General features: G+C 46.2%; 9 protein-coding genes and 1 long non-coding RNA gene across 19 annotated transcripts; 6 read left to right on the top strand and 4 right to left on the bottom strand.

Moving 5' to 3' along the window:
• Window positions 1-4,456: 4,456 nt before the first annotated feature.
• LOC130513914 (regulator of G-protein signaling 20) lies at window positions 4,457-8,946 on the top strand. 2 transcript variants are annotated; one of them, XM_057013191.1, is made up of 5 exons: window positions 4,457-4,580; window positions 5,418-5,578; window positions 7,450-7,533; window positions 7,624-7,858; window positions 8,063-8,946. In XM_057013191.1, exons 2-5 carry the CDS (start codon window positions 5,421-5,423, stop codon window positions 8,249-8,251), a joined length of 666 nt encoding a protein of 221 aa, XP_056869171.1. In that variant the 5' UTR covers window positions 4,457-4,580; window positions 5,418-5,420; the 3' UTR covers window positions 8,252-8,946. The 2 variants fall into 2 exon arrangements, with proteins under 2 accessions (XP_056869171.1, XP_056869170.1); XM_057013190.1 differs by lacking the exon at window positions 4,457-4,580 and adding an exon at window positions 4,611-5,093.
• A 1,262-nt stretch (window positions 8,947-10,208) lies between these two features.
• lypla1 (lysophospholipase 1) lies at window positions 10,209-12,857 on the bottom strand. Its single transcript, XM_057013192.1, has 9 exons — window positions 12,539-12,857; window positions 12,385-12,416; window positions 12,226-12,291; window positions 12,064-12,111; window positions 11,896-11,966; window positions 11,722-11,795; window positions 11,065-11,166; window positions 10,704-10,880; window positions 10,209-10,618 (listed from the first exon to the last, which is right to left on the bottom strand). The coding sequence occupies exons 1-9, from the start codon at window positions 12,605-12,607 to the stop codon at window positions 10,559-10,561; spliced, it is 699 nt and encodes a 232-aa protein (XP_056869172.1). The 5' UTR covers window positions 12,608-12,857; the 3' UTR covers window positions 10,209-10,558.
• Window positions 12,858-13,176: 319 nt separating this feature from the next.
• On the top strand, window positions 13,177-15,097 carry mrpl15 (mitochondrial ribosomal protein L15). The gene is made up of 5 exons (XM_057013189.1): window positions 13,177-13,384; window positions 13,504-13,661; window positions 14,023-14,188; window positions 14,458-14,581; window positions 14,665-15,097. The coding sequence occupies exons 1-5, from the start codon at window positions 13,280-13,282 to the stop codon at window positions 15,000-15,002; spliced, it is 891 nt and encodes a 296-aa protein (XP_056869169.1). The 5' UTR covers window positions 13,177-13,279; the 3' UTR covers window positions 15,003-15,097.
• A 5,012-nt stretch (window positions 15,098-20,109) lies between these two features.
• On the top strand, window positions 20,110-21,491 carry sox32 (SRY-box transcription factor 32). Its single transcript, XM_057013186.1, has 2 exons — window positions 20,110-20,497; window positions 20,664-21,491. Exons 1-2 carry the CDS (start codon window positions 20,194-20,196, stop codon window positions 21,359-21,361), a joined length of 1,002 nt encoding a protein of 333 aa, XP_056869166.1. The 5' UTR covers window positions 20,110-20,193; the 3' UTR covers window positions 21,362-21,491.
• Window positions 21,492-36,338: 14,847 nt separating this feature from the next.
• On the top strand, window positions 36,339-38,370 carry sox17 (SRY-box transcription factor 17). Its single transcript, XM_057013407.1, has 2 exons — window positions 36,339-36,821; window positions 37,185-38,370. Exons 1-2 carry the CDS (start codon window positions 36,524-36,526, stop codon window positions 38,084-38,086), a joined length of 1,200 nt encoding a protein of 399 aa, XP_056869387.1. The 5' UTR covers window positions 36,339-36,523; the 3' UTR covers window positions 38,087-38,370.
• Window positions 38,371-40,823: 2,453 nt separating this feature from the next.
• On the bottom strand, window positions 40,824-42,941 carry LOC130514055 (uncharacterized). Its single transcript, XR_008946896.1, has 3 exons — window positions 42,857-42,941; window positions 42,157-42,359; window positions 40,824-41,386 (listed from the first exon to the last, which is right to left on the bottom strand). It is a non-coding gene; the product is annotated as an uncharacterized LOC130514055 (long non-coding RNA).
• A 4,335-nt stretch (window positions 42,942-47,276) lies between these two features.
• Window positions 47,277-55,579, top strand: LOC130513706 (oxygen-regulated protein 1-like). The gene is made up of 4 exons (XM_057012651.1): window positions 47,277-47,381; window positions 47,918-48,572; window positions 49,115-49,265; window positions 49,594-55,579. Exons 2-4 carry the CDS (start codon window positions 47,931-47,933, stop codon window positions 54,957-54,959), a joined length of 6,159 nt encoding a protein of 2,052 aa, XP_056868631.1. The 5' UTR covers window positions 47,277-47,381; window positions 47,918-47,930; the 3' UTR covers window positions 54,960-55,579.
• Window positions 55,580-56,010: 431 nt separating this feature from the next.
• LOC130514251 (uncharacterized) lies at window positions 56,011-66,133 on the bottom strand. The gene is made up of 8 exons (XM_057013737.1): window positions 58,918-66,133; window positions 58,740-58,842; window positions 58,462-58,665; window positions 58,129-58,260; window positions 57,853-57,942; window positions 57,618-57,761; window positions 57,349-57,533; window positions 56,011-57,270 (listed from the first exon to the last, which is right to left on the bottom strand). The coding sequence occupies exons 1-8, from the start codon at window positions 66,129-66,131 to the stop codon at window positions 57,102-57,104; spliced, it is 8,241 nt and encodes a 2,746-aa protein (XP_056869717.1). The 5' UTR covers window positions 66,132-66,133; the 3' UTR covers window positions 56,011-57,101.
• Window positions 66,134-67,445: 1,312 nt separating this feature from the next.
• Window positions 67,446-79,624, bottom strand: vps41 (VPS41 subunit of HOPS complex). 3 transcript variants are annotated; one of them, XM_057013057.1, is made up of 28 exons: window positions 79,434-79,624; window positions 79,087-79,125; window positions 76,207-76,314; window positions 74,863-74,940; window positions 74,023-74,097; window positions 73,168-73,230; window positions 73,028-73,093; window positions 71,324-71,443; window positions 71,088-71,234; window positions 70,947-71,013; window positions 70,714-70,808; window positions 70,501-70,630; window positions 70,294-70,409; window positions 70,101-70,219; window positions 69,949-70,030; window positions 69,776-69,868; window positions 69,563-69,690; window positions 69,279-69,423; window positions 69,153-69,194; window positions 69,015-69,065; window positions 68,802-68,939; window positions 68,665-68,719; window positions 68,449-68,589; window positions 68,234-68,370; window positions 68,058-68,157; window positions 67,936-67,980; window positions 67,774-67,856; window positions 67,446-67,692 (listed from the first exon to the last, which is right to left on the bottom strand). In XM_057013057.1, exons 1-28 carry the CDS (start codon window positions 79,452-79,454, stop codon window positions 67,633-67,635), a joined length of 2,544 nt encoding a protein of 847 aa, XP_056869037.1. In that variant the 5' UTR covers window positions 79,455-79,624; the 3' UTR covers window positions 67,446-67,632. The 3 variants fall into 3 exon arrangements, with proteins under 3 accessions (XP_056869037.1, XP_056869038.1, XP_056869039.1); XM_057013058.1 differs by lacking the exons at window positions 76,207-76,314; window positions 79,087-79,125; window positions 79,434-79,624 and having other exon boundaries at window positions 73,168-73,859; XM_057013059.1 differs by lacking the exons at window positions 74,023-74,097; window positions 74,863-74,940; window positions 76,207-76,314; window positions 79,087-79,125; window positions 79,434-79,624 and adding an exon at window positions 73,619-74,009 and having other exon boundaries at window positions 73,168-73,493.
• A 15-nt stretch (window positions 79,625-79,639) lies between these two features.
• Window positions 79,640-133,501, top strand: pou6f2 (POU class 6 homeobox 2). Of its 7 annotated transcripts, none has more exons than XM_057013064.1 (12): window positions 79,640-79,721; window positions 80,596-80,700; window positions 81,937-82,141; window positions 85,340-85,517; window positions 96,317-96,414; window positions 99,653-99,872; window positions 111,637-111,947; window positions 121,529-121,663; window positions 125,317-125,526; window positions 126,826-126,970; window positions 129,406-129,574; window positions 132,053-133,501. In XM_057013064.1, exons 4-12 carry the CDS (start codon window positions 85,346-85,348, stop codon window positions 132,558-132,560), a joined length of 1,968 nt encoding a protein of 655 aa, XP_056869044.1. In that variant the 5' UTR covers window positions 79,640-79,721; window positions 80,596-80,700; window positions 81,937-82,141; window positions 85,340-85,345; the 3' UTR covers window positions 132,561-133,501. The 7 variants fall into 7 exon arrangements, with proteins under 7 accessions (XP_056869044.1, XP_056869042.1, XP_056869043.1 ...); XM_057013065.1 differs by having other exon boundaries at window positions 79,649-79,721; window positions 80,628-80,700; XM_057013062.1 differs by lacking the exon at window positions 81,937-82,141 and having other exon boundaries at window positions 121,532-121,663.
• The last annotated feature ends 5,243 nt before the right edge of the window (window positions 133,502-138,744 follow it).

The following is a 138,744-nucleotide window of genomic DNA, read 5'->3' as shown; positions in this document are numbered from 1 at the left end:
CAAATTTTAAACTGTAAATAGCTGGGAACTTTAGATTTTGCTTAGTGATTTTGCAGTCATGCATATTCCCTGCTGACATTTTTCTTTTAGTGAGCCTCTAGATTTAGCAGTGATTTAATATTCATCATCATATTTATTGGACATTTAAGTCAATTTGTCCTGTTCACAGGAGAGGCAGGAAGGTCGGGACCTGTTTTTAATTTGAATGTTGGATTATTCAGTTGCTGTAATTGGTGTAAACTTAAATCTATCTGAATTTATATATATATATATATATACAGTATATATATATATGCTGAGGAGCCATTTCCACAGAATGTGCAAAACCTGTGGTTTCAGGAGAATTTCATTACGAATGTTAATTTTAATAACCCATAACCCGCACGGCGTGCTTACGGCTTAATGACAATTGGATGAGAGGCTAAATTAATCGGACACTTGCTTTTCATTTGTTTGCAGGTGTTAAACGATCACAGCGCAGCTCCGTTTCACTGCTGAGCGAACGCAGCAGCATTTGTGGAGCCGTTCTCCCCACAAACCCCCTGAGTCCTACCTGAGTGTGAGAGCTCCACAGCTGATCCATGGCCGTGTTTGCTATCAGAGAAAAGGGGGTGTACGTGTGTGTGTGTGTGGGGGGGGGGATAAAGCAATACTGCACAAAAACTTGAGAAAAACAGTCAGAAAAAAATCATTGGTATTATCTTTTTTACATCAACAAATGTCAGATTGTAGCATTGGTATGCTGTTCTAATTGTCATCACATGGTACCATGAGCAAAGTGGTCATTTAATTAGTAAATGAGGCTTTTTGGAGGTAGGTGCATGTTTTGGTTGAGTGTTGCTGAAGCTACTTTAATATTTCGTCAGTGAGGGTTGGGAAAATCAACCTTTTCAGCCTCCAGCTGCACCGTTCACACAGGAGCAGATCTGAAACACCTGATTTCCTCCGGGACGACGCGCGGAGGCCAAGCGGAGCCCTGCAGCTCTGGCCACCTCATTCAGCGGGAATATTCCCCGATTCTGAACCAGAGGCAGTGAAATCAGCGGGTGGATACAAGAGTTAGCTGCTGAGGCTGCATTCAAGGACCAGGTGGATCTCGGACCTGACGTGCGCGTTAATCCGAGCTGACAGTTCGGACAGCTTCTGTCCCAGATGTGCTAAATTGCTCACCGGGAGGTTTGGCTCATCGGTCACACATCTGATTGCTTCTTTCCTCATTCTCAGGAATGACCTCTGGTATCTGAGCTGATTACCAGCACAGACAGATATCAACTGGGCACGTTTCACTAGAACAAATGTCTTAAAATTGCCACGTAAACTCTTCTCTTGAGACTCACACTTAATTTGGAGATATTGCGCACAGGACGACAAAATAAAGCTTAAAAAGATGCTGAACTCCAGGCTGCGGATCAAAAACAGGCAGATTTCAATTTGAATCCAGAACTAAAGCAAATCCTCCTCCTCCCAGGGTGAGAGCACAGCTCATTGCCGACGCATTCTGGACTCCTCTTGGTGCCACTTGTGAGCTAACTGCTAAGATCTGGACGAGCGTTGGCGGCTTGGAAATGAGATCTGTTCCTGGGGTCCTTCAACATAAAATTGGGCCGCGAGTGAAACATCTTCCACCTGGTTGATCGCATCACCAGCGTTTCCACAGTAACCAGGAACTGGAACATCATTAGATGTGATGGAGCGGCTTCGTAGCACCCACGGAGGTGGACCCGCCATAAATATTACACGAATGGAGGATCAACACGCCGTGGTTAATATGGAAAAAGCATGTTTGTATTTCTTATCTTGATGTCTGGAGATGTATTATTGAAACACTGCAGCGTCTGACTGACGTCTCCTAAAGGACGACCTGGATGACCAGTATGATGGATCCCCGAAGAACCTTAAACTACAACAGCCGCTGGAGGAGGGGCTGTTGCAGAATTTACTGCCCGGCTGCAGCAGCAGATCAGCCAAACGTTCCTGTCGGAGCCCAATTATTCCGCGGGAACGTGTTCCACTTCATTCTGCCCCGGCTCCGTCTGTAATTAGCCAAGTTAGGCCTTGAGAGAGAACGACGGAAGAGGAACGACATGAAACCTGTAGCAGGCTCGCAGAAAAACACCAAGGACGCAGATCTGAGGGGAGGAGCGCTGGGGGGGGCTGATTTTCAGCCAGGAGAGAGCTGATTCAATCCCAGTGTCATCTCAAAGATCCAGGAACTGCGGTTGTTTTTAATGTCCTGCTGTCGTTAACAGCAGGCTGTGACTGTTTGGCAGCGAATGGAGCGTGAATATAAAGTTACTGCATCTTGGTTGCTTTATTAATCCGCTCTCTGCTTCTCATTACGGGCCTATTTCCCCCGGGAAGACGCTCGTATCCTGCAGGCCTTCTGTAACGGATTACATTTTGTTCATGTCAGGTGTTTTTCAGTTATGCACCTTGGAGGGCATCATTTAGTTTCCTGTTTTTTGGTTGTTGTTTTTAATAATATTGATATCCACACCAGTTTTTGAGGCCAAAATGCTCAATTTTCCTTATTTTCAACTGTTGGCAGATGAAGACATGCAGGAGGGGGAAACATGCATCTTTAATTCAAGTCCTGGGTGCAAAGTAAAACTTTAATGCTCGATACATCCAGCCCAACGTCCCTCACCGGCAGTCCACCTGTCTACAGTTGTAACTGTTCGGACGACAGCGGCTGCAGCTTTTATCGACCTCCTTTTTAAATGGAATAAAGTCGGTGGGTGATGGCGCCCCGTTGGTCCGAGTTTTCTCCTTCCTGAGGGGAAGCAGAGAAACAGATATGATGGAAATCTGAGCAATAGCTTGAGGTTTGACTCAGTTTGGCCTGGCTAGCTAACGTTTGCAGACCTCAGCTGTCAGGTTTGGAATACTTATTTTGCTGACTGTGAGCAGCCTGCCACTATGGGGCACGTCAGCCTCCTCCTTGGGCATCGCCAAGGTTTTGCTATTATTGCTAACCAAGCTAGTCTCTCCTCGTTAAATACTGCAGTGTAATTATGGTACAGTCAACGACTTGATTTAAAAAGAAACACATTAATAGAGCTGATGAGGTTTTTTTTAATAGGTGTTGTTTGTTCATCAAAATGCTGATGAGGTTCGACTCATTTTCATCTCTGCAGCCCTTTAATGCATCAAGCTCCAGACTGGGAAAATGGGAAACACAATAATGGACAAAGAGGGGAATTACACAATAAATAAATCAGATGTAATGGATGCAAATGGCCTCCGCACACACACACACGCACGCACACACACACACACACACCACACACACACACACACACACACATCCACGCTCGCTCAGCATCATTTCCCTGTGAGGCCGACTGTGCAGTTGGATTTAGCTGCAGTCAGACCTGCTGACAGCTTATAGGCGAAGCAATAAAAAGATTCACACGTGTGCTTAGCTGTTCCAGCGGTGGGTCGGGGTCATGTCAAGAGGTGGATCCATTCAGGAGGCAATTTTTCAACACATTTAATATTTCGCGAGGCTTAAACCAAGACTTTTCCGTGTTTATTGAATGACCCACAGAGCAGAAGGGGACCTATATATTTCCCATCTCCCCCATCAGTGTTCAGTGTCCTATCGGCACCCTCTGGGAGGAGAAGTGAGAACATGTATTCGATTGGATGGCTGATAGTCCTCTCAGCCTTTTTCTGTGTCTGGAAGATAGCCAGTGCAGCTGTACTTATAGAATTTCTGCTGCGTGGAGATTAGCCAAAATTTGAAGGCACCGTCATGAAGTCATTGCTTCAAAAGCCACATCAGTCAGAAACTCTCTCAGTCAGTCAGAGTTAATTTGGATATTTTCACATCTGGGAAATCAAACATGTCTGGGTACTGCGATGATCTGGTGACCCGTTCCTACCCCTCACCATCTGACCCCCCTACCTGACACCGAATGCAGATTATCCTGTTAATGACTGTTTGGGGGAAATATTCGCCTTTAAAGGCATGTCACTAGTGATGCACGACGAAAATAAAGGAAATTACAGGTGTAAGCAAAAACTGTAGAGCTGAATTTAAAAAACAAACAAACTATGAAAAGGGTAGATAGTCCTGAATTCGGCTTCCGTTCCACTGAAGCATTAATGCGAATCACTACTGCCCTCTGGTGGACACGCGGTGGCAGAACTGGTCCCCAAGGACGGAGAGCCAGATGCGGGAGAATTCCAGATGTTTAAGCGAAATAATTAGATTATTCTATTTATCCTAATCGTTCGACCTTTCAGGACTTCAGAAAAATGATACATTTTTGGACAAATGTTTGGAAATTTATATTTTAAGCAGATTTGATTACCGATAAACAACATTAATGCGATAAAACTAATTGTAACAATAACAAAATTATAATTATTTTTATTATCATTATCATTATTATTGTTGTTGTTATTATGTACTCAGGGATTGAATCTGAGCTCAGAAATCTTTCACGCTTGCAGCTCGCGCATGCGCATAGAGGAGACCGACTGGTTTGTGTCAAGTCGAGGCAGACGGATGTGATCGAGGATAGAAAAAATCATTAAAAAATCCCCTGCGTCCTGGCATTCATGGTGACAAAGTGAGTATGGCATTTTATTTTCCCTCCCTTTAACTGTGCGAATTTGCGCACTTTTCTGCACATTTGCACGTCTAAAGGGGGAAACGGTGTTCCGCGGTGGAGTCGTCGGGATCCACCGAGGCTGCAGCATCTTTGGGTGGGAAACCCAGTAAGCAGAACCAGTTGGATTTGGCCACAGTTGGTGGAGATTGCGCTGCTCCGGCTCTTTAACCATCCTCTGGAAATGATCAGCTCATCAAATGATTTCATTATGTTTCTATAAATGGCTGCATTGCTGTTATCTTCGGGGTGTGTGTGTGTGTGTGGTGGTGGCCGTCCAGTGCATGCGTGCGCGTATGTGATGCGTGCGTCTTCTCCCGTGAATGCGCCGGATGGATGCTGCCGTCCGTCACTAACGTTCCTGTTTGGCTGCTCGCCCCCACACCGACGGGCGGAGTGGAGGAGAGAGGGCGGCTGTCAGCTGAGCGCATTCTCGGGCTTCGTTCTTTTGCTTCAGCATGTTTCGACAAACCGGTAGGAGCTATTTGTTACCCTGTGCGGCCAAACCTGAACCTAAACGCACCATTCGCGGGTCGTAAACGTCGCACGGAAGTTTGCCTCCTTTCGACCTCCTTTAAATCCGCCAATAATCACTGATTGGTGCTTTGATTAATTGCTTTCTCGGTCGGTTGCTTCTCCTCCGTTGGGCCTCCTCGGCTCTGCGCGCCTGCTGTCAGATCTTTAATCTCATGTGATTTCTCGGATCTTGTGATGTTTGCGGTGATGTTCCAGCTCGGTGTCAGTGAATCCTTTCCCAGCCCAGCTCTCACTGTGGTCTCCTCTCCCTCCTCCTCGCAGCCCATGGGCACAGAGCGGGTGGAGATGCGTAAGAGACAGGTCCAGGTCCACCAGGAAGCAGCCGCCAGTGTCCTCCACGCACGCCACAGGATGGGAGAGACCCCCACCAATGCCTCCAACGCCTGCTGCTTCTGTTGGTGCTGCTGCTGTAGCTGCTCCTGGTAAATGCATTTTAAAAACCCAAAAATCCCACCCTACCCCACTCTGCAGGGGCACAAGGGGACGTCAGAGTCGTTCCGTGTCGAACTGAGAGAGTTGGGTGCTAATTAGCTTCATCTGCCAATGCCCCAATTACAGGCCTATTATTCCCAATTTCCTGTCATCACAGGAATCTATCAGCATTAACTCCTTGCAGATTTTCCTGATGGCCTTTTGTATCAGATCTCAGAGTTCTTCCAGCATGATTCAGAGGAAGTGTAAGGCCAATGAGAACCAGGAAGCTGGGAATTGTCACATAGTACGAGTCCAACCCCGACAGGAGACAGCTGTTGGTCCACTGTAGACGTGACAGCGAGAAGATGTTTATTTTCAGGCACGTCTCCGCTACCACAGAATATTAGGTCTAAATTCCGATAAAGCCTTGCCTGGTGGTCAATTTTATCTCTCAGAAATGTTGAAATATAGAAGATGATGAAGATGAGCCTGATTTTCTGAACGGCTGTGCCCCAAAAACACCTTCCTTTCTGAGAATGTAGTCAGATTAAAAGCGAATGTTGTCACAAATCTGACTGAAAATGACTCAGTGTGCTTTAAAGCAACATGACAGCAAACCAGGATGGTGTTGGGAGCCTTTCGACCTCTTCATATTGCAGCATTCAATAGGAAAAATGGAGTTTTCTCCACTAAAATCAGGTTTCTATGAGAAATCTCCTTTTTTTGCTGCGTTATCTGAATGAATATTATCAATTTCTGCCAGTGATGTCAGCAAGTAGCCGCACGAAGGCCTCGGCGAGTCCAAAGACGTGGCCGAACGTAGCTGCTCTCAGAAAGTGTGCACATTGAATCTGAACACGAAGCTGTAATGGCAGCACGATCTGATAGCGCCTACGCAACTTTGCAAATGCGCACAGCGCCTCTTGGAAACGTGTGCGACGGTATGCAAATGCACGATAGCATCTGCAGTTTGTGAGGGTTGCAAACGTGCGCGCAAAGTTGCAGACGTGTGTCCAGAAACCCCAGCTAAAGAATCTACAAATGCGCTGGTCAGATATGCTGCTTGTCATGTGCAAATGCAGGAGGTTACGGGCTAATGTGAAGAGCACAACCCTGATATCAGACAGAAGGAGAAAAACAGTGGTCATGTGATCCTCACTGGATGTATGGATGAACAGCTTGGACCTCCGGGGCTTTTAATTTGTTTTCAACCGTTTACTTGTGCTTCCTCGGAGAACAGCGGGCTTGTTGTGCGCGGAACATGTTAATTCACTCCACCGGGGATGAGTAATGCAATTTGTATCCGCATCTATATCAATTCCATCTAATTGTTGCGGCTAAAACAAATCACGTTCCCAGATGGGACGGCGCTCACCTGAGCCAATTAGTCAGGAGCCAGCTGCTACATGAGGTGTGTGGGACCTTTTAATTACGCAGAGGAGGCACACGTCACTGTGCATCCCCATATTCCTATCAGGTGATCCAGAAAGCACTGTGGCTGTTGTTGTTTTTATGATGGAACAAACAACTTGCAAGGCCAACAATGTGTCAGTGTATACATTATGTGCATTTTAGCATCAAAAAGACAGTTATTAGCGTTCATGCTACTTGGTTACAGCCATCCGTACATCCATTTTCCATCGAGTGCCACTTTCCTAGTCAGGGCGTTGGCTGCTGGTGGAATCGTTAGGTGGGAACACACCTGGGACAGGTCACCCGTCCATCACGGGACACACACACACCCACTGCTTGAGTCTCTGTGGGGGACATTTCAGCTAAACCTGTTAGCAGTGCTAATCTTGTAGAAATTGTAGCTGCATTCTTTTTTTTAATATAATAAAAGGAAGTTTTGATGTAAAAGGTACATATTTCCCCTCAGTCTGACTGTCAGGAGTGAGGATGAGGCGGTCCAGAGGTCCACTTGTGAACGCCGAACAGAGGGACCCATGAACTGTGAAGAAAGGTAATGAAAGACCTCAGCAGGACGCCGTCGCAACCCGAGATGCGCTGAAAGAATGAAATAAGTCTGACTTGTTACGTTTCCTCCTCTGAGTCTGCTGCCCACGCTGGAGGACGCCCGCTCCTGGTCGCTGTCATTCGAAAAGGTGATGAAGAGCTCGGCGGGTCGCGGCTGCTTCAGGCAGTTCCTGCGGACCGAGTTCAGCGAGGAGAACATGATGTTCTGGATGGCCTGCGAGGAGCTGAAGAAGGAGACCAACAAGACTGTGGTTGAGGAGAAAGTCCGTCAGATATACGAGGACTTCATCTCCATCCTCTCTCCAAAAGAGGTGAGGCTTTGATTGGCTTAGCCTATCAAAGGGACAGGTCACCCGTCCATCATGGGACACACACACACACTTTGATTGGCTTAGCCTATCAAAGCGTGCGGAACAGTGCCCCTAGCGGCAACATCTGCTACTGCACCGACACTCGACTTGTGAATCCCCTATTGCTGTATCATAAGACCTCTCTCACGTGTTCCTGCCCTCCAGGTCAGTCTAGATTCCCACGTCCGAGACGTTATAAACCGCAACATGTTGGAGCCGACCTCGCACACCTTCGAGGAGGCCCAACAGCAGATCTACACGCTGATGCAGAGGGACTCGTACCCGCGTTTCATCAACTCGGCTGCGTACACGGATCTGCTAAAGAACCTGGAGGAGCCTCGTCCCGAGCCATAAGACTGACGCACGCTTTTACCCCCCCAAAAAAAGGCACGTGCGTCCCACCTGAAGGGAGGACGTGTCTGTTCCAGCTGGAGTTTAGGATAAACACGTCCAAACTGGTTGCAGACCAGCTGTAACTGCTCTTTATTTACATGTGATTAGCTTACCAAAACACTCGGCGCGGCGAGAACAAATGCTCGATTCAGCATCAGTAACTTGTTGCAAACATATGTATATTTTTCTATACTCCCCAGCACTTGACATTGCACTTTTCTACCTTATCCAATGAGGGAACGCATGCGTCTGTGGGCACTGCATTTGTATTTAGGCCAACGGTGAGCCTTAAATGCATCTTCAGTTCTTGTAGAAATATTTAAACCTTATTTAAACAGTAACTTAAGGAGGGAGGAAAGTGCCTTGGAATAAGATCTTCTACGCTCGCACCTTTGCGAGGGTGACTTCACACGCTGGTGCTTTCAGCTCTTCTCAAAGATGAACCTTTATACGCGCTCAGTGAGCTGACACCTGGAACAAAATCTATATTTGTGTGTTTCAATACTGTGATATTAGTCATATTTAATTTCAAAACGTGGACACAGGAGGCTGGTTTCACAACTACTGATATATTTATGTATTTATAAAAATGGTTTCCTGTGAAATAGATATCCCAATCTCACCTATTAAATAAAGCACAATCGTATGTTGTCGTATATACGGAGCATATATGGTTCAGCTTTTATAATAACGCCATTAAAATGGACCGCGTTAGTGTACAGGTACGGTCACCGTGGCGATTGAGCCCGTCCGACCTGGCGTTAAAAGATCAAAGCAAGGCCGCACCAGTCATTACACCTCTAGTCTAAAGTATTCAAGAAAAAGTTTGAAAACAGTTTGATTCTAACATTTTTTATTGCTTTATTTGGGTAATACTATAGTAATATGCAGCCCTAGTGCGTGCACTGCGTTGCCATGGTATTTGAAGATCAAAGAAATGTTTGACCAGTCAGAAATGTCATGGGAGCTCCAAAGTGATTCCTGAATGAGTAAAACACAGCCCAGAATTACTGCCCAGAATAGTCGCAAGGATGAACGGCGGTGGAGGAGACAGAGGGAGATTCTTTCCTCCAGAAATGTATTTTAATTTACCAAAAATAAAGTGGCGTCAGAAGATGCCAGGCTAAATCCATACAATACATACAGACCCTGCACACTCTTACACCCCACCACTTTAACTTTTTTCCAACAATTTTCTTTTTCCTCCAAAACAATGACCAACCAACTCAATCACCAACAAGAAGCCCCGTCTTGGGCCTACTACAGGGCTTTTATACCTGTAGCCCCTCCCACAGGTGAAACCAATTATCAAAATTATTACGCTCAGTGCACAGTAAAATACATGTTCAATTTACCCCAATAAAACACCCCCGCTAAAATAGATTGTGCCGTAGCACCCCGCGAAACCCCTCCATATATACAATCATGGACCAGTCCTTCGGTTTCCCCAAACGAGGAAGTATGTCCTGCTGGTGAGCTATGGTAAAAAGTGGTTTGTATGAAATGCCTAAACCGAGTAACCCTAGACGGAACAGAATGGAAATGAAATGTTTGTGTGTGCGTATGAAGTGTGTGCGTATGAAGTGCGTGCGTAAGTGGCACGGCTCACTCCGTGACACTTATTAATAATGATACTACAGATTAATGCACACAGGGTGCACGTTAACACTCGCTGGAGATTGTTGCAAATGTAGTTTGTATGAAAAACAAGTCCAGAGTTCACATCTGCAAAAAAAGAAAAACAGAAAGCGGAACTTTCCAAACCTACAAGGAAATGTTTTAAAAAGTGACAAATATCCAACAGTTGATCTTTAGTGTTTGTTTTTTTTGTTCTTGTCAGTAAAGCAAAAAACAGATTATTAGATTAACAACCATTTAAACAAGCAGAAGGAAATAAAAGTGGGAGGGTTTTGATGGATAAAATGTCTCGATCGACCGGTTTCAGATGAATAAACTTGAATTAGCGACGTTACAAACAAGCTACATGAGGAGGAGAAACAGGCCGTGAGCGTTTGACCGGCGAGTTTGGCTCTCGGTCGCTTAATGGTGAACGTTCTTAAAGCAGCTACTGTGACTCTACGTTAACGCTGAGCTCAGGGTCAGGTTACGTTCAGCTCTCTGCAGGCCCACGTCGTCCCCGTCCTCTGCGGCGCCGGCAGCGCCGCGCTGTTGTTACTGTAAAAGCGTGGACGCTCGCGTCCCACGGAGCCTCGCTGGAAGTCCAAAAACAATCCGATGGTTGTAAGCGGCGACCCCTGACCCCTGCCTTCACTCGTCCCTGATGGGCGGGAGCTGCTTCTCGATGAACCGTTTGATATCCACCATTTCCTGCGCAGAGCAAGAACAGGCGAAACCAGTCAGCGTGTGTCAGGAACACTGGCGGGGAACCCCCCCGCCCCACCCCCACACTGACCTCCGGACACGCGCAGTGAGACAGGCCGCGATACGGCTTGAAGGTGATGTTCGAGGGATTGATGAGGCTCTTCATCTTCTCTGCCGTCTGGGTGCCAAACACAAACGGGACCATGGGGTCGGCGTCTCCGTGGCACTGCAGCACGTGAATGTCCTTATTAGCGCTGTTGGCAGAGGCCTGAGAATAGAAGAGATTAGGATTACTGTATGATCATCATCCGATTGTCAGAGATTAGACTTTAGCCGGGAGCTATTACTAAATCACCATTTTGTCACGGTAAAACGAAGCGGCTTTAGGCTGATTTCATAGCCGAGTGAAGCGCCGTTCAGTGCTGGTCGGCTATATTTGTTTGTTTGTTTACCTGAGGAAAGGAGTTGCGTAGAGGGAGCCAGCAGCTCAGAGCGACCACGCCAGCTAGTTTCTGCTGGATTGTCAGAGCTGTGTAAAGAGACAACGCTCCTCCCTGGAATTAAATAGAAAAAGTTTTCGCCCATTGGCACACATAGAAAGGAGACATATAAAGGAGTAAATGATCATTAAAAAGTGAAGCAGCTTGATCCAGGTCATTGTAGGTTAGCATTTATAGCATGTACACTTGTTAAAATGGATTTCAGTATTCACATCTCCTGATTCTTTCACCTCGCTACTCTTTTGTACTGATATTGATCTTGAGATCTGGGAGATACAGTTCTCGGTGAAGCTGTGTGACTTCCTGCCTCACTGGCAAATGATTCGAAGCAAAAGATGTTCATGTATATTTGTAGCATGAAATATTGACTGCGGGGGCGCACACAGACCAGTTCAGTTTAACAGGTACCGTTTCCAATTTAGTTCAAATAGCATCTTCATAGGAATTTCAATTGGACGACCCAGATTAATGATTTTTAATTCTAGTGGTTGTGGGTTTTTTTTTTTTTTATATTTTATAACAAGAAGTAAGTAGGAATAGTCAGTAAATTGTATATATGATCCTTTAAAATCAAAAGTCGCTCCATGTGAAGGAACATGAAATCATTACCTGTGAAAATCCCCCCAGGATAATTCTATGAGAAGGAATTCCATTCTTCACTTCTTGGTCTATCATTGCTTTAACTGTGCACAAATGACACAAAATTAAAAGCCAAATTAATTTACCAGTCAGTCCCATGACTTCCTGGGTGTGGCACAAAGATCTGCACATAAATAGACCCACTGTTCTCTGATGCTCTCTTAATGCCGGACTCGTCTTCTAATGCATCCGGACTCAAACCATGAATATCAAACCTGTTGTGGGGGATTAAAAACGATGTTATATCAATGCATTTGACCACCATCATGTGCACAAGCGAAATTAAACTGGTTTAAATACTGTGCTGCTTACCAAGAAGGCATGGACATTCTCATGTTTAAAGAAACTGGCATGATGGGACTGCAATCATGAGAAGGAAATCATTCAAATCACGTTCAAAGTTGGCCTAAACTGCACAAAAACATGTTGCTGTGACTGTAAAATGACTGTAAAATAAGTCAAGTTTCCACTCACGCGTGTGGGCAGATGTATTTTACATGGGGTATCCTAATACCAGCAAAGGTATCCGCCCAACCATGCCTGATATGGTGGCAAAACAAAACGCATTTAAACACAAGTATGCAACACAATGAAATATAAAGATGCGAAGAGAAAAATCATACTTTCACCTACCCTGTATCGCCGAGGCCATGCAGAAATATCACCTAGGAACAAACACAAGTGCGGTTCCGGTCAGTTGCTACAAAAGATAAACAACAGCTTTTCCTGCACAACTTTTTCTAACCTTAACTTTTCAGACATTAATTCGCTGGGGGGGGGAACTCACCGCAGCTGTAGCTTTTCGGGCAGCAGGCACAATGGCAGGTAAAGGCGCTGACATGTTATTGCCGCACATGCAGCGCTAAGCCAGCTACTATGTAAAAGTTAGCAACCTTTATTAGCTCGGAGCTAAGGTTTTCCCGGCTCCCGTAACTGTGCCAACGTTAACCGTGTTAACCGTCTATTGAACGAAGGACAAAGTTCGAACGAAGGCGGAGGTCAAACTTCGGTCTTCTCGTAAGTTTAATTATGTAGAAACGGTAAACCGGCGGCTGACACTGGCTAACATGTCACTCACTCACAAAGGCGTCCGACTATTGTCCCGCCTCCCCAGCTCGGTGATTGGCTATCTGTTAACTTCCTCTACAAATACAGTGCAGTGATTTGTTGTTTGAAACGTCGGTCTATCATGTTCGGTTTAATGTCGATTATACCGCAACAATGGCACGGAACCCTGGGATCGGGATCAAAGAAATATACAAAATAAAGGGGAATGTTATAGGAAATGTTATAGTTATTTAATTACAGTGTTATGTCAACAACACCAGTTTTATTTTATTTCGTTTGCTTAACATTAAATCTTGAAGTCCTGAAGTCGGCTTTAAAAAAAATCACATCGATTACAAGGTGAAAACAGTGCTTTTATTTTTAACACAACGTTGTACTATCAAGTGCTTCCGGGGTCACTTCTGTCACGTGACTGCTGTGTCCTTGGTTTGGCAATCTTTGACATGTGAGCGTTTGAAACATGTCTTTTACAAAGAAAACTGGTAGTAAAGCGTTGGATGCTTTGCAGAATCTTCCGCGGATCACGTTAGCAAACTTACGTCCAGAACCGGGAGCCAAAAAGGCGGTAAGCTATAAGCTATAACCGGCTAGCCTGACTATGGCTACTGTAGACAAGCGTTCATCTTCAAATTGGTTGAGATCATTCATGCCAAACATCACTTGCGCCAACTTTGTTAAATGCAGGAAAAACGGCGTGGCAGAGGACAACATGGTGGCAACAGAAGCGGTCGAGGTCATAAAGGCGAGCGGCAGAGAGGAACCCGACCCCGGCTTGGTTTTGAGGGTGGCCAGTCTCCTTTTTATTTGATCATTCCAAAATATGGCTACAACGAAGGCCATAGGTAAATGAAAGTCAAGAGCTTATCGACGTCCTTCAAAGGTTCAAATTAATGTCAAGTAAAGTGTGCGTCACAATTCCAAACCTTTAAAATAGGCGCAATGGCAGCTGCAACTAGAGATTTTGGAGTTGCTGTATTATGTAAATATTTTGCATCGCATTTTACACCGAATGCAGAAACAAGTTTTATCCAAAGGTGTATTTGGCTTTCAGCCCAATATTTTTGGTATATTTTCCACATCTGGCTACTTGAACAAATGATCTACTGAGTTATGCGTTATCTTCTCTTTACGTCTCCTTCCTCCTTCAAAATAATTCCAAGATCAGCTCCACCAGTTGATTTTGACGTTTGCTCTCCTTCTCAGTCGTCGCCCTCAGTACCAGCCTCTGTCATTGAAACGACTGCAGTACCTGATCGATCTGGGACGGGTGGACCCGAACCAGCCCATCGACTTGACACAGCTGGTCAATGCCAGAGGAGTGACAGTCCAGCCTCTGAAGAGAGACTACGGTGTCCAACTTGTTGATGAGGTAGAGGGTGCATCTGATAGAAAGGACTTTTCTGATTGATAATACTGGCTCCATGCCTCTGATGAGTCTCATCGGTCTCTTTTGACATTTTACACTCAGGTGAAACGAATAAAGCTTTTTAAAGGAGGTTAAAAAAAGTCCGAAACTCCTCTTGTATAAAATTATGCCAGTAGGGGGCGCCATAAAGTAGTTTTGTGGTCTTGAAACGTCAAGTTGTTTTCATCCCTCACTGTCATGAGGTCAGCTTTCATGTGCACTTTCTGTTCCAGGGTGCTGATATTTTTGCTGCAAAGATCAACATTGAGGTCCAGAGAGCCTCTGAAGGAGCAATAGCTGCTATTGAGAGAAACGGAGGCGTCATCACTACGAGCTTCTATGACCCCATAAGTCTCGGTAACTAAGAAATGACCAACCTCATGCCCTCACAGCTATCTTATGTACACTCCGTAATGTTTCTATAATCTCTTTTATTGAAGGTATTCTCATCAAGCCCGTCCCGTTCTTTTTGCGAGGGCAGCCAATTCCAAAAAGAATGTTCCCGGGGGAGGACATGGTCCCGTATTACAGAGGTGCAGAAAACCGGGGTTACTTGGCCGACCCCGAGCAAATCCGGGAGGCGCGGCTAGCCCTCGCACGGAAGTACGGATATGTCCTACCAGACATTTCAAAGGATGAACTCTATCACATGCTCTCCATGAGGAAGGATGTTCGACAGATCTTCTTTGGACTGTCTCCAGGCTGGGTCGTCAACATGGCAGATAAGAAGATTCTTAAACCCACCGACGAGAAACTGGTGCAATATTACAGCTCATAAGTGTGAGGAGGCCAAAAGGCCAATGCGCATGTACAGTAACGTGGCAATGAAAAAGCCTTTGATGTGTGGATTTTATAATAAAAATCAAAGCAGAATTCAGACGTTCTGTCATTTTAACCTTTCTTCATTGTCTCACCCTTCCAACTGCGGCGTGAAGTCCGCAGCGGTGATTAATCGCTGCTGTCGTGCAGCCGACGCCTTTGAGCGATACTGGCCAGAATGGCGTGATGGAAGGAACGTGAACTGTAACAGGTGAGGGGGAAATGAGGAAAATAAGATAACTCAAAGAATGAAAACAGGAAACAGATGCCCAGCGGTGTGTGTGCGTTCGCTGTGAAAAGTGTTGCTTCGGCAGGAGAAGGGGAGATTGAAATTAGTCATAGGCAGCTGTATCCTGGTGTGGATGTTCAAAAGAGCCCCCTCCCCTCCTCCCACACACTTCTTTTGGAATACAATCACAAGGAAGTACGTATATACAGCTAAAGTGGCCTAATGAGAAATGTTTATGCTTTGATAAGGAAATTGCTGTGATTTAATCTGAATTTGATGAGACGTCTCATCGCCCACCCTCCCAGTATTCACACTTTCCCTGTTTAAAAGGACTTCAGAGTCTGGAGGGTTTGAAAGCAACGTAGCACATTTTGAGCCCCAAAAAACAACAGTTTTTGCCCCTCGCAGACCTTTTGTTATATAACAGGCCTCTTATATTTGAACTCTCTGTCACGCTGGTGTTTATTTTCTGAAGTCAAAATGGCACCCTCTCTATAAATAACTTGGTATTTCACGCAGATATTGTCTTAAGGGAGGCTACCATAGAATTTCTGCTGGTATAAAAACACTTTATCAAAGGAAACATATGTTTGTGAGTGTGTGCGCCGGACTATGAGCATTGTGTTGCTGCACAAAATCCCCCTTTGCCACGTTAGACGGCTGCTCGGGCCTCAGTTATGAGGGGTGGAAGAGTGAGAAAAGCACGAGGAGCCCTCTGATAATGCTTATTTTTATCAGATCCATTAATATTCTACTAAAAATACCTTTAAGGTCAGTTTAGATTCATCTGCAGCTCGTGTGTTTTTCATGTTTTCCCAAATCTCAAGTATCTAATAAAGTAGATGCAAATTGGGTACGTACGCTTCCGACCTGCCAGGAAAACCTCCCCAAATCCTTACAGCATAATACTTTAAATAAATCACGCCACAGGAAAGAAAGAGCACAATCATTGTTTATGGCAGAACTGCGGTGCTTATCTTCAAAGCAGCAGATCCTTTTGAATTCGAATCAAGTCCCAGACGAGCAAAAAGGAGAGAAAAGGAGCGAGCCGAGAGGCCCAGGCTGCCGAAAGTTACTCCACTTAAAGCGTGTGTGTTGGAGGGCAAAATTGTAATTTTTCTCCATCAATTACAATTAAGGCTAAAAAGATTTGTCTGTTTTAGGGAAGCATTTTATCTCCGCTCTCTGCTCCAAATAATCTAATGTCTGGGTCTAACCAGTTCACGCTATTTAATTAGACATTAAAGCATCGCCGCTGCAGCAGAGCAGGCTCTTGTTCAGGCGTTGTTTTGATTATCTGCCGCCTTGAACGAGCCATTTAGGACAGACACAAGTATCACGGTGTCTGACAGCTCTCAGTCTAGTTCCAGTTAATAATTGGGGCTAATTACAACTAAATGCACCCCCACCCCATCCCGTCTGCTTTGAAGAGACGCCTAGGATCATGATGACAGCAGGGCAGTTGGTGTGCAAGAACCCAAAATGATCCCACTGATCCACCAAATCTGAGGCTGCATGGGTGATAAAAGACTTGGAAGACTAATTTAGCCTCTTATTATCAGTGAAATGATTCCTAATTTTCAAAGAAATGCGCCATTTCTTGCAGCCTGGACTTCTGCCTCATTAGTCCGTCTCACTGGAGTCTGCAGGATAGACAAATTGAATACAATTAGAAGCCTGTGGCACCCCCAGTGAGAGGATAAAATAACCAAAGACCCTCCTCAGAAGCTCACGATTCAAGTCTGACATTTTCCATTACCAGCATAAAATGGCAGTAAAAAGTAAAATAGACCTGAATTGTCTGTTTTTGGTCCCTTTTGTTCTCTACAACTTAACTCACACTCTTTTTCAGCCTTTTAAATTCATTTAACGTACTCACTTCATCAATAAATAGATTGTTTTCCTTGATACAACACACACATTGGACTCTAAAAGAAACAAAGTTGGGAATAATTTGCTAAATGATTGATTTATTGTCTTGAACTTCACATTTCAGCAGATGCCCATGTTGCACATTTCAACCCCCAGGCCTGCGAGGCCTCGCGCTGCGTTTCAAGTCTGGCCGAGCGGTCCGTTATCTTGCCTCGGAGGTGGACGCATCATTGTGTTTGGCTAATGAGGCCGCATTAAGCCTGTCTTCACCAGGGGGGCGTGTAATCCTCTCAGCTGGGCCTGACGTAGGGCCGGGCTGGGCACTGTTTACGCGGGGAGTGTGGAGGCTAACGCTCTGGATCCCAGCCTGAGTCTACGCGTTAAATCTTCCTGGTTAAGAATTAAAAGAGGAGGGTGAGGGGAGGGGGTGGGTCAGTGCATAGAATGCTGCCCAAACAGAGTCTGTCCTGATGCAGACCTGCTGTGTCCATACAATACAGCAAGATGCTGGCTGTGAAAATCACATGTATTATATTCCCCTTCACACCTTGCAGCCATGATACAATGCAGCTCTCTATGAATGAGCCACTGTAGGGAAAAAGAGTGGGATGGCGCCGCCTGCGGCCTGCAATACAGTGCTTCGTTATCAGAGGCCTCCTGTTTCACTCTCCTGCCGATTTCTGTGAGCGTCTCCGCAGCTCCAGCAGGCACCCGGTCCTCCCCGGACGACAGACGCTCTGCAGCCAGATGAGAATCGCTATTTCCAGATCCGTCCAAGAGCTCCAAAATCCATCTGATATTCCACCCAAACGTGCATCCAGTCCGACCAAAACGGCAGAGACTAAGCAAGTCTTCCGACAGCATCCCTACCTGTGCCATCCCTGGTCCAAAGTGAAGAAGGAGAGGAGGTGTCCCATATATGAGTTCTGTTCAGTACAATGGCACATTGTGATCAGTAATCATGAGGACAATCCCCATTGAGGAAGCACAGAGGCCATTCAGCTAGTTTGGCCATGAGACAATGCAGTGATACCCCCGTGTCACCTCATAGATTAGGAATCATTATAAGAGATGGAATAAACCACAAATTGTGCCTTCTTTTCTACAAAAAAGGTCACATTTTCTATGTCATTTCGGTGCAAATATTCAAAGAAACTCTACTCCCCCCCCCTCACACACTTAAATCGTCGAAGGGTTTATAAAGTATCCAAGGTAGTTTTCTATGTCAACTGGACTGGGTTTCTTGACATAGAAAACTACCTTGGATACAATGACCTGGATGATTGAGAATCTACACAGACATTTATCCATAAAGACCGTCTAATATTTGTCCGACTTAAGTCAAAGCTCAGCCGAAACTAAACGTTATTGTATTCACGCTGCGTCGTTCAAGCTAATTGATTCAATCCATTAGTGCTTCTTCGCAGCGCATTGGCGCATGCGTCGCGTTTCACGCCGCAGATGTGGATTCACTCCAACATCGCGTCAAAGGAGCCACCCTCCCTCCCTGGACAAACACCAGCTAACTCCGTGCTTATTCCAGTCAGTTATTCCACTTTATAAGCCCAAAGAGATGGATTCACTGCGCTCACATGGATTTTTCCTGCCTTATCTCGTCTCTCAGAACTTCAGTCGGTGCGCGCGTATTTGTCAGCGCAAACAACATAACTCAATCAATCCTGCTATTGAATTTGCCAATGTCAATGCACTGATTGGATTTTTGATTAGGACCAACCCTTGGTCCAAACTGAAACATGCCCCCGAAGGCAGGTGTGTATTAACCCTCTCCGGACCTTTAATACACTATTTGTGTTTCAAAGAGGGCTCATAAGCGACTCGTCTGCAGGGACAAAGCCTCGCAGGTGCAGATGAATTCACCTCAGCCTGTCCGTGTATTGCAGACGTCACCATAATGGCGTGTATTGTCTGCATAATGTGCATAAAGACACATATTCATTGAAACCACAGAGGTAATGGTGTCGTGTTATACACGGTGATCATTAAAGACAAAAATCAATGCTTCGTGTCCCATTCCAAATCTAAGGTCACAATAACTGTCACTACTCTACGTGTATTGACTATTTACCCTTTTCCCCTCAACATTTGTGTCACAGTATACATAATGAGACAGTTTCTGTGAGTCTGAAGGGATCTGAAGATTCTCTTCCTTCGCGTTGGGCCGTTTCCTGCTTGTGCGTCTTCCTGAGCAGCCACTCCTTCCATTCCAAGAATTAAAATGTGTTCTTTTTACAGCATTTTATTATTTTATTTTCGTGTTTCAGTGTCCTCAGCTCCTCGCACGTCTGTCTTTTTTTTTGTTGTTGTGGGGGGCAAATATTTGTGCGCAGTAATCGCGCAATAAAAGCGCCTTGATCATGTTTGTTTCAGTCCTGTAAGATGCGCTTCGATAAAGACAGTGGAGGACCGATAAGAACCGAGATCCACAATGTAATTAGTAACTAACCCAGCCTGCAGAAAACTTTGAAGTCCTCCCATCAATACTCCGGTCGTCTTTCAGGACCAATTGATTAGATTCCATTTCTCTCCGAAAGCTGTAATTTGATTTCCCTAATATGGTTTCTGACCAAATCACGACTGAAAACCGATTTAGCTTCATTCCAAGTGGCAATTCTAGGGTGTCTCTTGCCTAAATAAATCATGCACAAACCTAAAAAAATATAAAAATACAAAATAATGTACACAAAAAAAGAACTATCATTTTCTGCTTGGGCGAATTTTACAGGGGAAAAGTAACTGTTGTCTTGTTTGGCTGAATTTAGACATGATGCAACATTTTGGCATCGTCTTAATTGTTTATTATTTGTCTACAGACTGATAATTGTTCTCATCTGAAGTTTCGTGAAGTTGCTGATTGTGGCGTCAGATAGGCCTGCCGCCGACCCGAGAGAAACACCTGGAATTCACACCTTTAATCCACTCCTCCCGGGCCCCCATTGGTGGAGCGCCCACATATATCGGTCATTCTTCATCACTACGAGGATGACAGTTACCCAGAGCCGATTCCAACCAGCATCAGCCCAGTTTGACCATGCGTTTCCGCCACGACCCCGCCGCGTACCAGCACTGCGCAAACGCGTTCCAAAGCGAGGACTCGGCCTCCGCAGACGGGGAGCAGAGGAGCGAGGCGCGCTCGCCGGCTTCGGGTCCGTCCAGCCCGGCGTCTGTGAACTCGGACTCCAGCTGTACCAGCCCCGAAGCCAAGTCCGCCTCCTCGACGCAGCAGAGAGTCAGGAGGCCCCTGAACGCCTTCATCATCTGGACTAAAGAGGAGCGCAGGCGGCTGGCTCATCTGAACCCAGACCTGGAGAACACAGATCTCAGCAAAATACTCGGTAAAGTCTTTACTGGATTACCAGAATCGAATTATTAGCCATTTTAAGTGTTAAAAATAGTACAATATTTGTTTATGTGGACCCATAATACTGCTATAACCTTATTATTATTCAATAGTCAGACTTATTAAATGACTGGAATTAATCTTTTTCATCTTTTCTGCAGGAAAAACCTGGAAGGCCATGTCTCTGGCCGAGAAGCGTCCATACATGCAGGAGGCCGAGCGGCTGAGGGTCCAGCACACTATTGACTATCCTAACTACAAGTACAGGCCCCGCAGGAGGAAGCAGCTGAAGAAGAACACCAAGCCTCCGGGGGCAGATGCCCCCTCCGCTCTGAACTCGCTCTGCACCTCTGGCTTCATGGTGTCCAACAACCTCACCCACCTGCTGCAGAACCAGCAGGCATCCTACCCCAGCATGCCCACCTACTCCAACTCCCTGGCTCATTTTGCCCCATCACACGGCAGCTACACAAACATGCATGTGTTTGGGGACGCGGCAGCAGGAGCAGCAGAACCTTTCCACAACCATCCCGAGATGTACCCAAACCCCAATCCAGCCACGTATGCCACAGAACCATTTCCAAGGAGACATCAGGACCACGTGCAGTATGCTTCCTCCAGCCCCGCAGCTCCACATGTGGATCATGGGGAGTCCCGGTTTTATGGGAGCCTGCTGTGTCCGCCTGGTCCCTCGCTGGATTTCTACCTGGAACAGGTTCAGCTGGACATGCTGTATGACCTGGACCGCAGTGAGTTTGAACAGTACCTGGGCCCGGCCTCTCATAGCAGGCCCGAATCTGTGGACCCCAGCAGCTACCAGCCACAGAGCAGCCACAGAGAGGGCCGCTTGCTCTCCTGACCCGATGGACCTATGTATTTATTCAAATTGACAATGTGTCCTTCGGACGGCTGCCAAATATATTGTACTTTTTGTTCTTTATTATTCTTAAATGACTTCTGTTGTCTTCCTTTGTGATTATAATGCAAAAATAAATAATTAATCCAACTGAAAAGGCTCATTATTACTATTCTTGCAGTGCTGTCAGATAATCAGAGGCCATAAGTTGATGGATTTTTGGATCAATAATAATAATAATAACAACAATAATAAAATACATTTCCCATGATGCAACTGGATAGAAAGCCTGCCAGAGAATTCCATCTTTATCTATTCCACCTTTATCTTAACAAGTTGTCCCACACTGTGTTTCACCTTCTTATATTACTTTAACATTTTCACAGAAGATCTAAAAATATGCTCCTAAAAAAAATTCAAGCATCCAAAAATATGTCGGTGCTGGCTCTGAATGTTTACTCGTTTAGGTAAATGTTTATTTCCGGTTTGAGAAGTTTCTGTGTCAGGACCTCCAGCTTGAACTTTTTCCTGCACAAGAAGTGAAGCACTGAAGGAACAAACCTCTCAAAAGCTTTTTTTAAATATAAAAACAGGCTCAGATTAGGGGTTAACTTGATGGCACTTTTGTCTAGTTAGATCTTAATTAGCTTGTTTTAGATCAAATGTTGCACAAAAATGTGATGTCAGAATCCTGAAAGTATTTTAACCAGAGTGAAAATTGTCATATTCTATTAAGTATCTGTATTTATGATGTGCTGAGTCAGCCTTCAATTTAAATGCTTTATATTTTACATAATTTAATAGCACATTTGACAATGTGATCACAGAAAATGTATATTTTATATAAATTTCAATGTGTTCTATGGTCTAAAGTAACCAAGAAACTGGGTTTTATTCACTCAACAGGAAGATACAAAATGTGATCTGGGTCCACCTCCAACGGTGCTAGGAAGGTTGCTTCACCACTTTCTACAGAAGCCCAGAGTGGACAAACAGCCTGCGTTACCCATTGGCAATATTGATCCCATTTGGAGTCTAATTTTTGAAGTAAAATGCTTAATTAATCTAACCACCAAATATTTCCAGACATAGATCAAATCCGTTGTTTCGTCCAGAGTTAATATGGTGCAATTTACTTTCCCACCACTAGGTGCCGCCAACTCTTACACGATTGTAGCATTTGCTATTTTTGCTTATTTGCAGCCTTTATTGCTCTGATATCTTCTTTGATATTGTGTTATGATTCTAAAAACAGACTGTGGGAGATTTTTTTTGTTTAGAATCATACCATTACAATATCAAAGGAGAGCAAAAACTCAAAAGATGCATAAAATGAGGGTATGTTGGCTTGAACATGATGATCTCGTGGCATCGGAAGGAAAGGAAAGTACAGTATAAAAAAAAAGAACGTGCTGTAATCTGACCTCACTGGAACGAGTGGAAGTTTAGCTCCCACGACAATATTCCATCATGGGTTATGAAACATGGAGCGCATGTGAGCGGTTTGCAGCCCAAATCTGCGAGTTCCTCTTGTTGTTTGGTTCAGACTTCGGCCTCTAATGAGCGGTTGCAGGAACTTCCTGAAAGACAAACAACGGGATGATATCAGCGTTGCAGGTGAAAATATAATCGGCAATAAACAGTGATGGAAACGGCCACTGCTGCGGACAGATATCGCTGTTGCAGTTATGAAACTGCTCATTTGTCAAATATTTACAATCTGCAGTTGAAACAGACTTCTGGTGTATCAAATAATACCAAAACAATGTCAGAGTGCATAAAAAAGGGGAGAATGTGATGCGTTTAGGTGAGGAAGCCGTGAGAATGGAAGAAAAAAATGAACCCCCTCACAGTTAAAATGGTTAAATCATAATTATCTTGTTATTTTGGCCAATATTCTAAAAATGGAACGTCTGCCCTAGAGGCTGGTTTCTGATTATCACTCTGGAATGTTTGGAATCCCAACACATCAAGCATGTTGGATGTCAGAGGAAACATTCCAGACATGACATACTTTCCTCGTTAGGTATTAAAAACCGGAATACATCTGATATTGATGGGCCGAATAGCTGGAGTTTATATTAAACCCTCAAAATAGACTCGTTTATTTGCTGGTAACCTTTTTCCGAGGAGCTGCGAGCCAAAATTAGAAGGCGAGGAGGTCATCAATAGTTTCCTGAAGTTCGGGAGAATTCGGAGCTGCCGTCTGCAGATAATGCTCATCCGAGAATTATCCCGGAGAGACATCTGCTCCGTCTGGAGCTGAGGAGGAAGCTCCGACAGGAAGGAGCGTGAAGTCAGATACTCCGGAGTTCCTCGTCCTCCAGCAGCCGCTAGGGCTCGGAAAACGACCAAATAGTATCAGAATGACCAGGTATGTCGGTCCGATCACTTAATGTCACCACGTGGTGCTGAATGTGACCCGGTGACCTGCGGGCCAGACGCCAGAGTTAGCAACCAGACTTCCCACAAACACTAATAAAAATAACGAGTTTTCGCCCCCAAGAAGCATCAATGAAGCCGACACTTGACAAAAATTGAGTCAGCTGACCACTCTAACCTCAGTGATAAATTGATTCATTAAATTACACGATACGATTATTTCCCCCCAGTTATTTTCTATACTTAGCCGTTAGCCTAGCATGCTAACAGGGCTTAGGAAAGCTAAACACACTGTTTGATCATTTCTTTACGCAGCTTCCAGAGGGTTGGGAGAAAACCTCAGCCCGCTGTTTAAATACTGAATATGGATAGTCACAAATGCAAACAGTTGCTGCGCTGCCTTCACGGCCAGGACAGTCTTCAGGAATTTCAATACAATGACACCACCAGCGGTCCTCAGTGACAGTAGGTCCGTCCCCTCGGGACCTCCGCCGGCCTCCCTTTGACTCTGCAGCGGGCACCTGTTCGTTTGTGTTGACGTGGCGTCTTCGACACCTCCGCCGATTGACTTAGCGTCGTAAAATCCCCAAAGCCCCCCCAGCAGGTAGCAGCCTCATGCTGGGGGCACCTGAAGGCAACACACTGTGTGTTAAGCTGCTGCTGTAAAATCACCTCGGCTGTAATGACCCAAGACTCACCGAGGAAAGAGAGACTGAAGTGGAGCTGAAAACAACCGGGACAACCGGAAAAAAAAAAATTAGTGCGAGTTTCGCACTAAAGGTCAAAGGTCAAAGTTAGATGAGGTCTGATGTTACACTTTTTTATTCTTGCTCCTTTCTTCAGCACATCATCAGATTGAATGTGGCCCATTGAACTATTGATATCAAAGCTAGTTGATGTGATACAGGATTGAAGCCGTTTCTATGGCGATATGAAAAGAGCAAACTCCGTGTAAAGGGTCGTGCCTTTGATTGGCGGCTCATTGTTGAGCTTGTGCTGCCGCTCTGAAAAGCTGGACCTTCTCTCAGGACGTAGCCTCACTTCCCTCCCTCAGAGGCTCTCGGGAGGAGCGCAGCGCCTTTTAACTTTTTATTTGTCTTGCGTTTGTTGAGGCCACATTCCCCGAGCTTGGCCTGCGACTTGTGTTATTCTTCCTGTGCTGTTTGCGCCGCTCGCAGCTGGAAGGGCAGGAAAACCGATCTGGAAAACTACTTCACGTGTGTCATCAGCGCCCGCCTCTGCACTCTGACGGCAGCCTTGCGGCACAAGCCCACCGGGGGCAGAGGGAGCCGGAGCGATGCCGTCCCGTGTGTGTGTGTGTGTGTGTGTGTGTGTGTGTGTTGGGGGGGTGGGAACGCTCCGCCGCCCTTCCTCGTTCGATGCCCCGTTTCTGCGTCCATGCTCGGGGCCCCTGCAGCCCGGGCAGCACGCTTCCTGTGGAGGAACAGGAGGAAGCTCCACCAGCCGGGCCGGAGTGCCCAGAAACGTTTGCAGCTTTCGCATGATTTCTTTTATCCGTCCCACCTGGAACACACACACACACACACACACACACACACACACACACACAAGGAACTGGGCCAGAAAAGTTCAGAAAAGAGACTCAAAGTCTGATCTGGTCACCGTAGAGACACTTGAGTAGTGGCAGCGGTAGTTTGACTGTAGTTTAAAACGACGAGGGCGTTTAAATCATAAGTCGTCACACTACGAACTGATGGATCAGGTGCGATTCTGGGTCCTTCGTTTATTCCTTTTCTGAGAATCTACAGAATAGAAAGATAAAGCTACTGAAGGTTTCTTTCTACACCCTGCAAAAGGAACACATATGTCACCAGAATGCGGCAATTTCATATTTTCACATAATTTCTTCTGCTTCATTTAAAACCCGGTAGTTTTTTCCTTTACCAACATTTCCTGCAAAGACAAATCGGCTCAAATAAGCGGATTTCCAAGCGACTGGCTGCAGTTTGGAACCTTTAAAATGGGCGAAATGCGCGCGGCCTGATGCGCTTTATTGGGGCGAGAGCTGAGATGCACCACCGAACAATATTCTCACAGATCACTTTTTCATTGCTTCCTCTTCCCTCCGCCGCCCATTTTTCCCAGGCAGCAGACCTGGAAGAGCAATCTGGCGGGATCAGGAATGACAAGGCAGTCCGGCCTCCCATTGTATGTGAGCGTTTACTCAGCATGGAGGAGCAAGGACAGTGAGGCTACGAGAACACAATAGGCTCATATTTATTTACTGCTTAGTGGCAGCCAGGGAGACCCCCCCTCCCCTCCCCGGCCCCCACCCCTCATAGCTGATAGCAACTTTACAGTAATAGACCGCTAATAAAGACCTCAGAGGGCAAGTAGAGGCTAGACTCTGTGGCTCTGTGTGAACCACCCCTGCACACACACCCACACTCACTCACACACACGCAACACACACCCACACTCACTCACTCACTCACACACGCACACACACACACACACACACAAGCAGGATCCCATTAGGAAACTGTGATCTGCTATTATATCATGAATATGAATACAGACCCAGACCGGCTCGGCCAACGGTGCCGTGATGGTTTTGCCGCCATCGCCTCAGCGGCACGGCCCGGGAATGCCGATACGTGTCTATATTTTGGCAGATGCTATAAGCATAATTCTGCCTGCTATTTTGGGTAGGAATTTTCCTTCCCCCAGCTGTCCTGCTTCTAAAAGTATTAGCTTATGTTATCATGACCTCGTGACTCGGATCAGGTCTGAAAGCAGCAAAAAAATAAAAAATAAAACTGCGTGTAAGCTTTTCTGGGAAAAGTGGGCAATTTATTTAGAGTGTGTAGAACGTAGTGAGAAAATGCAAACAGCTAGGCAGAGAGATATAGATTCTTGCAGTTTATTGGAGAAATGTGTATGAATTATGCATATTTGTAAAGTGAAAAGGTGTAACTTTAATTCTGTAAAGGCTAGGAAAATTTCTGTATTAATTTTAGATTCTATAAACACTTACCTTTTTAATTTTGTTTTTTTTACTATCAAACTGTTATATTATGAAGATTTAAGAAAGTTTCAAATCTGAGATCCAGAGAGTAGCAACTATTTGGTGTAATACCACCTACTCGCGGTAGAGGGCGCACCCATTTGGTCCGAGGTCATAATCTGCAAAAAGAGCAGAATATGTGGATTAAATGAGATGTATTTCATAATGAAAAATGCAATAAACTTTCATTGCTGCCCCCATTAAAGCCTGACAAAAAAAAACAAACAGAAAAATTCAATCCCCCACGTGCATGTTGCCTCAAAATAATCTGCAGTTCTTAAACACAATTGGACAGGTTTGGCCATCATTCACACTCCTTTCCTTCCGTGTTTTAATCTGGGCGAAAAATGCCTGGAAAACGACCAAACCAGCTTCAACTACCTGACCTACATGACCGAGTTCCGAGGCTCGGAAAATTAATTTTCCGAGAGGCATTACGAGAGTGTGATTTATTGGTGTCCTCGCGGGTGTAATTGCGGGAGCGGCCTGGGGCTGAGTGGCTTTGAGGCCCCTCCTCCAATCCCTGCAGTTTCAGAGATTAACTCACGCTCTGGATTAAAATCTCAAAATAGAGAAATCCTTTTTAGAGGAACAGATTGATTAAAAGGAAGGGAGCGGTGAATGCGCTGGGGAGCCGAGCTGCTGGAACTCTCACCTGGGAGAAAAAGAAAATCAGAAAATGTGAGAAATTCAAACTGTGCCACTCGCTGCTGCTTCTGCTGAGAGGCAGGGCCACAGAAATCACACATTATCACAATTTGCGTACATGTTTCTATCATACACCCAGGTGCTTCGGTTAGCTTAGCTCCACTTAACTAAAAGTGTTGCAGGTGGGTGTCGGAATGTTAGATGAAATTATGCCGAGGCTAAAATAAGCTAAGCTAGCGCTTCGTGGAGAAAAGAAAAGTTGAGAAAAATTGAGTAAAAGTGTTTTCTTTTGTCTTTTGATGTGGATTTTTTTCAGTGTAATTCCACACTGATCACCCATAGAAGAAACAAAAACCTCTGAAAAAATAATTAAAGCTTAAAAACGAGCTGACAGCAGTAGCGTATGATGCTAACAAGCCTGACGCTAACCAGCCTGACGCTTGACGCTGTCACCGCTGAGCGGCCCGTTCAATAGTGGGAAACAAGTGCACGTTAGCGTGGCTTTTCAAAGATGCTATATGAAATTTAGTCACCCACTCACTTCCCCCTGGACCCCCAGGTTCCCTTTCCCAGCAGAGCTCCGCCCACACGCCTGTTAACACGCACGCTGAGCAGCGAGTCTGGTCCTCAAGCGCCACACGCAGCTGCGCGCATGTAAAGGAACCGGTGCATCAGGCTGGATTAAGTTTTGATTGTTATTCTTGTTTTCATGTTTCTGCTCTCCTCTCTCCTGCGCCTCTCGCTCCCTCCATCTCCCCTCTCTCCTTCCAGACCCAAGCTCTCTTCCTTCCTGCCCTCTCACGGCTTCCTGCTCCAGCTCTTATCACTCCAGAAAACGTGACACACTCTCAGCCCAGTCAAACCAACAACACACACACACACACACACACACACACACACACACCTTTTTCTCTCAGCCATCGCCACCTTAAAAGGAAGATTTCTGACCCCCACCCTGCTCCCACAGGTCCCTGCAGAGGTTGCAGGGGGGGCATCACCCACCTGGGCCAAATCTGTTAATGGACTTATTCATTATGAACATGAATGCCTCCACTTCACAGCCCGCGGAGGAACAATAAAGCTGGAGTGGCCAAGCGTGTTTTTATTTATGTATTTATTTATCTAAGAGGAAGCCGTGGGCGCACCGGGACCTTATCAACCCATTCTCCTCTGAGGGGTTTTCCTCTGAGCCGAGGAAATTGTGAGCTTTGATTTACCCTGTAAATCTCTGCAAGGTGTGATTTGTGGTTAAATTGTGCAGAATCATGCGCCGACTGATGCAGTTTCCAGGCAGTAATGCGCTGTCGTGGTGCCTCTAAGCACAGTTTCCAGTGCAACTGACCCTTAACCTTTGCTGACCATGTCAACTTCCAACTATCGTACCTCATCGTCCCAGATATCGTAAAGTTAGTGCAAAATTACTTGCAAATCAGACGTTGCAGCAGCCGAACAAATTCGGCTTCGTACATATAAGTGAACCCGTAACATAGGTCGTATTTATTATCCATCTATGACACTTCTCCAGGTCTGCAGAGGCATGATAGAGCTGGAGATTTCACCAGGAAACGGGGCCATCTGATAAGGAGCGGCGCTCTACACGCCACAGTGATAACATGTGTTATGGATGGTGCGGAGCCAGAAAAGTTCAACCCGACGCCGTGTAGCGGCGCAACAATTACCGCAAAGTTCAAAGTCCGCGCCAGAGGTACTGATCAGAATATCTGGATGCCATTTTTCAGCGGTGGACGCGGTCCTCTCGGGTCTCCATTGTTTCGCGCGCCATGGCATGTCAGCATGGGTGGCGGGCTTTTGTCTGGATGCTGGTCCAGATGATATCAGGAGGGACTTTTCCCTCAGTTTCCTGATACAAGCGTTTCCCATGCTGTCACAACAGGGATGCTGACCTGCTTACGCTGCTGCATTAAATCGGCTTCAAATTGGACGTAACCGCAGCCATTCACCCAAAGATATCTGCTAACACAAATCTAGTAGCCGCTGACCCTTCGGAATCACTGCTACTGCACCGGGCTAGCGTTGTTAGCATAGTTACCAGGGCGGTAAATGATAGTTTATTGATAGCTGTGCTAACTAGCAGCTGCAGTTTGCTCAGATTCCTCCGCAGCCTGAGGCAGGAGGTGAGAGGACCTGGATATTGATGATCCAGGCCATTGTGTGTAAATGAACCCAGGAGATAATCTCCATCAAGTGAACTCAGACACCGTGAGGTTTAGTCAAACACAGGGAGCCGTCAAAGTGAAAGATAGGCCTGAAGGATATGTGAGATAATGTATTGATAACATTCCAAAGGGGCGTACATTTTATTGTGACACAGTTGTAAGAATTGACAGAGGACGTATGCAAATTACAGCTTAGCTTTTTTTTTCTCTCTTAACCGAAAAAGTGAATCTATTACAACGGCTGTTTGTTCCTATCAGCGCAGCATTAATGTAAAGGGAACAGCTCTGGGAGGAAGTGCTCGCATGCAGCATTTCCTCCATAAAACCACAGCTGTGTGCAAAGAACATGCGCCGCATTCCTCAGCCATTTTTCTCACTTTAACGCAATAAAAGCCGTCGCCTCTCAGGTAACGTCACCAGACAGGGCCAGAGGCTCCGGCTCATCCGTAAGAGTCACGTAAAGAAACAAAAGGGAGGTTTTTCTTCTGCTTTGTTCTCCGTGCACACTCGGTCACGTGAGGAATTTCTAGCCTTGACTTTGAATCTTTGTTCTCTAATCTTCAGAAATCACGTTTTCTAATTAGACTGTTTCGTGTTTAGCTGTTTTTTTTAGTAACAAACCCCAAACAAAGGGCACTGGTTGACGTCATTTTCAACCTCACATATACAGAACATAAGCTAACACCTTGTTTGTTAGCATTAGCTTCCTAGACTTGAATGTGTCGAGCTCCGCCTTCCTTTATGGCGCCACTGTCCCTCGGACCCTAACAGGAGGGTGTCTGAAGGTGAGCTGGAGAAGATCCATTATTTTTGTCTTCATCCTCAATGTTTGACATCTTTCAGCGACTTTTGACATTTGGGATACGACGGCGAAAACAGGATTTAAGGGACGACGCTCAAGTGTCGTTCAAGAAGCGTGTTTGATCTTCACTCTTATCTTCTGACTTTGGCTTCCTTGCTTACCCCTATTGATCCAGATTCTTGGTAGGCACAATGCCACTGATCACACACACACACTGGTATTGATCGGCGTCGGTCGCCCCGAGCGTTTCGTTTTTCGGGTGACGCGTTAGCGACGAGGCAAAGGCCACACATGAAAGGATTTCAGAGTGTTTGAGCGGCCGAGGAATCAATTCACACCCCGATTGTCACACACAAAGACCCCACTGTGCCTCTTATTTCCTAAAAAAGGGAATCTAGAGAGTTCAATCAGTAATTAACAAATCAGTTTTCATGGCGGAGGGAATCAGAAATGGACTCTGGACTTCACGCGCCTCGACCTGCATCTTCCTGCCGCTACAATACCAGTTAGATGAATCGAGGCACTTCTTTGGGTTGGGGGGGGGTCAAAGACAGGTCAAAGTGTGTCAGGTTGTATTTATGTGTCTGTTCAGGAAAGCAGTTACCTCTTTTGGTTCTTTTCATCCCAGAGGTGATTGAGGAAAAGATGAAGAATAAGTCATCGTTTCTGAAAAACATTAGCCACAAATGTGCTTTTTTTAAAACATAGTTTAACATCCAGAGAACAACCATCATGCTCATGCTAGTAGCTACACAAGCTTTGTAAATCTGTTTTATTGTGTGATTGGGTGGCATAAATGGTTCTCTTGAGCAGGTATTTTGTGACCATTTAAAGCATTATTTTGGGCTGGCTCAGGTGTCAAGGCCAAAAAAGAAAAGAAAGACCCAAAATAGACAAATCTTATCAGTTTCGGGAATGGTCATAGCAGCGGGAGGAACAATGCCACAGCGAGATGGGAGCTGAGGTCGACACTAATAATGCGGCGGCTCCAACAAGGAAACCTGGAGAACAGGAAGTCCACCGTACCTCTGTCTTCATGGATAAAGTCATAAAAATGATAAACACGGGTCTCGATTAGCCTCTGTCAGGACAATGTGCGGCTCGCCAGTGGGGAGGATTAGGGTCGGGGCCAGTAAAAGTGAACAGATGAAAGAGCCGCCCTCCCGTGTGGCCGACCTCCCTGTTCACTTCGCTAAGGAAACCTGGCTTTTCCTCTTCCCCTCTCTTACTAATGGTGATTCATCAGTCAATCAAGACATTCCTATTAATAGGCTTTCTTCTCCCTGCGGTGCTGTGCAGGGAGCGGGGAGACAGTTACAAATGAGCGAGCGCTGCCCCGGGGCCACTGGGGTGACGGCCGCATGTGATCATGTGACTTGAAGAATGGTTGTGATTTGACACGACATTGATGAGGTTTGGCCGCTCTTACAATAACAGCAGAGGTCACAGTGAAAGCTAAAGGTAGGAACTTCCTCTGCTAACGTCTTTTATTTACCCACCACTTCCTCTTTGTCTTTGCGCTCGCTGCTCGCCAGGTATGTGTCATCTGGGATCCTGCCTTTGATTGGTTGTTGCGGAGTCATGATGAGCAACGGCGGCGGGTTCCTGGTGTGAAGTCACTGATCTGTTTAGCTGTTCCATCCATCCTCCACAGTACAGACACGCATCGTCTGTGCTGTATAGGGGGGGTCCGTCGGCACCAATGTGAATATGAACCGCCTTTGATCTGGCCTTCAAAGAGCATTTTGCACACCCAAACACAGTCCTGCCTCTACTGTGCACTAATAAAGAGAATAGAGAAACAGATAAAGTGACGCTTTGGTTAAATAAACTGCACCTGCGGAGCTCGATCAACTATCAGGTGGGTTAAGTAGGTTTATCTGGTTGTTGTAGCCATAAAAAATGATAAGGAAATAACTTTTTTTGGCTGTAAAACCAACTGAGGTTGCAAGTCTGAGGCTGCAAGAGTCATCTCCAACCTCACTGCTATGCTAAGCTAACGGGCTCTTGACCATCACAAACAAGCTTCAGCAAACTGTGAGGAACTAAAACAATGAAATGTCTAAAGCTGCGCGAGGAACACCGAAAATACGGCGTTTTAACCCCCCCCCCAAAGAACTCTCCCATCCAAATGACTGGAGAGATGTACTCTCTCCCTGAATCCAGCCATTGGACTGATATTTCTGTGTGTTTCGGCGTGCTCTTGCTCACTTGACTGAAACTACAGAACCCTGGATGTTCTCAGGAAAGAGACTTTGATTATTTTACTTGTTGCTTCCGTTTTATTGTTGGCTGACCTCTGGCAAGGCGCAAACTCCAAGGTCGCCACAACTCGCGGCGAAAAGTTTCCAAACATCCTCGTGTTAGCATGGCTAAAGACACAGATTTGTGTCGGGGCCCGGCTTCAGCGTAGCGAAAACAGACGGAGAGCGAGGGCAAGACGGAAAGATAAGGCGGACGCGCTCGTCCTCGACAGCGACGGAGGCCAGGAATTGTTTTATCATCACGGCATCTTCCTGATTGGTGAAGATGTCCTCTTTGCTCAAACACAGATCCCAGCAGCCGGTAAACACGGCGGGGCCGAGAACAGGCCCACCTGATTCCCAGCAGATCCTCGACAGATTAACGCCTCCAGAACAATGAGACAAGCGTGGGGACGGTTTCCTCCGTGGCCCCGCTTGTCCCAGTGCCACCCTCACTGCAAGGTTACACAGAAACTTTCCCAGTACCCCCCCCCCCCCCCACCCCCATAACCCCCTGGGGAAAGTGAGACCACCAATAAGATGTTTAAAAAAACCAACGGGGGGATGGGGAGCGTTCTCATTGCATCATTTCATTAATTTCAAGTCCTCATTTTCATCGCTGGATACTTTCACTTCCCTCACGCTAAAGAGGTTCAGACCAAAAGCCCCAGGAAGATCTCTCATATCTGCAATCTGGTCCGCAGGGCGATTTTCCCGGTACAGACGGAAGAGTGCGGCTTCGTTACGACTTTTCCCGGCGTGGAAGGTGTTTTTCTCAGCTTCTCGGAGGGAGGTGTGATTTCTATTTGCAGAATCAACCGCTGGAACAGTGGATTATCTCTGCTTTTCTCTCCTGCACACCTGTTAGACACACCCGTTCCTAGCCTCCTCCAGCCCTAAAACACCTTCATAGCAGGTGTTGGATGGGAGCAGCGGAAACGACGGCTGTCTCACCGCCGATAATGACATGAGGCGGCGGAACCTTCACAAACCAGCATTAATTGCCTTTTTCCTATAGGTTTTACTCCTTTAACAGGAGCTCTCAAGTTAGCGTCGTCTTGTTCTTGTTTGTTTTTAACATGCAACAATCGGAGGTCATGTTTTGATCCCAAAGAAGCGACTTTCACGGATGAATTTTACGGGTGAACGTGGAGCTTTGTGTCACACGTGCCTGAGTTTTTGCACGAGGAAGTGATTTCCGTGACATTTGGCTTGAGGTCTGTCGTCGCGATCTGTGAAACTCAGACAGAAACTCAATTAGCGGAATTCTGAACAGACCTTAAAGCGCAGATTGCTGTGAACCGGCGCGCTGAGAAGAACCAGAGTGACAGATGATTGGCTCTGGTTTTGCGGCATCTGCCACATCATTGACACAACCGAAACAGATCAGATACTCATCAGCAGTTTAGCATTTTCTAACACGTTACAGAATCAAACCAGACCAAAAGAGGTGTAAGAGGCCTGATTAATGAGGTCTTAATCAACACACTGTTCTCATCAGAACATTTCGATGTTCCGTGCTTTGGTCAGGCCGTTGCTATGAGTGAATCAGGGGATTAGCGAAGAGTGCTAACATATATATACCTTCCGTTTCTCCTTTGCTGCTCAGCACAAAGGAGCCAGCGAGGGCATTGTGCAGTTCCCAAGAAAGCTACCCCGCAGACGTCGCTGGAGCAAGACTGGCGGCCAGCAGCCCCGCTTAGAACTCGCTTGGAAGGCGGACAGTTTGTGCTGCTAAGCCAAGGACAGGAAGTGCTCGCAGAGGGACAGGAAGTGCTCACCGCTGCAGTAGCCGAAGCTGGAACTGAGATAATGCCATTGTGTAAGCAAGCCAAGTGACCTCTCCCTGAGCGCACAGTCCAGAGGCTGGCGTCGGGAGCCCTGGCCCCCACCCAGCTCCAGACTCCCCAGGCACGGGGTGGGGGACTTATTGGAGGGACAGGGAGAGGAATGAGGGAAGGGGGGGTGAGGCGTGTCACCTTCCCTTACAGCCCGCACCACCGCCAATGCCTCGCTCCGCTCCGCTCCTATGGGCTGCCTCTGAACATCTCTGTGGAGGAAATGTGGCTACAACTCCAGACTTTATGACTTCTTCCATCAGGATTTTACACTCCCACACAGCCAGAGAGAGACACACAAACACACAGCGAGGTGGTCAGGACACGCTCAGACCTACGCCCATATCAACACACACACATGCAAACACACACAGAGTCCCCTTCTCCCATTCTCTCAGAATCGGAGGGGAAAACCTTATCAGGTCATCGGTGGTAAAATAGATGATGACAGTATTACAGTTCAGATCCTGTCCCATGCAGCGCTTGGCTGGACAATCCCCCCCTCAAAAAACAACCCCCAGAGGGTCATCCAGTGTGCTCTGGTGTCCCTGCTGGTGTCTGCACAGGGCAGGCAAAGGTTGCATAAGCATCTCTCATATTTCTGTCAGCCGCCTTTGACGCGTCGGTGGGACCGTCACCCACGGCGAGACAAGAACGGTCCCAAAAAAAGACGGAGCTGACAGGTTGAGGTCTGCCGGCTCTGATAAGAGCTCCAAGCCCGTGGCTGATGTTTGGGTTCCTGGCCACCAACACATGGGGGCTTCATCCTCTGCTGCGTATCGTCTGGAAATCTGGGGGTGCAACAGGTCGCATGAACCTTTCCCCCTCCTGTTTCTGGCACAGCTGCACCAAAAATAAAGAAGCACATTCCCGCACATTTCTGCAGCTGGTGTCAATGAGCTAATAGAGTGTATATTTGACTGTAGGCTGACGTCATCTACACATATTCCATGAGGGATTGTCTTTATGGAGAATTGGAGCATGTTGATTGTCAGCCCAGACACAGATTAAAAGCACAAATCAACATCAAGAAGGTGGTAAATCATTTCATTTGGACACGATCCCTTAGAATTGTATGATGGTGCACTTACTAAACCCAATAAAATAATCAAAATATGTTTATTTTGAGTAGCTTTTGATATTAGTATTTCAAATAAAAATACAAAACCAGTTTCATTGCATTAGAGCTGATTTTAAAGGTGATTTGCGTCGAAAACTTAATCAATTGGCTGTTTGTTTGGGGTCATTAAGGTCCCAGACTGACGTCTAGCCGTCTAAAGACAATGTATCCACCCTCGAAACAGCTTGAGACAGCAGTATCACATTAGAGTTTTTGTGCCAGTCGGTTGACAGCGGTGTGCTGAGTGTGTATTTTAGCCCTTTCTCCTCTTATTGATTTGATTCAAATGCTCAACCGGTGCCTTTGGTCTCATTAGTCTCAAATTAAAAGGGCGAGCTCAGTGAGCGTGCGTAAAAGTTGTGAATGACCGAGCGATTATCTCCGTGCATAAACCTGACTGTCAAGATAGTTAAGCTGCCAATACACAGACTGCAATGAACGGGCCGTGTGGATTAAAGATTTTACTTCGTTTTCAATGTTGGTTGAAGGTTTGGACATGCGTATGGAGACTTTAAGATGACTAAAACTGACTCGTGCGTAAAAATGTTAATAAATAAATTGAGATAAGTGTAGGACCCCAAAGATCTGATTCTGTTTTTAAATCGAGATCCATCTGAGGGTGTCTGCTCTTCAAACATGGGTCGGAGGCGGAGTACTCGAAACTTTTTAACACCTTTGTAGTAGAGTGGGCACTCCCACCACACGGTGATTGGCTGCCCGTGACTTTATAGCGCACAAACCTTCACTTCCACGGTTGAGTTGACGGTACTTTCACTCCTGGAAAAGCCCCGTGGATGTGATCATTATCTATCTGAAGGCAGAAACGCGAAGTTAACTTTTTTTTGTCTATTCAACAGTTGTGTGTATGCGCGTTTTCGCCTCTGCGCGTTCTCCCAAAACGCCCACCAACCTCGCAGCTGGACAGAGATGAGTAGTCCCGATGCGGGTTACGCCAGCGACGATCAGACCCAGGCAAGGTGTACGATGTCAGTCATGATGCCTGGAATGGGACACTGCCAGTGGGTCGACCCTCTCAGTCCTCTCGGGGACACCAAAGTCAAGAGCGAACCGTGCGCCTCCGGCTCCGGGAGCCAGAATCGCGGAAAGAGCGAGCCGCGCATCCGACGGCCCATGAACGCGTTCATGGTGTGGGCGAAAGATGAGCGCAAGAGGCTGGCGCAGCAGAACCCGGACCTGCACAACGCCGAGCTGAGCAAAATGCTGGGTAAGTAATCCTGGCTTTCAATAATCGATAAATATATATTCACCTTTTTACATTTCACCTTCACGTGTTGCGCAAAGGCGCAGAAATCCTAATAAATGCAGTGGTTGTTTAGGTAGCAAATAATAGTCAGAAGTCTGTGTGTGTGTGTGTGTGTGTGTGTGTGTTTTCCTACTAAATTGAAAATGGCCACCAACTATTATTAGTATACCTTCAAGGCTTTATTATATTATTATAATTATTATTATTACCATTATTGCTAAATTTTACCGAAGCAAAATCAGTGTCATCCAATAAAAATATTCCTCATTGTTGTTTAATTGATCTGACCACTGTCTAACCCGTGTTCTCTGCTCTGACCTGAAGGGAAATCGTGGAAAGCCCTTCCTGTCACAGAAAAGCAGCCGTTTGTGGAGGAGGCCGAGCGACTCAGGGTTCAGCACATGCAGGATCACCCCAACTACAAGTATCGTCCCCGGCGGCGGAAGCAGGTGAAGAGGATTAAGAGGCTGGATTCGGGGTTCCTGGTCCACGGCGCGGCCGACCACCAGGGCCAGCCCCTTGCCGGCGAGGGCAGAGTCTGCATGGAGAGTCTGGGCCTCGGCTACCACGAACACGGCTTCCAGATCCACTCTCAGCCGTTGAGCCACTACCGGGATGCTCAGGCACTCGGGGGCCCCTCGTACGAGACGTACAGCCTGCCGACGCCTGACACCTCTCCTCTGGATGCTGTGGAGTCAGACTCCATGTTCTTCCAGCCACATTCTCAGGAGGACTGCCACATGATGCCTGCTTATCCCTACCACCCCCAGGCAGCCGAGTATCAGCCCCAGGACCCCCTCTCCAACCACCACAGCAACCCCATCCTGCACCGACACCCAGCCTCGGCTCCAGAGCAGCCCCCTCAGCCCTCCACACTCCCCCCTGCCTACATGGGATGCCCCAACCCCCTAGCTTTGTATTACACCCACTGCAGCCCCGGCCACACCAAACGCCACCCGGGCGGCCCAGGTCAGCTCTCGCCGCCCCCTGACTCCCACCCGCACTCGACGGACAGCGTGGAGCAGATGCACCAGGCCGAGCTGCTGTCCGAGGTGGACCGCAGCGAGTTCGAGCAGTACCTGAGCTCTTCGTCGGGGCGCGCCGACATGGCGGGGCTGGCGTACGGCGCACACGAAGCCGCTATGCAGGGACCCGAGAGCCTGATATCATCGGTGCTGTCGGACGCCAGCACGGCCGTGTACTACTGCAGCTACAACAACTCCTAACCCCCATCGCCCCCCCAGGAAAGGCTGAGCCCACCGCTGCAGCTACGATTTGAACAGAAAAAAAAGCTTTAACTTGTTTTAATGGCAGGGAGACTCTGGAAAAGACTGCTGAAATGTAATATTGGGACACCCACACTGTTTTCATTCTCTGCTTCCCCCCTTCAGGGATTCATTTTGTGATAATAAAAATTGTACATCTACTATTTTAATGTTTATGTAAATACCGAAGGTGGTTTTTTTTATATACTTTTTGCACTTTCTAGAAATAAATATTGGAAAACAGGCGCGCCGTCTCCTGTATTTACTCTGGCTCTGGCGTTCTCACGCCCGTCGGTACTTTTCATGTTTCTGCCCGTGTCGGCGCTCTCTGGTGGTTTAGCCCACTTCCAAGCCGCTCACCTGGAAGCAGACCGGAGACCCGACTTCCTGCCGAGGACGTGGAGGTAATCCCAGCGCCCGTGTTAAACGTGCCTCCCTGCTGCCGCCTTCCCGCCTCTGAATGACTCAGCCTCTGTCGGCCATCAAAAGCGGTTTTTCCACAGCGTGTATTCCCTCACATAAACACGAGGTACATTTCAACCTCCATCCTCCGGCTAACATAGCAGTGACATCAGCTTTTATTCCTGAGAGCCCACCCTGGGATATATTTACCCCATGATGCCGCTCTGTTGCTTCATCACATGTCAGATTTATCAGGTAAAGATCTCGGAGGCATTTATGGCCGAGGAAGAGCCCCGTTTTATAAATAGGCGCTCCCGATTTTTAAAGGAAGAGGTGCTTCTCCGAGGGGTCAATCGCCCCGACCCCGCGCTCCATTTTTAGCGTTTCAGCGGAAACCCGCCGCAGAGGTGTACACGCTTGTTGGCTTTGTTCACGGCGAATGTTTTTAAATATTCTCTAATCTCGGACACAGAGAGGTCGGAGCTCAGGCAGCTGGTGCTCAATATTCCCACGGATTCACCGCTCATCTCGGCCGGTCACATGGATCCACATTTCTGGCTTTAGCCTTTAAAAAACGGGGACGTTTGCAAGGCCCGTTTCTAGATTACAGCAGTTCTAATCCAGGCGAGCTGGTCTGACATGTTTAAGGTGATGTCACGTCTCCGGCCCCCCCACCCCTCCGCCCTCAGACCCTCTCACGCTTCTCTTCAGGCCGTCGCAGAAATCCAGCCTAATTGGGGCGAACGCGTTTGAATCCAGTCTGCTCCTGAGTGGCAGGTTTATCCTCGCTGCTGTCGCAGATAAAGGGTGCATAACAACAGGCTCAGGCCGCCGTCCCCGGGGCATCAGCGGATCAGTGGAGCGGGTGCCGGGGGCTTACGCAGAGGCAGACCCCCCACCTCAGCCCTGATATTATCTCCTGCAGCTAATTGATCGGGGCTAATTGACAAGGAAGAGCACATTTGGAATTTCAGGTGAATCTCCTCAGACAGGAAGTGGAGATTGGATCCGAACCTTCACAGCGATGCGATTTTATTTTGAAACGATCATTTTATTTACTCTTAATATGCTGCAAAATGCAAAATTCACATCAGCGTTTAGGTCTGCACGAATGAGAAGTTTGCAGGGCTGAGCGAGCTCAGAGCTCAGGAAATCTGGCCTTCCATTGTGTGTGTGTGTGTGTGTGTGTGTGTGTGTGTGTGTGTGTGTGTGTGTGTGTGTGTCCTGGGGGTTCTCTTCTGCAGAAAGCCACTCAGAGATTACAGCAGCGACATTAACACAGCAGCACTTAATCGTGCCGCTGCCCTAATCTCATCTCAGGTAGCTGCCTTCCACAAACACGGCCCCATCCGCCCACGGCGGCAGCTGCGATTTACTCCCCCCCCCCCCCACACACACACACCTCTAATAAACCATCAATACCAGCTGTTTATCCAGCCAGCTCAGAGCCAGCGGAGCTGCAGGCCTTCATTAGTCTTTACTGCATCACGTTAGCACATCTTAAACAAACAGAGAACGTAGAGAGTTGATTTTATGAGCTGCTGCTGCAGGTGCACAATTATGTCCCATGACTGTCTTTCTTTAGGCCCAGGAAGGGAAATAAAGAGGCATTGTTGAGCTAATTAAGATAATAGCCCAATTAAGGGCTCAAACTAATAATAATAGTAATAGTTTTAGTGGATTTATATTATTAATAAAGGCCACCAGCTGACAGACTTATTTAAGAATAATTGAAGTTTGAAGTTTTCTAAATTAGAACTGCCTTTAAAAATAAATTAATTAAAAACTTTATTATTATTCTTTATATTGAGTCGAACCTGAACTTTCAAAACACAAAATGCAATTAGAGTTATTTTTCCATTTGGTCCATTTCCTTCACCGTGGCCCGGGACACCCGAAAAAGAACCTTTGGAGGTGCTGACCCCCCCCCCCCCCAAGGGCCCGCTCTCATTAAGTCATCGATAGCAGATTGTACATGCAGCATGCGGGACAGCTGCAGAAGAGGGTGTGTCCCCCCTGCTGTCCAAAGCGGGCCTGGTTGCTGGTAATCCCAGGCATATGCTGTCCCTCCCCAGCCTGCTTTTATGGCCCCTGCCTGTCACACCAGCGTCCAGTTGTGTTCCCGATATACATACAGTGGATCCGTGTCAATCTCCCCTCACTGCTCCCTCTCCATTGTTAATGTGTCTCCTGAAGCCGGATCAGCGCTCGTCGAACTTTTCAGTTATAAACAGGTAATAAAACCTAACAGGTAACGCCCCCCCCACCCCCCTTCCCCCCCGCGAGCCAACACAGCCATTTTGTTTTTCTTCTCAGCTGCTGTGTCAGAATTCACGGGGGATTATTCTCAAACAGATTTCTCCACCACGACGGTCGCGGCTCAAGGTGCGCGGCCGTGTCGCGGCTTAGCACCAGAAGTTGTTTTTACATTTGTGACCTTTAGGCGGGGTCGCGCAGGAGGGCACTGAAATATACGGAAATACGAGCCAGATTCAATGCCAACTTCACTCCCTTTTGTGTTAAAAGGAACTAGGCTAACACAGCTGAAACAGGTAAAAATGTTTGGATAAAAGCTGATATGAATCCCAAACCCACCACCGGCAGGCACGGCGTCAACCCCAGGCCCGTGTCGATCAGCCCGGCGCTCTTCGTTCTTTAATCCGAATCCCCTCATGGCATCCAGGACAATTTTTAGCTCGTGCAGGCAGCAGCGAGTATAAGATGACTACATCAGCAGTCAGTTTCCTCTCTGCCGGGTTCTTTCTCCGGAGCGGCTGAAGGCGTTGGCAGGACAGCCTCCAGCTATGTCCCTCGCCGCGTCTTTGGTCCGCTCAATGAGTCTGTGCGTCCTAATTGTTTCTTGGGAAACACAGGAAGAAAGTGAGCTATGTGATGACCAAACAGCAGCTGTGACTAAATGTCTGGTTTGATTGTACCAGGAAATATGACTGGATTTTTCTAAAAAAAATCAGGACAGCAGTTAGGAGTTGTGAGTCACACGCACTGTTCAACCTCGGTCATTGCAATTTTTAAGGGGCGATAATCTAACGCAGCTAACAGATGAGTGGGAGAGCATCCGGTAAAGCCTACTGTAAAGTTACTAAAAAGGTAGAGTGGGCATAACTAAAGCAAAAATACTTATGGTTAAGTTGTTAACAATTCTGGTTTAAACATAAAATTCAAACAAAAAAAATACTGAATAAAATCACCAAATATAAGTTAACAAAAGTAAAACAAAAACAAGCTACTTGGATCAGCTTATGCACTATATGTTACTTGCTAACTGTTGTATACATGATGTGTGTTTAAATAATAGATGTTTAAAGCAACTATCTAGATATTTAAATTGTTATTAAGTTATTTGTATAGTAAATATAAATTAAATGATAAAGGGTAAAATATTTGTAATAGATTATAAATAGAAGCATCATATATTCTAAATAAATTAAATAATTTAAAAAAGTGGCCACGTCATGATAAAAGTTGGGAATTAATTCACCACCAACTGTTCATTAATTGTGAAATAGCCAAAATAAAAAACAGGAAATTGTCAAACAAGTAGATAACATTTAAATAACGAATATTAGAAACTTAGGAGTATTCAGGGTGAAGCCAGCTGATGTGTTTACCAGTTAAATGTGGACCATTGTCCTCTCTTCTTCCCTCTCTGTGGATCCCTGAATCTTCCACCTGTCTCCACTTCCTGGTTCCGATGACTGCTGTTTGCTCCGTCCATGAAAGATTGGCTGGGAACATCCTCCGTCGGGGAGGAAGCTGCGTCCTGTGAAATTCACACCACTCCAACCAGTTTGGGAATCACGGGAAGGACTTCCTAAAAAAATAAAAATACATAAAAAATATGGTCTATATAAAGAGAGGAGAGGTCAGAGTGCCGTGACCCGGGTCAACCACCTTTTGTTGTCTCATTGTATTAATGCATGTGAATGAAACCGTGCATGTGAGAGGGAACAGATGTTTTGCTTCTGATTATTGATATTCAGCCCAAATAACATCACTTTTATTGTGTTATTATAAGCCAAATATCTGTCAAATCGTATTTGATATTACAGACCTGAGGTAGTGTGATAATATGGTGCGCATTAATTAAATATAAACAACATTTTCATGACCATACATCTAAAAAATAAAGATATTTTTGAACGACTCGGCACGTCTAGACACTGTTTGGTCTTTAGTGTTTTTTCCGTAGCGCAGCCTGTCTGAGAGCCGTCCCTCACACGGGAAGTGTGTTTGTGCACATGTTGTTGGATTATGTTGAACTTCAAACAAATATCAAGCACATTTTCACTGAAACAACAAACGACCTACTTCCAGTTCCCCAAAAGCCGTCCGTGTGTTCCTCCCTGTCCCGTCTCCTCTCTGTCAGTATCGCAGTCTGCGGCACATCAGCAGCATTCTATTAACAAAAATCACCACTGGAAATAAAAACACGTTTTTTTGTTATTTTATCTTAGAAGAGCTGCAGTGGGTTGAGTCTGGCCTTATCATGAACCAGCTGCAGTGTCACTATCGACCACTAGGGGTCAGCTGTGCTCAGGAATAATCGCACCGTAAATAATGAAAGATTAAAAGTTAAAAAATGTTATTAAACGTTAATAATTTGATAACTTAAGAACTGTCGTTGTTTCATGTAATTATTGTTGTGTGGTGATTTTTAAATCATGCATTTTCGCAACCAAAGGAAGATCATTTACCTGGAACTCATCTGGTAATTATAATCAGATTACAATTCACTCAAACGGCCTTCAGTAAAAGTAAACTAATATGTAATAAACATTTCCATGACAAACCTGCAGCTGCAAAATCAACAGAGTGGCGTGTTGCAACCCCAGGTGATTATATCAGCGCAAACATTCATTTTAAAGCGAGCGAGGGATGTAGAGAGCATGTGAGGGCCTAATATTGATCCTGGTGTCAGAACGTGGCCTCGGTAATCCTTAACAGAGGTCCAACAGTCACGCACGGCAGGTTTAACCTCGGCTTTCGATATGACACGCGAGCTATGAGGAAGAATGATCAAACGCTTCATTTCTCACACTGTAGATTCGGTCCAATTTTGAGTTAGTGATGAATTCACAGGTATGATGAAATGACATGATTATTTTGGCAGATATTCACCAGCACTCGCAGGAGAAACACCTTCAACATCGCCGGGCCTGCTAATCCTCCAACAGCCACGGCACGGCTACTTTTCGCCCCCGAGCGCAGACAATGGCCAGCGTCCGCGCTGAAGGCGGCGGAGGTGTTAACCTGTTTGTGAACCCTCCGCAGCAGGAGCGCTGATCTTTAACAGCCCGCAGAGACCAGCCAAACACTGGGCCATTTAGATTCACCACATCCTTTTGTTGACGGTTCAGCAAATGTCAAGGCCGGCTCAATAAGTCTTTATCTTGGCGCTGCTGTGCGCGTGTGTGTGTGTGTGTGTGCTGTGTGCACATTCCTCTGTACATGCTCGCTTCTGACTGTGCGTGGTGAGGTGTGTGCTGCGAACACACACTACAGTAAATATCTGGAAATCCCATTTGTGTTGGTCAGGATGCCATGCCTCCATCGGTGGGGGAGGCTGTCTGTCTCGCCCTCTCCACCCTACTCAGCGAGTGACCCTTAATCAGAGGAAAGTTGTCTGATGCGAGCGTGGACGGATAAATCACTCCTCGCCACGGGTTGCTCATAACCAGGTTGTCCCGCCAGTGGGCTGGCCCTCTGCCCGGGGTCCACCAAAGCTAACAGTCCTTTGGCGAGGAGGACCCTGCCCGCCGCTGCCCCCGGGAGAATAATAGCCCACATTCTGTGCATATCAGTGTTTATACTGCTGCCGGGAGGCTAGCTAGTGCTCCATCCTCCCCATCTGCAGGCATTCAGGGGACATCTGACACATTTTGATCTGCTGACTGAATATGTCCTTGGGGTGACGCGACTGTCCCCAACCCGTCCTGGCATTTAGACAAAAAACATGTTCAAAACAGAGTCCCTCTGTGGAAAATCCGGGTTAAATAAAGAAAGAAGCGCAGCCCCAGAAATAGGACTCTTTAATCCGCCCAGGCCTATTTCTGGGCCTGTTTATTTAAAGCAGCTCTACCACAAATGTAAGGTGGCCATAGCATTTTAAATCGTCACAACTGTAACCCAAAACAAAAGACAAAACATAGCAAAAAAAACAGTGATGATGGAGTTAAAAGAGCCATTCAAGCAATTGTGCACTCTGGTAATTCCTAGTTTTGGAGGGTAACAAGCTAACACGATATTATTGAAGTAGTAGTGAAAAAGCAAATAGACACAAGTTTCAAACAATGTAGCTGTAGCTTAATAGGCTCAGGTTAATAGCATTAATTGCTAAAATTAGCTTTATCTGTTAGCCTCTGTAGTTTGATCGGGATTAAGTCCTGAAATCAGGTCCAAAATAGCATTAAAAAAACAAAAAAATGTAGCCTCCCAACATAATTACCAATAACTGCGGTCAGTTTGAGTGCAGTCTAATTGAATAATGGCCATATCAGTGAATGAGTGGGGGTGCCGAGTGATTTACCGCACGAGAAGCGTGCTTATCTTTCCCTCTGTCCCATGCAGGAAACACTGGGATGTCACCAGGCAGATTAAAAGCTTGGCACAGCTGATACGGACCGCTCAAAATGGACCGGGTGGGGACCTCTGACTGCTGTGTAGGGGGCTGCGGCGGGGAAGGGGTACAGGCGGCGGCGTGACCTTATGAGTCCTGTTTGGCAGGAATTCAGTCAGAACCTGGGAATTCCACTGGAAGTTAGGAGGGGAAGAAAAAGTCACATCAGTAATTTCAATGGAATGTTGAATTGTAAGCGTTTTCTCCACCGCGGCGTTGCGGCAGGACACGTTTTTTTTTTGCTATCTGGCTTTTAACTGCCCTCAAAGGAACAATAAAATGGATCAAAGTAGGCTATAAATTATGGAGTTTTTGGTGCAAGCTGTCTTCATAAAGCGCGCATGCTTGCGTTTAATGGAGGCGCGTGTCCAAAAACTGCTGCCGTGCAGCTGCATCGCTCATAATTGAATTCCTGACAGCTGCAACGCTCGGCATTTTAACCAGTTCTGATGGGGAGGTGTGTGTGTGTGTGGTGTGTGTGTGTGTGTGTGCTGCAAAATTAGCCGGGCATTTGATTTCAAATGAAAGATGGCGGCTGGACGCGACCTGACATCAGAGCGGGAAACGGCTGCTATTTGCAACCCCTGCGTTGCATTTCAGCCCTTTCAGGCGGCCGCTGGCTTTGATTAACGGAGACTCGGCGCTCTCGAATTGAGGCAATCTATACGGACCGGAGAGAGGTGTTTGATGGGAACATACGCAGACGGATCTGGAGGAGCAGCTGCACGGACGACGCTGGGCCAAATATAGAAAGGGGAAAGGGCCAAAACATATCACACATTTTTTCCCATTAACAACATAGGTTTGAATCTAACGTGGCGCCAATTAGTTGCCGTATAGGCGCAAGGCCTTAAAAATAGCACCCGACGGGGGTGACAATACACTCGGCACGCAGGGACAGATATCTCTGTCATGGCGGCGTGCGAGTCCACGTGTAATCACATGAGGGGAAAATAACAGCGCGCGTATCAGCAGCTGGTTCTGTGACATGGAAGGTTATGTGACAGATGGAGCTGTGGCCATTTGTTGCTGTTACCTGTCAAGGCTGGGGTGTGTGTGGCAGGATTTGTTCCTGTATCGCTGCAGACAGAACACCCCCCCCCCCCCCTTTATTTTTTTTTCTGTTGTTTTTTTAGGGTTCAGCATTTGCTGGGTTCTTATCTCAGTGGCAGAGGGGGCTGGAATGAGGGGCATGCAGGCTTCGGGCCTACCTGTTTACTCTGAGGGCTTCCTCCCGTACCCCCCCACCCCACCTTCCTGGTTTCCTTTCAAGGATTTTTCACATTTTTGCCCCTGTTGTTTTGGGAACAGGTCACGGGCCAGGCACGCGGGAGCCTCCTGTAGCATTCCTGAATTCTTTCCTACAGCTCTTTTGTACTCACCTGTGGGGTTTTTTTTGTTTTTTTTATCGCCCCAGAACTCAACAGTATCATTCAACTGAAACCTAATAACTTTTTGAGTGTATAACCTTTGATTGCTTCACTCCGGAACGGAGTTAGCTCTTGCAGGCTAATCCTTTTTTACTACAGGAATAGTCTCTCTTAAGGTACTTGTTATGTAACGTCCAGTATGGTTAGCATAAACACATCAGGCTAATACCCTCAGTAATACGACTCAACATAATCTGGCTCCACTACCCTTCTAAACTTAATTGACATGTTTTTGGGGGGGTGCTGTGGCGGTTTTATGGCATCAAAGGAATATTTTGGAAAGGTCCTGTCCTGACTCCTGCATAGGGCAAACACAAATGTGGACACAGGTGTAACACAGCAAAATTGATGCTGTTATCGGGGGTATGCTATCATGGATCAGGGTTCTACCTAATTCTTATCAGAAGAGACCCTCGGTGAGATTACACAGACGTTACACCGATTCACCATCTGCTTCTCCGTTACCATGAAGTTAATTAAATTTGACAGTTTATTCACCGGAAAAAGCTTCGACTAAATGAAACTCACTATTCCTGCTGTAACAATACAACCCAAGAGTTCCACCTCCGGATCTTTGTTGGGCTCTGCCTCCATCTGTGTGTCACACCTTTCCTCAAGAGGATTTCCAAGGCCTGCGCTGGCAGTGGAGATTAACTTTCAGCAAAGATTAAGCAAATTAACTGTGATGGTGTCTCTGGAAATAAACCGTCGCTGGGCAGTCGGCTCGACGTGTAGAGCACGGACAAAGGTCCCACGGATCCTTTGGAAATCCACGATGACTGAACGGGTGAGTCCATTCAAAATTTGCTCATCGGGATGTAATCTGTAAAATCTGTGCTACATTTTTAGCATTTGGAGCGTAACGAGGTTAAAGCCGAACTACAAATGTTAATCAGTAAAGACAATACAACTGCTGGATGAATAATGTGAAATTGCAGAAGTTTTATTTCAATAATCTATAATAAATACCTTTTAAAGACTTTAAGGTATAAAGAAATGATACTATGTGACTTTCATTTTATTTTTCTATTTTCTATTTTTAAAAAGCATCACAAATTGTGTTGCTACATCATTATTAATGAAAAAAACAAACTAGTGGCGTAAACAGCGATAATCTCCTCAAATCTTCCCAAACTTCTTGCTCACTAGTGAATTCTACTCACGCGGCAGGTGGTCCAGAGTTGACGTCACCCGGCCTGATGGAAGTAAACACCATATGTTTGTCAGAGAACACATCTCAAATCACTCGGATCGGCGCCGCGAGCATCCCGATTCATGAAGGAAGCCGGTTTTATCATTTTAATGATCCAACTTCTCTTCCAGCCAATCAGTGACGATGAATGAACCGAGTCTTCGGCGGTTCCTCCCCGACCAGTCGTCGGGGAGCGGGCGCTCATTCGGAACTCCGCGCCACCAAAGCGTCACCGATCCAATCCTGTCGAAGCGGGTCTGCTTCTACAAAAGCGGAGATCCTCAGTTCGGCGGCCAGTGCATGGTCATCAACAACCGCACCTTCAAGACCTTCGACGCGCTGCTCGACAGTCTCTCCAAAAAGGTCCCCCTGCCCTTCGGGGTGAGGAACATCACCACTCCCCACGGGGTGCATGCGGTCAACACCTTGGATGAGCTGGAGGATGGGAAGTCCTACATCTGCTCCGACATGCGGAAAGTGAAGCCCATCAACCTCGCGCTGGTGAGGAGGAAGCTCCCGCCTTGGTATCACGCCCGGCCTGTCAGCTCTCGCCGTCGGATGGTTCACCAGTCCAGGTCGTTCCCTGGCCAGAAGATCCGGAAGACTGAGCGGGCCGTGTTGCGCACGCCGAAGAGGCTCGTGGTTTTCCGCAATGGGGCCCCCACTGTCCAACACACGCTGGTGCTGGACAAGAGGATAACCCCCACTTTTGAGTCCATCCTGGAATATATTTCAGAGGCGATCCAGTTCCATGTGGTGAAGCTTCACACGCTCGATGGCCGACGTGTGAGTATCAACGTGACACGCATGAAATGAAATTCTCGAACTAGCTGAATACCGGGAACACCGCAGCATCTTAGCTTCATGGTGATGAGATGTGGAGGTTCATTAAAGTATATATGACGCAATTTTAAACAGAACAGCACTAAAACCTTTATGATCAATAACATGTTTGGGGTTTTGTGCCATTCTAATTGACCCATACTGGGCTGGTTTAAAGCTGTAAATAACCATCGCACGAGTTTAGAAAGAGTTAAGCTCCTTTGGCATCTCACCCTAATACGGAGAAAGGCATTCTGGGATACGTACAGTCCAGTAAGGCTCTGGGTCAAGGATCGATGGTGCATTCAATGCTGCTAATGCTGCAAGGGCTCGTTTTAACATTTAGACTGAATAAGTACAAGCATTATTTTCAAAGATGCTCCCAAATATCTTAAAATTGAAGGTTCCCCCAAACACACACACACACACACGCACACACACACACTGTTTTCTGATAACTGTGCAGCCACATATCATTAAACACAAATCTTCCTTCTCCACTGCAGGTGGACGGTCTCCCTGGGTTGATATTGTGCTCTGGGCTTGTCGTGGCTGCAGGCAGGGAACCTTTCAGGCCTGCAAACTACATTGCACAGAAATCCGAAGCGCCAGCAAAGCTAACTCCTAACAGAGCGAGAAGACTGAAAGCTCTCAATCGTAAGTTTGGGTTAAAACAAAGTTTGTGATTCGACAGTGTTGCACAGAGGCGCCCCTACTGAGCGGGCCTTCAGTAATCCACCTGCTCTCATGGGATGAAGAATGTGCTGAGACGTGATATCATGCATAATACCACAGATGACCTACATACACCGTGGATCTGTCTGATGGATATTGTTCTTCAGGTGCTATCAGTAGTTGTGCCATCTCTCTAACTCTTTTTTCTTCTCCTTTCATGGCCCCTGGATCTCCTTAAACAAATCGGCTGCCTTTCCTCCTGAATTTTTGGACAATTTTGAACATAATTTTTGTGGGATTGGGTGACAAGGTAACAAGAAGCTTCTCTCATACACTCCCATGTCGAGGAAGTTCTCTTCCTCCTCCGAGAGGTACATCGTGAATCGGATCCATGACTCAATCACGGAGAGTTCATTCGACCTGCCCAGCAACCCCACAAACTCCGCCAGTATCGGGTCGCGTCATGTTTTGGAGTCGGTGGCGGAGGGTGACGTTGAAGCGCGGGACTGCACGCTGCCCACCGAGGACGACATCGAGAAGTCCTTCCGGGTAAACCAAGATGGTACCATGACAGTGGAGATGAAGGTACGGCTGACGATTAAGGAAGAGGAAACCATCCAATGGACGACCACGCTGTCACGCTCAAGTGCAGCTAATCAGACAAATGGGAACTCGTTACCAGCCTCGGAAGCAGAGCAGATTGACTTGGTGAAATCTCACTCACTGGATTTACAATGTCCCAACGCGGCAACGGACGCCAATGAAAATGGCACAAGTGAGGGCAACGACGAGGAGCCCCTGCCGAGGTGCAACGGAGCTTTGAGTGACAGCGTTAGTGAAGATGTTCCGATGTCTCCTCAGAGAACTCCAACACCAGGAAATAGTCCCATCAGGCAAAATCAGGCATCTGTGGAAAGCAGGACATCTGTGTCAGCAGAGGGGATCCAGGAAGGTACCATCACTGCTTTCTCATACAAAGAGCAGACAGATCACATGGCCATGACTGAACAGTTCTGCATGTTCAAGCAGAGGAGCACCAAACCAGTGCCCAAACCCCGGAGGTTTGGATCGGTGGACGGCAACAGCAGGAACATAAGCGCGTTTGAGTCAGAAGGGATGGCTGAATTCCGGCAGACCGAATCCAGTGGAGACGATGTTGCAGAAACCGTCTTACACATATACGAACAGCAGAGCTGCCAGGACAACTTCCTTCCAAACATCCCTGGGAACCCATTCTGTAGGACGCTCCCTTCAGGAAACGGACAACCTCAAAGTGACATCTGGAGACCCTCGACGGCTTCTGAGTCAATTAGCATGTGGAGAGCTGAGAGCATGTCGCTAACATCAGATCTCTTCCTGCCCACGGTCAAAGCTAGCGAAATTCAAGCAATGGATTTAAGTAAACGCAGTCATGAGGCTCAGCAAGGGGAGGTTGGTAAAGACAAGAGAATCGCCTCAAATCCAAAAGCTCCCAACAAATACGGTCAAATTCTGTCACCAGGAAAACGACAGAAAGAAAAATCTGCAGAAAAATCAAAGAAACAAAAGCAGGTTAAACCTCTGTCTGTTAGGAAAAGCTATGGGAACAAATTAAGATCAGCAAAAAGCACAAAGGTGAGAAAGCCACAAACACCACAGATGGATGACCGTGAGACGGTTCCTCTCCAGGAAAACAAGAAAGATGTTCCCAATAATTCCAGTCAAGCGACACGCCGGCCAAAGAACCAAAATGATGGGGAAACCGCCCCACTGCTGACCTTTGATTCCTTAGGCTCAGCTACGAACAAATATGTGGAAAAGTGGCTGGAGCAATCACAGCAGCACACGCATGAAGAAGGGGAAAGTCAGAGAATTAGTGTAGCAAAGGTGGTTAGACAATTAGAGATGACCTCAGAGGCGCAGACGAGCCAAGCCCAGAAAACGGACTTGCTCCCCGATATGGTGCGCAGAGCCTCTGTAAAACAAAGAATCCTCTCGTTTGAAACGAAAACATCAAATCCATCGGCAGAGAAGACGTCAAACCAGCAGCAAATCACAGAGCTCTGTAATAGCTCAGCTCAGAACAATCTGGGGGAAATACAGCCCGTCTCCAACCACTGCTGCAACTCAAACATTCCACAAACTCAAAAGATGCCAACAGAAAGTGAACGGAGATCGCATCCAATCAAAATCTCGCTTCAGGACGCAGCGCCGTCCCCTTTCCTTTCGATGGATCTGCCCTCTCCTCCTCCGCCGGCTGACATGGCAGAGCTTTTAAATGATGACGAGGGTCTGATGCCTTCAGAAACCAGCGACGTGTTCTCCAGGGTTTCGTCGGGGGCTAGCCAATCATCAAATCAGCCATTACCCAGTAGTCCTTCATGTGACAAGGTGACATCATCTGTAGACCGGACATCAGAAACCACAACATCTGTGTTGTCTGATGGTTCCTCCACACCAATATCAAGAACTCCATCTATTCAAAGGGCTCCCTTGGTCAGTAATTTCTCTTTTGACAGGAAAATGTCCCTCAGAAAAGCTCGTCTGGATAAATATACCGTATCCTGCGATGAAACACAGCCCACTCCAAACAACGGGGCGGCTGAAACTGTACTTCCCGACATCCAACAAACAAGAGCCGCACATCTGGCGAGCAACGGTCCTTTGCAAGAAAACGGACCTTCGCGTTGTTCTTCTGCGTACCCTGCAAGTTTGGAATCAGAAGGGAGGATGTCGGCGGGCAGTCTTTTGTCAAGTGAAGCTTTAGCACCAAGTGTTCAGACAATGACGCACGTTGGAGAAGAAAAGCACATAACCCCAAATGCTAGCAGCTCTACCAAGAGAAAGCAGGTGCGTCCTCAACCAGAACTGCCTGATTCCCAGTCTTTGGACATGGTGGCACCGCCGGTGAGACACAGGTCTGGTGACATGATGCCCGGCCGAAATCCCTCGTTGGATAACGCAAATGTGACACAAAGGAGATCGTCCAAAGAAAAGGGCGAGCAGCCGCCACCGACGCCAACATCAACATCCGATCAGAGCGATAAAACAGAAAGCCAGGTCAAACCACAACAATTTAACGTTGCAAATCAGCCAAATACGAAACCTGTGCTTGAGGAACTTTGCTACTCGATAAAGTCCATAAGACAAATATTGCAGAGTAGACACCCGTCCTGCCTTGAAAGGTCCAACAGCATGTCTGACTTCTCCTCTCACGTAGCATCCACGTTTGGCTCCTCCTCTAAAGTGCTCCTGGTGTTCCTATCTGTCATGACCTTGAAGGACGGCATAACTGATCATTGCAGGGGGGAGCTGAACGCCAACGCTGTCAGCTGCACCGGGGCTTTGGAAATGATCGAGTCTCTCAGGGAAATCGCTGCTATTGAGGATTCTCAGCAGTTAAATGGCCGATTGTTGAGTTTGCAGCAGTCCGCTTCAAAGCAGCTCATGGACAGCTGGAAGAGCTTCCAGGAATTCAGCACTAAATGCCAGAGCTGCAGCTCAACACTGGATTCAGAGCAAGAATTCAGAGCGGAGGCTCCCGAAAGACGCAGTGATACTATCGATGAGATCATGGATAATCTGGACATACCCCATGAGCTCAAAGTGGAACTAGCCTCCCTATCAGCGGAGGTCACAAGGGACAGTGATGATACAGAGACAATCAGGGATGTCAGCGGAGTGAACAAAGGTAGTGTAACTCGAAATGAAGCCAGCCCGAGACCTTCAATCCAACAAGACAGTTTTGAGTTGGAGAGTAATGAGCTGCAGGTGAACAAAGAGGAGATCAGGACTGTCCCCGAAAATGAGGGGTCAGGTACAGAAGAGGAACACCAGAGAGAAGCAGAGGTGGAATCTGATCGGACAAGCTATGAGAACGGAGCAGGCGATGACTCTTCTGTCCCCGGATGTCCCTCCGAGGAGGAAGAGCAAGCGGCGCTCAATTACTACGTAGAACTGAATGTAAGGACGAGTAGCCCAGCGAGCGAATCGACACGTGAGCATACGAGTCTCTCAAACTTAGAACCAGAAAGGTTGAATCAAACAGGCTACGCAGAAGTGGAAGCCAGTGCTCATGGCTCAGATATGGAAGAACCAGTTTCAGGAGAAGATCTGGCTGAAGATCAGAGTACAGAACCAAAGCCTGTTGTCAAAAATGCATTCGAAAAGCAGGAGAGCGCCATGGAGGTCGAAGAAGAAGACGTGAATCAACACATGCCTACCAGAAAAGACAGGAGCAGTCTGATAAATAGCCATCAATACAGTACCGATGAGGACGCTGGAAATGACCACGATAGCTGTTTAGCTAATGCAGAGTTAAAGGCACCAAAGTTTAGCAGCTCCACGGAAGAGGAATTAAGGTACTATGAAAAAGACTCGAGTTCAGAAGAGGAACGGTTGACCGTGAGCGGATACAGCAGCAGAGAATATCAGAAAACGTTGCTGGACGTTGAGTCTGAAGGTGAAACCTGTGAATATGTGGCCAGACAAATTCAGGAAGAAGTCATAGCCCAGACCATCGCAGAGAGAGTAAACCTCCTAGAAAAACAAGTTGCTGAGGCCCAAAGAACCATGAGGACAACAGCGCGTCCTACAGTCAAGTGTTCCTCAGAAAGAAACCCCCTCCTTCATTCGAATGACGAGGGTTCTGAATCCCCCACCTCCAAGTCGGCTCTAGCCAGCAGATCAGCCCCTCAGTCGTCGTTGTCTTTCAGCTACGACTCCAGCAGCATCACGACAGCGGCGCCCGAGGGGACACGGGTCAAATCCATCAGGGAAATGTTCCTGGCAAAGAGCGTGACGGACACCAAGCAAGGAAACGCCGCCACCAGATGGCAACTGCCCGACCTGCGAGCGGAGACATCGCCGAGCGGCGGATACCAATCTCAGACTTCCAGTGACGTATCCGGCGCTGAAGATGACTCAGCGCAGAAATCCATCAGTAAAGGCTTTGTGAGAAGAACAATCGAAAGGCTTTACGGCAAGAAGGCCGTTAATCCTGAACAGGAAGCAGGCGAGAGGCCTCCATCTGCTCCCAGGCCAAAAAAGAAGGATCATTCCAGAAATTCCTCTCCTTTCCACCACATCCCATCCAAAGCAGACTCTGACTTATCTTACTTCAATTCCACTAATGCGCTAAGCGAAGCAACAAAATGTGTGGCTTTTAGCAACCAGGTGAGGCCGGGCGAGAGCGAGAATGGACAAAGGCTGATTAGAAAGTGTGTTTCAGACCCAGCTGGAATCAATCAGGGTATCACAGCCCCCCCTCAGGCCGAGGAAATAATACAGGATTCAGAACAGAAGACTCCATATACGCTCCTTGAACGGGAGGACAGGAACACTCTCCAGAGGAAGTGCACCTACTTTTCTTTACCCCATGCCAATGAGTCAGATGTGTGTCAGGAGGAGCCGAGCACAGCTAGCAGGGTCACCGCCAACGGCGACGCAGTCACCAAGGACCAGTCGAAGGACGCCAAAAGGGGGGCAGAGAGGAACGGCACGCTGCCAGCTGTTGGCATTACCGACTTTAAGAAGATGGATAATAAAGTGCACCCACTGGTAGAGCTGCCTCCAGATGGCGAGCCGGTGGTTGCACAGCCTGTGCGAGGCCACGGTGTCGTGAGCAGAAGGGTTCCTGAGCCGGACGTGCTGGACTTACTGTACGACTTCTGCGGTCAGAACTGTCCCATCCTGTAGGGACGACCCTAACGCCTGGGCTACGCTGACTTTGGTGCCTAAACTCTGACGTTGCCATACACTTGGCACAACGAGCTACCGTACGGCAACTCCTTTGAGCTAACCGCTAACTGCTAATGTGGGGGGGCTGGCTTGTGTCAGTTTCTGCCCCTTGTTTAAGTCCACGTGTTTCCTTGATAAATCTGTGTTTGCCATGCACGCTCCAGGGCAGCTCTTTTCATAGGTTCCTTGCCTGTCAACAGGTACCCAGAGCTTACTGTAATCTCATTTTAAAGCTCTTAAAACAGCTCAAGTCCCTGCAGATGTCAGGCAACAAGGCCAATCCCCACCCAGCTAACAGATCCTGTTTTTTGTTGGGATTTTTTTTTTTTTTAACAGTTCAGGTGACCATAGGTTATTTAAGTAGTTCTGGTTATAGGGTCTAACAAACTGGATGTGAAGCCGGTTGTGTACAGATTGTAGAAAGTTCAACCCAGATGTGTTGCTTGATTTATTCCACGACTTATTAGAGGTAGCTCAACACCAATATAATCGTTAGAATTAGCAGAAATGGTTCTCAATGTGGCAGCTCTCTTTTGTAAAAAGAAATTTGTATTTGAAAATAAATATGCGTTTCCAAATTGTTGTTTTCTCTCGGCTCTCGGGGGTGAAACTCAGCTGATCGAGACAATCCTTTGGTCAGGAAAAGGTCAAAGTGACTGGTTTTGAGTGCTTCGGACACTTTAGGAAGCCCAAGTCCAGTCTTCTCCAGCTGATTAGCATCAGACCTGCGAGGAGGAGCAGAGGCCGGTTGTTTTCTCACTCTCTGCCGGAGGAAGTATCCGTGTTGTTCTAAGGTTGTTTTGCTTCTCAGAAGTTGCCATCGTGTTGCTCCGTGTTGTGACAGGAGTGTCGAGGAATGTGCCTAAGAAAGGAGTGTTTACATTTGCGAGGACAGAGGAAACCAGAGAAAATACTATGAACCTACCGAAACGTTCCCACCTTGAAGCGCGCATTAACAACAACGTCCACTAGATGTCAGTAGACGCCACTACAATATAGCCAGAACAAAAACTTTTAACTGTTTATTAATTAAATAAATATTTACATAACCGCTTCGTATAAATCAAGGTTCTTTTCTTACACGGCACATCCTTCTAAAAGCAAGTGTTTATATAATAAAGAACAAAAAAAACGAGGGATGGATTAAAATAGCGGAAATCAGTTGAGAAAGGCAACCCTTCCTGTAGATCGCTCCGGAAAATGTCGTGCAGGCTGAACTTGATCACAGTGTTGCGTCACTCCAATACCCGACCAGTTAAACCGTGCTCACTCCTCAATACTCACCCAGTTAAAAAATACGCTGATCTAACTCGATATACATTTGTTGCCACTAATAGGAGGGTGATACTCTACACTAATGTAAGAGAAAGAGCTTTTTTCCATTCAAGCACAAACAAAAACAATAAAGCTTTAGTGGAATAAAAAAAAACATCACTGGATACAGTTTAGGCTACAGTGCCCTGCTAAATGGTTACAGTATATGGCTCAGCTTGGAAAACTAAACATTTCAGGTGAGGTGGTCACATGACTAATGCCCGAGCTACACCTCTAACTCACCCGTCCTCTAGGAAGGAGCCTCAGCCCTGACCTCATCTCACAAGTGACAGTGAAACGGGACCGACGCCGTGGAAAGAGCCAAAATTAACGAGAGACCCTCCAAACTCTGCTTCAGTACAATTTGAGATGATGGCAAACGCCACAGTAAAGTAGAAAGGTTGACCATAAAAAGCAACGTACACGTTTACAATGTATGTATTTAAAAAATATACTAAACATAATGACAGAGGTCTAAAATATCTGGTTTATGTCACATGATCAATCAATGAAATGCTCTTTTTTTTTAATCAATATTGCGGCCTGGTCATGCAGTGGAAGTCTATACTGAAATCAACCTGTTGCTTATATAATATGATTAAAGAAAATATTTCAGGTGGGGGATTAAAGGGTGGATTAATAACATTTTTCAACAACAGCCTTGTTGTTTTAATCCTGAGATTTAAACCAATATATATCCTGTCCGAGGAATTAGCTTTACTTTGTAGTATTGAAATTCTGCATCAAACTTTCAGGGATCTGGATAATTTGCTGTCCTGACGGCCGTCATAGTGTCCCGGCTTTGGGCTGGGACGAGCTCGTTCCGCTGACAAAGTTATAAACTAAAAACTGCGACGTGCCGAAATACTTGGTGGCAAAAAGCTTTCCGTCGGGAGTCGGGTCGGAGAAGGCGATCTCGTCCTTGCTCAGGTAGGAGCCGAACACAAAGTTGTTCCTGTAAAATCAAATGTTTAAGTCAGACTTTGGTTGTTGCCGGTGTAACACGCGTGGCGCTCCCTGAACAGGCTCGTACCTGAGGCAGTCGAGCATGCGCGAGGCGATGCCCTGGCGTCTCATCATGCTGACCACCCAGATGCGGCTGATGCCGCAGATGGCCGGCTCCGGCGTTATGGAGCAGCACCAAGCTCTCTGACGTTCAAACATCAGCTTCTCCCCCTCTGAACCCTCCGGCACAGGATCCTCGATCACTCTGTAGCCCTGCAGGCGCTCACATGGGTCAGGACATGATGCCGGGACTGTTTAACGTCTCCCCTATTGTGCTTCCTGCCCCCGATCTCTCACCTCCTCTATGTGCTCGGCAATGAGGCATCCGGCCACTTTCTTGTCACTGGAGATGAAGAGGAAAGTCTTGGTCTTAGAGGGACACTTGGTCTCCACCTGCTGGAAGCCGAGGTCACTGTCCACCACCTCTCTGATCTCCTCCACCTGGCAAAAATGATTTGAATGAGGTGTATCCACCAGTTTATATCCTGTTTTATCAGCGCAAGCTGAGATTTGGTTTGTGGGTGAAGAGTACCTTCTTCAGACTGTATTTGGGATCATCGGGCAAGACGAGGATGATCTTGCCATCGGGATACTCGGCCAGAATCCTCTCTTTCTTCCACCCCTGACAAACGATGGAGAGAATGACGCATTTAGGTGACGGTTAACTCTGTAAATGTGCAGACATTAGCTTCTTTTTGAGCTCAAATGGCCCAAAACCATCAACACATTTGCATATCACCTAAATTCTAACCCCTTAGAAGACGCCAAGACCAATAATGAGATGTTAGCGCAGGAAACGCTCCCTCACCACATATTTGACCGCGCTGATGAACTGGTTGTGAAAGAGTAAGTGCTGGGACTCGTCTTCGGGGTTGGCAGCAGAGTACAGCATTCCACACACGGTGCAGCCGACGGCGCCGAAATGCTTCTGCCCCGCGTCCTGCGGAAACAACGGGAAAACAAAACTAAAATCCCTGAGCCAACAAGTCAGATTTCCTTCATGTCGGTCTGACAGTCAGGGTTCGAAGTGCCTGCAGTGAAGTCTGACACCGAGCCGCTCCGCAGACGCTGGACAAGAAGCGAATACTAAAATATTGATCACATCCTGAAGAGATTTGGTGCAGCGCTGCTGTTCACTCACAATAATGGTTTGGGTGCCATCTTTGTCAGCCTCCCTGTGTTTCTTGAGTTCTTTCTGTAGACTAGCTTCAGAGAGGGGAGTCCTGCCATCGTGGGTCTTACTTTCCATCTTCTCTGCTGGCGCATTCTTTAAAGGAGCCGCGCCATCGGCTGCAGCAAAGGTAGGATTTGCGTAAAAAGTGAGAACTGTTGGCCTCAGACGACCCTAAAACAGTCCGAACCTGCACTAACTATGGTGAAAATCGAAATAACTCAGTGTAAATGGACAGTGATGTTCACCTGAGGGCTTTTCCTCACACCGTTTACTGGCATCCGGCATTTCCAACTTCCCTTCTGGAGAAACTCGAGAGGGGGGAGCCGATGAAGGCGAACTGGTTGCATCCTTCAAAATGGAGATGAGACAGTTCTCATTCGCCCACTGATTCAGCCACAGCTTACAAGAGAAATCTCTTCTTACCTTGCTGCGCTCTGCTGATGGCGGGGTGACGGTCTTCTCCGGCGGCGGACCAGCAGCAGCACACGTGGATGACGTCGCCGAGGTGGACCGCCCGGACTGAGCCGCCTCTCCTCCGGGCTGGGCTTTAACAGAGGGGAAGCGGCCGGCCTGGACTGACCCGGAGCTGAGGAGGCTTTAGACGGAGGCGGGCTCAAAGCAGAAGGTTTTAACGGAGGTTTAGCGGAAGGAGCGGCGTTGGAAGAGCCCGCGGCGGCGGCTGGCGCGTTCGCCGGGGGCTTCGTTGCGACTGCAGACATTGATGGAGCGGAGTCCTGGCCGGCAGGTGCAGTCCGCGTTTTGAGTAGTGTCTGACTGGGAGGCTGTGCTGGCAACCCGGGCTTGGACTGAGCTGTGGGGACCTGCTGAAGGTTTGGTCTGGCCTGCTGGGGACGGGGACTGGCCTTGGCTGGGGCGACTGGCACGGGGTCATCGTCCAGCTCAAAGTCTTCAAAGGAGTACTTGGGCTTGGGTTTGTATGGCTTGTACTCAACAGGGCTCTGCTTTTGAGCATTTAGACCATTGGGCATGGGGGGGGGCACCGCGGGGAGCTTCTTCTTAGCTGCCGATCTGGTCACTTTTGGGGAAGGTCCTGGGGCTGGAGTTTCTTTCGAAGCTTGAGCCTTCGTCTGCCTTGTGGATCTACGAACTTCCGCATTCAGAGGGCTGCTTTTAGCAGCTTCAGGCTTGGCAAGGTTCGATTTAGCTTCTTCACTTTTAGCGGGTTCCGTTTTGGTGGGCTCAGCTTCGGTTGCTTCTGTTCTAATGGGCTCCGTTTTGACTGGTTCTGGTTTGATTGGTTCCGTTTTAACAGGCTCATCCTTGGGCGGGTCAGCCTTGGAGACGTCTTTGGTTGGTGTTTCAGATTTGCTCGTTGAAGCAACGCTCGGGGGTGGGGTTTTTGCCGGGCCGGGTACGGGCGGAGGAGCTTTTGCCACAGGGTTCATGGAAAACTGAGAAAAGGCGTTAAGAGGTTCCTGCCAATCGATGTCTGAAAACATCTGATTGGCTTGGTCAGACTTAAGTTTCTTCACGCGTGCCCAAGACATCTTCTCCCTCTGCAGTTCCACTTGTCTTAATCTCTGATATCTGGTCAGTTTCTTCTTCTCATGGGCCTTCAGCGGCACGGACACTTGCGAGATGAAGAAACGTCTCTTTGGGGGCTCGTCGGCAGGTTTAGCCTCGGTGGCGTCGGCCGCGGGAGGCTGGGTCGGAGACACCTCATCAGCGGGGGCGGGAGGAGCCTCTGGCCCCGCGGGAGCCGAAGCGGGAGCAGTGTCTGCATTAGCCTGTGCGTTAGCATGTGGACTCTCCTCGCTGGCTTCATGCTTAGATGCCACATCTGCCGCTGCGGCTGCCGCCGCTGCAGCGGCAGCTTGCTTTTCTTCCTCGATCTTTTTCAGTAGCATGCTGTCTGTTTCAATGTCCTCTGCAATTTCCTGGCAGAGCGCTAGGAGATTGAGTTGGTGCCTGTTTGCTGATTTCTTAGCCGCTGCAGCCTTCTGCTCAGCTAAGGCCGCTAGGCGAGCTTTGGTCCTGGCTTGCGTGTTCATCTGTTGTTTCTTGGGTTTAACTTCCTCAGGTTCCCTTTTCTCGCCTCCAACCTTCTCGGCAGTGGTGTTTTGTTTCAACTTGGACCCAGAAGAGTCTTCATTCTTATTTTCCTCATCGAGCTTCACCTCAGGAGGCGCCGGCTCTGCTTTTTTCTGGGTCTTTCCTATGATGCTAACATCTCCATCTTCCTCATTGTCCTCCTCTGCCAGCACAACCTCGCGTCCGATCTCCATATCCTCCAGAATCTGCACTTCTTGTATACCCAAGTTCACTTCATTAGTATCTACTGTCACTGAAGGACAATCCTGACTGGTCTTATGTGCATCGACCTCTGACGTATCAAGATCCAGCGTGTGAGCCGATGGTGGCTGGTGAGGGTCAGAATTTTGAACATCACTTTCTGCAGGTGAAATGATTTTTTGGTTTAGTGCCTCTGTGGCATCTGGCGCCTGAGACCGGGGAGCTTCTGCCTCTGAGAGAACCATCACTCGGGGTCCGTTCATCACGTCACCCTGTGCGACGCCTGCGTTCGCCTCTGCCGCGAACGGGACAGAGAGCCCCGACTCGGCTGCTGCTTGAGTCACAATATCAAAGTTAATTTCGCTCTGCGGCACCGGTTCCAGGATCACGTACTCCTCTGATGTGCTGTCTGGTATGGCAAACATGGTAGTGGCTGTGGTTTCTGCCACGGTAAGGACCGCGCCCTCCGGGAGGCCGGCGACCTCGTGGACCACTTCAGAAGATTCTGCAGCGCTGGAGCGGTCTGCGTATCTGTTTTCACTTCCTTCGACTGCACCGTCCACCTGGCCTTCAGGCATCCTGATGTCATCGCTGGAGCTGATCACAGCGACTTGTTTGACTTTCCCGCTCTGCTCTGCTCCAACGGAGGCACAACTGTCAGGCACATCTGGGCTTTCCCCCCTCATCTCCTCCTCTTGGCTGTCTGGGACCTGACTTTGCTGTTCGGTATTATTTACAGCTGTGATGTTGCCATCAGCTGATGGTCCTCCTTCCGTTTGTTGGACGGTCTCCTCCATCCCCAGTACAGAAAACCCAACGTGGTTCTGCGACGCTGCAGGGACATCTCTATCGTCGCTGCTCTCTGGGCTGCTGATGGGCTCATACACCACCTGGATGGCTTGAAGCTCCTCCTCTGGCTGCGCAATCATCTCGACCTGCTCTTCTAACGGCGGAACTGCTTCGCCGCTGGCAAAAACGAGCAGCGTTACTTCTCTTTGTTCACTTCCCCCCTTGCGTCCTGCATCAGGCTGCTCTGTGGAAACCACTGCAGGCTCTCCATCAGCTTGTGTCACTTGCATCTTAGCTTCCTCATCCAGTGCAGAGCCGAGCCCCTCTCCTGACCCACATATTGCGTCCACCTGCACGTTCTCGTCACCTGACCCCGTGTCTTCGTTATTTTCTGAAGCAGCTACAGTGGGGGGTTCATTAATGTCACACACTGAAGCATGAGGAGGATCACCAGCGGCTTCTTGGCAGTCCTGTTCCACTGCAGATGCCACATTGCTGATGTGTTCCTGTGTTGCTGTAGTTTCCACTGGAGCCTCTGGAATGTCCACGCTTCCAGCAGGGCCACTGTCTTCATCTACTTTACTTTCCAAACTTGCGCTCGCCACGTCATTCGGAACATCCGTGCCGAGTTCACACACCTCTCCTGTGTCCAGTGTAGGTGGTCGCCTTGAAATTCCCTCTGTCGCTGCCGTGGTTTCCATCTTCTGAGGTTCTGGAACGCTGACACGCTCAGCAGCAAATGCATCTCCATCCACTTTACTCTCACAAGTCGCAGTCAAAAGATCCGGTTCAAACTCTTTGCTCGGTCGACCGGGCTCTTCGTCACTCCGTAGCGGCTCTATTGATGTGGAATTAGACTCCATCCTGACGTTGTCTGTCGTCTCCTTTACTTCTGAGCTGTGGCCCATGATCTCCACCTTCTCTCTGCTCTGTATTTCTACTGTAGGTGGTGGAGAAGGAACTTCCACTGGTACTCTTGAAGCTTCTATGTTCATTTGAGAATCTGGATGAGTGACACATTCAGTCACTGACAGGTTTTCAGTTACTTTGTGCTCAACTCCATCTTCTTTAACACCTTTGTCCAGTTCTAACATCTCCACATGTCCACAGCTTTGGTCTTCTGTAGGTGATGGACTGGGCGTCTCTTCCGGTGGTGCACTTGTTTCCATTGTTGTTTGAGCCTCTGGAACATGAATGCGATCAGTTGTATTCTGACCATCTACTTCATTATTTTGAAGGCTTGCAGCCAGTTCATGAGGCTCTAGACTTCTGAGGTCTTCTCCATTCACTGTAGTAGGAATCTCCTCTGCTCTTTCTGAATCTTCTGTGCTCATCTGAGGCTCTGGAACGCTGATAGAAGCGGCTGCAAGAACATCTTCGTCCACCTTAGCACCACAACTTTCGCTCACTTTTTCTTCTTCTCCATGGACTTCTGACACCTCCACGCTCTGGCAGCTTTGCATTAACACAGTCTGACTGGAAAGTTCCTCTGGGTTTGGCATCGTTACCTCTGAAATATCAGCACATTCAGTCACGGGTGTGTCTTCATCACCTTCCCTCCCCACATCTTGATATACTCCCGAATCACCTTCTCTGATCTTCCTTCCCTTGTGGTTTTGAGCTTCCACACACGGCGAGTCAGAAACCTCCTCTGCTGCTGCTTCCATGAGCATCTGTGCGACACTGTCGCGCTCTTCTCTGGTCATTTTATCTTCATCCCTTTTGCTCCCCTCACCTTCACTTACAAGATCTTGTTGAACATCTGTGCTGAGGTCACTGATCTCCAGGTTATCGGATCTTTGTGCTTCCACTCTAGACCGCTGATAAGACGTCATCTCCTCCTCTGCTGCACTTCCTATGTTTCCTAGCGAGTCTGCAGTATCCACACTTGTGTATCGAGTCTCCAAGGCTTCAGTCACTGGATTTTCTTGAACTTCTGTGTCGGGGTTGGTGACACCAGGGCCCTGGGGTCGGTCGACCTCTGCTGTGGATGACGCCACAGAGATTTCCCCTGCTGTTGCTGAAGGTTCCATGTCTGTTTGAAGTTGGGGATGCTTGACTTCCTCCTTTTCACCATCGCAACACTCGCTCGTCACCTCTTTTCCCCCTCCTGCCCCGTTGAGGTCGTTCGCCACCAGGTTCTGACAGCTCTGTAAATCCCCTGCAGGTGCCGACGTAGTCTCCATCTGAATAACAGCGCAGTCGTCTGTCGTCGCGTCACCATCTACGTCTTTTTCCTGATACCAAACGTTGATTCCTGCGTTTTTGTAGCTTTGTATTCCAGCAACTGCCTCTGGTGCTGCTTCCACCTGATCTTCTTGCTGAATCCCAGCAGCACTCTCACACTCTGCCATCTTTGTGTCCTTGTCTTCCTCACACTCATGAGTGGCGGCGGTGAGTTCTTTCCGCACAGCGACTTCAGTGGCCTCTGTTGGAGTGCAGATCTCCTCCGAAGCTGCCGTCGTCTGGAAATCTATATCCCGCTGAGTTGTAGTAGGACTGGCAGATTCTGTTGGAACCAAGCTGTCACTTCCATGATCCTCCAGAGGCTGGACTTTGGGAGGATGCTCAACCCTCTCTGAAATATCCGCAGCAGCTTGGGTTAATTCTTGGGCTTCATACGTAGCTGCAGCATTTGACGTGTCCTCTGACGGCACCTCTGGTCCTCCATCTTGTTTGCTCTGACAAACAACAGGAAGATTCTGGACTTCATCACATCCGTCAACGGCATGCTCACTGGCATCTGGACTGGAACTCTCTGGCGTCGCTTCAGTCGTCTTCTCAGAATGTTCAGGAACCATGTCATGATCCCCAGCAGACACGTCTCTTTCAGGTTCTTCTGTATCTTTTCTGTCCTGGTTTTGTGCTTCTGCTGTACAGTCAGAATCAAAGCTCTCCGTCCCTGCAGTCACTGGACTCTTTGGCCCACTGGAGTTATCAAGGTTCATGTTGTCTTGATGTTCCACTGTTGAATTGATCTCACTGTGCTCATTGGAATCTGTAGTTATTTCAGATTCCTCTAGAGCTGCTCCATTAGACAGATCCTGTCCTGATGGCTTTGCGTCCATTTTTATTTGTGTACCTGGTGTGGAAGCCCGTTCATGGTCAGTCTCTTCTGTAACTTCCCCAGGGTGGCCAGAACACTCATAGCTCTCGTCGATTTGCAAATCCTCTTTCTGAGCTGAGTCAGGCTGGCGGTCGGTGTCTATCTTTGGCTCGCTGGCTGAGTCCATCTCTGTTTGGTGCTGCTCGCCGACAGCCTCAGCATCTTCAGTCGTGCTGTCGGTGCTCCTGACCATCACATCCAATGCAGTGCCAGGAACAGCGAGAGTGGGGGCAGAATGTGACCCAACTTCTTTCCTTTCGCCTTCTCCGGGGTCACAGACAATTTTGTGGTCACCATCAAATGAGCCTGTGGTTGTATCTGGCACGTCGTGACTCACGCAATGCTGCAGGGACTCAGATTTCGGATCCTCCCTGACACTGCGGTCCATCCGAGTCTCCAGGGGGCCATCGGATGAAGCGGTTGTTTCCACAGGCTGGCTGTCTGAATGTTTGGTGGCAGTTTCACTGCACATACTGCTCTGACCTGAGGCTGCCCTTTCGCCTGCCTGTGGCTCTTCTTGACAGCCTGGATTGGCCTCTGCGGTGCTGGAGTTCAGTGTTGCTGATAATAAAACCTGGCTTACATCGCCAGAGTCCTTTTGGCTTATGACGGATTGCACTACATTCTTGTGTTCATTTACCACTGCTGCAGATGTAATGCAGTCCTCTGGAACTGCTGCACAGTTGGAACCTTCTCTATGAGATGCATCGTTCACAAGGGAATTTGGGTTGTATTCGGCTTTAACTGATGTACATTGAAACTGAGAGTCTGTTTTTAAGCTCTCTTCTGCAGAGGTTAAAATTTCATTGGACTCTGATTGTGTTGAGTGGACCAAGGATTCTTGATTGACAAACTGGTTGTTTTTCTCTTGAATATCAGAATTACCATCATTTAAGTTTTGAGTGCTTACTGTGTCTGACGCTCTACCATAATCGTGGTCCATCTGCACAGTAACCGTAGGTGCAGCGCTTGAATCCTGGCTTCTCTCCTGTGGCGTAGAAGGTAACTCTTCAGCCTTGCGCTTGGCTTTAACCCGGTTTGAATATTGCCTGACGCAGCGAGCCTTGTCACCATCATCTCTCTCTTTAAAGATGTCCGTTTTGCTTCCATCACTACTCATTTCATCCTCGGAATCTGTGGAGGCTGCCCGCTTCAGGGAAACCTTAGCGTTCACTTTCTGTGACAGAGCTTCTCCACAGGAGGCACTTGAGGCATTTAGGAGCTTGGCTTTTTTAACAGGTGGGTCGGACGTAGAATCCTTTGGAGGGGAACTGGATGACCTGTCAAAAATGTTTCCCCCTTCGACAGAATCCGACAGTTTTTTCTTAGTCCGTGGGGGTGCTGTTGTTTCTCTGACATGTCCCCTTTTGAGGGTAAGTTTATGGGTAGCTGGTGATGTTTTGGAAGGCAGGTCCTCCCCGTCCTCTTCTGATATATTCATGTTGGACTCTGAATCATCGGGAGAAGATCCGCTCTTTGGGGCTGGCATTTCTGGTGAATATTAAGTAAAAGTAGGGAATTACAATTTGTCCCATAAAGACAATATAATAAAACACAGGCTGTGTCTTCCTTACTATTTAAATTAAGTGCAGACACTGTCATCTTTGATTTCTTCTCAAGTGGACTAATTTATTGATGTAAATCGAAAAGACTCGTTAAAATATTCATATATCTCCATTGTTAACCTTGCATTGAAGATGCTATGTCTTATAGAACAAAAGCAAAGCAATTTTTCTTGTTTTTATAGCATGCAACAAGACTGGCTAACGATAATCATTAAACAAATCGATGTCAAACTACCATAAGAACGATTTCGTCTCACGATGTGCAATCTGCGTGCACTTTTCCATCCGACATATTTCCCCAGTTACTTTACAAAAGTCGGCGGATATCGTTGCCATCAAGACTTGTGCAGACAGAAACAGAAATAGCCAGTTAGCTAGCGCACGCTGGCTAACGTGCTAGCTAGAAGTCCACAGTGGTAGGAGCTATGCTAACGCTAGCAACAGCCAACTCGCAACAAATGAGGGATACGAGATTCGTTGTTCAAGTAAGCAAACAGCAGCCGCACACATTAAGCAGACAGTGCAAGAATTACATCTGAAGGGATTAACACCTCTGAACGCATAATGGCAAAATAGTCGACACTGAAACTCACTCTGTTTTCTTTTTCAACAACAGCTGTTTTTTTTTTCTCCCAGTGAATAAAAAATTAACAGTACTTCCGGAGTGAATGGGCGGATGTGACGTAGCGCACCCCGTCAGTCAAAGAGTCGAGATTTGGACACTACATAGACTTCATATATCGCGTTATGTGTCATAAAAACAAAATACACACTAACGGTCACAACTGTCCAGTATAAGTATCGTGTGGAAGATGAGAAAATATTATTTAAAATAGTATGTGAGAAACCGGAAGTTTAAAACCCTTCATCTATCAACATTTGGCATCTTTGACGTCACCGAGTTTGTAAAAAATATATAGTGTCGTTTGTAAAAAATATACATCAAAATCGTTCCAAAAAATGGCTTATCGTGTAGGGGAAAAACTGTTTACTTTTTAATGTCAGTAGACCTGCTGGGTTAAAAGATGGGTGTTTTACTGTTGAGTATGGGCAAATTCCAGCTGCAGAATATAGTCAAAATAAACATTTTGTCTCATTCTGGGATTCAGAATGAACTCTACTTGATCATCTTGAAGTTAGTGAGGTCATGCGAGTTGTTTTGACTTGCAATTACCTGTCAGAAATTAGTTTATATATGATTTTATTGTTCAGAGATTGCAAGCATTTCAGGAAACACATTAGTAGCAAGTGGCCCGCAATTTCTTTATTAGATGTACAGCAAATATACATGACATAGTAACCACTCACATAGTTGCTTTGTACACACTCAGTGCCAGGGGGAATGTCATATTGAACAAAACAGTTACAGTGAAGGAAAAGCACCAGCAGCAAGGTTAAAGCATTAATTTGTGACGATATGTGACTTTATTTCCAGGGATCCACTCGCTTCGCACTGCAGATGTTACAGTACTGCACTCCAGGAAACTACAAAAGGCCAAAGAGAATGAAAAATGAGTCGAGCACAACGGTGCCATGAGTGAGATCGATGGTGAAGAAGTCACGTACCGCTCCTCCGGAAGAGGGTAAACATTCCCTGTGAAACATGTGTCTGCAGTGAAACATCACCACCCCGAAAGGTTTGCCCATGTCTGAAACAAAGGCACGTCAGAAAATAACCACAAACCCCCCACCCGACAAAAACAACATACTAACACATGAAAGACTCACCTGATGGTAATATTGCAGCGTGACACGATTCACAGATATTTTCCTCTGGACATACAGAGAGTCGACATTAGTACAGCTAATCCCCCCCCTCAGGGCAAGTTCTAAGGAAAAAGAAGACCCACCGTCCACACGGACTCCTCTCATTTGTGTTTTGTGCATCTTCTGGAGGAGAGACAGTGAGTCAGCCACCAGAATCTTCTTACAACCTTCCCTCAGAAGAATCTAGGAAATAAGACAACACTGGTTATAGACACGTTACACTTTAATTGCTAAATGATTGAATATGATCGAGTCAAACCTGTAGATTGTAATCCTGGAGGATTTTTACTAAAGAATCTCTGAGGTTAGGGATCTCCATGCCCTCCTTGATGCGATGGATGAGCAGGATGGGATCCACATGCGTGCCGATATTATTAAGGAGGCCAGTGATAAATGCTGGAGGGGCAAGAGACAGGAAGTGTCACATATTGAGGCAGGCAAATGACAGGAACAGAGGTCAGGACAGGAGAATACGTGGTTTGTCGATGGAGTAAGAGATGAGGTCCTCCCACAGCTCTGCGTCGTCCTGCTCTTTGGCAAATTCTATGGCTTTGTCCACATCCTGCAGCTCCTCCATGATCATCTGCAGAGCCCGTCTGGAGTTCCCCATCCTGCCTGGGTGCAACGTTACATCCATCATTTCCTAATTGCTCTGAGACCTGGGAAAATGAGGGCTCCCATGAAGCTTACTGAGCAGGAAGACGGTCTCCTCTACGAAGTTCCTCTGCTGACACACCTCCAGAGCCTGAAGGAGGCGAGATGAAGCACAACACACACTGTCTCACACTTTCTTGAGTATGCAGCAGGACGTTTGGTGAGAATCGCACCTTTTCCAGCGGGCAGTGCGTGCTGTCCCTCAGGAAAGGCAGCAGATTTGGACGGTCAAACTCAGCGTAAAGGCCAATCTGCCTCTCGTGGTATTTCTGGCCTTTGTGGTGGTCCCGCTTGAAGAGTTCATGGAGGTACTGCGGGCAGGAGAGATCCAGAATCCGTTGTGGATGCTAGTCTGTGAGTTATTGTGATTCTGTCAGGAGACGTACCATGTGCAGGAGCTCAGGTCTGTCGGCGAGCTCTTCCACCACCCTGTCGATCTGTGAGCGCAGATGAAAAAGTATCAGCAGGACTTGAAGGTGTGTCAGATCTTTGATGAAAAGCTGACAGAAGCTCAGGACACTCACCGATATCTTGTCTTCATTGTCGAGGAGCATGTCAACAGCTTTCTGTGCAAATAGAAGAAATAGAGTTGGAAATTTGAAGTGGATCAAGGCTGTTTCTAATGTTTTTTAACAATAATAGACTTTTACCTCTTTGTCAAACTCCATGAGAAGAACAATTTTGTCTTCTATGGAGGTGAAAAGGTTGTGTTTGTGGATGAGCTGGTAAACATCTTTGTGCCTCAGTTTCAGGTAGATCTCCAAGGCTTTGTCATACCGTTGGTCATATGTGCACCTATTGTTCAGCATTAAGAAACTCTTTCATTTAAACATAAAGCCACAATTTCTAACTTTAGGAAAGTCTCTTTTGTCTCTGGGTTCCCATTAGCATCAATTCAACCTGTTACATAATGCTGTTCTCCTGGCTCACTCACAGTTCAGCCAGCGTGGTGAGCAGGGTACTGTTCGAGGGGTCCTTCTGCAGGTGGTCATTCACTGCCTGAACAATCACCTTGTTGTTATAAAGATCTCCAGGCCACATGCTGATCAGGGTGGCAAAACCCTGCAGGAACATTACAGGAAGTAGAACAGACTGTTTATTCTGTTATTCCTTTAAGGATTATCAATGGACTTAACCTGAGCTATACCTCATAATCAGTTTTGAGGAACTCATAAAGGATCATTTCATAGATGGCTGGTTTGAGACGCAGATCCCCTCTGGGCAAATACCGACTGATGGCCTGAAACCACACAGATGCAGAGAGACGTTGATAAGAGGCTAAACCCGAGTTAAACACACTCAGTGCTCGCCCTGACCCACCTTCAGCTGCCCGATGGTCCTAAACCTGTACACTTCATTTTCCCACAGTTCCATGTTTTTCCCCAGAACCTTCTGGCACTTCCTGGATTGAGATTTAAAATCAACAGTCAAATCCAACATCTGTTATTTAAGCCAACAGACGTCAAACCTACCTCGCCGCGGTGTCATAGTCTCCCTTCTCCACTAAGTGATTGATGTAAGCCATCCCGATCTTCTGGACGTCATGTCTCTTGATATTTTTAAAGCTGATGTCTGCAGCCATCAGCGCCTCCTGACAGAGTCGACGGCAACAGTTAAACATCTGCGACTGCGAAATTTAGCGCAACCATAAAACCAGAGGCAAACCTCGTATTTCTTCTTTTCAAGCAGCCAGTCGATGTGGTCATCTTGGTCCCGCTCTCTCGCCCCGACGATGTCTTTGGGACTGATGATGTAGAAGAGCGACTCCCCCTCAGAGTGCTCTGTTAATGAAAAACCCATTTATGCCTATTGTGCATTACTGGTCTCTGCATAATGAAGTCAGAGCGCGCCAACATAGTTTCACAGTCTCACCCAGCCGGTAGTCTCTGCACTCATTGTCCCTGAAGTTGCGCACGGTCAGCGCGTCTGAGGAGATCTCCTCGTAGCTCTCGTGGAGAGGCAGGATGATGTCGAGACGGGGGCGTGCCCGAAACTCCTCATCCTACAAGCACACACAGATGTCCAAAGCTGCAATGTCAATTTCCCCATATCAGCACAACTGCGAACAAAGGAAACTTTTACTACCATGTGATCAGAGTTCTTCACGAAGTAGAGGACGACGAGCTGATCGGCCAGAGGTGCCAGACCGCTTATGAAAAACTCCGTCTCAAACGCAGTAACTGAGAAAACAAGGAGAGGAGAATTCATTTTATATTATTTATCTCTCACAGCATGATGAATTTACCTAATTTATCTTAATATTATTAATGTATCTCCCACACTTTTCCATATGATCACTATTTCGGCTGATCGTGTACCTATTTCCACATAGCGGCTGGGCAGGTCCCGCATTTCAGTGGGATTTCGCTCCTTAACAGCACATATCTGAGGGGAGTTGAGGCATTTCTTAGAAGGGAGGAACTTTGTTCTTTGAGGGTAATCAATTCAAAATTACACACCTTAATGGAAGTCCCCCAGCCAATAATGAGAGTGGTGTTGTCCTTCCAACATAGGCTGCATGGGTACATGTCTGGCCTCAGATGCACATTGTCCCGCAGCACATTTGTGATGCACTGTTTCGAACTGATATCATAGATTTTAACCCTCTAAAAGAAATCAAATGTGACATTTTAATTTCATTTTTTAAAGAAACATAGTATTGTGCAAATTGCCCACTAACAGGCTGCATACTCACCACATTGTTGGCCCAGGCGATTAAGTTTGCTCTCCACTTGATGTTTGTGATCGAACCCTCGCCTTCATGGAGAACAGTCATCTTCCATCGATTCAACCAGTTTCTTTCATACAGAAGCAGCTGTAAGGGTGGCAAAATGTCAACAACATTTAGCACAGCACATCTGGAGCCCGCAAGCATAGGAGAGCAGGGATGCAGTTGTGCATCCCGGCCTACAGGGGGCAGTAGATGAATAGCACATTGCACTGGAGCGGTCAGCCAGCAAATCCATCCTCCGGATTGAACTGAAACTGTGGGGAACATTCTCATTCATGCTTCAGATAATCGACTAAAAACCCAACTTCACTTCTCAGATGAACACCTTAATTCCACTTCAAAGCATTTAGGCGGAGAGACAATGAAGATAAATTGTTCATTAGACTCCATCTAAGTGAGAAAGCCTCACATTAGCTCCACATTCAGTGGTGGAAGAAGTAATTTTACTGTTTCGCATGCTTGACAAGATCTGAAAAAGGAGACGGCTTGAAAAAAGCCATAAAGAAAGGGTTGGAAGGGTTTACAACATCCTCCTTTTTAATAGCCTTGCACCCCTTTATTGGAGACACAGCATGTGCAGCTCAGAAGAGACAAGTTCGTACGTACGTTTTAATTCTATGTCTTTCTATTGTAATAAATTCTACCAGGGAACTACAAAACTCACTGCGATGGCTTTGTGTGGCTAGTTTTATTCATAATGCAGTGTAGCACAGAGGCAACGAGAGAACAGTGTTAAGGCCTTGTGTTGCACATGCAATAGAGGACAAAGCTGGGCTCTCACATTCCCCACATTGTTGCAATCCCTACTATGTAAACAGCTATAAAAGTCCCCCAAAATGTGCATAATGTCACCAAGGATATAGAAAGAAGGTTGTATAGGCACTTTAATCCAGCGGCTGGGCTATGTTAATAAACAGTTTGCTCTACAAAGAGATGATATGACAAAAGAACTGTGGAGACAAAATTGAATTTCCTTTGACAGGATGTGGCTCCCGTTGAGGCTTATTGATTTTCATCACAGGCACATTGTAGAGGCCTTCACAACTTGGAACAAGGAGGAATCAGCAGCAATTGAAAAAAAATGGCAAAGTAACACTAACAATGGGGTTTCATAAAATAGTTGTTTTTTTCCTCCCCACAATGCTGTTGTATAAATGTCACTATGCTTTATTTATGGGTGACTCTACAATGACGCTACTTACACAACCCATTGTTAGTGGCGTAAAGTAATTGGTTTCCAGTGAAGAATACGGTACTGGTTTACCTTCAAAAATGTCCACAGGCTGACAAACATACGTGGGTAACTTTTCGACTTTGGTGGCAAAATACTTCCCGTGGACATAATTTAGAATTGACATCACTATGCAGAAATCCCAACACGTGCTCGATAACGACATCTACTGGCTGCGCTTGTGAAGCATTGCCTTTGAAACTCTGTTGAAAGAACAGCACTTTGTGATAATGGCCAGCTCTCCCGAGAGCACTCCAGCAAAGAGACAGGAAACTAAGAGCCTTTCACGCCAAACAAAGTCCCGCGTCTCGCCTTCAGCCCAGCCAGAGAGGGGAGGTGTGTGAGATTGGGTTTCACCGGGACACAATCAGGACGAATTATTGTGGACTGTACACACTGTACTCGGCTCCCAGGTAAAAAGCGGGACACACACTCACCTTTTTGCCCCCTGTGACAAACTGTTTGTAGTTCGATTTGGTGAACTGAGGATGCACCGCCACGACCTTTGAAACAAAAAATGAGGTGAGAACTTCGGACGTCGGTGTGGCAGAGAAAAACAGGCTTTATAAAAACTTACTTTGATGGGACAGTCAAAGATCTCGTGGAAGCCCTCTCTCGTATAGAGACCCAACACCTGAACCTGCAGCGCAGACGAGACATCAAACGGAAAGCAAAGGTGATCTGCTCAGAAACGTCTGCTTTAATTGCTGCCTTTGCAACCATCTGTGGCCAGCGGGGGGATTGTGAGAAGAGAGGAGCGAAAAACAACAGACTGAGTGGCTCCTTGCTCATCTGCTCGGTCACCAATTAGTGGACAAGTTGATTCTTTGAACCCTGCAGGGCTTGAAAAAAGAACTACAGCAACCCCTAAGGTTGTATTAGATTTGATGACGCACACTATTTCTGAAAGAAAAAAAAAAAAAAGTTGGACAGAAATAACAAAAATCTTCAGCACCTGCAATAAAGTCGGAATGTTCAAAGGATTTACAACCGGCAGGGTCGTTTGAGGGAAAAACAAATGCTGTCACCATCGATATTAACCGTCTGCTCCGACCGTTTGTGCGACAAGATCTTGTTTTCCCATCGTGGAGGGAGAAAGGAGGGGATGGGCGATATCAGAGAGCATATCTTAACTGCAAAATCCATGAAGGATGGTTGTAATGATGAGGAGAGACAAGATAACAGCCAGGTAGGGAAAGATGTGAAGGGGGATCCATCCACAGATGATGGCTGACAGGACAACGTAAAAGAAACCAAGCTTCCACCATGCTTTTGGAATAGAAGTTAGATCAAGCATCATAAGGATATATGGGATTAAGTGTTAATATAACAATAACAAAACTCAAGATAAACCCTTTGGCTGTTGCCTAAATATCACCATAATGAAGCTGTAGCGAGTTCAATGTAATGGGAGCTCTGTCACCACTCTCACCTTCCCGTCCTCGGAGCACACGCCTATATGCTCTCCACTTTCATCCAGGCTGATTTGGTTGATCTTCACTGAACTCTGTGGGCAGAGAAAAGCAGCTCATTGAAATTGTGACCATCAATGTGCAAGTACAGCTCAGAAAGCAACCTCCGAGAGGGCTTTACATTTGAGCATATAGTTACACTTTTCTTCTTAAAGTCACCTTTGCACAAATAAATCCTTTCACTGGTTTCTTTTCAAGATGAATCTATGTCACCGTGAAAGTCTCTCAGCAAGAACTCAGCGGTCTGTTCTATTCAGGGAAAAACCTGCCTCATTTCTTTCAAGCAATGATTGATAACAGCCTGTAGGGTTACCTGGGTGGAGCGTGAATCAATGCGCTCGGCGGGGAGGCGCCAGCGCAGGTGCATTTATGAAAAAAGGTGCATTTGTGTGCCAAATCAGCTTTGAGATCCAAGTTAATGTTCAGAACTCATTGGTACAAGGTCAAAAGAGCTGAAAAGGTTGTTTTGGAAGCAAACTGGATGAAACACTGGTAAATAACCAAAGTTTATCTTAACTGGTGGTTTTATTTTGCCTTTCTGTGACCTTCAGCACTGGTTTGCTTGTTAATGAGGACAAAAGCAAAGCCAGTGTGCAAATTTATGAAGGGCAGTACATCACATATAACTGATATGGGAGTTTTCCCTCTAAACCAGATCACATAAAATGAAGAAACCATGTCCTAAAGGCTATCACCACAAAACCATGGTCAAAAATGCAGGCGTTAGGCAGCTGAATACGGTTGTGAAACAGAAACAGCAGATTTCTCAGCGTAATCTACAAGGATTTCAGCCTACTCACAACTTCAAACTTCTGAGTTACATTTCCTTGGATGTCCAACAGGAAGACCTTTCCAAAATGAGTGCCGAGTGCCAGAAACTGGAATGAAACAAAGACGATATCGTTTAAACGAAGATTTGGGGGAGCAAAATCTTTTGCTGATGAAGAGCAGAGCCTGAGCAGCATGGGCCGAGCAGGGATTGGATGGGCTTGGAGGCAAAACTGTGAAATTGCAGAGGGTGGAAAAGCCCTATTTATTAAAGCATACAGTGTGAAATGGCATTTCCCCCCCTTTCAAATTAAAATGCTTAAGCATAATAAATACACTGTACATCTGACTTCTTCCCAGGATCCCAAATGCAACCCAATCACCTTCCTGCCCAGCGCACAGTCATTATTTCTCTTCAACAGCACCCGGGTTTCTGGGTTCTGTGCTTCAATAAAAGTGCGCGTGTGAGTGTGTGTGTATGCGAGTCCACCGGGACACAAAAATTATAGAAACCGGGGGCTTTTGGCATTAGATTAAGTGTGTGTTCTTCCACCCTAGCCCTTGCTCCATGCCCTCCTCCTAATCCCAGCCCCTCCCCTGCTAGACAGCATGTGGATGTGCGGCGAGCCCACCATGCTTCAGTGCAGTCTATAATGAAATGCTTATATTTACAGGCACAGCTGAGCATGTCAGACAGAGCCCCCGCAATCTCCCCAAATAAAATAACCAAAAATAAATAAAGAAAGGGTTCAACCTTGTGAGGCGGAGCAAGTTTTAAAGGGATTTATCAGGATGGAATTGTTCAAATGAAATTCGGATTCAGATACTTAAAATATGAGGCAGCATTGGTGGATTTAACAAGGTGGGGGCTGGAAGGTACAAACACAAAAGGGGAAAAAAATGTAGAAACAAGGCCACGTTTCCACTGAGGGAAGGGGGAGATCTTAATAAAAGAAATAAATGAAAATCAAGCATAGGTTTAAAAACAACAACAAAACAATCAGGTGAGAAGACGTGAGGACTTGTGACTTCTGCTCTGCTCAGGCGTGCATTTGTGCCACTGGTGCCACACCGGTTAAACATCAGACCGAGAGTGCCTCTCTCTCAAAAATATCAACCTTTGACAGAAAAATGGGGCAAAAAAAAAAAAGAAAAAAAATGTGTAGGAGACAGAATAAAAAGAGAAAAGACAAAAGCGCCTCTGATGTGGCTCCCTGAGAGGAAAGGCAAGGTGAGAAGAGAATGGACTGTGAACACTGTGACTGTGCAAGAGGGATTTAAAAAAAAGCAGGTTGGAAGAGGGGACCTCTCAAATGTGTGCATAAAGAATGTGGAGTGTGTTGTTGATGGTTGGATTTGAGGCTGATAACCTGCACCTTGTCATGGACGGTCATGCAGCTGGCTGCATCATTCTGGAGGATTTCTGTCACCCCATTGGCGAGCCGCTCATACTTCAGCTTCGGCTCGTCCTCGCTGTCCTCCTCCTGGTTTGGAAGATGCATTTAAAAAAAATAAATAAATCGAAATCCTTATGCAATGAAACAAATCGTAAAACATCCAGAGGTTTAATACATGCTGAGCGATAGTTACCCACCTGCCACTGGGGCGCACACAATGCCGCCCTATTTCAAATATCAGTCAGTTTGATGTCATTTGTAAAACAAATTAATAAATAAATAAAAAGAAACTAAAAAAGAAGTCTCTGCGCAGCACAAGGACAAGGTCTAACTTTGCAGTCTTCTAACCAGATATGTTTTGATGACCCTATGTCCCATACAGAAAAAAATACTTTATTTCTGCCTGTTTGTTGTTGATCCTCACACAAAGAGGTTGTTTAACGATACTTGAACATATTTTTTTTCCTGATTTACCCAGATTCTTAAGGATGTCACTGGGAGTAACAAGACAAACATCCTCAGGATGCATCTACACATCTATACATGGGATAAGACAAAAAAGGCAGCACGAGTATAGATGATATACATCAAGGTATCTGGAATTACTATAATTATCACATACTACCCATCATGAAAAAATCATTTGCTTCTCTAATGAATCGTCTTGGGCTTTGCTGAAATCAGCTGGGTCAAAACACAACTGCAGCAACATAAATTATCAATTTTAGCGCGATCCGTCAAATTAGCTTTGAAGCACGACCGCCTCACATCTTCAGAGTGAGTCGGATTGTTAACAGCGGCTGAAATTCCAGACTCTGATGCACAAACAGCAAGTCCACGAAACGCCGCATTGATCAGAAAAGAAACACGTTATTGGAGTGAACAGGGCAGCAGAGTCACTTGTGTCCATTCTGAAGCGAATCCAAAGTTCAAACACTTGCTCGTTGAAGAGCAAAGTGTGCGACCCATCTGCCACAATCAAGCAGAAAATGCCAACTATCGTCAGCCATCAACAGAAAATTGGACAGGATTGTCAGAAGTAAACAACAAAATAAAACGAGTCCCCAAACGTCCACGAAGAACACCGATCGGTTTAGCTTGGTGTATCAGCGTCCACAGTGGAGAACGCTTTGAGGTGATCGTACAGTATATTCCTGACACTAGAGATGGTGCTCTTCTGGAAACCTTGACAAATGTCAACAGAGGAATCTTTATTCTGTACAAAATAGCTTTGAATAACAATTTTAATAGAACTTAAATCACACGCCAATTAATTTACTGAAAATGTATTAACCTGCCCAAGCCCAGAAAAATTCCTTCACTCGTACCGCTGGTCAGAGTCTAAATTTGTTAATGTATTGCAAAAAAAGAATTTCATTCCAGTATTGCCACAACAATCTCTTCAATGGCAGCACGGATTGAAGAAATTTCCATTATTTTGCATGATCTGATTTCTCTCCGTGGACAGATGCGTATTTTCTCATTTAATAAAACAAACTAAAGGTATTCACCTGAAGCCTGTGTCAACATCCGAGGCCAGACATAGCAGGAATATTACTCATAATCCAGTTTATAACCAATGTTGCACAGTGTGTGGCTGCCCAGAGGGTGCATCACCTCAAAACATTGTCTGCCATTATGTGCTTCTGGGCTTGGAAGTGGGGGACAAAAGCGTGGAAAAATGTTATTTTCAAAAACAATCCTTTTCCACTCAACAACGCCATATCTAAGCTATTTCCTGTGTATTCTGCTCGTGAGATTTCCGATGCGAGAGCATTTGTCACGGGTTTCAAAGGTGTATCAAACAGGAGAGGCAACCTTCATCCTCAGAAAACAAGTGGCAATTTTCAAAGTTTGGTCATTTCTCTGCCCTGTTTTAGAAACTACTGAGCTGGCCTTTGTGCTATATTTTTGGCTTCATATCTGAAATACAACAGGAGGAACCAAACCTTATGCATGTCTACTATCAAGCAGGTGGTCTATTTAACATGCACTAAAGGGCAAATTAGTCAAAAACCACCTGAAAGTACGAAAGACAGGAAGAAAGAGAAAGAACGAGATTAAAAAAGAAAGAGAGAGAGAAAGAAGCTGACGGGCTCTCAGTGTAGGTGCATTGAGGCTCCACTTCCTGAAGCAACGGCGGCTAGTTCACCGATATATTCCACTAGATCATTTTTTGACAATTACATGTCTACAGGTGCACAAAGCAAGCGCAATCTCACCATCAAGTGTGCTCCTTTCCCAGTTCAGGGCCGAATGTACTATCACAACCCGAAAACAAGATGTAGGATGCCGAAATTTCCCCCTTTTCCTCTAGTTCGTGCTTTGCCGTTTCCTTCTGAGAGGTGAAAACATGCAATGCAATCTTTCCTAGATATTTCATTTGTTTCTTCACTTTCTAAGTCCTTCCTTCCTGCCAGGCTGATGTGTAAAGCTATATTTTATTTAACCTACTTGTGGTTCTCAGAAGCACAAGTGTACTGTAACATGCCCAACCTCTGCCGTAATATTGATTGAACCGGAGAGCCATGTCAAATTCATGACTGGTTGACACCTCTCAAAATCTGACAAAGATCCTTGCGGGATCAGGCTGGGCTGATCAAGGCTGCATTGTATTATAGTCCATAGGTACCAAGCTTTATTTGACTTCAAAATCACTCATACGTGACAGAAGTGTGCACACCCGTCATCTACAATATGCTGTTAATACATTTTTCAAAACGTCATACTGGTGTAACTTTGTGACATGTTTTAGTGCAAGTTTTCTCTCGTTTATTTCTACATAAACTTTATTTCAGTCTTTATATTTCTGGACAGAAAGACAAGTCAGTAAGAAATGACAGGTTACTTATGTCTTACCTCAGATTCATCTGTGAATTCTTCACTTTGTTTTCTTGCCTGAATGAAAAAGACATGGATCTGTTTATATATATACACACACAAACACCAATGAAGCCCAGCAAATGCAGCACATTTCTAAATAGCAAATAAAAAAGAATTAAAAAAAACAACAAACAGACGTGTCAACCCTTTAACAGTTGTTGTTGCTGTCGGGGTGGAATCAACTTGCATTAATCAAAAATCATACCACTATCTTAAATTGCTTGACAAGAAATTCAAATCATTTGAAATAATGTTGACATTTGTTTTTAAGCATGCAAGTAAACATCAGCATACGACAGCTAGCGTTAGCATGCACTGCTTACCTCCTCCTCCACTTCCGCCATTGTTATTAACAGTTTACGAGTAAAATATTAGTAGCTAAAAAGGTCTTAAGCGAAAAGAAAAGTCCAATAAATATAATTAGCTCTCATTCATCTTTATACCATACATTACACATCAAAAAAGCGTTATCTGTCAAACCCTGCAGCCTCTCATGGGCTAAATCACATGACAGAACCGCAAGGCATGATGGGTATTGAAGTCCTTGCGGGTGCAAGAAAGGTGCGACGCCACCATGGAACCGAAACCTTTCTTTATTTAAGAAAAAACAGGTTAGACTAGTTTTATTGTGTGATAATAACATTCAAGCAAAGCTTTCCTCTTACTTTATCAGTTTTTGTACTTGGTTTTAGCCCAATTTACTGAATCATTTGCCCCCAAACACTGTAAGCTAATTGTAGCTTTCATTTATTGTTGTCAGTAATAGGTATTTAAAATGTTTTTTTGTTTGTTTTTTTAAAAAGCACGAAGATTTACACGTTATCACACCGTCATCAAGTACCAAATATGTATATATATATATATATATACCTTCCCGCTAACTGCATCAAATATTTGGTGGTATAAAAATATTCATTTTAAAGTCACTTGATATTTTTAACCGCTTAACAGCCTCAGAGCCAAAGTAGAACATTGTATTTGTCCACAAATACATTCCTTTTATCCCCCCTCCTTTTTTTTTTTGCTGTCATGATATTTTGTGATTATCAGAACATGTGTATATATTAGATCCATTGGCCAGAATATCAAGCTTTATAAGATAAGATCCTTTATTGATCCCAGAATGAGGACATGTCACACAGAACACAGAATTTAAGAGACATTAAAATAAAATAATACAAAAGCTGCAATAGATTGCAATAATAAGAGAAAGAAACAGTATTTATATACACAGCCTCAGCCAGTTAGATGTGCAGTGGTGAGGTGTTATTGCACAGGTAAATATGGATATATATATATTATTTTACAATATTGTTTTCTTAATTTGCAGAAAGTAAAAAGGGCTAACTTTTAAATCCAATACATAAGCCAGTGTACAGTAGAATATGCTTGATAGTCTATAGTTTGCTGCTGGGTAGGATGAGCACATGAGGACTAATTCCAGAATATTTAATTTTGAGTGGACTTTGTTTTGTGGCTCTACAGACATTCATGGACTGATTGATTGAATCCCACAGATATCAGCGTCGTCTCTGGGCCCTGCTTCACCCTGCTGACAGCTTCTTGCCAAAGTCCAGATAAATGCCAAAGGTATGATTTGCCTGTTCTCTATTGAGACTGTCGCACACGCCCATCTCACCTCATTCATCCTCTGGAGAATCCTAATGCACTGATACCGAGGGGGAATTTTTTTTTTTTTTTTTTACAATCTACTTAGCAATGATTTATTGATTGCGGCTTCCAACCTCACAGAGAATTACCGATCCTTTTTGGGAAATCAGATTTTCACACATTTCTTGAGTGTGTATGTGGCACAGGTCTCCAGAGAGGGTGCGAGGGGAGACTGACTTTGAGGAGCAGCAGAGTGTGAATCTCTGCGTTGTGGCTCCTATGCTGCCACTGGTACGAGCGGTGGACAGCCCTATGATTCTCTGCTGCTTCCCTCTATATAGTGTTGCATTATTTATCGCATGATAAATACAATGTCTGGGTTGGAGTTTGATTTTGTTTTTGTTCCCGCTCAATTCATTCTTCATCCTAAAGTCATAAGCATGCGGAGGTCCATCGAAACATTGTTAAAAAGGCGGAAAAAAAATAAAACAACATCCCTTGCCCTCATAGGAGGAGTCAGATTAGTGTGCTGAAAGCTTTGATGCTCCAGAATGTCAGCTCCGCCGATCGATCGGGAAAAAAATAAATAAAAAACCACGCACACACCTAACCAATCAGAGGCGTCTGTGTGTTGTGGACCTGCTGGGCACTGTGGTTTACAAGCTTCAAAGAGCTCCTTTTAATACACTGCTTTGATAGTCCTCAGCCTTCACTGACCCGCCGACCGGCCACTGGGGAGCATTTTAGCTTTAGTGGAGCAGAGATGGATAACTTCTGATCATATTAATGAGCATTATATATATATATATATATATATATATATATATATATATATATAAAACTGGCTGCATTGATTACTGACACAGCGGGGTGGGCTTTCTAATAATGTATACAGATTAAGCAGACAGGCTTAATTGAATGAATATGATGATGCAAATGTGACTTTAACTCATTTGTAATTCAGTTATTGTTATTAGCGCTGCTCAGCATTGACACACGTTACAGCACGTTAGGGAAATGAAAGCACTCAGGATTCATTTAGAAGGGACAGTCTGGTTGATAACCCTAAGGGGGAGACAAATCATCATCTATCATACAACATTACGCACCGAGGTTTCCGGCACGGGGAGCGTCAGAAGACAGCGATTACTCACAATTGGTTTGAAATTTGTCCTTATGGTCAACTGTTGTTTTTTTTTATTGCCATTGGATCAGAGATCAACGCTGCGCTGCTGTGTGAGGATATTGATTATTAATGATGGCCTGAGCGGACCGCGGAGGAAGTGAAAAAAGCTACTACAGAAAAGTCGCCGCTCAACAGCAAAAACCTGCTACAGACCCACGGAAACCTGGCCTGAATCAGCACCACGGAGAGCGTCGCTCCGCTCCACGATGACCATCCCAGACGTTGCCATTATCGGTGTGAACTGAACATTCTAGGATCGCCCTGATAATGTTTTCATTCCGCTTTCTTCAAACCAATTTGAACTATAACTTCATTTACTGGAAAAATGAATCTTTAAGATAAGCAAGCATGCCACCACCCTCCTGAAACGCCTCCATTTGTCCCCTTTGGTTTTTATCTCAGGCATTCCTTTTCACCATTCACTTTTGCGGCAGTTCTCTTTTTTTGGCTGCTTTCTGCATTTTGTAGCTTCAACATAGTCCACACATCAGTCTCATGAATTTCTCTGAAAATAGTGAAATTTATAACTTAATATCTATCCTGAAGGCCAATTTATTATGAGCAAAGAGGCATCAATCTTGCCACTGTTCCTAAGATGATAATAATAACAAAAATTGTGAAATATTGTGACAGAAAGGGTGGAATATTGATTCTTTTTTCTCCTTTCAAAACCCAGAGGAGCCTTAAGTGTTGCAGTGGGGTGTACTGGTGTCTCAGCGCCCCCCACCAACACCTAATGTCCACTCCACACTGGGAATGCATCACTGAGACCACTGGCTATTAGCATGGATATCTGATGACACTCAGGACTCTCTGTTAACCACCGATTATTTGGCTGGCGGGGGTGAACCAGAGGCAGAGGGGGAGATCAAGTGCTTTTTCTTGTTCCTGCAACCTGTTTCTGGGCTCTGGCCAGACGGAGTGCACAGAGAGGAAATAAGACAAACCCTCTCCTCCACAGCTGCTCCCTCACACATGCTAGAACTCATACTAACACTTTAACCAGAGGTCTTTAGGATTAAGCTAAATAAATGATGCTAATCGTTCAGTCTTAGAATCGCTAATGTCATTTCTCACGGTCTTTTTCTAAACCGCCCTCTTTTTATTAGGGTTTTTTACAACAAGATTACAGTTATCCCATTATACATGATTGCATTACTCTCCTCGCTTAAATTAATTAGCGCGTCCAATTTGTTGGCATGATTGCAAATGGCAGTTTTGAGATGAAGTAATTAACGGCCGCGAAAGTCGGTGAGGGATTTGTTGCCCTCTTATCCTGGAGCCTCAGAGGGCAGGGGAAGATTAGAGCTCTGATCTCATTCCCAGCACTTGTTTGGAGTCTGTCAGGAAGAGAAATGCCAGCATTAGAGAGGTACGGCCACACTCCTGATATGATGAAATAAGGAGAAAAGGGGAAAGGGAAAAAGATGGAAGGATGGACGGAAGGGATCCTGCCCTTCTCTGAAGTGTCAGTAGCTTGTTTATTCTATTTTTCATTGTAGCTGCTGGGGCAAAGATTCCCATTTTTCCTTTATATCCTCCCCCCTCACCTCGTAACAAAAACCGCTGCTCTCATTTTTTATAGGCTTTGCAAACTCTCATGCCCCAGTGAAAATTACATTGTGAAACGGGAGAAATTTCAGTGCTGCCTGCACTCTCTCCCCTGTCCCTCCGAGCCTTCAAACAGTCAACAGACTGTGAAGAATAAATAATAAAAAACTATTGATTATTTTGATGACTGCAAGATTCAATTAGGTATTAATTTTGCCCTCCAGTGGACCTATCAAGCAGCTCAAAGGAGAGGAGGTGGAAATTGGGGGTTGGGTCCAAATGCAATGAGTGTGGCCAGGCTCAGACAGAGGGGGGAAATGTGTTTACCTCGGCTCCGGGGAGGTGCGCTGATGCGCCGTGTCCCACATTTAAGCACTTCACAAATGAAGCCTTGATGAGCGGTCACATCGTTGGCGGAGATATCGCTATTGACCAGCTCCCTCATATTTTTAACGACAGCTTAAACTATTTGTATTGATTAACATTTTCATAGATTATCATGTGTCATATCAAAGAGGGGCCATTCCTGTGATGAGCGTGTTACAAAGGCCCCTCTGGGCAGGAACTCATCGACCAAACTTAAAATGGGGGTTGAGATGCCCGTGGGTGCGGCGGGAGCAGGAGCCACACACCCGACTTTCTATTTTAGAGTGTGTGTGTGTGTGTGTGTGTGTGTGTGTAAAATCACCTGTCTTTGGCTCAGTTATATTTAAGTTGAACTTGATTCATAAATAAGAAAGAGTGCTGTGGTCCTGCTGCCTGAGGTGGGATGAACACTGTCTGAGGAGCTCTCCAGGCAGGGGACACAAGAGGAAAGAGACGTGTGTGTGTGTGTGTGTTTGGGAGAGGGAGAGAGAAGGGGGAAGGAGGTGGCGTCACCACCAGTGCCTGTCTGAGGAAGCATCCTGGGGCTTGAACCTGTGGTGACCACTCCGATGCACAAAGGTTGATCTGGCTGCTTCTGCTTCAGTAGAAAACACGTATTAGCTGGTCTCTGGGTGATGGCAGCACGTTGTAGCTGCTTTATGCCTGACATCACCATTTGGACGCAGTGAAAATTCATTGCTTATACTTCATTATTCTGGAGTTTTAGCGAAGAGGCTATTGGAAATGTTAACCGCACAGCTTTAGCTTCCAACGACATCCATTCCAAGCTCCTGAACAAGCTTTTTAAACGGATGTTTTGTTTAATTTTCTTGGGGTTTTTTTCTTTATAAGTTCACCCCCCACAGGCTGCTGTTGCTGCTTATAAGCCAGGCCAAAAATAAGAAAATAATTGGGAGAATATTTTTTGGTCAGAGGCTTCATCTCTTGTTTAAATCACCTCTTAATTTCACGTTGCCTCACTCGCTGCTTGTTGATGTCAGCTTTGCTCTCATTCTGTGTCCTCAGCTATGCGAAAATTGATATAATCACTGGTGTTTGGGTGCCTGTCTTTAGATGTAGAAATATATTTATTTCTTTTATTTATCCGTGTGCAGCCAGTGGACCTCTTTTGTAGGCTGCTGCCAGCTTTGTGTTGAAGATGAGGCGTATGTCAGGTAGTAATGAGCCCTTGGAGATGGATATATGGCCATTTTTAGGACTGCAGGGTATAATTGTAAAGCCACGCCATCCGTAACATTTCTTTACCAGGCAGCAGCCGGCAGTATCAGCGGGGTAGCACCAGCCTCAGATAAAAGAGAGAGCTGGAGAGGGAGGGAGCAGGGGAGAGAGGGAGAGTGATGAGTGAGCAATAGAAAGCTGGGTAGAGAGAGTGAGTGGAGACAGAGAGAAGTAGCCGGTGAGGGTGCGACGCCGCTGAAGCACATCTAACCAGGGCTGTTTTTTTTTTAAATTCTCTCCTCCCTTTTCCCCACCTGGGCTCTCTGCTCCCTCCAGGATCCAATGATTACAGGGCAGCTAAGCAAGCCGCTGCTCTCCCTGCGCAGCGACATGAGTGCGGCGGAACTCCGGGCGGACGACAAAGCGGCCACCCCAGACAGCGACCTGAACGACGAGCCCCTGCTCCTGTCCTCCGAGACGGCAGACAGAGAGGGCACCCCGAACAAGCTGTACAGTAAGTTGTCTTGTGTTTGTACTTCAGAAGGAGGCTGCAGGTCTGTTTGAGGTAACAGTGAGGTGGAAGCAGAGAGGTACCGGTGCTGGGACAGGAGCCAGCAGCAAAATAAGTTTTAGAGTCTCTTTACATGTTTGTCTGTGTTTATCTTTCTGTTCAGGCATCACTCACATCTCATATTTCCTCTTAATTGTGCCTTCAAACTAGCTGAGATTGTAATTTTTAATCTTATTTCATGTGAACAGCACTTTTGTGTTTTAAAACAAAGAATCGCTGTGTTTTAGCCATTCCGTTTATTTTTTAATTTAGTGTTTAAAGTTTTTAACCACATTTAAAAATGTCTACTTTCACCTAAACAGTGTGATGTGATGGTGTTGTACTCTTTAGTTTGGTTTAATTCTATTTTAATTAATTAATCAATGTAAATACTATAGAATAAATAGATTACTAACATAAATACTGAATTATGTAAATAACAGTGGCTTTAATTAAAACATTTACAAAGGTAAAAATATGGGAATTCAGGAGTGCTACTGAAACACTTTATAAAAATGTTTTTTCTTTTCTTTTAGTTCCAAATCATCTTCAAAATTCGTTCATTGGGTTTTTGCAGTTATTTATTGTTAATCACACTTGTAGGGTTTTATTTAAATCTGTGTGTGAGAAAATGGGCCTTACAAATCAATAAACAAATAAAATAATTAGCATTTTTCCCCAATGACTGAAACATACAAAGGTCACTTATCCCTCAAGTAGTCCTTTTTATTACAAGGAATCGATCATGAAGGCGTTTACAACTAATTTAAACAAAATATTATATTGAGTTGGTAGAGGTTCCACTTTAATATAATATATTTAAATTCAAATGGTCAGTTCTTTATTTTTTATTTGCACAATTTCAGTGTAGACCTTTAGTGGATGGGTTGATTCAGAAAGTTATATTAATCTATATATTGTTAATATTTTCGCCCTTTTCTTGCTTTTAGATTTGTGGAATGTAACCATGAAATGTGTGTGTGTGTGTGTGTGTGTGTGTGTGTGTGTTTCTCTTCTAAATTTATTTTGCTTCAGCTAACAGTGCATGTTAGCTGGGATTTTGGCAGCTAGTAAATTCAGTCTATCGGTACATCTGGATCTCTGTCCCTGTGTGTTCCCATGGAGAGTACAGTCTAATTCTCCTAAACCCAGCCTGCAACATTCCAGAAACTAACCAAAATCGAGCAGAAGGATGAAGAAATATTACCCTCAGTGAGACGTAGGGAGAAGGGGGACGGTGGGGACGTCTGTAAAAGTCTTCTGTCTGTTTAGAAGCACCAAGCATTTTTGTTGGGAGTTACTTCATAAAAAGGCCGTCATGTTTAGGAAGTTAATGTGTGTTTTGCCCCAGCGTCCTGAGAGGAGTCGCTCCAGTGCAGCTTGTGAGGTTTTGGGTGTGGGGGTGGTCTCTGTGCCCCCACCCCCACCCCCTGGTGCCGCTGAAGCCCGGGGTCGTGCCAGCAGCAGGTTTGGTGTGGGGACCGCTTCCCAGGGAGGGTGGGGGGGTGGATATGTGGTACAGTTGTGAAAGAGAGAGTTTGAATTTAATAAGTGAGACTCAGCAGCTTTTTATGTGTTTCCTGAAATGCTGGCAGACAGGAGGCAGCAGGGCTGGAAGGGACTGGTCACCCCTTTTCTTCTGGTCAGAATTTGGCTGAGGCCTTAAAGGTAATTTTATTTTGGCTCAATTGCAAGTTTCTCTGTATATCTGAGTAACAGAGAAGCCAATTTTAGTGATTATTTTTATTGTTCGTTCGGATAAAAGGTTTGAAAATTCCCATTTTCATGACTACACGCGAGTGCGTCCATCTTGGAGAGTTATACTTTATTTACCATTTTCACAAAGGCAGAATGTGATTAACCATTGACTTGTTTCAAACGTTTCCCCTTTTTACCTTCAAAAAGAATAAAAATATTAATCTATTATATATCCTTTTATAGTATTGTCATCGTGCACTCAGACACAGTATTATTAGTGCAGCATAAATCATGTGGAGCTTTAATATTCTCCTCTTCAGCTCAAGTGTTACTGGAAGACCCTTGTCAACCCAACAAAAATAATCCTAAACTTTAATACATTTAGAATGATTTAAGCACAGATACACCTGCAGAATATTTATAGCATAAATGACTCAGTCAGAGCAGTTTTTCCTGACACTTTTAGACCCGAAAATAGACAAAAATAAGGCATATTCTGTAAATAATGCAGTAATGAATGCTTGGTTGGAACAGGATACAATTGTGGATTTTTTTTAAAAATATATATCGTCCCTGTAATCTCTCGGTGTCGGTTTAATATTGGTGTTTTTCTCGGATGACACGACCGTCACACTGCATTCCGAGCTACATACCATATCAGATCATTTGCGCCCATTTAGCACATCCGTGCTGTCCTATTTACAGAGCGTGCCGGCAACTTTTCTCCCCTACAGAGTTGATGTTTGACTTCTGTGGTGGTTGGGAGACAATGACAGTGGTGGTCATGTTTGTCTACAGTAAATTGTTCACCTTCCACACCCACCACATGCTCACTGCATTGGTGAAAGGGTCGTTCTCCCCCTAAAAGCTCGCCTGTGCAAACGTTCTTCCACTTCAGCTAACAGGGGCTACGAGGCACCACAAACATCCCGCCGCCTTGTATTTATTCCAAGTAGAAGTGGACATTAGGTGGGAAAGCGGTGGTTAGCAGGGCAAGCAATTTTTTCAAAGGACGAGATGGTGTTGGGTGCGTACAGTTTCTGTCTTCTCTTCACAAGCAAATCTCCCCCTTTCAGACATCAACAGACAAGATAATAAGACACTCAGAGCACAATTCCGTATTATATTCAGCAACCAAAGGCTCATCTCTTGTCAGTTTGCATTTACTCTCTCAAGGATGTGACGCTTCTATCATCATGCTGTCAAAAAGAGCCAGTCTAGAACGACAGGAGTACTCATTTTATACACTTACTGTCTACACCAAATGGTCTGCACTTACACTCTGCCAACATGGGGGAACATTTTCACAAAGGTCACCTCGAGACCCCCCCTCCTCCCTAAAATGAATCTTTCATTGATTTCTGGTATTGGAGGTCATTCAGAACAAAAAGTCAATGTCCAAATGCTACGTTTTCTCTGACGCGACCTGTTTGTTTGTTTGTTTCTGTCTTCAATTTTAAAGCTTCGATTCATTTAAATGTAAAATGCTTACATTATTGTGAATTATTTTTGCCCCGCTAGTACGCTTGATTTTTTAAAAATCCTTATTATTGATATTGTTCGATATAGGGCAAATTTGCGCCTATTTCTCCTCGCACTCGTGTTGACACAGAGACGTGCACACGTTCACACCGCTGCAGGCCCGAGCTCTTATTATTTTTGTGTAATCAGCTTAGCGAGCAGGATGCATGCTGGGATAGGCTGCTTACTGATGCAAAGAGGCCCCTAATGTTGCGCGGCGAGGTTAAGTAATAAAGCGGTGCAGACGCAGCGCTGAATGGGCCACCTTAAGTAAATAAGAGTGGATAAAGAAGAGCGAGAGTTTCCCCAGGAGGTGGATCTCGTTATGGGGATTTCGAGTGTCCCTACAAACTTGAAAACGAGCTTAATGCAAGCCTGTAAAGCAGGTGTAATACGCTCGCTAATGTGCCCGCAGCCCCCGCGGCTACAGCGGCACAGCCACTGTGTGGCACGGAGGACAGAGACGACGAGCACGAGGAGGATTTCTTGTTTTCCATCAGCAAAGGTCATCAGCCCTCACAGATTCCTGGTTGTGTAGAAAATGACCGTAGAACTTAGACACATAATTTAGTTGTTCGTACATTAAGAAGCCCCGCGACTCCTGGGTGTTTTCAAGGAAAGCACATTACAACTTCCATAATTGGATCGTGGTGGGAAAAAAAGATTGAATTTCAGTGCGCCTTTATTTCAGTTATTCGCTTTCTTTAAGTTCGGAACTCCCATATAAGATGCTTGCATGTTGCGCGGCGCACGCTCCATAAGCAATATCAATAAGCCTTTCATGTAGAGCTAACAAAGAGGCATCGCATCTCCTCGCACGGACACGGTCGGCGTTGTTGAGATGTAATTGAAGCTGCAAGGGTCACATTTTCGGAATAGAAATTACAGTCTTGTCTTTGACTTGTGTGGCGTGAACCAGAGATGCATCCCACAGCCCTCGTGTCCTTCACAAGCCTTTATTATTTATAACACTCGCTCTTTGAGCAATGACCAGTACTAATGCATAACCTTCTGTCCTTCTGGCTGATTCGCTTCCTTTGAAACCAAAGATTGAGGCAGGAGAAGTGGGTGTACGGTGGATGAAGCAGGGGTGTGGGCAAGTAGAGGGTGGATGCGGGTGGGGGGCAGTGCAGGGCAGTAGAGATCCAGGCTATCGAGAAGTTATTATGTTTCTTCCTTTATATCTGAGGATGCGGAATAACACTGCGATGATACTTTCCTCCAGAACAGAGTTATGTGCTTCAAAGCAATACTATTTCCTGATGTCCGTCCTTTCCCTGTTTGTCTGCTCTGCTAGAATAATGTTCTCAGGGTGGGGTGAGGGTCCTTCAGCTACATGGGTATTTACTTGTTTTCACCTTAACCCACTCAGTACTGTAAATACCACAGGAATAGGGGGACTCGCTGCAGAACCAAAAGACAAGACCGCTCCAATAAACTTATTTCTGGGTAAACTCTTTACTGGTTGAGCGCCAGTGAAGATGTACCGTTTCCTTGTGCAGCTTGTACCCCGCCGATGTTATCCCAGTGATTGAGTCTGTGCTGCAGTGGCTGGTGTGAGCCATTGTTGTTATACCTCCATGACAGAAGGAGCGGGTGGAGTGGAGGGGGACTTTGAGGGGGCAAGCAAGGGGTGGAAAGTGGGACATAGGCAGCATTAGTGCCGGATAGCCTGAGGGGACCCGGCTGATGTGTCATGCATGACATGTGGGTGTCTCGCCCTCCACCCATACACACCCACACCACACACACACACACACACACCACACACACACACACACACACACACCCACTGGCTACTTGTAAATGTCCTGCACTTGACCAGACACAAAGTAGGATATACGAACATTCCCCTAAGATCACATGAATAAAGACAGATGATGCATTTTATTGATATTACCCATTAGACTTTACTGACGTGTCTGCCACATTTTTGATTCAACTATGTAGCAGAATTCTATTTGGTAGTTTTGGACAATCACTGAGGAAAAGGATGGAATTATTAATTCCCCTAAAGAAAATTGCAAAGAAATTGCAGAAGATACTCCTCTTGCTTTGATCAGATTTATTTATTTACTTATTGCTCCTTGATGACTAAGTTCCATGCCCAGAATCTAAAATAGCCCTGAATGTGTTTGACTCTTTGTAACCCCAGCACATGATGTTTACATTCAAAACGCCTCAAATAATCAATATTGAATTGAAGTTTTTTTGCAAACGTGGTGAATAGGCGCTTTGTTTCCAAGGCGCTTGTTCCGTGCATTGTTGCAGGAAAGCAGGCCAGAGAATCCTATTTACCTCAAATAGCATTTAAGTAATTCAGGAGGAGGAGCAATGGCGAAGAAGGCATCTCCTAAAAGGCTTATAGCACTCTACAGCTACTCTTCATCGCATCATCCCCGCTGCTCTGATGGCCATAAAAGGATGAAGAATCATTTGGATTGTTACTTGCCTCTTCCAACCCTCAGCTAATCATTTTGACATTGCTTTGGGAATGAGGAGAGAGCATCACAGCAGATGTGTTGGTGGGCAAAGTGTCTCAAGTCCGGTGAGGATAAAACACCCACCCCCCACCGCTTCTCCATCCTGTTCTCCTCATCACGACCTTTGCAGTGGGCATTGCCTCTTCTCAGCACCTTGCTTCCCCCTGGTCCCCCCCATACTTGTGCTGCTCCCAGCTCCACTCCAGCATCATGGAAGAGACAGGTAAGAGCCCGAGCGGAGTGCTCTCATCTCAGAGAGCCTTTCGGTAAAGTCTTGAATCCACGAGTACTGGGGGCCCTCTGCACTCTTTGCTTCCGGCATCGTTTGCGTACAGATCCCCCGCTCATTCAGCAGGAACTGGTTTACATCTCTGAACTCAAATATCATCTCCCTTTACGGTGAAACCGTCAGGCTTGTTGATATCTATGTCAGCTGCTTCTTCCTCTATCCTGAGTTATTTTGTCTGCTTATGGCCCAACAGTTGCCTCAGGAAAACCCTGGGGTGCAGAGTCTGTTTCTGCCCCCCCCCACACACACACACACACAACACAGCCCACCATCCAGTGTAATTCTTTAACTGCATAATTCCACCTTGCGCCAGGATAATGAATGAGTCTCCTCTCCTCCGCCGTGAGGGCTATGCCCTTGTGTGATGAGGAACCAGGCTTTAATGTTGTGGGCCGGAGAGAGTGCTGTGGCCTCTTCTCCCTCTTGACCCGCGCTGGGCTCTTAATTAAGGAAATGACAGTCCTCTTAGCAGCAGCAGCAGTCGTCTTAATGTAAGTAATAGTGTTAGAAGCAGATACTCAAAAGTCAGGCTCTGGTGATTTTCCATCCTCAGAAACACTATCGAACTGCAGCCGCTTGTGCGCCCCGGCTTCTAAACGGAGCATTACTTCCCTCACCCAGAGGGAGCCATCTGACTAAGAGCACCTGGAGTTATTGGCAGTAGATTATTCCTCCTTATTGTTAAGGGCTTTTGTGGGAGTAATGAAACACTGGCTAAGTCACTGATAATTTTTACCTCTCTTCAAAGTCATCTTAAGCGTTCTGCGAGGAATTGTCATGGTTTAATTCTAATTGAACTTATTGGCTCTTCTATAAAAACAACCTATTCCAGTTGTCTGTGGATTTTAAAAGGATGAATGTCACTCCTTTTCTCCTTTTCTTTTCATCTCTCTTTGCTGTGCCACATCAACGTTAACGGCATTAACGAAATCAATTTTTTAAAATGGCCCCGGAATGGCTGGATGAGTATTGATGGAGTTAAACCTTGTGTGTGATGTGGCTTATTTTATTTTTTGCCTTGAATGCCCACAGACCACTGTCTGCCAAACTATGTGTTGACATCTTAAAGCCAATTTGCTGGTCAAATTTAAATCATAACAGTAAATAGGTTGTAATAAGCAGCTGTTTTAAATGTGCTCGCATGTGAAATGCTTTTCATGTATTGGATTTTAGTGGCAACATGATTGACAACATCTTAATAGCAAACACACACTCAGCCAGGCATTTTCAAAAGGACCATTATAAAAATGGGGGGTTGGCTGTTCATCCTGAATAGGCTGAATCGTTACCAGGCGACTCTTGTACATCTGACAACTTACATAATGCATTTCCACTAAAATAGCTTAAGTGTTAAAGCTTCTTTTATGGGCAGAAATTGATTCATAAATGCACTGAGGCGAACGCTAACACGAACACAAAGCTTTGCTTTTATTCAAGCTGTCAATGTATGAAGCAGTTGCATTAGACAAGGTGGCATGCTGATTGCTTCATGAAATCCAGGCTAATTGTTGTTGCATAGTCCTTGGGGCACCCTGCATTGAGACGTGCCAAATAAAGTCAAATCAACAGCAATATCCCACCACTTCCCCCCTCCCCGACAGACCGATACGCACACATGTGGCAGAGGGAGACCCTGAAATTCGCTCTCCAGTGGCCACTTTGGTGATCAATGGAAGAGGATTTATACAGCGTTGGATATTGGCAATATTTTCCCGACACATTCAAAAGTGTTTTCAGTGACGCATCATTATGCAATTAATAGCATGAGCTTGAGTTCCCATCTACTGAGATTATTAGAATTATTTTTCTGTGTATGTTTCAGGGGTAAAGAGTCATTTATGTCAGGGGAAGACAAAGCGTCAAGGTCTCGCATGAGTTTGAAGAGGCGCCGAACGCGTGTCACCTTTTTCTTTCATCCATTTTTAATCTTCTAAAGGGAAAAAAAGAGAGTTTTCCTTTTTTGTCATGAAGCATTAATTTCTGCTGGAAATTTGATTTTAAGACCTATTCACTCTGGGAAAAACACTCTTCTTTTTTAAAAAAAAAGAAGAAAAGAAAAGCAGTACTTGTGCAAATATTTTAGTAATAACAAAGAACTGGAGATTGGCTCCCTGGATATTTCTCCTGTCAGCTGTTTAATTGAGTTAAAGAAATTACACAAATTCCTTTGGGGAAAGGCGCGCATGTGTATTTATTTATTATTGATTTTTTCCGCCGCGATAAATGCGTTAACCTTAGAGATATTTGCAAGGGGATAGGACTCTCTAAGATATTGTGAAATGATGCAATGAAAGAATCATTATTCAGAACGCCAGGCCTGTTTATCAGATTATTCACGACCAGTATTAACTACAGCTGTGAACCGCAGCGTCTGGATCCATACTTATAAAGTCTCATTCTTCCATCGGGGCTGAATATCTTAATTTAGCTAATTGGCTTTGTTATGATCACAATTAAATAATTCACTGGCGTAAAGGTCGTTGGCTGCACCGCTGTGCCTTTTATTGTGGCGCTGCATTTAGTGAATTGCCTCTGGGAAAGGTTGGCATGGTGGGAAAGTTTAAGTTGCCGTAAATGAAAATGTGTTTCGAGTCAGTAGAAAATAAATTACTTTAATAACACCCAAAGTCTGAAGTGGCTGCTTAGGAACAATAGCTCAAATTAAACAAAGTAAGAGCTGCATGGCCTCAGAACACCTACTTTGGGGTTTAAATGTGAAATCCTGCAGCAGATGTTGGGTGTATTATCTTTATCTTTAAATCAGACACAATACTCCTTTCCCCAGCTTCAGATTGATCCTAATTCAAGATACCAAGAGCTCGGGGCGGGGCAGCACACAATGCGATCCATAATGGGTGAAATAATTGCTGAAAAGAGACTGGCTTGTCAAAATATCCACAGCGTTGCGAGGTTGATAGGCGAGAGGATGGGGACCGTCATCGAGGAGCACGGCCAGCCAGCCATCCGGAGGTATAAACCAGCCAGAAAAGCAGGCTTCCCCTTGGGCTTTCACATCAGCCATCAAATGCTGGAGGTTTCATAGGTCATGCCATTCACCAATTATTTGGATTTTATGTAAAGATGAAATGATTTCAGTTGGCGTAGCGGAATTTAATATATAACGCACAAATAAACTTGACAGGCAATGAGATCCTGCTGGCGAGACAGTTCAGTTGTATTTTTTTTGTCTGAAATTTTAAAAAAGGACTAGAAAACCTGTATGGCCTGTATGTTAAACAAGCCTATTCATCATTTAAGAGCGTGGACGTCCCGGCACAGCAAAATTCTTTGTTTAAATCCTGTATTATTGTATTAATGGGATTTATAATGCTGATAAAATCTTGGTGTCATGAGATTTCGCACAGACGTTGACCTAACTTTCTACATTTCTGGGATTAATTATTCAAGTATAGTAATCAAAGCTAAACTTCCACAGTTCGTTTTATACACTGTGATCAAACAGCCATATGTTTTTAAACTCTAAAATAAGAGTTATGAGCCGGCCAAGGCTTGTGAGCTTGCTATTTTAAAGTCTGGTGAACAGAATAACCAACGTGATCCAAAATGTAGCACCTCGTCAGATTGCTGTTGTCCTCGTGCGTTTACCAGGGAGAAACAAACTATTCTCTGCAGATGAAACCTCATCTGCGCAGTTTGGGTCTAATATCCTTCACTGATGGAGAAACAGGTGCGTTCAGACGTGGGAAAACCTCATATATTTGCTAAATTGTTTTAACCTTGTACTTGTGCCGAAGGCTGCAGAGGAGCTGCGGCGCTCTCCAGGGTGCTGATCCTGCTGCTGTCTTGATAAAATAACAGGGAGACACTTCATCATCGGCTCCAGACCAGGTCTTTGTTGGTCGATGGCACAATTGCTCTCCAGTTCCACAGGACAGCAGTTCTCCAGCAAATTAGCACAGGAGCTTGATGGCGAATGGCACCGCTTTCTGCCACTTTCCTCACGCGGTGTTATTAAACTGGCTTTAACATTTGTCTTATATTGCTTCAGAACAACATTCCCAACCACTGATTTGTTCCTGAGAGTTGTTTGTTCCTGCTTTTCAAGGCATTAAACAAACAACAGTAACAGCCATTTTCACTTAAGGCACATACATGAGATCTTATTATTCTGACAGCTCTTTCAGCGAGATCTAGTGGTCTTCGCATGAATGTGTCGTGTGATCTTTATATCATTCGGTCGCAGGGTGAGGGTCACCGCACCCTTTCAGACCTTTCACAGCAGCCCACACTTGGCACACCGCTGATACTCTTTCCGAGATAGGAATGGCTAAGTTATCCAATTGTCGGTGTCCTTTACGTTCCCCGCAGCCATCAGAGAGCTTATTATCATGTCCCTGTCTGCTCTGCTCTTCTCTGCCCTCATAGCAAACAGGTCTAATTGTGTCTCATAGCTGCAGGCTCCGAGTGCAGGGGGGGGGGGGGGGGGGGGGGGGTTAGATGAGTGATACTCAGTGATGTAAATGGCTGAATAATATGGCCTTCGCGGTTGTGGTGGAGCTCTGTCTCTCAGCAGTAATCTAGGCCATCAGGGACCTGCCAGTATGAATCAACCCCCATCAATGAGGCTCTTTGCTGGGTGGTAATTTATTCAGCGTTACAGCAGTTATTGATAAAGCACTTAAATACAAATTCCCCTTCGTTCCAATCTGCCCTTCTCCGCACTTTGCAACCCTCTGGAATGTGTGTTTACCCACGTGCGTCGAACGTGTCGACTTGTCCTCACTTCATTCTCCTGTCTGTTGCCCTCCCAGGAGGCCGTGATGGTTCGGTCCAGTCCGACGCCAGCAGCAGCCCCTCCGAGCAGAGTCAACTGGGCCAGTCCCACCCAGGTTACCCAATAGGCCCACAGGTGAGTGAGTGCAGAGGAGGAGTTCAAAACCCTCGACAACACAACACTCAATGTTTTAGCTTCCAGATGACTAATAGACTCTGCTTAAACGGCATTTATTGAGTGGATACGGAATGTTTTTACCCAGGAAAACCTGGATTTGGCCATCTCACACCCTGCTCAGATATAATAGACTCGTGACTCTAATGAGCTGACAGTACAGGCCTTGTCAAAACAAGCGTGAGAGCAGAGACCCCACGCCCGCAGCCCTGTTAATTGCTCAATCAGGAACCGTCCTATCTGCTTGGATTTATTGGCCCGGTGGCTCGGCTACGTTTAATGAACATCTATCTCATTAGCGCTGCTGAACGTCACAGCTCATCACACACAAGCGCAGAGCGCCAGGTTTCCGCCGCTCGCTTTAATAAGGCCAGCACGCCACATTACTCGGTGACAATTTATCCTCATCAGGTTAAACAAAAGAGGAAACATGAGAGCGGGAGAGCCATTTGGGTTCTTGCTGTCTGTCGGGTGAGAAAGGGCGACAGAGTCCATCTTCTGCCAGTCATGATAAAATATGAGACACTGAAATTAATTAATGAAGAGAGGATCTCTGATTACAAGCACCCTCTCTCGTAAAAGATGCACAGAAAAAGGCACAAAAGGGAGAGCGTCTCAGCAGTTACTCTGAACCTCAGCAGGCGGCTCCCAAACAGTCACCATCTAATATATTAATGCTGTCAGTACAGTCTCTGTGAAGCTAACACTTTTCAGAAACAAAGGCGCCCCACATGCCATACCCAATTCTCTTGTTCCAGGATCAATATGTTTTGATAGATTCTCGCTCCTGAGCCGGATATTGTTCGAACAACCATTATCCAATGATAGTTTACCCAACATGAATCCACCTTCCTTCTGTTTCCCGCTCGCAGTTAGGATGACAAAAGTCTGCTATCTAGGTGATTATAGGCAATTTCTCAGTGCCAGAGCTGCCAAGCAGATAGAAAGGCCTATTCTCCCCTGATGGGGAGAGAGCCTGGGCACCACATCCTTTCCTGAGTTGAGTTTGCTTCCCCAACACACACCTAGCTTGTCTTTCTGTGTGGCTCCTGCGAGACCGCTCCTCAACACACAGCTGTCAGGCCTGCCAAGTGCTGTACAGCACATTTTCCAGCAGCACCTGTGGAAAGGACGAGTAAGGGTACCGTACCTGGAAAAGGCAGAAGGTGAACTGCTGGTACATCCAGATGAGTGATGTGTTCAATGCTCACAATCTGTGTAGCGGAAGGACAAATAATTATGCTAAAGTCTTTCTTATGCCTGGTTTTCATGCAGCATCTCTTAAGATAAAGATCTTAAAGACTGAGTTTTACTCTTCAAAAAAACAACAACTCAAATGTCTTTTCTTTGGAGCTGCATGTGTGTCAAACAGCTTCTTGTTTCCCCAAAGCTGCCTGTAATGATAAATAAATCAAGCCTACATCTGATAATTTGCAGAATTGCCTTTTAATGTTATTCTCTTCTATGTGGAGCCGTCTCCGATGTCAGTTCTGGCAATCTCATTTTGTTTGACGCCAAGATGATGTTCAAAGTGTGCCTTTGATTAGGCGCCGCTTCACTTCCAGATTACACTGAGTTTAAAATGCCAGATTAAACGTATGTCACTTGCACAAGTAAAAATGGGTTGCCTTTGTTATCGTCCTTTGAGGGGGCTCTTTGAGCTGCCATTAGGAATTCATTTTTTAAAGTTAATGGCAAATGTCATTTACAATGCTCTCAGAAGCGTCAGCCGTTGTCATTTGTTATGCACTGTTGTTGCGTATCAAAGCAAAAGTGTTGAGACAGAAGATTCTTATTCTTTGTGATTACTTGCGCCAGCAACCGTCACCTCTCTGTGCCGCTTTGTTCTTTGTGCAGCTTAGAAACCCAAACAGGTATTCATTTGCCCCTCACTGTAAATATCCCTCATTGCTTTGTGGCTTTAAACCCACAGGACCCTCGTGCTATTTCACGTGGACGTCGGGGCGGGCGCGGGCATTCTGCGCCTTCATTATTATCGCGGTGACACGCCTGTCAGCCAGCAGCACCTGGTTAGGGAGCATGTTCGGATCTCCGCACCAGTCCGCCCTTTCTGGATCCTGCTCAAGCTGTACACACACACACACACACCACACACACACACACACACACACATGCAAAACAGAAGCAGATAGCTGACAATCGGAGTTAAGGGCCAGGCGACGTAAGGCACAAAAGAAGTGTCAACGTGATGCAGCCGAGCTCACCTAGCAACGGTTAAAAGGCTCCTTTGGTTGGGATGCAACAAAAGCTGAAAATCCTAAAGAGCTCAGCTGGATCTTTAAACAGCATTTTTCCTGACTTTCCAGCCTCCTCAGTAAATCTATTTTGACGCACTCAAACGCTGGCAGAATTTACTTTTTCTCCTTCTTTTCTTTAGAATAAATTAAATTTCAGATGCCATTCACTCTTTACCCAGAGGTTCCAGCCACTGTGTGAAGCGGCTCACTTGTGGCTCAAATCTCTTGTTGAAAAACGTGTATTTCCAAAGCCACTTCATCAGAAAATACATTTGAGGAGATCTCCTGCAGTGTAAAATATCTCAGAGCGATCCTTTTGATAACGTATCTCTTCCTCAACGTGTTTGACAGAACAGCTTCCACTTTAAATAAGGTGGATGAATACATGAAGACCTAAGAGTGATGTATTATAGCCCTCATCAAAGGAGTGAAGTGCCGCTCCTTTAAAAAAGAAGCGTTGTGTATTTCAGGCACAATTCTGTGGCGCCGGGATTTGTTCAATGGGATGAAACATAAATCACTGCGCATCTCTGTGAGAGAAAGATTCTCGGCTCTTCCACAAAGATTAGATTTGATCTCCGTCGGCACCGACGGCGGTGTGTTTTGACTGTCAGTCTGTGACACAGTGAGGCTCAGAATTCATCGGCAAAACAACTGAAAGTGTTGATTAGCGATACAGTCGCTTCAGTGGCGTCTTCTGTGCTGCAGCCTTTGCATATTCTCTTCATCAGACTCTGAACTTCGCAGCAGCCTTGGCGATACTGTGTATAATGTATTTTTGTTGGCATCACTCCTAAATTATTTATTCAAGAAATCATCCAAAAGCCGAGCGGGCTGATTGGGGGATGATATTTTGACGGCGTGGTCCACATAAAAGGCTTCCAGTCTGCAGCGGCATGTCCAGTGTTGATATTTGTTGTGTGTTTTTGTGTGTCTTACAGTCTCTCCTTGTAGCCCAGCAGCTAGCTAACGCAGTAGGCGGCGTGATGTCAGGAGCGGCTCCGGGCATGAACCAGCCCATCCTCATCCCCTTCAATGCAGGCGGACACCTGGGAGGGCAGCAGGGACTCGTCCTCTCCCTGCCCACAGCCAACATCCAGAGCCTGGTGGCTGCCGCTGCTGCAGGCGGCATCATGACGCTGCCCCTCCAGAACCTGCAAGGTAAGAAGGAGGCAACGGCAGACGCAGTGCGACCCATCCGGCGGAAATGAGCCGGGTGGTGGGCGTAAACACAACACAACCGGCCGCATATTATGACTAATGCAAATCCATACGACAAATATCGATCCTGATCATTTATTTACGCGTGCCGTATGACGCAAACACTTTCTGCTTCCCCTGTAACACAAAAGCTTTGCAAAGCCTTGAACAGTTAAGAATCCTTCAGGGGTTCATGTCCCAAAAAGCTGTTATCCTCAACTAGAACAACCATATTAATTACAGGTCAGCGTTTTGCAGTGCAGCGCAAAAGCACTTTATGCCTCTTTCCTGTGTATAACAGTGCACTTTTTTATCTCTTTTCCACCTCATCTGTCCATCCACATGGTTGTACTTACCCCTTGCCTTTTAAACTTTAATGCCCAAGTGTTCTCTTTTGATCATAGTTGTAAATGGTTTTCATTTTAATGTTTAAAACATTGTCTCTTTTATACCATTAGACTGAGGGGCGGATGGGGATACCATCAGTCATGAATCTTGGATGAGACGCACTAATGTAAAAAGATGCTAGGCTACATGTAAAGCAGTGTGTTTTTTAGGGTGGAGATTACAATAATGCCAGTGCAGCACAAAGTGCAGCCAAGCTCCCTTCATGTGTGGAAATGGACAGACAGATGCCCTGAGTGAGGAAATGTGGAGATAGAAGCCTAATGGACACAAACATGCATAAATAACAGCATCCATCGCTGTGGGCAGAGCTTTTAATAAACTCGCGTCTGTCCGGTGAGGCCTTCAATGTGTCCATCAGTAGTGGACGATAATGGGCCCAGCAGGCCCGTATGACTCACACTTCAACAGATCTTCCCCCCGGTGTGTGAGGGACTACCAGGGACTCCTCTGATCCGATGGACTGTTTGGCGGACGCATCGTCAGGGCGCCGGAACGGCATACCAACATGCTCTCACTCACTGTTATTGTCTTCTTTCAAGCACACCAGCAGACCAGCAGACAGTGTGGATTTCAGTGATGAAATTTCCAATCTGTGAGAGCGAGTTTTTAAAAAAGAAACAGTTTTGGAGAAATGCCTCTGTGGCAGATCCTTTTTTTAAGTATGCGGACTGACAGAGTGCCTGTTTGCACGTCCTCCTATCTGAAGGGGATGCGTTGAAGGGACCTCCGTGGAGAGAAAGTGACATAAGTCACGAGTGAAGCTAAATGTCTTGACTGTGTCCGAGCCCCTCTGGCCATGCAGCGCTCCTCCACTCTCCCCTGTCTGAGTTCATCACAGCTCCGCTGAATGAGGCCTGCTGGCACAGCACCTCTGTCAGACAACTGCAACTCCCGCCTCTGCCCCCGCATCCCCCTCGCTTTGTCGCCCTGCCCCTCCGGCTCCCCGGGCCTGATTAATCACACATATAATCCAGCGCTGCGTTGTCGCCGGGGAGCAGTCAGCTCATTTTCACGACCTCAGGAGCAAGTGTGCGTTACAGCACTCACGCTGCTAGCTAATTAGCGCCAGATCATATACAAGACAACTGAGGCACAGTAGACAGGGTCCAGGCAGTGGCTACATTTAATCTAATGAGCCAGTTAATGGCCAACTAATGAAGCTGTTTGTCATAAGGAAAGGGCAGTTAAGAGTGGAGAAGTGGTATTTTACATGATTAGACTCAAAAACAGCTTGCTTTCCATAAACGTGTAATCATTAAGTTGCGTTACAAAAAGTCCATCAAATTCAATTTGGTTTTATGTTTTCATTTAAATATTCAGCTTTAATGTGAAATAAATGAGATGGAAATTATTCAGAACACGTTCTTTTTTAATCTGATCATGCTAATCAAGGCTTTTGGATAAAAGACTGTTCACAAAGGGAACTGCTGGAGTTGTGTGAGCTTGAGCAGGCCCGGCTCTTCCAGACTGTGATGAATAACTATCGCAGTAATGGGGTTGTGCTATAAAGTTGGGACGGTAGCTTTAATAAAACCGAGCAACATCATGTGGCAGACTCCGTAAACACAGGCACCAGTGTAACCGGTTATTTGTCAGAATGATTTATGCCTGCAAACATGCAGTAAAAACAAATTCCCAATGAAACTAAACAAGGGAGAAAGTTATCTTTTGTGACAGAGTACACACAATTCTAGCTGACTTCACAGAGGGAAAACTAGGTTGAGTCATGCTAAAGGTCCGTAAATATGACGGCCGTTACAAAAAAAAACAACAAAAAAAACAACTCCACAGTTTGACAGACCGTCTTCGGATTCTGCTGCTAACTTTCAGTTGCAAGTAAAAAAAATCAAAATGATTTGATTTCAACTAGCAAAGCATCATTAACATGCTTGTAAAGCTCGTCATATCAAAAGACTGTACATGTAATACCCAATGGGAAGGAAGAGAACAAAGTCTCATCTGTCTGCTCCTGTTCTCTGTGGCTCACTCAAAGGTAATGCAAGGAGCTAGTTTACTAGCACTCTTTTCATATTAATAAGCATATTCCAGCTTATTTGCTCTCAGTAGAACGCTCGGCAGCGCATCACATCAGAGAGCTGAGTTCTAATGGTGGAGTGTGAGCGTTGTTCCTCTGTACTCCTCTGTGGGAAACTGAGAACAACACTCGAGCTTCCCGATAAAGGTCGACATCCCACTCACCTGCGGTAATGAGACCCTGTGTCAGTGCCAATCAAAGGCATGTCTGCCGCTCTGATGAAAATGCTCGGCGGTGTCGTTCACAGGTTGCGGGTGTTGGCGCGATACAAATTAGGGAAATCACTGTGCTCATTACAGCACCAAAGGGTGGGCTCCTGGGGGAAGAGGCAAATGTTTCCACACTAGTTGGATATGTCAGACTGCATTTCTTCTGCTTGGGCTCAGTCTGCTGCTCCTTTAAGAGTTTAAAGCGCCGGGCCAGGCCTGCTGACCTCACCTTTGTCTGCCGTGGGAATGCCTCTTTGTCCCCTTGAGCATGACATCATTGGAGACAGATCATTTCAAACATCCTTCATGGTTTTTCTTAATCCAACACTGATTGATTTTTAAAAAATATATATCAATAAAATCCGGGCTACATAGCAGCGATGCTAGATGAAGCCACAACAGAGGCCAGACTCCCTATCATTGTTTAAATCGAGGTGTTCTCAAGCGCTATGTATTCCACGCCGCGCTTTAATGATTTAACTTTGTGTGGTTGTAAGATGGCTCACAGGGGAGGGAGCTGCATTAAATAAATAACAGTGATAAAATGTAGACCTCATACATATCAAAGCTAATGCAACTAGGGGTGCAATAGGAGCAGCTGCACACAGTCCTGAAGCGGTAATTTGATTGATTTGTTGTGACAGCAGCCAAATAATTGAGAGTGAGAGGTGCTGCCGGAGATGAAGGGCAGACGGAGGCAGGTTTGGGAGGCAGTCGCGGCAGATAGGGCACCCCAGTTCTCATTTCTGCCATTGATATCTGCCAGTGGTTCATTGTTTGTCTTCACTAGGCAGTTTGGAAATGTGCGGGGTTACCACCTTTGCAGTGGAAGTAAGAAGAAAGACAAATAGATCCCCACTCAGAATGTACAGAGGAGCAATGACGGCTGCACGCACGCGAGCGCAGACTCTCCCGCGAGACTCCCCATTTACGCTCTGATGTCTTATTTGAAGCTGAGATGTAGGTAAATTTCACCCCGCTGCGTTTCACTTGTTGCAGACGCGCTTGTGATTTGTTCGGAGATCACCGCACACGTACATCCTAATTGCACAAACGCAGCAAAACACATTATGGGGTGAATATTTGAATATATATATGTGTTTGTTGCCGTCTGGTAGGACCGGGTCTCAGCCTGCTGCCAGATCCTGAAATAAAGACATAAATAAAGACAGGGGGGGATTGGGATGGAGGAAAGGTTGCCTTTATGGCGGTGTGGGGGGAGGACAGTAATATTGTTAATCAGATGTGGCTGCACAGCAAACTTTGACATCTGCCCTTACTGGTTTCCTCTGGGGGTGGGGGGGGTCTCTGCAAAGCCGCTGCCATCAACTAGCAGGTCTCCTGATAAAACATGATCGGTCATGTGGATGTAGAGGCTCTGAAGCAGCTTCCCAGCTCATTCTAGAACCCACAGCGTAAAGAGCTCTGTTGAAATTCTTAAAATTGTTACGCAATCTCCCCTTGTTTTAAATGTGTGTTCTTTAACACCCCCCCCCCCCCCCCCGATCAGTCGTGCACTGCCTGGATTTATCTGCATGTATTGATTACGTCACCAAATCGATGGAGTTCATGTCTTCATCGACTCGCGTCGTTCCTGTTGAGGGGTCCAGTTCCTGTTGAGGGGTCCACTTCCTGTTGAGGGGTCCAGTTCCTGTTGAGGGGTCCAGTTCCTGTTGAGGGGTCCAGTTCCTGTTGAGGGGTCCACTTCCTGTTGAGGGGTCCAGTTCCTGTTGAGGGGTCCAGTCCAGCATCAGGGTTCGGTGACACACTCTCTCGTGATATTCTAACAGCGGTAGAAGGTTTCCAGGAACGCCCTGCCCCCCCGACCACTTGACCCCACAGTTGTTCGGCAGAAATTACATCTCGTGTTCTTCTCCGCTCTTTCCCGACCCGCTTCCGCAGGATTTGCCGCGCGTCCGCCGCGTTAGCGAGGGCCGAGCTGGGCGTCTTCCCGCAACAATCCGCAGTCAGGCATTTTAAATGAAAATTGATTTGTGATTTACATGGTCAGCGGGGGGAAATGAACTTATGAAACGTTGTAAATGAAATATTAGACAAGGTGCAGTGAGAGAGCGGCGCACAGAGATGGTAATGGTAATGGTAATCGTGACATTTTACATTTATCTGTGTTCTGCTTGAATTGTAATGTTAATGGTAATTTTATGGGATTGAAGCAGAATGAAAACGGTGTTATCGCGCTCTGCTTCAAATGTGGGACTGTGTAAAATAGCACAGCTGCACCTTTTATTTCCCATTCCACCTTAATGTGAGTTATCACATGACTTGTTCAATAAGGATTAAGCAGTTTGCGCGCGTGTGGTCATCCTCTTTTGCTCACGTGGTTTTATATCACCCTCACCAGATATGCTAGTTTAATTTGATTTTAGCGTGACTGGCAGGACTGCATGCAATGTTTTTCCTATTTATGCCATAGGTGGCTTAGTAATTTGCCATTAAATCCCTTTAAGCCTGCTGCCCCAGTTTATGTGTTAATTTATAGTTTTAGGTTTTTTTTTTCCCTAAACCATTTTATCCTTGTAATTCAGCCATATGTAGCATTACAGTGCAGTACGGTATCGGTATGTATCTATCACGGGCCTCGTAATACAGGCAAATCAATGTAGCATTACTCTCAAATCAATACTACTTGTACTTGGTCCAGATGTTCTAATTTTGATCGATACTCTGTGCAGTGAATGTTTCCTGGTCCCTCTCTGGTCATGTGTGGCATGTATAGATTGTTATAAATCTGCGAAAAGGTACTCGAACAATAACCCCCCCCCCCTCCCCATAGGAGCACACAGAGTGAGCCCAGCTCCTGAATCAGGCAGAGGTCATCTTTAAACGCGGATCTCCGGTTCCTCACGTGTGAAACCAAAGAGTCTGTGGTGACATTTGTCAGCAGATGGTGCGCAACCAAACCCCTCGCCAATGGGAGCGCCTGAGCCGCTGCTAAAAGCTATCTGCGGTTACTAATTGCTGACCAGGGCCTAATTACCTTAATTAATGGCCAGGGTATCTGGGGGCCAGATTTGTGGGGGCTTTTATCAGTATCAGTGTGGCTAAAAAGGTCCCGTAGGATGTCTGAAGAGGCTGTAGGCCCCACGGGTGCTATATCTGGACTAGCTGCAGACACATCACAGAAGGATCCTGTGGCACTGGTCCAGAACATGTTTGCAGAGGGATCTTTTACCTCACTTGCAGGGAAACTCAGCCCTGGTATCCCAGGCAAGAGAGAGAGAGAGAGGAAGAGAGAGAGAGAGAAGAGGGAGAGAGGAAGAGAGAGAGAGAGGAAGAGGGAGAGAGGAAATGGCTTTTTGTGCTCTCCCATCAGAATGTTTAACTTTTTTTCCTCCCCCTCTCTTTGCACACAAGCGCTTTTCCTGAATTACACTGTCGTAAGTCATAATGACAAAGTAGACTTAGCGCCGTTTCCCACAGACTGTGTGTGTGTGTGTGTGTGGGGGGGGGGGGTTGTTCACTGAGCTCTAACTGTGAAATTAGGCCCGCTACTTTTCATTTTCCAGCTGCAGTGAAATGGTTAAAAGACACAGATCAGCCGGTATGAAAATAGAACTGATTCAACACAAGTCTGCAGCCTCCCTTTGCTCGCTCCCCACTCATCCAGTAAAACATCCTCTCCCAGCTATTCCCCTACCCCCACCAGCCTTTTTATTCCCCCCTTCCTCCTTCACAACCATTCTCACCCACCCCCTCTCTCCACCCGCCCCCCTCAAAACCCGTCAGGCACCTTGTCCGCATCTGGAGAAGGCATGTAAGTTTCAGGTGCATACATTTCTTTTGATGATATATTGTCCCGCTGCGGAATTTCATTTACCGCCGCTGCCCTTTGCTGAACCTGTTGCTAGTCAGCGAGCACGATAAGCGTATAAGTAGCACGCTAGTTCATTCATCATACATCGTTCTGGGCTCTCAAATATCTCATACGCTATTCAGGAAGAAACTACTAAAGCGGCACAAAGGATCCCAGCAGGACCAGCAGAAGTTCCATTAAACACTGTGTACAAAATCGAGCACGCATGCTAGTTATTATCAAACACACACTTCCAGCGTTGCATCTACAAAACATTAGCCGTCATTTCACGGGTTTCTCACCTTGTTTATGTTGCAGGTGGGAGACCGTATCGCATCTGGAAAGCCTGTGTTGTACATAATTCCGTTCACAATGCATTTTGAGAGCACGCATTTTGAAATCTGTTTCTTCCCCTCCATCACAGTGGCTGCTCTGTGTTGTATTAAACAGCATTAATAATCACAAGAGGCTCAGTGTCACTCAGAAGTCTCCACATCACTAAGGCAGACAGAGTTATGCTGCTGGGCATGTTGCGCTGTGTGAAAGTGCTTACACGCTCCCTCAGACAACCAAAGGGAATAATTAAAGATAGAAGATGGAGGCAGAAGAATGGAAAGCAAATCCCATTGTTTGGGGTTATTTCATCCCACCGAATTTCTTCTTCTTGCTTTTTTTTTTTTTTTTTTTCCCCGATCTCTTCTCGCATTCCTCCCCAAATGCATTGTGGGTATGTGGCAAGCTATCAAAAGCACATGTAAGCAGAGCCGCGCAGAACAAAACCCCTATGATGCCCCGCTCTTACCCACATTGTCTTTTGATTATGCTACAATCATTTTATGCCTGTGTAAGGATGGGGAGGCTTATTAACCCTGTAATGTGAAGTACTTTAGCTGCTTGGAAACCAGAACGCAGGCAGAACTTTAACGATTTCACTACGAGCTTGCCTATTCCCAACTTTTTTCTTCGTCTCTCATGCTATAATGTGTCGAAATCCTCACTGCTGCCAAAATAAGCTACAATGAAATCGAAATTAAAGGTGAACTGGGCTATTAGGCAAACTCTACCGCGCTCCATTTCCAGAACAGTAAATGTAGCCCCTCAATCTCTCTTAGCTTTTACTGTCAGTCAGAGAGCACTCAGTCATCTCCGTGCATCAGACCCGCAATATTGATTTTTCCACCCACTGAAACAGCCGCATGAACATAAATTTTGCATGAGGCTTTTACTCGCGGCCTCCACTTTGGTCAGACGACACATGATGGGACCATGAACGGTCCGTAATAACCCGGTCTGTTCCCCCTAAGCAGGCCGGCCCCTTTTTTTTTTCAAAGGAATGGGTGGTAATGCAGGGGGGGTTCCAGGAGCTTCTGGTCTCTGAAGGGCAAAAACCTGCAAACCTCTTTCGGTCCAGTGAAGGTAAATCCAAAAATATGAAAGCCTCTCAATGTATATGAGCGAGGCTTTGTTTTTTTCCTCGGAGATGAATAATTGAATGCTTTTGCTTTCCTGCATTTCTTGGGAAAATTAAAACTCTTAAAAGGTCCGTATCAAAAAGCAGAAGAGGCAACAGTCAATAACCTGTTATGGGAGCCACCCAGTATAAGAAATACAAGGAAGGGCAGCGTTAATAAACACACAGAGGTTTCCCCGCCTGTGTAACATCTCCACAAAGAGGTTTGGGCTTTTTGAAAGGCTTCCTTCTGAATGAGGATCCTCCAACACGGTCTGATATTGCCTCGCACCACAAAGTGGAGGCTTTATCCTTGGATCTCTTCAAGTGATGTGGTTTACTCTCTGAAACCCTGTGGCTCTGCTACTCAAACCTTTACTGTCTATATTTTTTGTACTCGCTGAGGGTTTTCTCTCCTGCAGCAGGGCAGAAGCAGCGTCTCGAACTCAAACATTTCATTTCTCTCTATTTTTTTGTTTTACCCTCAGCAGTGCTGATGCACCATTTTATTGAAATTGCGTTCATTAAATGCATCATTAAACTTTGGTAACAGATTTTTTAATATCATAGCAGCAGTTGCCACATATATATGATGTTTGACTGTCTAGATAGGTTAAATAAATCTAGAGATTTCCGTATTTTAGCGATTTAGCGAAGTATTTTGAAAATTGCCATCCTCTTCAGGCGCTTCAGTCAAATCCACAGAGTATCAACGACCTTCCTCTGACCAGCTTCATAATTACCACAACCCACAGAGTCTAAATCTCTTTAGCTCCAGTGTAGTAATTATGAGTGTGGCTCGCTGAAAAGGCAATAGAGACGGAGGCTGATGGAGTCCCCAGTGGGAGCGGGAGGCCCGGCAGTCACGGGATCTCTGTCCCCTCCAACGTGTCTTATCAGGCACGCAGCCGTGTTTAGCTTCCAAATCTGAAAGAATGGCAGTCGGCTGCAACCAAAGGCCGACTGAAGGGACGTTTTAATGTGATGCACAGATGGAAGCAACACGCGCGTCTCTGAGCGGCTGCATTTTTCATTGTTTGCCTGACACAAAAAGATGCTATAGATTTTTTTTTTCAATAAGCAAGTACATTCTTTTCATACTGTATTTTGCTTTCATAAAGGCCATGGAACTGGATTTACTTCAGCATAGATGAGAGCTCCACCTCCTCCTGACCTCACTTTATGCAGGTCGATTCGTGCCAAAGATCGTTGCGTTTGCGCGACTGCAGGCGCTCTTAGCGCTCCTTAGCCTTCACTCGCTCTTTCGCATAATGAACGCGTCCTCACAAATGCCTTTTTAAAAGCCTAAATGTGGTGATTTAGGGGTTTTTGCGTTTACCTGTAATGCAGCTAATCGGCGGAGGTGACAAACGCTCAGTTTACAACTTAAACGGTTTCTCAGTTCATTTGTGCGCAGACGAGCAGCCGCACCTGCAAGAGCTGTGAGACAGACGGAATAAAGGAGTCCAGGTTGAATCAACCTCAGAGTGCCTTAATGGGAGGGGGGGGGGGTTGCCAGGGACGACTGGGTTAGCGCTGGTAATGAGACAGCCCCCCTCCCGGCATTCTCCACTGCCACACAGAAAACAAATATAGCTTCTTGCGTGACGAATGAACCGGCTCTGACCTCGCCTTCCGACCTCTGACAATCAGTCTTGCCTCCGTCCTCCAGAACTGGGGCTGGAGACGGGACGGGCAAAGATAACGGCTGATTCCTGTTGTGGCACGGACGACAGAAGGAAACGAAGAAGAAGGATGGCAGAGGTTGGAGGCCTTTAACTCCTCACTGCTGCTGCTTCCCACTCCCAGACGGCTGCAAGTTAAACGTTTAAATGGAGCAGAAAATGCTCGCGGTTCGACTCGCGTCTGGTCATTTTAGCCCCTTCGTCTGGTCATTCTCATCCCTCATTACAAACATTAACATAGACGAGTTGTTAGAAAAGCCAAAGGGGGCCGTGTGCGCGTAACAGCCCTCGGGCTCCGTGACTAAGAGGGAGCACTCCTCGCGCTGCCGCCGGAGAACTGGTGAATATCAAACACAGCAAACAGACAGTGGGAGATTTAATGAGCGCTATAGGATCCCGGCACCCTTTTGCCCTCTCTTCATCATAAGCGGGGCTCCGGCTCTCCTCCTCCGTCCCGCGTCAGCTGCGAGGAAGGAGCACAAACAATTAGCTGAGACAAGCCGTGCGGATTATGTGTCCAACCAAAGCAATCAGACAGCGGTGGTTAAAAGAATGAGCTTCAAAATGCCAGTTAGAAAAGAAGGGAGGGTCAGTGGTCCTGACAGTCTTAACAAGATGACAGAATTTATAAAGCACTGCTGTTAAAGAATATGGTACCTGCAGTGTAGGCCTTATAATAAGGCCACATGGGGCCTCTTCCATATTCCCTCTGTATTTGTTTTCCTTCGCCTCGTATTTTTTGTTGTACCTCTTGTTCCCGGCGCAACGGGCGCCGCTGGAGGAAGTGCTCCATTCCTCTTTGATCTCCGTCTGGTTCCGATAATTTTCTGACAGAAATCACATTTTATCCCTCTTTTGTTTTTCCCCATGTTTGCTGCTGCGCGTGAACTTGCGGGGGTTGATCATTTTGTCGCCGCGGAGCCGCAGAAGGAAAAGAGCTCGGCACTCGCCAGACGTCTCCCCCCAAGTTAGGAGTTGAGAGAGTTGGACTCTCGCAGATGACATCTATAATTCATGGCAGGGGTGTAAAAGAGGTGTCAATGTGTCAGGAGGTAGAAGAAATGTAAAAGCCCCCTGTTTACTGGCTGTTTTTGGTTCTGTGCCTGCAGAGTCGGCAACGGGGAAGATGATCTGATCTTCATCAAATGTTCATCTGCGCCTGTCCTGCAGTTGTAGTGACCACGCTAATCAAAGACTCGTCCGCACTGATGTTTTATTCATCTTTTATGGGGCAACAATCCTTAAATTATTTAAGCCCATTGATTCCGCATGTATACAAGCATGTCTGCCCCTGTGTTCACAATTGCTCCGCTGTGTTATCAGCAGATGTTCGCGCTTTCAAACGGCATCTGTTATTCAGTCTTTTGTGATTTAGGATTAGCTTCTACGTACCGCATTTTTAATACTAAGACTTGCCATTGTGGAGCATAGCAGGCTAATTTACAGCTAAAGGCTAATGCTGTAGATACAGATAAGGGCCAAAGGGTGAGTCAGGAGGGCTTGGATCAATGGTCAGCTCACTTTCAAGGAAAAAAGGTTCTACACTTACAAAGTGATCTGTCGATTTATAGGACGTCTAGTCCATTAAGACTACAGAAAACAGACCAGACTTTCAGCTAGCTATTCATGTTGGATCCTGTCATTGTCTACTAGTGTAATTTATTTTTCCAACAGATCAAATTTGAATGTAAGAATTTGGTCCTAATGTCATTTTCCTATTAGAGCCAATTAGTTAATGGGTTCATTTCTGATGTCTCTCCGTGAGAATTGATGTCCTTTTTTATGAGTAAGTTTCAACCATTGAGCCAAAGATTGTGACATTCTCCAAGTGACAATGAAAACTTTTGGCTCCAGAGAGAGCAATTATGTCAGTCAGGGATGATAGCTTTGTTCTCCAACCACCTAAATTAAATTCCCTGACTCTCCTGCGGAGTGAGAGCCCTGGAGGACTCTGTGGCGGCTCAATGTTATTTGCATGTCTGTCAGCATTTACCCCACACCTCTGTGTGCACATGCATTCTACCTGAGGTGTGAACATATTCCTCAAATAAAGAGGACGTGTTTGCTGAACTTTGCAGTGAGTTCGGGTCTCAGATGCAAGTATCGCTGTCGTCTCATCAACAGCTACCTCATCACTCAGCTCCCAGCTCCAACACCTGCAGCAGCTTCAGCAGATGCAGCAGCACCACCAACAGCAGCAACATCAGCAGCAGCAACACCATCACCATCACCACCACCACCAGACCCACGCCCAGAACCAGCTGCCCTCCCAGCATCACATGACCCCACCCAGCCAGCAGCCAACTTCGGTCCCTTCTCCAGGATCTGCCTGCTCCTCCGCCTCTGGTCATCCGCAGCAGTCACCGCCGCATCGGCCCAACCAGTCCCCGGCCCGCAGCCTCCCGTCGCCCGTCACCCCGCCCCTGCCTTTGTCGGTGAGTTTTACCAACATTAATACGCCCCAGTGCACCGGATACTGAAACCGGTCGACCTACTGCCGGTATATGATGCTGGATAAATGTGTGAAATGGGATTTTTGACTTCAAATTTTAATTGCCCTTAATCTGCTAACTGCTAACTCCCGTTAGCCGCGTCCTGATGTGACAGAGTCGGATCCAGTGGTTATCTAAGCTTACGTTTTTGTTTGTAATCGGGCCTTTAATCTCTGCTGCTCTTCCCACTCAACTTCCTTTTTAGTCACTTTGTCCGTCCATCCATCTCTGCCCTTCTGTTTGTCTGGCTGTCACAGTGTGACGATAATAACCTATTTTATATCCCCGTGGTTTCATTTCTGGTGGAGACTGGCCAGGGTCGCCTTTCTGTCCCTGGTCACATTCATCAGCGTCAGACCCTTATTGGGTTGTGGTGCAACCTTCTTTATGGTCAGGATGAGTTGGGCTATTTGTTTCTCCCCCTCCAGCCCTCTTCGGCCCTGTCACAGCCTAGTGAGACTCAGCAGGAAAAACAGCCTCTGGATTTAATGGGCTCCAAAGGCTATCCGCTACATCGCCCCAAACACACTGTCCAATCTGACCGTGGACACAAGGGCTACTGGCTTTCATACAGATTCACGCTTTAAGTTTGCATTGGAGGCCTCAGACAAAAGATGTGGCAGCACAATCCCACCTTCGAGTGGTTGAATCCCCAGGAAACCAGTGCTTTAGAACGGTTCTCCAGTCCGCCTCGGAACAAGTGCTGATTTTCCAGCAGCTACTGCGCTGATGAGACCGAGACCATTATCTTTATATAGATTGTCTTCTCAAAGAACCAGCGAGGCTGATTATGATGACAGAGGCAGACCTCTCTGAAGGGGGGGGGGGCAAAGGGGCTACGTCAGTGTTATTAAGATATTGCTTCATCAAATGGGATTATGTGTGAATGCGCGCGTGTGTAAAAGGGTTAGTTTCCGTGGGTCAGTGCTAGGGTTTTCCTGGGTGTGTCACCCAAAGAGGAGCTCGCCCAAGGACAGGCCACAGCCTCAGCACCTCTCAAAGCTGCAATAGGATTTAAACAGCAGCCCCCCCTCCCAGACGCCACTGATTGAAATCCTCCGTCCTGGAATCGGCGAGCACCTCGAGGGTTAATGCATCAGTTTTGACCATTGGGAGACTCGCTTACGTCTTCAGCCGTGCGTAATTGGCTGTGTTTTTGTTATAATTTGGCACCCAGGAGGGATGTTCCTCTCTTCATCCAAAGGAATTAGGCTCTGCAGTATAATTTTAGTCCTAATTAGCATAATACAATCAGCATTACACAGATAAACCCCCATGTTTATTACTTTCATTACGGCGAAGCACGGAGTCATCCAGCTGTACAACTAGAGAAACTACACAGAGCTGTAGAAACACCAAACGCTCATTATGCTCCAATTAAAATGCCGTTGTAATTCCCTTCTCATGGGAGGTGCCTGACATTCTCTGGTAAAGAAATCCAGAGTATTCATGACATCCCTGGTGTTTTTAAAGTCGAGGCCAAATGAATTAATCGCCTCGTTAATATCACGGCTATGATACAAATCACAGTAACAAGTGTGTCCCCTCGAGTCGGAGGCCTGGCCTCAGATTCTTGCAGCTAATTTGGTTAAACTGGGGTAAGGATGTTTTTCCTCCTCCTCTACAGGCAGGCTAGCATTGGACTCAGCCTCCATCTTCCTGAAATAGCCACCAGAGTGATGACAAATAGACGGGAGAGATTATAAAATTTGCTTAAGTGTGTTAATGGGCTGATTGCGGGCGCATGCTGGATTTTGCTGGAAGTTGATTGATTAGAGCTGCGGGTTTCCTCCACGCCCGGAGAGCTCGGGGATTTGACAGGGTAAAGGCGCTCGCCAAGTCTGTTACACCGGAATTGATCTTAATTAGATCTGAAAGACCTGCCACAGCAGAATAGTCCCGGCGATTAAAATGAAAAACAGGAGAAATTACTGATCAAATTAATCATAATGTCGGGGTACAGCTGTAGGTCTGGTGTAATTTGCCACTCCAGTGAGTTACATCAGCCCAGGCAGGGAGACGAGAGGCGGTACATACTGATCCGTGGCAGCGGGAAGCTTAGGCCAGCCTGTCAGCGCGCTCATTCTGGTATGCACACCTCAGAACCTCCTGACCCGGCTACGCCATCCAGTGGAGCTCCTTCCTCTCTGCCTCCCAGTGACACTGATCTAATTAGTCACTATTTTATTTTATTTCTCTTCGATTATGTCTTCCCCCAACCATTGGCTGCATTATTTAAACAATGATGCTCTTTCCCCCTGCTCCTCTTGTCAGGGCTGTCCAGTCTGCAGCATGTTTTGTGTTAGCTAACAGCCTCTGACCTTGGTCCAGTGTCTGGCTGGCGGGTTTTTTAAGGAGGGGGGGGGGGTTGCCGAGGCTTCTTGCCTTCCTCCTCTGCGAGACTCCCACCGTCCGTCTGTGTGTCCGTCTCTACTCCCTTACGCAGTCATCTCCTTGATCGCTGTCAAAACCCCACACTGGGCCTGTCCACTCTCCATCTGCACACTCATAGGGGTAATTACAGCCTAGAGGTCTGCCTCCCATCCCCGTGCTCCACAATTTACCACCAAAGCATCCGCAGACATCTCTCTTCTTCCCTACTGCACCCCGACATCACAGGACTGCAGGGCCTCAGACCCACAAGTGCTGCAATTACCTGAGCCTCTCCTCTATCCTTTTCTCCCCCTCTTCCTCCCCCCTTCCTGCTCCCTCTCTCCCCTCTCCACCCCTCACCTCCCTCTCTATTCCTTGGCAATCAGCCTTCATTAGAGGCCTCTGGTGAAAACTCATCGTCACCAAGGTCAGCAGCTGCCAACCACAGCGGCCTTTCAGAGGCCCGGCTGTCCGCGCTCCCCATCCCTCCTCGCTTCCTCGCTGCTCTCCCCTGTCACTCCCACAGCCTCCGCCAGTCCTGGGCCCATCTTGGCTCCTTTTATTCCCAGCTGAGGCCTTCTCAGACTCTCCTGTCACTGTTTTCCTGGGCGGTGCACTTTTCCTGCGGTCAGCCGCCGTTAAAGTCCCCACGATCCAAATGGCGTCAAATGTCTCTTTTTCCACAGGTCATGGGCACCTCTCCGATTATATTAACATGTGTATTAAATTAGCCTTGCACATCGCCTAATTGATTTTACAGATCAGCCCCACGCCTATTCAATTTAGCGAAACGAGCTGCCGTCATTCCAAAGGGCATTAAATCAAAATTAAAATGACATGCTTAAATGTAGGCCCAGTGGCTGATACTGTGATACTGTCAATGAAACGGATGCGCTTAAATTGAGGGAAGAGTCTTTTATCTCTCCTGTCTCGTAAATCAAAGGGCTCAATAGATAGATAGATAGATAGATATAGATAGATAGATAGATAGATAGATAGATAGATAGATAGATAGATAGATAGATACATAGATACATAGATACATAGATTTGACTACTGTTCCATATATTTATCAAATATAATAGTTAAATATGCATAAATGGTATATTCCAGTCTATGTTGAAATAGCAGCGCCGCTGCTTTTGGCTGCGTGGCGTGAAGCATGAGTACCCCCCCCCCCTCCCTCAGCTCTCCAGCAGCTCAGCTCCGTCTTATTAATGCACAGGAGATCTGGCTCTTAAGAAGGCAGAAAATTGCCTTACATAACTAGCGCGCCACAATTTAGAAATACAAATGTGCACTGTTGACTGAAGCAGAAAATAAGACTGTTGCCCATCAACAGAAGCACATTTCATATGAATAATTATAAAGCATGAGGACTAGCTGAGGAAAACAACCTGACCATGACAGCTCTACTACTTTTATTTACTTCAAATGAGGGATTAGGCAGGGAGAAAATCTACAGACTTAAGGACCAACGATGAGCCCTGAATTTAAATGTAAGGATCCGCTTAATTTTATCATATTTCAGAAAAACCTTTTTAAAAAAAAAAACATGAAGACTTTCACTTTTCAAACTCACCAGAACTTGCCTCCCCACTTTGTTTTGTGACTTTTCTGGTTGCACCGGGTTTTCGGGCATCGGCAAGTCGATGATTTCTTTAGCTTTTTAACCTGCTTCTTTTACTCTTTCTGTGGGCTGAGGGCTTGTAGTTGAGACGCCAAGCAGAAAGGTGCTGGTTCCCTGATCAGCCCACAAGCTCACCGGGGGCAAGATGCATTAGACGCCCACGGGGGAGCCTTCAGATGGAGCACAAGGGCTCACCTAACAGTGGATAAGGAATAGGGTTTCTTTAATTATGAGGCAGGGATATGACATTGAGTTCCCCCTTTATTCGACCAGCAGGCTCCCAGACACTGTCTAAGTGCTCCGCTCCGCTGAGGAGGCCAGTCCCCCCGCGGGGCGCGATTCCACTGCCTGTAATTTCTGATGCCCATTAGTGACCGCAAACAGAGCACCGGGTTCACACGAGGAATACAGCCATGCCGCTCTGTAAAAAGACTTGGGAAGGCGGTGTTATTGCATTGTGCCCTGCTCTGAAAGCAAGTCAGAAGAGTCTCATCTGTGGTCCCGTTCCACCATATTTCCATAGTCTAGATCCGGTCTAGATTCTGGAACATCTCTGAGGGGGGGGCTGCGTGGATTGAGACTCCTCTTAAACCCTTTTCACCAAGTGTGAATGAGCAAATGATGGGTTCGTAAATAGATTCAACCCGAATGAATGAACTGCACATTCTCCGACGTCAGCTCCTCGACGAGGAGCCTCGGAAGTCAAATCCTGGGTAATCGATCCAAATCTGCCCGTAAATGTCAGCAATTCATCTCCACTTATGCTGATTTAGCTCTTGCAAATGTTTGTACACAGTTTCTGGAGGGTGTGTGGGGGGGCAGCGATGCAGAGGAACACAGAGGGAGGAGCAGCGGGCGGATTTATCGATCAAGGGTGACCACACCACAGAGCCACAGAGCTCCTCTCTCATGATTAATCTCAGGCCTTAGAGTTGGCCAATGACACATGACAGGCCTCCCCCTCAAACTCCTCCATTTCTCTTCATTACCAGCCGTATTTTTGGACACCACAGCGCAGAGTAATCATTTACCTTTATTGTGTTTATAAAGCTGCGGCATGGATGACCCTTCCTATATTGAATTGAGGACATCAAAAGATCACTGGACATTGATTAGGAGGATATTAAAGTCATTCAAATGGTATATTTATATGTCAAACAACAGCCGAGTGAAAAGGGACGGTATTAAACAAAATGAATGGGATCTGGCCATGGAAAGGGAGCTCCTATATTTGATTTCATATTGGACATTTGAGGTAATTGTCATCCAAAGGCTGGGAAAATAATAGTGTTCACAATTTCCTCGCAGCAACAGGAAACGTCCCCCATTTTGGGTTTAAAGTCAAAGACGGAGCAGATTTACTGCATTAACTGATTAACTTTTAGTGCCGCTGTAATTTCCAACCCGGCACGAGTGAAGCAGCGAAACGGCTGCGCTGAACATGTCACATCATGAGCTGAATCAGTCGGCACCTTCCCACAGATACTTAATCACCAAATTTAATCCAACCGGAAACAGCCAAACATTATAGATCATTTGCTCAGAAGAGAAATAGAGCACCAGGACTGTAGTATATTTTTAACTCAGAAAGTGTCCCTTACTGGTGGAAACATCCCGCTGTCGTGATGGATGACAAAGAACCCATTCTGAACCTCTGTGCCTAACAATTATCAACAAATGGTCTGGAGCAGATTTTATGTAATGATTAAAGCCGCTGTTAATTTCCCACGAAGGTAATGAGTGGGGAGATTGACGGCCACTGTCCGGCACTCCATCATTTCTTTATCGTTAGTTTAAACGTTTTCACGACTCTTTTCCTTCTTCATTTGCATTTTGCCTCATTAGATATGGCCATTTCTGGGGCCGCCGGCGGGATCCATTTCCTGAAGTTAATGCATTTTATTTGATCAGCCAAACCTTCCCAGTTAACTAGCTGTCATTCTGGTGTTTCATATGACATCACTCCATTAGCACTCGCCACACCAGCTCCAATCCCCCGCCGCCGCCGCCGCCGCCGCCGCCTCGCTCCACACTCGCCACCGTCCCTCTGCTGCCTTAAGGAATTGCAATGTCCGACTGTCACCTGATGCAACGTTATTGTGTTTTTCCGGGCGTTATCTGCCCCAGTTGTTCTATCGGTCTTTCACTTCCCGGGATTTTTCCTCAAGAATGGCTCTTTTCGGGGGTTATTTTTCACAAAGGCTGTAGCAAAGGCCCAGTGGTGAGAAAATAGTCAGCGCCCAGAGGGTTGAGAGTGCGCAGCCACAGTAGGCCCTGCTAACCCAGGGACCAGAGGTGTTTTGGAGGGCCTAATGGCATTTTGATGTCCATAAACACAGAGGAAGCAAGCGGGGGGATGGAGTTCGGGGTGTTTTGGGGAAGGAAGAGAAGAAGGAGGGGAAAAGGCAGAAGACTGGTCAGGTCATGACTGACAGAGAACGTGTTTTCTCATGTCACAGCTGATTACATCCACTCCAGAGTGGGGAAAGAGCAGAACCAGACAGCAAAGTGTGGGTGAACAAGGGAAACGTTGTCTCTCCACAGATAACGGACGCTGTTCCCAACAATGATGAGACTTTTTACAGTGTTTGACCCACTTTGGTTGAGCTGAATATATCTGTCAGCCTCCCAACATACAGTAATTACAGAGAAGAGGAAAGTATTCTTGTTTCACTCAGCTTTTCTTTCATCACCAATTAATTCTGAACTGACCACTGGTTTTGCTAATCCATTCTCTGTGGTCTTTTATTCCCCTTCAGTTTTTACAATCTGTGAGATAAATGTTTGAGAGTGTTGTTGAATCATAGATCTGAAGAAACAGAAGTTTTATACATGGCTGACTCTGAGCACAGGCAAAAATGGGGCTTCCTGTTGGTGTCTGCGCCGCTTTAACTATTCATCTTTGCTCCTTTCTGTCCTCCGCGGGACCAGAACAAAAAAAGCAATTAAGTTTCCAAAGGGCCAAATGAAAAGAGCAAAACCAAGACAAAACTTCAGGTAGTTTGTCAGACGATTTTACCGTCCGGAGGTTCCTCCACGGTTTGTGGGGACACTATTTTTCCCTTTATTTTGGAGATTACACGGATTGCTGCATGAAGTGACCCTCACTTGGTCTGAGGGGGGTTTGGTGTCCTTCTTCTTTGGCAGTTTCGCCCTCTCATATGGATGTGCTTTGTAGCTTTTCCTTTTGTTTTCATGCAGAATTTTCTAACGCGCGTGTCCCATTGGTATTATTATTATTAGTGCTGCGTCTCTGACTGGGGTTTCTCTCTACATCGTCGTCAGCTCGATGCTCGTGTCTCTGAAAAATGCTCATAATGTCCTTTAGAACGAAACACAGTGGCTAATATGCAGGCTGCGCAAAGTGGAAGATCACTGTTTATCTTCTCCAACACATGCAATCAGGACAAATGCTAGGCCAGCGCTGTCATTTCGCGTCTCCCGCCGGGGTGTTGAGGGGAGTCACCGTGGCGGAAAATTACCTGTTTAGGTGTTGAACACAGCGTCGCTTCTTCTCATTCTTGGCTCTTTTCAACCGCTATCCATATTATCTGGATGCTACAATAAAGCTCCATCTGTTTTCACCTAGATTTCCTAGAATAACACGACATCTGAAAAGGCCTGTCATCAAACGAAATGACGATATTTCGAACAGATCTAAAATTACTCCAGCTGAGGGTGTGCCCCTCTGAGCAGCTCAGATTATGTGTGTTGTAGCCTTTGTAACCTTTATTCACGCAGCACTTACAATTTTGCTCTCCCTTTTTATTGATAATACCAACAAACTAAAGGTAAATGTACCACAATATTTATCCAAGTTGGGTTTTTTTCCTCATTTTTGAATCCTCTTTATTATCTTAGCAACCAAACAACCAGACGTCCAACCAATGGCAGCGTGGATGTGTTGCAGCACTGACCTCAAATCAGAGCCGATGAACATAAAATGTGACCCAACCGGTCTTGAATGTGCCCCGTTGAAATTGCCAGTCAGTTTCTGCCGCACGAGCCCATCCCAGCATGCGCTGATTTGTGAACGCTGACGGCCAATCAGAGCAATCGCTCTGGTCAGCTGACCTGGAGGACCACTCATTATTATTGGCTGGCAACGTTGGCAGAACAGCTCCAAACGGAACCATAACTATTAATATTTTTTGCCCTTCAAGAGAGTTAATAGGACTGATTAACCCTAACCCAAAGTATGATGTGCCACAGTACCCAGAAATGAGACGCTATAACAACACTTTTGCATGAGAAGTCAAAATCGGGAGACATTCAGCATTCCAGAGGACAAGTGCTGGACACATAAAAGACAATCTTGCGATTATCGGGGAAAACTGGATGACTTTCAGACGAGAGGAGGCAATATCAATCACGGCCAATTTGAGGCCACCAACATGAAATATGATTTCATAAGACAAATGCAGTGTCATTCTTAATGTGCTTAACCTTTACTGTCAATGAAAAAGTATTGATCGCTCCGTGGCATTTTTTCATCATTTGATTTCAGAAAGTGTAATAATATATGGTTGTGGGCTACAATAAAAGATAAATGGCAATTGAATGATCTCACATGAACAAAGCAGAATTCCCGACGGGCCTTGTGGGCAAGGTTTCTATTTTAGCGCATTGTTAGTTTACACAAACTCCAGCTTTTTACAACTGTTGTATCTTTTACAAAACTCCTGCTCATAATTTGGGCTGAATTATTTGAACGTAGCATAACGGCATAAACAGCAGGGAGCAGGCGTCCTGCTCCAAAGCTGTGTTTCTATTATTCCTCTCTTCTCTTGAGTTATCGGGAGGTCTCCTATCTTTTCTTGGTCTTTGATCTACTTACTCAACCTAATAAGACTTTGCTCTGCTGCACTACAACCAAATCAGCAGTGCATTTTCAGCCTCCTAATAAGTGGTTAGCTTGATTTATACGGGTAATGTCCTCGATGTGGCGGTGCCCTGCGACTTCTCCCCGATGCAAAAAGCCTCTTTACACAACCACGAGGCCACGCCAAATGACTCCATTACAGCTGAGGCAAAGACGGTCACTTGAACCGTCCTCCCCCCTTCAAAGCAACGGTGCGCTAGAGCATTTTAAAGCGAGAGGAAATCCCAGTCGAAGCACATCGAAATAGTTGACGATACAGTGATTCATGGCCTCGCCGCTTTATTGTTTAAGCAGAATACAGTCGAGCCTTTGCTGTGGGCTGTGCAGACTTGACTTGGCCTTTGGGGAGCCCTGGGGGCCAGAAGAAACACTTAGAGTGGTAAAACGGCCACTTTTTCATAACGGCCCTGCTGTTTACACCATTCCTCCCAACCCTCTATTGCCTTTCCCATTGGGTTCTGGAACACAGACCTGAGGGAGCTGAATGATAAACAGCACTTCCCTTTACACTGGACTGCACAGACCAGGCTGCGGTTAGCCTGATCTGGCCTCGCCATAGCGATGAGCCGGAGTGTGTGAGGTTTCTGCTTTATGTTCCTAAACATGGGCAGGGTTGATTAATGATCTCTCTGCCCCTAGCAGCTGAATCCGCTGGCCAGCCAAGTAGCAGCAGCAGCAGCCATGGGATCCATCGCTGGGTCGCAGGTGTTTGGGAACACCTTGTCAAACCTGCAGGGAGCCACAGGACAGCTGGTCACCAACGCACAAGGACAGGTAAGGCGCCGTATTGTGGATGCTGACCATTTTAGCGCACGCGCGGCTAATTAAATAGCAGCAATAAAAACGCTCTTTCCCGTAATAAACATTCCAATAAATACATTTCTTCAGCCTTTACGATCTTTCAATGGTTTCTCGTGACTTGCATTTCGGTCGTAGCCACTCTAACATTTATTTCGCTTTTCGGGGAATAAACAAACTCCGGTTTTCCCTCATCCTCATGCGCTTGTCGCCACGAAACGCTGACCTTGTCATATTTACAGGGTGGCTCCAGAATTGTTCCATCAGTAGCCAGAGGCTTGAACGATGATACTTGTCATTGTGGGACTCTATCTAATGAATCATCTTATCGCAGGTGCACACAGCTCATATTAGAGGGAAAATATATGGACAACGTGCCCTTTCGTGCCACTCTGTGTTTGTTACTGTAACCCTGGTTCATCCTTCAACACGCGCGTTAACCTTTGTCTAAATACACAGCTGAATGCGTTTGGCCGCGCTTAAACCACCATAAATAAACATGTAACGCTGGCTCTCGGCCTTAATTGTCGGCACCAGTGTGTCTTTACATTTACAGTAGTCTTGTTTGATGCTAAATGCCACTAATGAGACAGTATGGATCGGAAAGGTGCCTGCAGCACTGGGGACAGATCACTGTGGATAGGGACTTGATGGGATGCTCTGTGCTTTTGTAGTGTCTTGGCGGCTGACAACCCCTGACATAATCAGGTCACATAGACGGTCAACGCCCTGGGCTACAGTCTTTGCTCTCCACCTCATTATTCCGCAGCATTATTCAAACTGAGGGCTTTGAAACATGCACTTCCCGATCAGAAGGTCCCCACCCCCTTCGGCCCGCGACTCGGAATTTACGCAAGCTATTACATCGCTTGAACGAGGGAGGAGGTCCACCAAACGCTACCTGACAGAAGTCACTGCCCCACCTTTCATCACGTTCAGTGAAGTGTTTTTCATCACTTCTGATGCTTAAATGGAATTTAACAGTTTGGTTTTGCAGCCCACCAAATGAGTGAAACATCCCGTTTTTGTGGCCATTGGCTGCCTTTGACCTTATAATTTACTCTGTCAAAAGACTTTTTTCACAAGTGAGTACTCTGGAGTCCTTGAAAATTGCCAAGTTTGATGAAGGTACGGAGTTCAATATGTTTTTACAGCTTAATTATGCTGGGCTCCAGTCTTTTTATTCCTCAAGGAGAATCAATGAGGCTCTTGTGTCCTCTCTGCTTCCAGGACAGTGATTAAGGCCACAAATACAAACCTCGGTATTATTAAATCTCCTCTAGAGATTATTTCCTTTCTTTTTGCTCAATCATCATCCATTCGGTGAAAAAAAAGAAGCCATGGCGGAGGAACAGGCAACATTGCAGAGCGCATATTTGAAGGAATGTGGCAGCTTCTGCTGTTTCCTAAACGGACCGTTTGGTCGGAGCTTTGATAAGGAACGCCTACACGGTTGCATGCATGGTTAGCCTATAAGATGAAAAAGACTGGGACACGATGCAAGTCTGCCCCGTCTATTGACAGAAGCCTCCTGGCTTTAGATCATGTGTAACCTCAGTGTAAACCCCTATTGACCCGGCAATTGTAAATCTGCTTTAGTGCTGCGGCTATTGATTATTTTCTTTATTAATTAATCTGTCCACACCCTAATAGTACCTGGACAGAACGAGGCTCCTGAAATGACATTAAAATATGGTCTCCACCCCCCACCCCCTCCTTTGGGTCTGAGCTATCAGCAGAAGGGAGAAATTGGGCAGAGATATTGGCCCGCCACCATGGCTAAAGACACAGATTGCCCCGGCTGGGTGGGATGAGATGACATTTCGGTGAAAAGCAAACACAGCGCAATTACAAGCCAGTAAAGGATGAATATGGGAAATCAGATATACTTCAAGTGCATCTTTAGTAAGATTTAGGTAGCTGTTTTAGAAGTAGGAGACCAGGTTACCCTGTTGTCTATTAATTAACACGTCTTCAGTTAAATACTGTCCTGCCTGTCATGGCAGCGGAATTACGGCCCGAGATAGTCAGATGGAGTCAGATGGAGAAGCGCTGCTCCGTGAGACAGGGACAAGATCTAAGCTGTCACTCGCCTGCTCTTTTATTATGCTTATAGAAGAGCCACTTAGTCCAGCGACGATGAATAATTGAGCGGAACAAGTACCCCGCCACTGCGGCATGCAAAGCTGGATCAGTGGGACTCGGGAGACAAGAGCGTCAGGCAGGGCAATAAAATATGCTAAGTGGCAGGAGAGCATTACAGGGAATTTGTAAAGCCGGCACGGAGAGAGAGATAAATTATCTGTGCCCTAATGCGAAGCAACATAAGCAAATGAGCCGTGGCGGGGATGAATTACAGATTGCCGGCAAACCTTTCTCTGGCGGATCCCTCCCTATTATGTCAAAGAGCGAGGGAGCGAGGGGGTGTGGGAAGGCAAACCACGAGGTAATGAATAAGCAGCAGTGGCTGAAGTGGCTCAGTTTAACGCTACGCTTAAAAGAAACACTGATTTTTTTTAATGCGTCTAGATTATTGCGCTGAAGCTGAAAGCGATGGAGGATTTTAGTAACTTTTCACTGACTTCAGGCGCCTGACGTTGGGCTTGTTTTTCACCTGTTTTGCAGCGTTGGCTCCATCTGAGGTGTTTCTTCAACAGCAGAAGCTCTTTGTCTGCTAACAGAATTTAGACTGATGGGCGTCTCATCGAGCTGCTCTCTGGTGTAATGAGGCATGGTGGAGGAGCGGTGTCAGCGGGGGGTGGCCAGGGTGACGGCTGCGCGGGAGCTGCTCACAACCAGTCAGTCCCCAGATGACATTAACCTTCATCATGCTGAAGAGGCGTTAAGACCCCCCCAGAGCGCCACTCTTGGCCACACTCTGGCAGCTCTGAGAGCTAAAATGTTGCAGTGACACTCTGCCGCCCCCTTTGATCTGCCCTTTCTGATTACAGCCACAGAGGAGAGGAAAACATGGCCTGTAGGGGGGGTGGAAGAGGGGCAGAGTACCCCCTGGGACCTCAAGAGTTGCATTTGAAACGCAAGGTCCTTTCTCATTCCCCGACACCCTCGTTTCGCCTTCTTACTGTTTCTTTTCTCGCTCCTTCTTTCAACATCGTCGTCTCCTGCTCGGAGATAAGAGGGTAAAATAGGGGTGTCTCAGCACCCCCAACGCCTCCTCATCAGAGGCAGACAAAGACACTTAGGCGCAAACATGCTCAGACCGGCAGTCACGCGCCCTCCTCTCAGCCTTGGCCCGCTGATGGATAATACAGTCAGTGGTGTGCACCATCACACACACAGGTACCGGCGCTGACCTTTGCAGTGCGCTCCCAGCAGTCTGCTCCGCTCTGGCCTGTAAAACCACATCAGCGTCTGATCATCGCCGGGCACTTGCGCGTGCTCCTCTCGGAAAAATCTCAAAAGCCACGTGGGTTGATTAACCTCGTAGCGCGGCGAAATGACCCGCTCGTGCTTTGAGTCTGACCACAAGTGCGCATTTTTTTTAAAAAAACCACTCGCAGCAGCGGCGATCATTAAGAAGGATACCTCCAGCGGCGTTTACCCTCTCTCCCCTATCTTCTTTTTAAAACCGCCCAGCTGATTTCATCTCCTCTCTACCCCCTTTGTAGATAATTGGAACAATCCCACTGATGCCCAACTCCGCAGGGCCCTCCAGCCAATCAGGGGGTGGCAACCCAGCACTGCAGGTACAGCCAATTACACCTCAGCTTCTGACCAACGCTCAAGGCCAGATCATCGCCACGGTGATCGGCAATCAGATCCTGCCTGTCATCAACACCCAGGGAATCACGCTGTCACCAATCAAGCCCGGACAGCAGGTAACATGATACTCGGACGCACAAACACGTATACAAACAACGTCTGAGCAACTTATATGTCAACTTCCAACAATGCTACCGAGTTCAGACTCAGGAGCACAAGCGTGCGAGCGCCGCTCCCTTTCTCCACCTCTACACCCAGTTCTGTCTTTTATGCGCACTAGATTTGAGTTTACACTCAAGTGTAAAAACTGGGGGAATTAAAATCAATCTCAGAAGCGGTGCGGCGCAGATGCGCGCGGCGCCCGGCGAGAGCGTTATTGACCTAAAACCGCGACGCCGGTGCTGAAATTACAGGGTAAACCTTGACATTACAGTGCAGATGGATGAACTCTCGCCAGACGGACGCCTAATTGTGGCTCCCCTAAAACAGCCGATCACACCCTCGATTGAATGGCTGCATTTGCGGTCACGTTTATGCTTTTCGTCTGTGCTTCAAAGCCCCGCATGTACACATCGTTCCGCGGGCATAATTTACGGTTGTCAGCGTCTGCAGTCTCGAATATTTCCAGTGAAGCTAGATAATTCTCCGAGCCTGTCAACAGTCCTGACAGTGTGTGCATAGCTGCTGACACCCCTTACCATCCAAACAAACACATGCCACAGAGAAAATAATTAATTGCAAAGACGGGGAGGCGAAGTCGGCCAAGCTTATACCACCGACAGCTTTTCACTTTAAAAGTGAAGATGTACCATCTTGATCTTGTAGAAACAATTCAATTGTGCATAAAACATGAAAATACACCGTTTTCTCGCCATCAGGGCGCGCAGCCCGTGCATCATGAATTATGTTTGATGCGGAGAGTGCTGTGTTCACATGTTGTCACTTCAGACCCCGGCTGCCGTTAATGGCGTCGCCCCAGCTCTGATGACACCAAAGGAACCCTTAATTGTCACGAAAAGTTTTTCTTTTATTATTGAAACTTGTTTTTTTGTTGTTTTTTTCTTTTTTTTCCGTCAATTATAACGCTCGGAGAGAGAAACCCGACTCCTTCAGTACTAACCCACTGTTGTATCAGACTATTGACATTATGGTCTGCCCTGTCAGTCCGGGTACAGCAGGCAGTAATCAACATTTATCCAGTACAAAGTAAATCTCATTACATTCAGCCTTTGAGTGGCTCATTTACTGTAATTCCTCCTGTTCAGTTGATTAGATTTAATGAAATGGTCTAATCAGCAGGCCGACGTGATTATCTGAGATGATGTTTATCGTGCGGAGCAAAGTGATTGGTGCTGAAAGCCGTCAGCGCTTCGTCGACAGCTCGTGTGTCTAACTCGGCGTGTCCCTGTGTCCAGCAGCAGGGTCAGACGGGGCCAGCGTCCTCCCAGCCCAGCCTGCTGCACATGCCCCACCGGCAGAGCCCGCTCCACCAGGCGTCCTCCGCCTCCTCCTCCTCCTCCTCCTCCTCCTCGGCTCTCAGCGTGGGTCAGCTGGTCAGCAGTAAGTGTTGGATACAGCTCAGAATCTGCTCTTGTAGCTCTGAATAAACTTTCAGCCAGGTGCCCGAACCAGATAAACCCGATGGTTTTGTGCGCCGGCCCCACCTCGTGCAATATGTATGGGCGGCGTGCCATTCAGAGCTACGCTCTCTTCTCCAGCACCAAACCTCACCGCGCCGGGACGTGGCGATAGATTTTGCACGTCTCTCTCTTTTGAACTGTAACTTTTCCCAGACAAGATGCAACAATTTATGATAGACTATAAATAAGTGTAAATCAACCAATTTTTACACCAAGATATAAGGTTTTTTCCTCAAAAGGGTTCCCTTTTATTAATTATATCATAAAGCACAGCTAGGTTTCTGTATTTTTTATTCCAAGTTTCACTGTATCGGGTGTTTATTTAATGCTTTTTGCCGCAACATGGCAATTATCTCAGCATTGTCACAGTTTAAATCTGTGCTTAACGTCTGCGTCAGTGGCAGGAACTCTCCGCGTGGACAGCCTGTGAGTGATGGCCACTCTTTACGATTGCTCTATTTTTTCCTGATTGTCAATTCTTTGGTTTATTACACAATCCAACATGGCGTGCGTTATTTATGAACAAGAGGTTCAGTCTGTCTAATGCGAGGGCCTTTGGCAGAGCCTTATAAATCACTGGGCTGCAGCCTGTCAGCATGCAGCTATTGCCTTTAAAAACTCTGTTTTATTCAGATAAATTTCATTTGTCAGGCCTGATTCCCCTAAAGTCCCTGTAAACTCATTTCAAAGGCAGCTCCATTGCCTCTGAAATTTAATAAAAACAAGTCGCCATTGATCAACTTGTTGTAGACACCGCATTTAGTTTGTATTTACTTTTAACTCAGAGAAAATAACAGCGCTCCGGTCGCGAGGTAAAGAAAATGAATGCTTTTATGCTGAGCGTGAGTCATATCGCTTCCTCTCAATATCGCTTTCAGCGAACGTGCGCAAGAATCCCATGACAGCGTCGGAGTCGTCTGCGGAGGGAGGGGGGGTGAAATGTCATTGCGTTCACTGGCCACGGACAAAGTGCCGGGAACAGATTAAAATGAGAACGTCTGTTACTGTTATTCCAAATAATCGGATGGAAAATGTCAGTCCGAATGAAGAATGTCAGCCGCGCTTCGCCGTTTTTTATCCCAACCTTCCTCGGCGGCACTTACTTATTGGTAATAACACGTGCCTGAAACCGCCGGGCTGTGGGAAATCACGGCGGAACGGAGACTTAATCTGCCGGCGAGAATCTGCAGGCGTTCTGGACAATGTTGCAACCAGACGGCAGCAACATTTGGACGCATCTCCGTCCTCGCCGAGAGAAACTCCCATAATAAGTAGTAGAAATGTTGAGAAGATTGAGTGAAAATGAGGCCATTAGTTAGTGACCCGGGACCCATGGATGGGAAAATCCCCTTCATGGGGAAGATGAAGACGATGCTGCAGAAGGCAGCGTGTCCACATTTAACCTCTAATCTCAGTAATAATCTGGATTATTAACAGCAAAACATTTATAACTTCATGAAACACACTGAACTCACACAGCACTGCAGGATCAGGGGGAGATGTTTATACAAATAAAGGTCCAGAACATGAAACAAGTCGCCTTAAAAACCCCTCCGAAAGCATTAAAGCTGATGAAGGAACCCTCACAATGGCGGTGGCGGCGGCGCAGCCGAAGGTGTCAGCGCTCATCCCCCCGCGTTCACTCGGAGCCTCACGTTCTCCCAAATGTTCACACGTCTGGAGCGCGCCGCTTACGCTACGCGTCACTTAAGAGGCACGGCGAGATGGCAGCTCCATAGATTTTTGCTTAAATACGCTTGGAGGATTCCTTTAATAATTCATTGATAATGACCAAGTTGAATAATTCAGAGGCACAAACTTTGCTTTAGTAAGCAAGATGCCAGGACACCTGACATTGATGTACAACGTAAAATCACTTTTTATTAGCAGGGATATTCTTCAGAAAGCTTCAGTGCTAGTTCTTTTTTTTTAAGCTCAGAGCTTTTCTTTGTGTAAAGAGAGTGCTCTTATTTATGCTTTCAGGGGCCGGGCCGACTTTACCGAGGTCAGATGGATGAAATAATGTCTATATGCATTATTTAATGTTTATTTGCGTTCGCTGGGTTGAAGATTCACTCCGAGAGAGGAAAGATTTTAAAAAGCCTTGCTTTGCTCATCCATCTTTTCACGTCTAAAGCTCCCTGTACATTAGATCAAAACGTACGGTTTAATGCAACCCCTGCGTTTGGATTCAACACAGAAGCAAAAGGGAAGAAGGTCCTGACCTGCCCGCTTTTTTAAGGCAATTTACAGACGAGAACTCTGGCGCGTATCTGAATATTTGCTCCTTTCACTCTGCAACAATGAGCTAATCGAGAGGGAAATTGAAACGATGGTGCCTGTGCTGTGTGGCAGACCCGCAGACCGCCCCCAGCGAGGTGGACGGGGTCAACCTGGAGGAGATCCGGGAATTCGCCAAAGCCTTCAAGATCCGTCGGCTGTCCCTGGGCCTGACACAGACCCAGGTGGGCCAGGCGCTCAGCGCCGCCGAGGGGCCGGCGTACAGCCAGTCTGCCATCTGCAGGTAAGAGCCAACATCCAGGCTGAGCCGCCGGGCGCTAACGGCTTCATTATTCCCCACTAATACAGCCTAATTCTGTCAAATGAAAGCCTTCCTGACAACTGCCATCTATTTTTTATATTTTCAGATCCATTATTAAAATATTTAATCGTCTATTAGGGCCCTGACAAACGAAGCTCTCGCTCCTGTTCTTCCTCTCGTCTCCCTCTCATCCGCCAACATGACAGCCGCGTCTCACTTATGCAAAATACATACACGGGTATTACGCGCAGCACTTAAAGCATTTAATAATTACTAAGGCCTTTTGCCCGGCTGCTCCGCCTGAACACAAGCGAGCCTGACAGCAATCGTCTGTTAATAAGACGGCCGCGTTTTGGACAGTTTAGTCCTAAATTGAGCGTTACATATTCATGAGAGGACCAGACAATCAGTGTTTCATCCCTCCCATTTTTCCACTTGACTAACGTTTCGCCCGGCGATGTCAAATTAGAGGAACCCCCCTCTGGGGATGATTAAAACTGTTAATAGTGAGGCCATCAAACAGCACATTCGTTACACGGAGGGAGCTAAAACTTTAGCCTGGTTTCTGTCCTTTCTGTCATTTTAATGTCCCTGTTCGTGCTTCGCCGATGACCTGGGCTGTTTATGCGACGCTCCGCTGCCACGCACCTTTAAAAATTTCATCACATCAACATCAAACCGGCGATAAAATGTGAAACCGTACGGAGGCCGCGGTTCTTATGAGGCCCGGCCGTTCCAGGCTAATGTTTAAAGTCTTAAAATCGCCCATGAAATATTCAGAGCCAGGAATAATTGAAATATTTATAACATACATTAAAAGCCATTAGCCTCAAAAGTAAACACTCTGCGGGCTCTTATTCAGCCCGTTAAGACATTTTTTCATTTGTTTGTATGACATTGGACATGACATGCTGATGTTTTAAGTAGAGGGGCAAACTTCACATGCTTTAGTTTAGTTAACATCAACGCCGACGTGAGGGTTGTGGAGGACGTCACGGTTGCTCAGGGGCTCCGGCTCTGAACCCTGACAGTGAACCAGCACTGACAGATGCTTCCATCTTGTCCGCTTGCATTGCTCAGCGCGCTTCCGCTGACTTTAGTGGTTCATCGAAGCCAACCAGGGATCCATGGTCTCAAACTTGATTTAGTTTATCGTTTAATCTTACTGGATGCTGCATTTTAATTGAAATTGCAGGAGGAAAAGGCTTTTACATTGTTACGTATAATATGAAATGATTCCAGGAAATCACTGAGGAAACTCCTCCAGTTCTTATAGGAAGAGCCTGTGAGGCTGGCGGTGCATTCAGGGCCTGTCGTCGATTCTGCCGCTGCTGCTGGGAGCTCACGCCCCAGCTGAGCAGCTCTTAGTTCATTTTAGGAACCAGGCTTCCTGAAACATCCCATCCGTCTCTGGTTGCTACTCACATTTGCTAAATCCTCCCTCCTCTGTTTAGGAGTTAAGTTCCCACAAAGAGGAGAGGTGAGGAAACAGGAAGCTGAGGCGTCCAACTGTCCTTAAACACTCCTCACCTCAGCAGTCCATCTCTGTTTCTTTATTAATACACACGAGCTTGAATCAACATTTTATTATCTGCCTTTGAGTGTGGGGGCACTTTCTGTTCAGGAGGCCTCACATGGATCAGGATATTTTTACTGCAGACCCGAGGCTGCGTCCTCAGCGGGGCCCAGCTGACAGATCTCACTGCTGTCATCCTGTCAGATACGGGGGAAAAAATAACCGCGCGAGGGGGACAAACGTGCAGAGGAGTGATTTATATCTGTCACAATATGACGGAGTATGAATCGTGTTTTGTTATTTTATACAATTACACTCTGAATCTGTAATTAACCAGGATTTGTTGCCGAAATCATCGTCAAAATGTAACAAAACTCAGTGAAATTCATGTTAAAATTGTTTTGACCCTCATATTAACTTTTACAACCCAAAGTGACGCTTCATCTTCATTCTCCGTGTTTTGGCTTGTTTTTTTTTTCAGGTTCAAATACGCCGTTGAGGTTAAAGTGTGCAAATGCATTGTTATTAAATATAAAATGAGAGTTTGTTGCAGATGGAGAAAAGGTTGAAAAATGTATTAAATGTACATTGGGATTCATAATTCAAGCTCTTTGTTTAAATAAATGATGGTGCCGTATTTAACTGCATGCATTAGTGGGGGGGGGGGATTTTATCACCTAATTGTACGAAATATATATTCGGCAGCAGTTCCTGTGTTTTCCTCTGTGTGTGCAGAATTTGTGAGCTAGTTAGTTGCTTTTGCGCCGCCTGAACCTTTAAACATTGGCAGCAGCCAACGGAGAAGCAGAGAACCGGTGCAGGTGCAACATAGCGGAGTTTAGCTGGGACGTCTCGCTCCCTGTGGCGTTCTGGTTGAGGAGGTAGCTTATCCCTTGTTCTGGCAGGGCACTTAAGTAAGATTCTTTTTTCTCAATTCTCCCCAGACACACCATCCTGAGAAGCCACTTTTTCCTACCACAGGAAGCCCAAGAGAACACTATAGGTAGCAGTCTGACAGGCAAACTGAACCCTGGCCTTTTATATCCTGCCAGGTTTGAGAAGTTGGACATCACCCCTAAAAGCGCCCAGAAGATTAAGCCCGTTCTGGAGCGCTGGATGGCCGAGGCTGAGGCCCGCCACAGATCCGGCATGCAGAACCTGACTGAGTTTATCGGCAGCGAGCCCTCCAAAAAACGCAAGCGGAGGACCTCTTTCACCCCGCAGGCGCTGGAGATCCTCAACAGCCACTTTGAGAAGAACACGCACCCCTCCGGACAGGAAATGACGGAAATAGCGGAGAAACTGAACTATGACAGGGAGGTGGTGCGCGTCTGGTTCTGCAACAAGAGGCAAGCCTTGAAAAACACGATAAAGCGGTTGAAACAGCCCGACCTGGGCCCGGCCGCCACCATGGACCCTCTCGTGGATTCTCTGGAGGAGCTGCCCAAATGAATCCGATGAATCGGACCCAGGCGGAACGGTTCCGGACCGAGGACGTTCCCGAGCCGCCAGGACGGACAGTTTGCAGATTATGTGTTGTCAAGTGTGATCACCACAGCTGTGTAAATGACCGCGGAGAAAAACCAAAAACCAAAAAAAAAAACTATCCGAGAATTATGTTTAAAAGAAAAATAGGAAGAAAAAAAAGAAATTCCGGTCTCGCGGACCGGATACGCCCAAATTCTGGTTCGGATGAGGAGGGATTTAGTAAAGAGATCAAACCAAAACAAAACACTATTTACCAAAGTCTGTTGCAACTGAGTACGGAGAATAATTTTGTAATGTAAATGTGTTCTAAATTTTTACATTTGTACCGGCAAACCGAAGCTACACGTGTGAGCGTGGGTCTACCTTTTATCTTTGTCTGCTTACGTTCTTTTCTTTTTCCTTCATTGTTTCTATGTAAATATATTTCAAAGGGGGAAAAAAAAGAAGAATCTGTATTTGGAGTTTAACAGGCGGAGAGAGGTCTTTGATTTGGACAGAATATTAGCTTTGATGTTGATAACGTTCTTTGATTTGTGTTTCACCTGCAGATTTTCAGTCACAGTGCAACTTTGTACAACTTTTACAGGAATTTACGAACAATCTCATGAGATTACGGACGATGACGCCGAAGGTGATGGGTCTCGATGTCTAAAGCTTTGTTTTTAGCTACTGTGTCATTCTGTTGCCAAAGCCTGATAGCCAAAGAACACATGAATTTCAAGGACTTTATTTACTCCTTTATTCTTTATTTTACCCGTCACACTCCTTCTTCTCCCTCCCTCATTTCTTTGTTTTTTCACTCTGCAGGTCAACTTTCACGAAAAAAACAAAAAAAAGGGGAAAAAAAACTACCATGTCAAACAGCTGTATCACGGCAATATTTTATATTAAACGAGTGGCTTTGATTTCCTTTGAACTAATTTGCCTCTGCATGCTTCAGTTCGGAACACGTGAGGGATTATTTCAGATTAATTCCACTGGGCCAAAACCAAACTAACGCTGTCGCCTGAATCTTGTGGACGAAAAAGCAAAAATCACAATAAACCCCAAAGCTTGTTGCCACTGACCAAACTTTTTTTTTTTTTTCACCTGCATCCTTTTAATCCCTGTTGACTCTCCTTTAAACTGCTCTTTATTGTGGAACGCGAGGACATTCCGGAGCTTTCCCTGAGCGCCGGGGCGGAACTCTCGGGAAAGGAGGAAGCCTGACGCGTCAGGACGGGTGAACTTAATCTGAAGTGAGGTGAAAGTTTGATGCAATTTATTCAGAATCCTGTCTGTTCGATATCTGTCCTTCCGCGTCACATCGGTTATCTCTGCCTTTATTCACCCCCTCCACACACACACACACACACACACACACACACACACACACACACACACACACACACACACAGTAGATGTTATCTAGAAGCCTCACATCTTCTGTTAATCCCCAGAAAAGTCGACTCAAGCCTCCTCAGATGGCGTATATATTCCAGGGTCCTCGCCAATCTTCATCTCAGCTGTTGGGAAACCTCTTTGTCCTGACGGCAGCAGGTAGAACACGGATCTGTTCGGAAGCTTTAACCAAAAAACCAAAATGGCGTCCCTAAGACGGCAGAGAAAACCTCCACAGCTGGACCAAAGCGCCGCAGTTATGCACTGTACAGAGGAACATGTTGACAATCCTTGCAGCCTGAATCCAGGGTTTACCTTAGCGGCGTCCTCCCGAGGGCCGTGGACGCCGTGCGAGCGGCGGCGGGTCAGCCGAGACAGACGTTCCTGCTCATTTATTGTCCTGATCCTCCCCGACTCACCCCCCCGCTGGTTTCCTGTTTGGTTCATTTGGTTTTTCACCTTCGTAGAAGAAAAAAAAAACAGATTAACGTGGCTCTAAAACCCAACCGGGATGGTTTGTTAATAAGCCTTTTTGGTGAAATTTTACTAACACAAACTAGTTTGAACTCAAAAACCAAAGCTGGAGAGCCTGCAGAGGCTAGTTTTCATTTTTTAAATATAAATATAAATATATATATATAAAAACAAAACTAAAAACTGTAATCTATAGAGCAATATCTGTTTGGTCAGTTGAACAGCACTTTGTGTACTTCCAGAAAAAATAACGCTTCAAATATGTCACATTGATTTGTACCATAATTAGTAATAAACATGTTTGACATGAGTTATGTCTTCTGGTGTTAATTATGTGTTTTTTTTAATTGATTGATTGCACATGTACATGTCAACATTAGGCTGCTGAAGTACAAGCTAACTGATGCTAAAGCTTTTCTATACACTGATGCTTTCCCTTCATTTTTTCAAATATGTAGCTAAACTCTTGCTAAAGCTGCTCAGCTCAGGAAGAAGCATATTAACATCTGGGGACAATAGCAAGTTAATAGCTTACTAGCTAAAAGGTTAGTTTGGAGGGACTTGCAGTAAAAAGATTCTTTTGAATGTAGCAAGCAAATTAAGTTGTGATTTAAAATGCTCCATAAAGTTGGATATTTGCCTGTTTTTAAACAAAAACGAGTCATTTATTTCATCTGAACGCTTGCCAAAGCAGGTAAAAGTTGGAGGGTTCACATCTCAACATGCCAATGTTGCTGTTTTCATCTCTGGCTCTTTTCTTTGGTGTTTTTTCCTCCCTTCCATCACACAAACCAGGTTGCTGAAAACATGAAAATAAAACTGACATCCTCCTGCAGGTCACGGTCAAGTGCAGCAAACTTCCCTTTCGATTCCCGTGTTATTTTCTTGTGGGGGCTAATGCGACTTAAATGAATATTAGAGGTGTATTTACACATGCTGGGGGGGGTCAACAATGTTTGTCAGCTCTGCTTGTCATTGGCGAGAAGCGGAAAAAGAAATAAAGAGAGGAAGGAAAGTTCCGCAAACCCAAAAGAAGGTAAATAAATAATAATAAAAAGCGCAGACAACATAAATAATTAACCTTAGGCTGAAGACGGATGTGGAAGATGCTTTTTCCTTCCTTCCACCCCCCTCCTTCATTTGCTGAGGTGCATCTCGCGCTTTCCTCAAGTTTTTCGGTCTCTTTTCATCGTCGTTGCCATTAAGGTGTAAATGTGCCGACGCGGCTCCTGACCCACATCTGCCTCCTCCGTCGGTCTGTAATCTGCTGCTGATGAAAGTTCTCAGAGGAGCTGGAATCTCAGGGGGGGGGGGGTTGGCTCTGGTTATTATTGGATGCCAGATGGAAAAGTTATCCTCAAGTTTCACTGAGGAAAACTGAGATGAAAGTTCGAATCATGGTCATAATCCCGACCTGTTGGTGGCTCAAATACAGACACATGCCCCGCCCACTTTTGGAGGTTTAATAGGAATAATCTGACCTAAAGTCGGATGACGGGAATGAACATCAACTATGAAATGAAACAAAGGAAGTGTTGAACTCATCAAAGGATCCTCCAGGAACCCACATTTTCCCTCTTTTGGTTAGTTGGGATTAAACTTTCCATCATCAAAGCGGTTGTTCCTCTTCTTCGCTGGTTGCCATGGAACATTCTGGCGAGCATCCAGCCAGCTGTGATTGTCCCGAACGGACGGTATGAGAAGAAGAGTGGCAGCGGGGGAGGGGGGTTGATGGGATGTCTGCGCTCCAAATGGATTATGCTTCAATATCAGACACAGAGACACAGTGGGGGGGGGGGGGGGGGGGGGGGGGGGGGGGGGCACGTGTTGGATGCAGATGGTTTTAAATTGCTGCCTTTGTTTCCCATCAGGCGTGAAGCCGTCACCTCCCTATCTGGGCGGCGGCGGCGGCGGCGCTGATGTTCTGGGTAAATGAACTGTCTGCGCGTTGCTCAGCCTCCTCCTCAAGGTTGAGATGTTGCCACGCCGACCATCGGGCTCAGGCGTCTCCCACTTTCTGCCACGTGCAATCACCCGCGGTCAGCGGCGGCCCCGGCCGGCCAACGCACGTGTCCTTTCTTGGTCGTAATTATGTGAAGGCGCAGGAGCCGAAAGGCCGTGTCGGTGCCCGAACGCTGGTCTGACGCGCAGAGAGGTGGCTCCTGTAGATGTGATGCTCTCCGTGGCCTCCTGACCCCTGGGAACAGGCAAATGAGAGGCAGAAGCCCCGACGTCGTGGGCGCCGCCTCGCGTTTCCATATTGTGGTGGAAGAATGTGATCAATAAGTCTTTGTCTGAGGGCAGCACGCCGTCTGAATGCTTTCCTTTTAACGGGCGGTACACAAGGACAAGGTAGAGACAAAGATGACCGACATCGTGAGAAATGCATTTTTAAAGCTCAACAGGGACAAAAAAACAAGACGCTGCCACGGCTCTTGTTGTGTCGGCCTTGAGCGCAGCGGCACTTTACGTGGCGTCGATGCAGAGAATCTCAAAGCGTCCTCAAACGCATCGGGAGGGGGGAAAGAACAGCTGTAGACGTCAGAGTCCACAAAACTTGTCCAGAAGCTAACCAGATTAGCTAACAAGCCCCGCCCACTGACGAAGGGCACCGCCCTCCACCTTTCCCCCCTTGTGTGCAACCCTGTCACATCAGCGCGCGTTAAAACTCCACTTCAGGATGTTTTTAAGCCCTTTTTCCATGGGTTCTTCTGCAGAAGCTAATGCTAATGCGTGTGTGTGTGTGTGTGTGTGTGTGTGTGTGTGTGTGTGTGTGTGTTTAGTGCAAATATGCTGTCTTTTCCCACTCCGCTGTGTGATTGCGAGCAGGCGAGGGGACTTTTCCCCCGAACGCGGCCGCACACTTTGGCGAAGTGCTGCTCTCCTCCAGGTGGGGGTCATCACAGCTTCAAGAGCGGCAGGAAAATAAGCGTCCATCATCCTCTCGTCCCGCTGACCTCCAGGTACGGAAGAGAGAGAGCGAGGGATTGCATATGTGATGACACCGGGATGGTCAGGAACATCTCTGCTGTCTTATTAGTCAAAGCCTGCATGAACACTTTGGGTCTTCTGGGAGGGGGTGCATGATAAAAACCTCCTCCTGGTGCATCTGTGGAAAATGGCCGGGGGGAAATCACGGTGGAGAATCACTCAAAGACGAGGGGATGTCAACAGGCGCGTAATGATGGCTGATGGGCCCAGAACGCTCTCTGGGCCCTCACCTGCCCAGGTTAGGACAAAACATCATTAGAGCTAAAACAAGGCGACAGGGGCTTTGTCTCTCTTTTCTGTAAGCAACTCTCTTTCTTCCATACGTCTCCGAGTCTTTATTCCAGCCTTTTTCCAAATCTCTCTTTCACCTCGTGAGGAGGAGGAGAGCTCCCTCTGTGAGATGCCAGGGTGCTCCCAGTCCATTGTGCTGCTGGCTGTCAGGTTAAATTAGGGAGTACAGGCTCCGTGAGTGTAAAAAAATCAATACTTGATGGCAGATTGCTCCCCGGAAAATCTGTTTTGATTCCAGGATTAATTCTTGACCAAAGGCTCCGGCAAAATGACATGCCATTAGCCTGAAAATGAACACATTCTGCAGTGGAAATTGGATGGAAATGTGTCAGGTGATTGCCCCAGCAGGTTGTTTTGACTCCCCCCCCCTTCCCCATTTTCCAGAGGCAACTCCACCGTGGCCTCAGAGTGGTCACAGAGCCATTGTTGTCCAACAGTGTTGCCACCACTTGCTCACTCTTGTGCACGATGGTTTTTCCCCTGTTATATTTATAAAGCATAAAAAAGGAGACACAGTCTTCTCCAGCCCCTTCGTCCGAGTTGGGGTGGGGGTGGGGGGGGTGTTGCTGGATGCATTATTGATGAGTGAATAATGTGTTTGTCATAGCAGGTGACATTTTCAGGATTGAGAACTTAAACAGGAAGCTGAGAAGATCCAGTGGAAGGTGATGTGAAACAGGGATGTGTGACTCCAGGACAGCATGTTTCTGACCAGAACATTGTGTGTGTGTGTGTGTGTGTGTGAGAGAGAGAGAGAGAGAGAGAGAGAGAGAGAAGCATCTCTGAACTAAAAACATACTTATTTGGTTTAAATAAATGCACAAATAAAGGAAATGATGGAACCGCAAAGTGAACAGATGATGATGAGGATGAGGATGATGATGATGATGATGATGATGATGATGATGATGATGATGATGATGATTGGTGATGCGGGCCATTATTACGTCTTTGCTGAGGTTACAGCGCCCTCCAGCTGAAGTTAATTCAAATACCTGCATAAATAAACCCG

This window comes from Takifugu flavidus, chromosome 17 (genome assembly GCF_003711565.1).
Source record: "Takifugu flavidus isolate HTHZ2018 chromosome 17, ASM371156v2, whole genome shotgun sequence".
In the NCBI taxonomy this organism is placed as follows: domain Eukaryota; kingdom Metazoa; phylum Chordata; class Actinopteri; order Tetraodontiformes; family Tetraodontidae; genus Takifugu; species Takifugu flavidus.
Note: the sequence above shows the minus strand (reverse complement) of the source record. Positions and strands in the feature narration are given on the sequence as shown.

What these genes read in the sequence shown, in the direction of transcription:
- LOC130513914 (XM_057013190.1), top strand. Translation starts at nt 4,956, where the DNA reads ATGCTGCCGTCCGTCACTAACGTTCCTGTTTGGCTGCTCGCCCCCACA. An exon ending in CAGCATGTTTCGACAAACCG is followed by an intron (nt 5,094 to 5,417) that starts GTAGGAGCTATT and finishes TCCTCCTCGCAG; the next exon opens with CCCATGGGCACAGAGCGGGT. An exon ending in TGCTGCTGTAGCTGCTCCTG is followed by an intron (nt 5,579 to 7,449) that starts GTAAATGCATTT and finishes ATTTCCCCTCAG; the next exon opens with TCTGACTGTCAGGAGTGAGG.
- lypla1 (XM_057013192.1), bottom strand. Translation starts at nt 12,607, where the DNA reads ATGTGCGGCAATAACATGTCAGCGCCTTTACCTGCCATTGTGCCTGCT. An exon ending in TACGCAACTCCTTTCCTCAG is followed by an intron (nt 10,881 to 11,064) that starts GTAAACAAACAA and finishes TTCTATTCTCAG; the next exon opens with GCCTCTGCCAACAGCGCTAA. An exon ending in CTCACTGCGCGTGTCCGGAG is followed by an intron (nt 10,619 to 10,703) that starts GTCAGTGTGGGG and finishes TGCTCTGCGCAG; the next exon opens with GAAATGGTGGATATCAAACG.
- mrpl15 (XM_057013189.1), top strand. Translation starts at nt 13,280, where the DNA reads ATGTCTTTTACAAAGAAAACTGGTAGTAAAGCGTTGGATGCTTTGCAG. An exon ending in AACCGGGAGCCAAAAAGGCG is followed by an intron (nt 13,385 to 13,503) that starts GTAAGCTATAAG and finishes TGTTAAATGCAG; the next exon opens with GAAAAACGGCGTGGCAGAGG. An exon ending in GTGTCCAACTTGTTGATGAG is followed by an intron (nt 14,189 to 14,457) that starts GTAGAGGGTGCA and finishes TTTCTGTTCCAG; the next exon opens with GGTGCTGATATTTTTGCTGC.
- sox32 (XM_057013186.1), top strand. Translation starts at nt 20,194, where the DNA reads ATGCGTTTCCGCCACGACCCCGCCGCGTACCAGCACTGCGCAAACGCG. An exon ending in AGATCTCAGCAAAATACTCG is followed by an intron (nt 20,498 to 20,663) that starts GTAAAGTCTTTA and finishes TCTTTTCTGCAG; the next exon opens with GAAAAACCTGGAAGGCCATG.
- sox17 (XM_057013407.1), top strand. Translation starts at nt 36,524, where the DNA reads ATGAGTAGTCCCGATGCGGGTTACGCCAGCGACGATCAGACCCAGGCA. An exon ending in CGAGCTGAGCAAAATGCTGG is followed by an intron (nt 36,822 to 37,184) that starts GTAAGTAATCCT and finishes TCTGACCTGAAG; the next exon opens with GGAAATCGTGGAAAGCCCTT.
- LOC130513706 (XM_057012651.1), top strand. Translation starts at nt 47,931, where the DNA reads ATGAATGAACCGAGTCTTCGGCGGTTCCTCCCCGACCAGTCGTCGGGG. An exon ending in ACACGCTCGATGGCCGACGT is followed by an intron (nt 48,573 to 49,114) that starts GTGAGTATCAAC and finishes TCTCCACTGCAG; the next exon opens with GTGGACGGTCTCCCTGGGTT. An exon ending in AAGACTGAAAGCTCTCAATC is followed by an intron (nt 49,266 to 49,593) that starts GTAAGTTTGGGT and finishes TTGGGTGACAAG; the next exon opens with GTAACAAGAAGCTTCTCTCA.
- LOC130514251 (XM_057013737.1), bottom strand. Translation starts at nt 66,131, where the DNA reads ATGCCAGCCCCAAAGAGCGGATCTTCTCCCGATGATTCAGAGTCCAAC. An exon ending in ATGGCACCCAAACCATTATT is followed by an intron (nt 58,261 to 58,461) that starts GTGAGTGAACAG and finishes TTGTTTCCGCAG; the next exon opens with GACGCGGGGCAGAAGCATTT. An exon ending in TCAGCGCGGTCAAATATGTG is followed by an intron (nt 57,943 to 58,128) that starts GTGAGGGAGCGT and finishes ATCGTTTGTCAG; the next exon opens with GGGTGGAAGAAAGAGAGGAT.
- vps41 (XM_057013057.1), bottom strand. Translation starts at nt 79,454, where the DNA reads ATGGCGGAAGTGGAGGAGGAG. An exon ending in GTGCAGAGACTACCGGCTGG is followed by an intron (nt 70,410 to 70,500) that starts GTGAGACTGTGA and finishes TTTCATTAACAG; the next exon opens with AGCACTCTGAGGGGGAGTCG. An exon ending in CGCACTGCCCGCTGGAAAAG is followed by an intron (nt 68,720 to 68,801) that starts GTGCGATTCTCA and finishes CGCCTCCTTCAG; the next exon opens with GCTCTGGAGGTGTGTCAGCA.
- pou6f2 (XM_057013060.1), top strand. An exon ending in GTTACCCAATAGGCCCACAG is followed by an intron (nt 96,415 to 99,652) that starts GTGAGTGAGTGC and finishes TGTGTCTTACAG; the next exon opens with TCTCTCCTTGTAGCCCAGCA. An exon ending in CCCCGCCCCTGCCTTTGTCG is followed by an intron (nt 111,948 to 121,528) that starts GTGAGTTTTACC and finishes CTCTGCCCCTAG; the next exon opens with CAGCTGAATCCGCTGGCCAG.